Source organism: Rhinolophus sinicus, chromosome 14 (genome assembly GCF_057876585.1).
Source record: "Rhinolophus sinicus isolate RSI-liver-muscle chromosome 14, RSI-T2T, whole genome shotgun sequence".
In the NCBI taxonomy this organism is placed as follows: domain Eukaryota; kingdom Metazoa; phylum Chordata; class Mammalia; order Chiroptera; family Rhinolophidae; genus Rhinolophus; species Rhinolophus sinicus.
Genome location: NC_142514.1, coordinates 117,365,604 through 117,509,782, shown reverse-complemented (window position 1 = coordinate 117,509,782; position 144,179 = coordinate 117,365,604). Strand labels below are relative to the sequence as shown.

Genomic DNA, 144,179 nt, shown 5'->3' with positions numbered 1-144,179 from the left:
TGTCTAGAAGCTAATAATTACTTAATGTCTTTTTTTGTTTATCCAGATTTTTTACAAAAACTTGTATAAGTTTTATCATAAGAAAAATAAAATTTAAATAATTTTAATGTTTTAAAATAGTTATAAAGATAATTTTTTATTCCATAACAGATAATGAAAACATTTGAGAATTTAATTAAAGTTCATTTTCTTTTCACATATGAATAATTTGTTTGGGCCAGATAATCTCAGGATGGTAAGATCTCAGTCCACAAACATTAAAAAAAAAAAAAAAAAATGTATCTGAATTGATCAGTGGAAATATTCAACAAAATAATTTAACTTCATTTTACAGAAATATTATTTTTCACAAAAATAACCTATGATGAATAAGAGCTGACCAATCTTTAAAGAAAGTCACATTATTTTATTGAAAGAAACTCTTTGGCTATTAGGGTGCTACTAGATACAATACTTTCTTATTAAAAGCAAATAAATGAACAAAATATATGTGGGATTATCTTTGCTTTTATTTGGAGTGTAGTAGATAATGCTCCTGTTCATGAATTCGAATATGCACTCATTAAAGAATATAAACTTAATTTCCTTTAGTTACTGTGTCCTAAAATGTTCTGCATCAAAGTATGGCTGTGAGTAGCACAATTGTTTATAGCATGGGAACTACAATCTGCTCAGGAACATGCTGGTGGCTTTTTTTTCCCTCCGGCTGAAAAATCAGTGATTAGCCTGCTATACTAACCAGTACACATACCAACTTCTGACTGTGCTCAAAATACTAATAATGGTAGATTCTTCTTGATTTAAACACTGCCTCAGAACTGGATCCTACTATTTGAGTTCTAGTTCCAATTTTTCTACTAACTGTGGTTACAAGTATGTAGTAGGGGTTTAATTGCTTAAGCAATCCTAGCTTTTCAGATACCTCAGCTATTGTTTGGGAAAAAAATGATTTGATAAGAAGTTTGAAAATGATAATCTCTAAAGAATATGATTATTTCTGACCCTACCATTTTTATTCTAAGCACTCCTTTTTGCTCATTAAATATTCTTCACTTTGCACAAACTCCAAAGACATGAAACAATTATATAAATAATTCACATTATTCTGGTGGACACTTTTTAAAAATATAAACTGGAAACAATTATAAAGCTATTTATAAATACTCAGTATTGGAAATGAAATTTTCTGTTTGCTCTGAAGTAAGCGATGAAAGACAATTTCCTGTTGAGAAATCAAAAACTAAGTGAACTGTTACAGAAATGGCCACAAACGTAAATGACTTCATCTATTTTTATTTTTTTATCTATTTTTAAATTGAAGTTTATTAATGACTTGCTTTAAATATTTTATTATAGATTGTATTTAAATTTTATGTTTGTATGTAATTGGATTTAATCCTCACTTTTGAGCACTCAAATTAATTTACATCCATGACTTGATTTGACTTGACTTTAAAAAAGAAGGACATTGCTTCTGAAAGTTTCTGGGTCTTACTTTTTTTAGCTGTTACCTTGAGTATTTGATATCAGTACCAAGCAAATATTTGTGAAACTCTTTTAATTTTCACAATCCATTCACATAATTTATTATTGTGAGCAAAAAGACAGATAATGTTGCACAAACAAACCATAATTATTCTCATTTTTTATGTAGAAAAATGGAGAAAGAAATTAATATTATAGTTTAGCACCTGTAATAGCCAGTCACTGAGTTGTGTTTTGTGTTTTTTTAATAAAGTCCTTATTTAAACCTCACAATGAATGAATACGTAAATATTCTTTAGATAAGGAAACAGGAGCTCAAGAAGTTCTACAAGTAGTTCAAGAGTGAATAATAAATAATGGTGTGTTTGGGGTAATAATTGGTTAAACATATAAAAATGCCTACAGTTTATGACTTCATTTATTTGGGTGTTTCTAAATTTCAAGGTAAAAGATATTATAACTCCTTATTTTAGATATATGGAAGTTTTCCACTTAATATTCTGAAAATAAACATCCTTATCCTCAAGCTAATTCAAGAATATCATTGTACCTTGCAAACTGAGGAGACTTAAATAATTTATTGTAATACTCATTTAGTCAACATGAAAAACTGCAATATGCAATGCCTTACATATTTGCATATATATATTAATAAAATAATGTTCTCCAAAAGTTAATTTTACTAAGCAGATTAATTTTTCCTCTCACCCTTCATACTCTTTATTTATTTAATCTTCCAAGCATCCCGCCCTCCCTCCCTCCCTACAGCAGGCAGTAACCAAACTAAGGGCTGAAATAACTAAGACACTCTCTGCCCTCTAGCGGTTCACACACCAGTGAAAGAGACTCAGAGAAAAGTAACATCATTTGAAAAAAATTTATAGAATGTGAACAAAAAGCTTAGGGCCTACAGAAAAAAAAGACTACAAACATTTATTATATTTTTAATGTACCTTTGCCAGTCCTTTGTCATTTTAAAATTTTACATCTGAAGTAATGTTTAAAATTCTAGACAGAGCACCAATATTCCCATTATGTATTTCAGTTAGACAAATCAGTGTTTTTTAGTATTTTCCACAAGTGAACTTTATGTAATATTGTAAAAATGTTCAATATGGAGCCATAAAAAATAGAATTGATATTTAAAAATAACATAGTCATAGAATTTACCCATGGTAATGCAATTTTCTCAACCAATGATAGGACCAGGACACAAGAATGCAATGTTTGCCACAAAAAGTAAAAAATTGCACTATCTTAATTTTCTTGTGACTTGGAAAAGAATACCATAAAGAAAAAAGAGAGACATGTTGTGGTCATTGCTATTTCCAATTTTATAAGCTTGTAGAGTTTAAGAGCTAGATGGAGCCTTAATGATACCATCCTCCTCCACTAGTTCTCCACAAAAGTTGGGGACCTAGGTGGAGCTGAAAGAGCACAGAGTTTCGTTTGAGACTTAAGTTGGCAGTTGCAATGCTAGAGGGAGGATGGGGTGGTATCAGCATATCATTGAAAATGAATATTAGAGAGAGCTCAGATCCAGACAACGTTTGATAGCTAGAATTAAGGTAACTCCATTGAGAGAAAACTGAATGCCAGAAAGGAGACTCTAAGTTTCCAGTGTTATAGTGCCTACATTACTGTAAGCAATGTAAGTTCCTTGTGAAATCTGCTCATGCTCTTGAGTCGCCTTGAAAAATACACTTTTTCTCGCTACCTCTTCCCCTATAAGGGGCAGCTCAAGTATCAGTACCAACATAGAGCTTCTCCAGTCACCTTTGTTCACACTAATTTTGTCGTTAAGAGTCAAAGTTGTATTATGGTAACAGCACAGACTCTGTAGCCCCGCTACCGGAGTTCACATCCAGTTCTACCACGTATGAATTACATGAGCTCAGACAAGTAAAGATTCAATCTGCCTTTATGAGGGAACTCATGAACACACAGAGTTTAGCAAATCAATACTTTCCACATTGCTTTATGTTAGTTTTGTACCCTTAGCTAAATGATAGATTTTTCCATCTGACAAAATTCTGGAGCAGATAATGAATATTGTTAAATGTTATTGAAAAAAATCCATATTTAAATTAAGATTTGAGGTTTGGGAAGTGTTACTGTATAATAACATGAAGTCTGAGCATTTGAATTTGATTTCCAAGATGTCTTTTAGCACCACTAGTCTTTGAATTTACTGATGAGAAACCAAGGCTGAGAAGTGTTAACTGATAAGATGAAAAACAAACAACTAGTTATTTGCAGGGTCAATTGATTCTGATTTTTATTCTTATATTCTTTCTCTTATACCATATTAGTAGAAGAGGGTAAAAGTTATTTGAATGGTTTAAGGACAGGTCTACATGTATGTTAATGAATTGCTTTTTAAAAGACTTTCAAGTACTAAAGTTCACCTATCTGTAAGTTGGCTAAAATAAATTAATACAGAACACACACACACACACGCACTAAAATATGAACATACATATATCTCCTGGAGAATAGGATCCAAAATTAAGATTTACAGTAATCCATAATCCTTAAAAGGGTAAGAACCACTGATGTAAATGATCTATTGAGCCCCTTCATTCTAAAATTCAAGGACTCTCTATCATTAAATCTGAGCATTATAAATAGCTAGATTTTTGTGGTCAAATATTTCATAATTAGCAGAGATTGGAATGTAATACATACTATTTTAAACTTCAAAAAAAGAATGACATTAACTTCTATTTTTAAGGTAATGCAAAAATAAATGTTTTCATTCTTTCTGGCTTTGGGTCACTGCATTTTGGAACTCAGAGAATGAATGAACTTTATATTACAACAGAGGGCAATGCTGCACAAACTGCAGATGTGCTTGCATCCAGGAAGGCCACATCATCCTTTCATCACAGTACAACACTGCTTTCCAATCATGGACATCTTGAGCTGTGCATCATCATTTATAGAAATGTTCTATAAATGACTCGGTTTGTACTAGGTCATTCCCATTTTACAAAACAAAAACATAATCAATTAGAACCCAAATAGAATAAATTCAGTATAATAGCAAGACACAAATCATGAGAGTTCAAGAGGTATCTCTATCTTCTTTAGTCAAATTGCTTAACCTTGTCCAGGTTTCAATTTCCTATGTTATAAACATAAGAATGTAAGGATTCAAATCTCCTCCATTTTTCTCCCCGTTTACTAAAACCATACTCAGCTTGAAGATGGATTAAAGAAAGTCCCAGATATAAGCAGGACCAATGAAAAATATGCAAGGAAAAAAACATAAAAGGCGTTCAGATTGGAAAGGAGAAAGTAAAACAGTCTCTCTTTGCAGATGACATGTACTACATACAGAAAACCCTAAAAGCTCCATTTAAAAAGGTATTAGAACTGGGCCGGCCCAGTGGCTCAGGTGGTTGGAGCCTCACACTCCTAACACAGAGGTCACTGATTCAATCCCCACATGGGCCAGTGAGCAGCGTCCCCTACAGCTAAGATTGTGAACAACAGCTCTCCCAGCTGGGCTGCCCCGGGCTGCTGAGTGCTGCGCAGGCTACCGTGAGTGACCGGCAGCCAGTGAGAGCTGCCATGAGCTGCTGTGAGTGGTCGACCATTGACTGGCTGACCACTGACTAGCGACCGACTGCCTCAGCTGGGGGGAGCGCAAGGCTCATAATACCAGCATGAGCCGGGGAGCTGTGTACTACACAACTAGATTGAGAAACAATGGCTTGAACCAGAGTGGGAGAGGGGGTGGAGGAAAAGAAGAGGGGGAAAAATATTATTAGAATAAGAAAATTCAGTAAAGTTTTGCAGGATACAAAATCAATATATAAAAATATGTTACATTGTTACACACTAATAACAAACTATCAAAAAAGAAATTAAGAAAATAATCCCACTTATGATTGCATCAAAAAAAATAAAATACTTAGGAATAAATTTAACTAAGGAAGTAAAAGACATGTATTCTGAAAACTGTACGACATTGATGAAAGAAACTGAAGAAGATACAAATAAATGAAAAGATATTTTGTCCTTAAGGATTGGAAAAATTAATATTGTTAAAATGCTCATACTACCCAAAGCAATCTACAGATCCAATGCAATCCTTATCAAAATTCCAATGCCATTTTTCACAGAAATAGAATAAACAATTCTAAAATTTGTATGGAACCATAAACAACCCACAAATATCCAAAGCAATCTTGAGAAAGAAGAACAAAGCCAGAAGTATCTTACTTTCTGATTTTAAACAATATTACAAAGCTATAGTAATCAAAATAGTATGGTATTGGCATAAAACAGATAAGGAGGTCAATGAAACAGAATAGAGAGCTCAGAAATCAATGCACACATATATGGACAATTAATATAAGACAAAGGAGCTAAGACTATACAATGGGGAAAGGACAGTCTCTTTAATAAGTGGTGCCAAAAAAAACTGTACAGCAACAAGCCAGAAAATGAAACTAAACCACTATCTTATTCCGTACACAAAAATTAACTCAAAATGGATTAAAAACTTCAGAGTGCCTAGTTTAAGACTTGAAACCATATAAAACCTCTAAAAGAAAACATGGGCATTTTTGACCTCAGTCTTGGCAATGATTTTTTTAGGTTTGACACCAAAAGCAAAGGCAGCAAAAGCAAATATAGACAACTGGGTCTACATCAAACCAAAATGCTTCTGCACAACAAAGAAAATGATCCACAAAATGCAAAGACAGTCTACTGAACAGGAGAAAATATTTCCAAATCATATATCTCATAAGGGCTTACTTGCCAAGACATACAAAGAATTCATGCAACTCAATAGCAAAAAAACAAACAACAACAAAAAAAACCAACTGATTAAAAATGGGCAAAGAATCTGAATAGATATTTTCCAAAGAACACATACAGATGGCCAACAGGTACATGAAAAGATGCTCAATACCACTAATTATCAGGGAATGCAAATTAAAAGCAAAAAAGCAAAGTGAGGTATCATCACTTCATACCTATTAGAATGGATATCATCAGAAGGATAACAAGTGTTGGTGATGATATGGAGGAACAGGAACATTTGTGCACTGTTGGTGAGAATGTAAATTGGTTCGGCCACTATGCAAAACAGTATGGAGTTTCCTCAAAAAATTAAAAGTAGAACTACCATATGAGCCAGCAATTCCACTTCTGGATATTTATCCAAAGAAAACAAAAACACTAACTCAAAAATATATATATGCACCCCTGTGTTCAGCATTATTTACAGTAGCCAAGACATGGAAACAAATTTGAACTTCTCAAGATTGTAACCCTAATGTCTGTGAGGGAATATATACTGGGTGGGATTAATATAAGATTAGACATCGAAAAAGAAAAGAATAATGAGTTTGGAGACATAGCCATAGATGCTATCCAACATGAAACAGAAAAAAGACTGAAAAAAACTGAACAGAACATCACAGAATTCTGAACAACTTCAAGTGGACATACACAAGGTCAGACAATTAAGTTTGCGAACTCATCCTAGAAAAAGTGCTACATACCTCATTGCTGAATATCACTACGGTCACCTTCAAAGTACTCCCCCTGGGAAGCTATGCACTGATGCTAGAGCCTAGTCCACCCTTCAAAGCAATTTTGGAACTCTTTTTCTTGAATGGCCATCAGAGCTGTCGTCCTATTACCCTTGATGTCCTGAACATCATCAAAATGTCTTCCTTTCAATATTTCCTTTATCTTTGGGTCAAGAAAGACATCATTGGGGGCCAGATCAGGTGAGTAGGGAGGATGTTCCAAAACAGTTATTTGTTGACTAACTGAAAACTCCCTCACAGACAGTGCTTTGTGAGCTGGTGCATTGTCATGATGCAAGAGCCATGAATTGTTGGCGAAAAGAAATATGAAGAAAATTAAACCAAGTCACATCATAATCCTGAGAGGGGTGTTTATAGCTTTAAATGCTTGTGTTATAGAAAAGAAAGTTCAATATCAATGACCTAAGCTTCTACCCTAAGAAGTTAAAACAACGAAACCCAAAACAAGTAAGAGCCAAAAATTAAAAAGAGAGAAAGTAAATAAAATAGATACCAGAGAAAATTGATAAAGATAAAAGTTGGGCCTTGGAAAAGATGAAATATATATATAGTCATGTATGGTGTCATGCTGGGTCTCTGGTCCTGCTCCCCACATAAGAACTCAGGACATGGTGAGGCCAAAAAGGAACACCCACGGAGCCATAGATAGTGGAGTCATACCATTATAGTCTTGCTGGCGGCTGGGTTGGAGACACAGGAGGCAGGAGCCACAGGATCCGCAACCCACCGTCCACTTGTCTCTGCCAACCAACCTCACTTGCTAACTGCAATCCGCTCTTGCTAGCTCAGCCACCATCCTCTTGCTAGCCCCCATTTTCCTGCTAGCGTACCCACAGCAATTATTTTAGTGAAATTCCTGGAGAAATTAGGCATCTGCTTCCCAAAGGACCCAATAGATGCAGGAGCTTTCCAGTTTTTCATTAGAGTAATAATGGACACAACTTATACTTTCAACGTACATGTTTGAATAATTCTGTCTCCTGTTGTTCGCCTCTTTGCATTAGGAATTTTATTACACAGTACATTTTTCACCGTAAAGGTGAAATGTGCTTGAATACTCACCCAAATAATTCTCAAAAATATATTTAAATGTGTCAACAATAAGAACTTGGTATAACAATTCTACAGAGCAGTTATGTTATAAATTTAGTAGTTAAATGTGCCTCCCTTCTATGATGTATATAGGTAGTACAGAGAGTTGTGTCAAGTGGTTAAAAAATATGCAGTAATTGCAAAGTACATTGTAGAAACTTTAAATGCAGCTTCAATGTAGTTTGAATATATTTATAAATCTTTGGCTATATGTGCCTAGCATAGTAGGTTTCAATAAATATTTGTTGAATAAATGTGTGAATAAAATAATTGGTATACAAGTTTTGGCCAAATAATTATTTAGAAATGTTAGTGTAGAATTAGATTTAGAAATTATTTTACTGAAATTATGCAGTAATTATAAATTGTTATCAAAAACAAGGTAATTCTCAGCATAATTCTCTCAGCAGCCCTTTCCATACAAATCTGTCTCTGGTTCCAATTACCTATTTTCCACACTTTGAGGCCCAGTGGGGATTATGACTTGATTTTAGATTCAGGGTACTGAATTATCCTTTATTGATTTTCGAATAGCCAATCTAACCTTTATAAATAGCCTTTATTTTTTCTTTTTCCCAATTACCAAGTATGAGTGTGACATTTATTTCCTGCTAATTTGACCTGATTTACTAACTGAATGAAAGCAGAGCAGCCAGAAGTTTCCCATTTGCATCAGAAAAGATAAAAAGGTGTGCATCAGTTTAGAGGAAGTCCACCTTCAAGGACTGTTCACATGCTGCCATGGTAAGGTAGGTGGAATGTATCCTAGGCAAACATTTTAAGGTACACATACAACTCAACAACAAAAAAAACAGACAATCCAATTAAAAAATGGGCACAGGACCTGAATAGACATTTGTCCAAAGAAGACATACAAATGGCCAATAGACATATGAAAAAATGTTCACATCACTAATCATCAGAGAAATGCAAATAAAAAACCACAATGAGATATCATCTCACCCCAGTCAGAAAGGCTATCATCAACAAGACAAATAGTAACAAGTGTTGGAGAGGCTGTGGAGAAAAAGGAACCCTCATACACTGTTGGTGGGAATGTAGACTGGTGCAGCCGTTATGGAAGGCAGTGTGGAGGTTCCTCAAAAAATTCCGAATAGAATTACCATATGACCCAGCAATCCCTCTCCTGGGTATCTACCCAAAAAATCTGAAAACATTTATCCATAAAGATACATGTGCTCCAATGTTCATTGCAGCTTTATTTATGGTGGCCAAGACATGGAAACAACCAAAGTGTCCTTTGACAGATGATTGGATAAAAAAGTTGTGTTATATATACACAAAGGAATATTATTTGGTGGTAAGAAAAGATGAAATAGGACCATTTGTGACAACATGGATGGATCTTGAGATTATAATGCTAAGCGAAATAAGTCAGACAGAAAAAGCAGAGAACTGTATGATTTCACTGAGATGTGGTATATAAAACTGAAAACAACAAAAGAACAAGACAAATAAATGAAGAAACAAAATCTCATAGACACAGACAATAGTTTAGTGGTTTCCAGAGGGTAAAGGGGGAGGAGGTTGGGAGATGAGGTAAAGGGGATCCAATATATGGTGATGGAAAAAGAACTGACTCTGGGTAGTGAACACACAATGGGATTTATAGATGATGTATTACAGATTTGTACACTTGAAATCTATGTAACATTACAAACAATTGTCACCCCAATAAACTTTAATTTTTTAAAAAATGATTATACAGTCTTTTAATTCTTTTCCTTTCAGGCTTCTGGCCAACCAGCCAGATCATCCACCGCTGTCCAAGACTATATATGTATGTATGCATGCATATATACATATACACTCACACATTCCTATTTGCACTTTAGGCCACTTGTTCTACACAAAGGTAATAATCAGCTTTAATACTCAGTTTTCCCTGCCACCATCTTTCAAGTCCACCCTTAAATGTGGCTATAGTGTACCATACCAGCTATTCATCTTTAGATGGCACCAATCCAACCTATCCATAAACCACAGTTGGGCTCCTTTAATTAGTTGTAAATGACTCCTCACATGGCCATAGGTGCAAGCTGAAGAATGATGCTAACACCAACCTTGAAAGTGACGTGGAGTCTGGGCTACTGTTGGTTCACAAACTGCCCCTCCATATATGAAGGGCAAGGAGAGACGAAAGAAAGAGGGACACCACTCCAGATTGGTTGGTGTCAGTTTTTCTAAGCAAGGGAACTTACATATGAGGTTTGCTTGGGTGCCACAAGACAAGTAGATCTCTGCACCCACCTGCCAGAATCTTAGAAGTTTATATAAAAGCCTTTGCTAGGTTTAATCATGTGTTCAATCCAGATGGTCTCAAGGACAACTAAACTAATTCCCTCAAGGCTACACCCTTGAATGGCTGATAGCATGGGAATAGTAGGTGGAAGGTACATTCTAAGGACAGGGGAGGGGAGTATGGAGCCTCCAATTGCCCAGGTTCCTTGTACGGAAGCATTTCTTGCCCAGGCATTACTCAAATCTGGAAGACTTCTGAATATGGCCTAGAATACAACTCCTAGATATGGGGTGTGTTGCCCTTGAAGCCCAAAGAGACCTAACAGATCCATATGTCTTTCTTTGTGGTAGAGGATGCAAGACATAGCAAATTATCTTTCACTTCTTTGGAGTGACCACTGGACCCCTGAAAGATTCCCTTGAGTGAGAGGGTACTGATCTTTGACAGGTTTTTTTCCCATGTTCTAGAACACAAGTTTCTTACCATGGTCTCCAGCATGCTAGCCACATCTTGTTCATCTGATTTTATCAATGTGATATCATCAATGTGATGGATAAATGGGATGTTCATTCAGAGGGTCCAGCTCTCTTTTGGCTCTATTATGACAGAGAGCTCTAGGGCAAAACTGTCATGGATATTTTTGCCCATTCCACACAAACGCAAATAGTTTTTAATACCTTTGTCTGATTGGCATAGAAAATAACACATTTACTAAAACACTGTCTGTATACCATATGCCCACGACCTTATTACCATGCTGTAGCAAGCATGGCAGTTACCATACCCAGCACAGCAGCTGCAATAGGGGCTAATACGTAGTTGAGCTTGTAGCAATATATAATCTCTTTTGAGAATCCATCCAACTTCTGCAGGAGAGACACAGGTGAATTAGACAGATGATGGGGACCACCGCCTCTGATTCGTATGATGCTTAAGGATAGGACTAATCTCTGCTGTCTCTCTTGAAATGTGAGATGTATTCTTGTTTTTTATTTAGTATCTTAGCAGAAGGTGAAGAGTGGCGAGGAATAAATGCAGTTTTATAGGCGCTCGGTTGGCCTTCCCCACTACAGTCCAAGGCTCAGGATGTAGCTACTTCAACTGCTATGTATATCAATCCCACTTTCCCGATCCAAGGAATGGTCATCAGACTCCTCAATCTAGGATTCAGTAAACCCATTGTAAGTTGAAACTTGGTCACTACTCCATTTATTACCCAATAGGGAGCCACAGTAATACTTTTGTTCTCTGGGTATCAATGTCAACTTAAATTCTTTGTCCAATATACCTCAGAACATCTAGTGCACTGTCACCAAAGTCAATTCCCATAGGTTTCTTTGGGAAAACAATCTGAAGAATCATCACAATGTATATTTATTGTGGTATTGCAGGATCCTTTCTCCAGGGGTAGTGCTGTCAGATTTGGCAAACAAAAATACAGGACACTCAGTTAAATTCAAATTTCAGGTCAACAATTAATAATTTCTTAGTATAAGTATTTTCCAATTGCTGCATGAGACATACTTATTCTAAAACATTATTTGTTGTTTATCTGATATTCACATTTAACTGGTGTCCAGCACTTTAGCGGGCAATCCCACCCTGGCTACCTCTTCAGTTAACAGGTTTGGGGTCTGATAAATGGATTGGGTCAGGTGCTGAGCAAGATATTATGATTTGGGGGTAGGGTGACTGACCTCAGTCTCCTGTCCATGTATTCTTGCCTTCTGCTTTTAGCATGTAGGAAAAACCTATTTTGCCCTTGGGGACATCGTGGGGTTTGTTTCATTTTTTTGTTTTTGTTTTTGTTTTTATTAGTTTCGTGTGTACAAAACACTGTAATAGTTAGACATTTATCATGCATACCCCTCACAAAGTGATAATACCCCTCCCCCAATCTACTACCCCTCTGACATCGCATACAGCCATTACATTTCCACTGTCTCTATTCCTTATGCTGTACTACATTTCTTGTGAATATATATATATATATATATATATATATATATATATATATATGTATATGTATCAAATTATAGTTGACATTCATTATTATTCAACTTCAGCTTCAGGTGTACAATGCAGTGATCAGGCATCTACACCATCCCTGAGGTGGTCTCCCTAATGAGATGAGTGTCCATCGGATACCCTACAAAATCTTTACAACATTATTGATTATAGTCCCCAAATTGACTTTCATGTCTCTGTGGCCATCTTGTGGTTACCAACTGTGCTTTCTAATCCCCTCACCTTCCCCCTTATCCCCACCCCCCTCTCCTATCTAGCAACCCTTAGCTTCTCCTCTATGTCTCTGAGACTGTTTCTGATTAGTTCCTTCATTTATTCTATTCTTTAGATTTCACATATAAGTGAGATCAAATGGTATTTGTCTTTCTCTGTCTGACTTATTTCACTTAACATAATGTTCTCTAGGTCCATCCATATCGTTGCAAATGGTAAGATTTAATTCTTCTTTATGGCTACATAATACTCCAGTGTATAAATGTACCACTGTTTCTTAATCCACTTGTGGGGACAGAACCCCAGAGATTAGTTTCCAGGCTCTCAGCCTCACATAGAAAGGTGCTGGCTCAGGTAGTAGATGGTCATCAGCTGTGACTAGTTGGCTATCTGCTGTTACCTGTTAGACATTAGCCACTGATATAACTACCGCGGCTAAGCTAGCAAGGTGCTATAGGTGTGGTGTAGTTGTGGCGTGGTGGAGTGTGGATTACGGATTTCAGAGAGGCGGATTGCAGCTAGTAAGTGAGGTTGGTTGGCAGAGACAGGTGGATGGCAGGTTGCGGATCATGTGGCTCCTGTCTCCTGTGTCTCCAACCCAGCCACCAGTGAGACTATAGTGGTATGACTCCCCTATCTATGGCTCTGTGGGTGTTCCTTTTTGGCCTCACCATATCCTGCATTCTTATGTGGGGAGTGGGACTAGAGACCCCGCACGGCACCCTGCGTGACAGTCATCTACCGAAGGGCATTTCGGTTGTTTCCATGTCTTGGCTATTGTGAATAGCACTGCAATAAATATAGGGGTGCATAGATTTTTTCGAATTAGCATTTTGAAATTCTCTGGATAGATACCCAAGAGTGGAATTGCTGAGTCATAAGGTAATTCCATTCTCAATTTTTTGAGATACCTCCATACCGTTTTCCATAGTGGCTGCACCAATCTGCAATCCCACAAATAGTGCACAAGGGTTCCCCTTTCTCCACATCCTCGCCAGCACTTGTTTGTTGATGTATTGATGATAGCCATTCTGACCAGAGTGAGGTGGTATTTCATTGTGATTTTTATTTGCATTTCTCTAATGATTAGTGAGGTTGAGCATTTTTTCATATGTCTGTTTGCCATCAGTATGTCCTCTTTAGAAAAATGTCTCTTCATTTCCTCTGCCCATTTTTTAATTGGATTGTTTGGTTTTTTTGGTGTTGAGTTGACTGAGTTTTTTAATAAATTTTGGATATTAACCCCTTATCAGATATATCGTTGACAAATATTTTCTCCCATTCAGTAGGATCCCTTTGTTTTACTGATGGTTTCTTTAGCTGTGAAAAAAACATTTTAGTTTGACATAATCCCATGTTTATTTTTTCTCTTACTTCCCTTGTCTGAGGGGATATATCAGTAAAAATCTTACTCTGGGTAATGTCTATAAACTTTTTTCCTCTATTTTCTTCTAGGAGTTTTATGGTTTCAGGTCTTACATTTAAGTCTTTAATCCATTTTGAATTTATTCTTGTATATGCTGTAAGGAGGTGGTCCAGCTTCATTTTTTTGCATGTGTCTGTCCAGTTTTCCATTTATTCCAACACCATTTATTGAATAGACTGTCTTTACCCCAACATAAATTCTTGCTTCCATTATTGTAGATTAAATGACCATATAGGCATGGATTTATTTCTGGGCTCTCTATTCTGTTCCATTGATCTATGTGACTATTTTTATGCCATTACCATGCTGTTTTGATTACTGTAGCCTTGTAGTATAATTTGATATCAGGTATCATGATACCTCCAATTTTGTTCTTATTTCTCAAGATTGCTGTGGCTATCCAGGGTCTTTAATAGTTCCATATAAATTTTAGGATTATATGTTCTATTTCTATGAAAAATGGGACTCATGTTCTTTAACCATCTCCACAATTCCCTCAAGATCAAGCTATTTTGATGATTGCCTTTCCAACCTATCTGACCCTTACAGTAATTGTGGCCACTGGCTTCCTGAAGCACAACCAACTTCTATTGTTTATGCCCCATCATCTGCATTGCAATTAGCCCACCTCTATGACTTTTCCTACTGTCAACCCTGGCAGGGAGAGAAAAGTCATCACTTGTAAGTGATGCTGGTTTCCTTTTCACAGGTGCATTCCTCATGGTGAACTCAACCCTTGGGCCCTCGAGTGAAATAATATAATTCCATTTTGGGTCCTCCGGCCTCACATAACATATCCATTTCAGCATGCCTCCTTTCCTGCACCTTTTAATACTTTCCTACAGATTGTCAATTACAAACTTTAATATTATGTACTCTATCACAAAATTGTGTGAGCGGATGCATATATTTGCTCTCCAAAGCTACTTAGAGTGTGTTATGAGTGGTTGGCATTGAGTGATGAGATTATAGGAGACTTTTATTTTTCTTCATGCTTTTACACATTTCTCTAAGATCTTTGTTCAGAATAGGAAAAATAATTTTAAAAAATGAAAGTGATGACAAATTAAGAATATTGAAAAGGACACACAATATACTCGAGCAGCATAATGCATTTCCTCCCATTGTTAGTTTCTGTGTCTATATAGAGCTTCAGGCACTATGCAGACTGAAGCACTTTGATGGGCATAAGTACAATAGATGTGGGGAAAAAAATACCCTAGGATACCATTTAGGGCCTTGTTGTACAGAAGCTAAAAAAATAAAAAGCCCACAAAATTAAAGTAGTATTTCTTAAATTAAAGCCAGACTATAATTCTCAGAAAAGTAAATCAGTTTTCATTTTTATCTGGAATTATACTTGTATCATGCCTTCTCCCACTTTAATAGGACTGAATTGATTTGGACTATGCAAGTAGAAAGTAGGTAGAGCTTTTTTTCAGTTTTATGCACTATGAACAATTCCCTATTATTGATTGATCTTTCAAACTGCAGCTCTAATTTTATGATTTGAAAACATACTGGTAGGTACAAGTATTGACTAAGTTTTTCTTAAAATGCTGCTTTTAATAAGTTTAGAAAAATGGAGGCATCATGAGCGATGACCATCTTCCACCCCAAATATCAGAAGAAACTCTTTTTTCTAACCACTCATTTTTATTTTATAATGTGTTCAAGTTACCAGAAAATTGCAGTAAGAAAACCAGAAAAAAAATGATGGGACCTGGGCCAGAAGCATATATAGCCACTAAATTCTCTGTGTTTCTCCAGGGTCGTTTCTCCCAGCAATTTTTAACGAAGATCTCAAGCAGCCAGACCATATCACATCAGCCTTCACCACATAAAGGCATTTATTATCACAGTTGACACCAAAAGACAAATAATCATGGTGATGCTACAATAATATTATTTGCTTCTGCCTCATCCTGGTTTTCAGAAACCTGAATCAGTAATCCCAGTGAGTCAATTCTCCCCAAAATAAGTGTCTCCAGAACCTGCCATCTTTATTTCCTCACCATCATTACTATTATACCACAGTGTAAGATTTTGGAGTTGGGCAGCCTTGGGTTCAAGTTCTAGTTCTCATGTGTGACTTTTGACAAGTTACTTAACCTCTTTGAGGCTAGATTTTATCATATATAAAATGACAATACTACATGGCATATTTATAAAGATAATGTATAGTAAATACTTTGCATTATAAATGGTATAAAGTAGCTGCTCAATAAAATGGTGGTTAACTTATATTTCATACCTTAATGTGTAATCTAACCTGGATTATATGACATCCTTCTAATGGGACTCTCTGGCTCCTCTCACTTCCCTCTTATGTCCTTCCTCCCTGTTTTTGCCAAAGCTCCTATATTTAAAACAAACAAACAAAAACCTCAAAAAACTAATCACATAATTTCCACTATTGAAAAATTATATCACAATACTTAGAAAATCAACTCTTAAATCCTTATCTCACCATAAAGTGCCTCTATGGCTTGACTCATTTCTTTCCACTCTTCTCATTCATTTAGCCAAAGACAACATTTGAATATCCATTTTATGCCAGGTATAAAGGATGTGGTAGTAAGCACAACTCACGTCACCCATATTCATGCAGCATATGTAACAAACAGCAGTCACTATCAAATATTACCTCTTTCCTGCACAGAATGTTTCATTTACCCCATTCCCTTACCCCATTTATGGAAACATGAATATTCATGCCTTCAAGAATCAAGTAGGGGCTGCAATAGCGACAAAGATGAAGACAGGGATCAAATCTCATTGAGGGAGCTTTCAGAAGAAAGGAGGACAATGCTAAAATAGTATATTTAGTCGCTGGCTTTAGTTTTAACATTAGCAGGGAGGAAAAGGTGCTGTAGGAGCCAGTGGAGGTATGTACAGCTGGAGGAGAGTTCAAATCCTTTAGAGGTGATCATCGAAGAGACGTCCAAAACAAACTGTCATCAGTTCAGGGGCTTAAAGGTGGAGAGAATTTCCACAACTAGAAGAGTAGAAGGACATTCCAACCAGTGGGAAGAGAATCAAACCAGGCCAATTTCCTTGCCAACTAAGTTTAAAGTTACTACCAGAGAAACAAATTACTCAAATGGGAATCTTGAGAATTACTCAGCTACAGGAATTCTGATTGTCTTTAAAAAAACACCATTCTCAAATTTTGGTGTAAGTCAGCATTACCTGGAGAGCTAATAATACATGCTGTGTCCCAGGCACATTGACATTGGAGCCTGTTTTTACCAATTTTCCCAAGTAATTCTGATACACACAAAATATTAAGAACCATTGCCTTAAAAGAGATAAGCCAATTGTTTTCAAAGGGTGGTCGAGGACCAGTAGTATCATTGCCTGGGAGCTGGTTATAAATGCAGGAAATCAGATCCCACCCAAGATTTACTGAATGAAAATCTGTGTATTAATAAAATCCCCATGTGATTCATATAGATATTTCACTTTAAGAAAAACTGATTTAAACCAGTGACTCTTAACCCTAGCTTCATGCTGGAATCATGTTAGGAACTTTAAACATTACTGATACTTGCACCTCAACCTCAGATTCTTATTTAATTTGTATGGGTGTGGCCTGGATGAAGGAGTTTTAAAAGCATCCTAGGTGATTCTAATAGGCAGTGAAGTTTGTGAATCACTGCTCTAAGCAATTTCCAGGTCTTCTTGAGTCTGTAAGTACACCAAAGGAATATGGGCTCCTTGATAATTTTTAATTAGACCGAAAAATGATTTTAAAATCTAACTGAAGAAATTTGAGTTAAATTATAGAATCTTAAAATAATTTTTTTATTAATTTACTTCATTTTACATATATGTGTACATGCTTAGTTTATAATATATATTATGGAAGAAAGCAATAAATTTTAACAATGCATCATACATGTAAGCTCTCTAAGTTACAGAAGTGCCCAGATCTAAAATTTAGCAGCTGATTGCAAACGTTTCTGTTGCTTACTTGGTTGGGGAAAGCATCTGATTTTAGAAGGAGTCCCCTAATCAGTAAGTTCCTGACACTTATAAAAGGGCATTTACAAGAGGGCATTTGAATCATAGAAATCAATACTTGCATATTGACCATGCCTGAATTATAAATTCAGAAATAGCATATAAAATTTAGTTTGATTTCATATTCTAATGATGTATTCTAATGATACTATATATATTTTTTTAAGTCTTAAAATTAATGACTTTTTATAGCTTTGAAATAGACATAAAAAGAAAGGGCATTCAAAAGTCTTGGTATAGAAAAATCATGTGGGTGAAACTGTGTTGAGTCTATCGGTTTAACATTCTATTTCCATTTTCTGTAAATCATGTAATCTCCTATTACCAGTAATATTTAAGATTACATTGCCATCTGCTGGTTAATGTTTTAAGATTATCATATAAGGATGTGATGCTTATTTTGTTTTAAATTAAACAACTTTTTGTTATTGTTTTCAATTAAGGTATGTTTAAAACTAGAGAAAAAATTGAACCATCATATAAATCTGAAATATCATTAGGGCATATTACAAAATATGTTTTGGGAAAATACACAAACTGAGGATTTATGAGTACTAATTTCCAGCATTTGGCCTACTGTCATCCTCAGGATTAAGATTACAGGATACTTAGCCATGTCACTAAATCTAAGTAAGGTTGTCAGCAATCGGGGATAGAGATGTATTCTTTGGCAAAGGTATTTATGGAGAAAAAGCAGACAAGTCCAGGATTCTTGGGAATCATGAAAGTGCAATGTTCACACAAAAAACAACTAGTGGCAGAACAGAAAGAAAGAACGGCACAGAGAAAGAGAAAGAGTCTCTCTCTCTCTCTCTCTCTCTCTCTCTCTCTCTCTCACACACACACACACACACATACACACATACACACACACACACACACAGGTTAGGACTTGTATAGAAAATGTAGATCAGTATACGCCTCTGGGTGTGTCTGGACTCCTATTCCTCAGGAAATAATTAAGTGGAGCCCATAGATGAGACCGATATGTATCCCAGCTTTCAAAAAGTGGGACCACTCTCTTAGACCTCTGACAAGGCACTTACAGCATTGCTACTGATACAGTGACATTTATACAGACTATATCACATATTGAATGTCACCAGTATAAGTTTATGAATAATTTATTATCCTTAGAAATAAGGCATGGGCAGCTGCTTCTGTTTATGGCCAGTTTTAGGTATATGTTCAATGATGAAGTTCACAAATATTAATTGATATAAATAGGAGAAGCTAATATTCATAGGTATTGATGTAAGTTAGGTGAAGACAAAGCCTAAATAAACTTTGAGCTGAGAATTCTTTTATTTTGTATATTATGGATTAAGATTTGTTTTTATGTTCGTAGCAACTATTGTTATCCCATTGAGGGAACCTATATGTGTGATTAGGCTACAGTGGCCAAGCCTTCATCTCCTGCCCTATGCAGTCACTGGGTGTGAGTTTCACCAACAAGGGGTGACCTTGGTGACCACTGAGACAGACCCTATAGGAGATGGCAGCGAGAAGCAGTCTGTGTCTGTGCACTGCTCTCCCCATAATGCAGTGGGAGGTGGGGGAGAGGACGGAGGGGGTGCACATCTCTACATCTGCCACATGGTGGCAGGAGAGGAAGAACTGGGTGGAGACTATAAATGAAAACTCATCTGTCATAACAATTGCAGGAGGGGCAGCCAAACGGCTTAGTTGGTTAGAGCGCTAGCTCTGAACAGCGGGGTTGCTGGTTGGATTCCCACACGGGCCAGTGAGCTGTGCCCCCCACAACTAGATTGAAGACAACCAGCTGCCCCTGAGGTGCCCGAGGGGTTGTCTTGGAACTGATGGGCCCTGGAGAAACACACTGTTCCCCAATATTCCCCAATAAAATTTAAAAACAAAACAAAACAAAAAAAACAATTGCAGGGTATTTCTACCTTAAGTTGGCAAAACACAGGAAACATGTATGAGATTGGACTAGAAAATGTGAAACTGCTAGACCAAGTAAGTACTAATTTTTATCTCAGGTTTTCTATAGTGATATGGGTATTACTATCAGATAATAGATTCAACTATAAAAGCTAAAGCAGCTAGGCGTTGCTTTCTTGCTTCTCATCTAATTGATAGAAATTTGATCTCAAAGGTGGCTTCAATATTGTAAATGAGAATTTCTGTAAATTAAGGACTTCACAATATAGAAATCCTGAGTGGATTTATAACATAAGAATTAGACAATAATTATCTACCCTAAATTATATTCCATTAAAAGTTGCAGACATTTCACTCTCTCCATAGAGAAAGAACATGCCAACATTTTTAGGTATTAGAGTAATGATTCTCTGTAGATCAGATATGCTGATGGAAGATGCTGAAAATTAAATGCCCTTCAGATCCCATGTTGGAGTAGGAGTTTCCTCCATAGGCCTCTATTCTTGCCCATAGTTTGAGAAACTGCCTCTTTGTAGAGCTTCAGGCCTGGAAAGGATCAGAGCAGCAGGGCATCTGGGAGCTCAGGAAAACCATAATTGACTGTTGACCCACCTGCCCAGGATAAGCCATCTCCTTAGAACATAAGGCAGACATGACACAGGGTCATAAATGAATTCTCCTTCCAGCCCAAAGGGAGCTGAGGCCAAGGTATCTTAAGCATACAGGAAAAGAGTACTTATATACTCATAGAACCACTGCAACGGAGGCTCAGGAAGAATAATCAAGAAGGATGGAAAGGAAGAGGAATCTGAAATGGCCTAGGAATAAGTGGGGATCAGAACTGTTTCCTCCACCCCATCCCCACTACAGTAGCAGAATACTACTTCAATACAATAAAGTGCAGTCTCCAGAGCTCATAAATGTAAAAATGCCTTATTTTTAAAAAAGAATGGATTAAGGGAATGAGACACATGCGATCCATCAGGAAGAAGCAGGTATTCTGACTTCAACCAAATAAGGCTTAGAGGTTCCAGGAAAGGTTTTGAAATCAAGGATTAATGGCTAAGAACAGCTGTTACCAAAAAAAAGATAACAAATGCTGGAGAGAATGTGGAGAAAGGGGTACACTTTTGTTGGTGGGAATGTAAATTGGCACAACCACTGTGGAAAATAGTATGGAAGTTCCTCAAAAAATTAAAAATAGAATTATCATATGATCCAGCAAACCTCACTTCTGGGTATAGAACTGAAGGGAATGAAATCACTATCTCAAAGAGATATCTGCACTTCCATGTTCATTGTAGCAACCTAAGTGTTCATCAACAGATGAGTAGATAAAGAAAATATGGTATATGTATACAATGGAATATTATACAGCCATAAAATAGAAGAAAATCCTGCCATTTACAACGACATTGATGAATCTTGAGATCATTATACTGAGTGAAATGAGTCAGGGAAAGACCAATACTGCATGATCTCACTTACATGTGAAATATAAACAAAGGCTAAACTCATAGAAAAAGATTGTAGATTGGTGGTTGTCAGGGGCTGAAATGTGGGGGAAATGGGGAGATATTGGTCAAAGCATACAAACTTGTAATTAAAAGAGGAATAAGTTCTGGGGATATAATATATAGCATGGAGACTACAATTAACAATACTGTATTATATACTTGGAACTTGCTAAGAAAATAGATCTTAAATGTTCTCACCACCACATAAACAAAATAAAAAGGTAATTACGTGAGGTGAAAGATATATTAACTTGTATTGGTAATTAATTCACAACATATAAATGTATCATCATATTGTACACCTTTAATTTATAAAATGTTATACGTGAATTTTTTTCTCAATAAAGCCAGGGGGAAAAGAATTAATTGTAAGAGTAAAATTAGCAAAATGGTGGAGTAATAAGCCAAAAAATGAGATAAAAATTAATTTAAAAATGACTCAATTCAAAAAAAGGAGGTAGAAAGAACAAAGAACATATGAGACAAATAGAAAAAGTCAGATAATTAGACTTTAACCAAACTGTATCAATAATTGCATTAAATGTATATAGTTAAAAATTCCAAAGTTAAAGGCAGAAATTTTAAGACTGGATAAGATAATAAAATTAAACTTTATGCTGCCTACAATAAACACAATTTAAATCTAAAGACACAAACGCATATTTAAGTATGGTTTATTTTTTCCCATTCCAACACTAGTCATACAAAAGATGAAGTGGCTACTATAATACCTGACAAATTACCCTTCAGAGAAAAGAATATTTTCAAAAATAAAGAAGGTAATTTCCTACATCGGAAACATGGCAGCATGATGAGACCCCTTGATCTCTTCCATGAAGTTATAAGCTGAACAGCTATAATTCAACAAGGATTCCCTGTGCCACACACAACACACAAAGCACATTGAAACAGCTGAGGGTGGGCAAGTTGGGGCGAACAGGGGAGGAGGGAAAGGAGAGGAACAGAGACAGGCCACGGATGCAGCCTCGAGCTCATTACTGCATGTGGATGCAGCTCTGAGGACTGCAGTCCTGGGAGAGGGGAGGATACAGTCTGCAAGTTCCCACTCTGTGGCCTCAAGTATTCCTGCTTGAATGATCAGCATGTAATATGGCTGAACCCAACAATTGGGACAGAGATGTTGGTGTGGAGACCAAATACAGAAGTATGACAGCTGTGGTCTAGCAACTCTCTCTGCCAGGCAGAAAAAGCCATGGAGCCTGGCCACCTCCCCACACCCTCCCAGGGCTCACAGTGGACCCCAGAAGAAACTGTAGCAGTGTCGGGTTAAAGAGTAGAATATCTATAGACCTGAGAACTGGAGAGACAGTTCCTGAGCAGAAGATTCACCCTGAAGCTAATCCCAGTGACAAGGGTGAAGATATAGGGGTGAGACAGATGTGCTCTAGCAGTCACCATTACTCAAAGGAGAACAAAGCCACAAACAAACCAGCAGCCTCTCCCAGCCCACCTGCCTCCACCTTTCATAACTGATCCCACTGGGGGCACTCAGCATCGCTAAAGCAGCACAGCTCTGCATCTGGCTGCAGGGGCAGCACTGGAATTTCAGGAGCTCAGAACCCCATCACCCACCACATTCTCCCAAGGGAGTGTTGCCCTGAGACCAAGGTGACCTGGTCACAAAAGAGACGCCCTCCTCTCCAGGTAATTTTCCACTGCAAAAAGCCAGAACAGAGCAAGAAGAAATAAAATGCTGCAGATCTATCTACTAGAAAACAAAAGAAAGACCTCTTCACATCAACCTGTGTCAGAATTCATTGCTGTAGACACCTAGGAAGAGAAATAATCTGTCAATTACCATGAACAACCAAGGTAACAAGGCAGCTCAGAAAGAAAATGAAAAATCCCTAGAAAACACATGGAAATATGTGACTTAAATGACACAGAATTCAAGATTGCTGTTCTCAAAAAACTCAACAAAATGCAAGAAAACACAGATGGGCAGTTTAATGAACTCATAAACATAATCAAAGAACAAAATGAATATTTTACCAAAGAGATTGAAACTTTAGAAAAGAACAAAAGAGAAATTCTGGAGCTGAAGAACTAAATAAAAGAAATGAAGAATAAAATAGCAAGCTTAGAAAATAGAACTGACCAGATGCAGGAGAGAACTAATGATATCAAAGATAGAAATTTGGAAATGACACAGATGGAAGAAGAGAGAGACTTGAGAGTTAAAAGAAATGAAAGAACTGCACAAGAACTATCTGACTCCATCAAAAAGAGCAATATAAGAATAATGGGTATACCAGAAAGAGAAGAGAGGGAGAAGGGCACAAAGAGCCAATTCAAACTAACATTTGCTGAGAACATCCCAAACCTATGGCCAGAACTGGATCCTCAAATCCAAGAAGCAGACAGAGCACCTAATTATCTAATGCTAAAGGCCTTCTCCAAGGCACATTATATTAAAATGGTAAAAACATAATGACTAAGAGAATTCTCAAGGCAGCCAGGGAAATACAGATGGCAACCTACAAAGGAAAGTCCATTAGATTATCATCAGATTTTTCAGCAGAAATTCTACAAGCCAAGAAGGACTGGAATCAAATATTCAAACTATTGAAAGAAAGAAATTACCAGCCAAGAATAATATATCCAGCAAAGTTTTCCTTTAGATATGAAGGAGTAATAAAACCCATTCCAGATACACAGAAGCTAAGGGACTTTTCCACCACAAGACCTGCATTGCAGGAAATACTGAAGGATGTTATTCTACCTGAAACAAAAAGACAAAGGTATGCAAAACTATGAGTAAGATTACTAACACAGAGACAGAAGAAGGAAATGGCAACCCCTACACAGAATAGGACACTATACACTTAAATATAACATAAAGGGTAAAGGAGGTAAAAACATAAAAAAAGAACAGAGAAGAAGTCCATTTGCTACTCCAACTCAGAAATGAACTCACAGCATAAGTAGGGGTAATTTGTGACAAGAAAAACATAAAACAGAAGGGGGTAAAGATCTGAATTTGCAGAGGGGAATGGATATAAGATGCAAGCTCAACAAAAAGGACTACTATATAAATGAAACTTTCTTTTACATAAACTTAATGGTAACCACTAAATAAAAGAAAAGAAAAGAAATCCACAACTGAGACACATAGCATTAAAAAGAGGAAACAGAGGGGAAAAAATAGTGGAATTCCACCAAACTGAAATAACAAATAGAAACACTAAAGCAAAGAAACAATGGAGACACCAAATTACCAGAAAACAAAAGATAAAACGGCTATAGGAAATCCTTACATATCAATAATCGCCCTAAATATAAATAGACTGACCTTAACAATAAAGAGACACAGAGTAGCAGATTGGATCAAAAACCAAAAACCCAACCATAGGCTACCTTCAAGAGACACATTTCAATTGCAAGGACAAATATAGACTCAAAGTGCAAGGGTGGAAAACAATCCTCCAAGCAAATGGAATTTAGAGAAAATCAGGTGTATCCTGATCTGTAGTTATATCTGATGAGACAGACTTCAAGATAAAAAAAGGTAATAAGAGAAAAAGATGGACATTTCATAATGATGAAGGGGCTAATACAACAAGAAGACATAACATCAATATAGTATAGGCTCCTAATCAGGTTGCCCCAAAATATCTAGAGCAACTACTAACAGCGCTAAGGAGAGAAATTCACAAAAACGGAATTACAGTAGGGGATCTAAATACTCCATTGACAGCTATGGATAGATCATTCAAACAGAAAATCAATAAAGAAATATCAGCCTTAAGTGACACATTAGATCAAATGGACATACTTGACAATTACAGAACCCTTCATCCCAGAACACCAGACTATGCATTATTTTGTAGTGAACATGGAACATTCTCAAGTATAGACCATATGTTGTGACACAAAACTAGCCTCAGCAAATTTAAGATTGAAATCATACCAAGCATATTTTCCGAACACAATGCTTTGAAACTGGAGATCAACTGCAAAAAGAAAGTGGGAAAAAACACAAATAAATGGAGATTAAACAACATGCTACTAAAGAATGACTGGGTCAAAGAAGAAATAATAGTAGAGATCAAAATATACATAGAAACAAATGAGAATGGAAATACATTGTATCAAAATTATTGCAATACTGCGAAAGCTGTATTAACAGGGAAATTTATATCACTACAAGAAACAAGAAAAATCCCAAATATACAACTTAACATATCTTAAAGAACTAGAAAGAGAGAACAAATGAAACCCAATGTCAGAAGAAGAAAATAATAAAAATTTGAGCAAATTAAATGAAATAGAGAACAAACAGACAATAGAAAAAATAATGCAACAAAGAGGTGGTTTTCTGAAAAGATTAATAAAATTGACAAACCCCTGACTAGACTCACTAAAATAAAAAGAGAAAAGACACAAATAAACAAAATCAGAAATGAAAGAGAAGTTATCACGGACACCACAGAAATACAAAGGATCATTCAAGAATACTATGAAGGACTATATGCCACAAAATTCAAAAACCTAAAAGAAATAGACAAGTTCTTAGAAATATTTAACCTTCCTACACTGAATCACAAAGAAATGGAAAATTTAAATAGATCAATCAATAGTAAGGAAATTGAAACAATCATCCAAAACCTCCCCAAAAGCAAAAGTCCAAGACCAGATAGTTTCACCAGTGAATTCTACCAAAGATTAAAATATGATTTAATACCTATCTCCCTTAAACTTTTCCAAAAAATTGAAGAGGCAATACTTCCTAACTCATTTTATGAGGCCAGCATTATCCTGATACCAAAAACTCATAAGGATAACACACACACACACACACACACACACACACACACACACACACACACAAAGAAAAAACTATAGGGAATCTAAGATTGTGAGTAAATAAACACTGTGCCTTCCGTGAACACATTAAAATTACAACTAAATTATGGAAAAATCAACCTGAATAACCATCTGAAGCCTGGCTGAACAGCAGTTTTATAACCAAGGATATAAAAAAGAAGCCACGTCAAGACTGGTAGGAAGGGTGGAGATGTGAAACAGGTTGGCCCCAAACCTCTGTGTGTTGGTTAAGAACCGGCAAGGATATCTCAGTCATAGAGGTTTCCCCTAAGGAGCGAAAGACCCCACCCCCACACCGATTCCCCACCCCAGAGTACTAGTGCTGGGAAGAAGAGCCCCCACAACACGTGGCTGTAAAAACCAGTGGGGATTCCAACCATGTGGGTGGGATGGAAAGTGGTGGGAAAACCAGATGTCCTCTTAAAAGGCCCCTGCCTAAGCTCTCTCACTCACAGGCACTCACGTTGGGCTCTGGTGGAGGGACAGTAATTCAGGGGTCATCAGAGCAAAAGCTGCAGGACAGTTATCATTTTCTCCATGTGGGGTCCTTCTCCAGTGCAGCTGGCAGGAGGCACCATCTGTCCTATGTTGAGCCCTCCCACACAGGCCAAGTCTAAATTTCATTGGCCTGGTGAGCTCAGCTTCCCCACCCTGCTTACTCACTGGGACCCTGCAGCACCCAACTCCCCCAATGCTGCAAACATTTTCTCCAAGAGCAGCCAGCCCCACCCACATTGCAGTCTCTTGAAAAAATGTCAGAGTCCGAAGGACTCAGGGAGGTAGCAGCTGGCCTCGGTGTGCTCCGATACTTTGGCTGAGTAGCAATATAAAGATTTAATGCAATCCCCATCAAAATCCCAACGGCATTTTTTGAAGAAATAGAATGAAAAAATATGAGATTTGTATGCAGCCACAAAAGACCATGAATAGCCCAAACAATCCTGAGGAAAAAAATAATAAGGCCAAAGGTATCACACTCCCTAACTTCAATTTATACTGCAAAGTGATAATAATCAGTACAGCATGGTATTGGCAGAAAAACAGACACACAGACAATGGAATAGAATTGAGAGCCCAGAAAAAAAACCCATATATATGAGCAGATAATTTTTGACAATGGAGCCAGAAACATACAATGGAGAAAAAAAGCCTCTTCAATAAATGGTGCTGGGATAATTGAAAAACCACATGCAAAAGAATGAAACTAGACTGCTATCTGTCACCACATACCAAAATTAACTCAAAATGGATCAAAGACCTAAGCATAAGACCTGAAACAATAAATTACATAGAAGAAAGCATAAGCACTAAACTTATAGACCTTGGGTTTAGAGAGTCTTTTATGAACTTGGCCTCAAAGGCAAGGGAAGTTAAAAAGCAAAAATAAGTGAATGGGACTATATCAAATTAAAAAGCTGCTGCACAGCAAAAAAAACAAACAAACAAAAAATTTCAACAAAACAAAGAGACAACCAGTTAAATGGTAAAAGATATTTGCAAACAACACCACCAGTAAGGGGCTAATATCCAAAATATATAAAGAACTCATACAACTCAACTACAAAAAACAAACATTCCAATTAAAACATGGGCAGAAGGCCTGAACAGACATATCTCTCAAGAAGACATACAAATGGGCAACATATATATGAAAAAAAATGCTCAACTTCACTAGCTATTAGGGAAATGCAAATCAAAAGCACAATAAGACACCACCTCACCTGTTACAATGGCTATTATCAACAAGACAAGTAATAACAACTGTTGGAGAGGTTGTGGAGAAAAAGAAACCCTCATACACTACTGGTGGGAATGCAAATTGATACAGCCACTCTGGAAAACAGTATAGAGGTTCCTCAGAAAATTAAGAATAGAATTACCGGGGGATCAAATATATGGTGATGGAAGGAGAATTGACTCTGGGTGGTGAACACACAATGTGATATATAGATGATGTAATACAGAATTGTACATCTGAAATCTATGTAATTTTACTAACAATTGTCACCCCAATAAATTAAAAAAAAAAAAAAAAAAAAGAATTACCACACAATCCAGCAATTCTTTTTCTGGGTATCTACCCAAAAAATCTGAAAACATTTATCTGTAAAGATATATATACCCCGATATTCATTTCAGCATTATTCACAGTGAACAAGACATGGAAACAACCAGTGTCCTTTGATAAATGATTGGATAAAGAAGTTGTGGTACATATATACAATGGAATATTACTCAGCCATAAAAAAGATAAAATACTGCCATCTGCAACAACATGGGTGAATCTTGAATCCGCATGCTAAGCAACATAAGTCAGAAAGACAAAGTCGAGAACAATATGATTTTACTCATGTAGAATATAAAACTGAAAGCAACCAATGAACAAGATAAACAAACAAGCAAAAACTCATAGACACAGGCAACAGTTTAGTGGTTACCAGAGGGTAAGGGGGGAGGGTGGTGGAAGAGGATAAAGGAAGTCAAATATATGGTGATGGAAGGAAAACTGACTTTGAATGGTGAACACGCAATGCAATATATATAGATGATGTATTATAGAAATGTACACTTGAAATCTATATAATTTTAGTAACCAATGTCACTCCAATAAATTTTTTTTAAAAAAATTTTAAACACGGTAATTTTCTTATAGTAAAGTGATTAATTCATCAAAAGGACATAAACCTAAATCTTTGTGTACCTAATAATCTAGTTCATAAAACATCTCAGCAAAATAGGAATAGACAAAATTTTTCAACCTTATAAAGGGAATCCACAAAATCCTATAGCAAACATCATACTTAATTGTGAAAGACTGAATGTTTCCCCTAAGATTGAACGTTCCTATGATCAGGAACAAGATAAGGGAGTCTACCTTCCCCACCTCTATTCAACATCATAGTAGAATTTCTTGCCAGTACAGTAAGGCAAGAAGAAAAAATAAAAGACTCCAAATTGAGAAGGAATAAAACTCTTTATTCATAGACAATGAGATGATTTATGTAGGAAATCTAATCTATTTTAAAATCTACTGGAACTAATAAGTGAGTTTGTCAAAATTACGAGATATAAGATCAGCATATAAAAAAATCAATTTTAGAATGGTAAAAGAAATGATGATAGATCCAACCATGGAATACTACTCAGCAAGAAATAGTGAGAAACTGATGCAACAATTAGGATGAAACTCAAGGAAAGTATGCTGAGTTATAAAAGACCCCCTCAGGGGCCAGCCCGGTGGCTCAGGTGGTTGGAGCTCCATGGTCCTAACTCCAAAGGCTGCCGGTTCAATTCCCACATGGGCCAGTGGGCTCTCAACCACAAGGTTGCCAGTTCAATTCCTTGAGTCCCAAAAGGGATGGTGGGCTCCGCCCCCTGCAACTAAGATTGAACACGGCACCTTGAGCTGAGCTGCCGTTGAGCTCCCAGATGGCTCAGTTGGTTGGAGCGCGTCCTCATAACCACAAGGTTGCCGGTTTGACTCCTCCAAGGGATGGGGGGCTGCACCCCCTGCAACTAGCAACGGCAACTGGACCTGGAGCTGAGCTGCACCTTCCACAACTAAGACAGAAAGGACAACAACTTGAAGCTAAACAGTACCCTCCACAACTAAGATTGAAAGAACAACAACTTGACTTGGGAAAAAAAAAAAAGTCCTAAAAGTACACACTCTTCCCCAATAAAGTCCTGTTCCCCTTCCCCAATAAAATCTTTAAAAAAAAGAAAAGAAAGAGAAAAAGAAAAATGACAACCTCAAAAGAATGCACTACATTATTTAATTTACATAACATTTATTAAATAACATAATTATAGATATGGAGAGCAGACGAGTGGTTGAGAGAAAAGAGAGAAGGGGAGAAAGGGGGAGCGAAAGATACTGCAGAAATGAGAATAGCCAGTAAGCCAACAGCTTTCACTGCCAGTAGATCCCTTGGTGTTTAAAGCTACACTCTTCCTGGGCATCTCCAGCCAGTAACTGATCATGGGGGTTGACAGGGAGGGACAATAGGGCCTGACCATTTCTTTGCAACATCAGACACCTCTAACGGAGAATCTTTGCTCTGGAGCTCCGTGGTGGGCTAGCCAAGTCTTTCTCAAATATGTGCCACAATCTGAGGCTCTTCTTTTCTAATCCTCGTCCTTTTCATTTCATGGGTGTCAGACTTGTATCACATTCCTATTCTACTCGTATTTCTATTCCTGCTCTGCTCCCACTCCATTTACCTTTCACAAGTATTGCCCCAATTAACCTATTACAGAGGACCACTTTTGTAGATGACAAGTAGGAACGCTTTCCCATCAAATGGCAAAAAAACAAAACAAAACAAAACTTTGTTAACTAACAGAGCCGCAGATTATTGTGTAACTATAAACTTATGTGATGACTTATAGAGAAAAGTGTCCAGATATGATGGATCAGTGGCAAGTCCAATTGTCATTGTATCATGTGCCCTAATGCCTATAGACCATGTTTTTATACATGGAAGGCAATAACTGAGGTAAAGAATACTAAGCAAACAAATCAATATCACTTGAGGTGACTTGGTGGTCTTAAATACCTGCTACTCAGAGCCCATCTACCCAGAGCACCTAGTGAGGCTCTTGGAATACTCAAACTATATTTTAGGCCTCTGCTACCCATATGGCACTATTCTTGAACTCAACGTTTTGGGATCCAAATATATATTCAAAACTACCCAAGCAATCTCTACTCTATGGCAATAATACATTGGGCAAATAAATCAACATTGGTCAAAATACCCTATGAGAGCCCTGGATGAAAAAGGCAAAGGTCTAGGAGTTCTAGGACAAACCAAATTTGTTTTTAGAGAATAGAAACATACTGAGAAAAGAAAACTTTTTGCCCATGTTGGATGCTCAGCAGAGCTGTTATTTGAGGAGGAAGGGAAAGAGTAACAAGCAGCCTGGAGTGAGTGTGCAGCCTTGAAGTGAATAAAAGACTCAAGAGATTGACTACTAAGGATCTCACTGACCTGAGATGGACCAGTAAACATGTACCTCCAGAACATGTTTAAGGAAATCGTTTTTTTAAAAATGGCCTGGGATTTTTAAATCCTGGGATTTGTAAATCCAGGGGAACTACATGGAATAAACTACATGGAATAAACTTACAGATATGTGGTCCCCCTAGCCTATGGAGAATGTAATTTGCATAGATCCTGTCTAACTGCCAAGGCACCATGCAAAAACAAAAACTAGGTATGTCCAATTTTACGGTTCATGTGAATAGGAAGCCTATTTAACTTGACTAATATTTTAACATTTATGAAAAGATGACCATTACATAAAGAAAAAATCCACTGAGGTCTCATGTCAATAAAACCATTAGTATGAAGCATAGCCTATGTCTATGCTCACAAGGTTTGTAATCCAGAATTAAATAAGACTTGGCTCTTGATTTGTTCTCCAGTCCATGACAATGTTTATTATATGGGCAAGGGCCTCTTTTAGTAAGAAAATACTAGTGTAATTATCATGAATTAATTTTGTAATTGTTTTATTCTAACCATAATGTAACCACTTTCTATTTGATGTAATTAGAAAGATTAATTTGATTTTTAACAAAGCCTATAATACTACTAATATCAGTTATGTACTGAGAGATTTAGTTAAAGACATCTACAAGATGTTATTCCACTTGAACCTGATTCTTCCAAATCAGGTTCATCTCTATAATCCCCCCAAAATCTATGAAAGCGGTGAGGGCACTGGCAAGAATTGTCAGAATCCGCTGTTAGAGGGCTCTAGAAATTAACCAAAGGCTTACAACAATTTGGGAATAATTCATTCAAGAAAAATTGCTGAATCTTGGTAAGGAGAGTGAGCTTTGTGGTTTTATAATTTGATTTATTCCTGCCTCTCCTCCCCAGCCATAGCTTTGAAAAATAATAACCTGCAATCTCAGTGAAAATGAGCTGCCTGGAATACACTGAAAAGAGTAGAATGGGGTCAAAGCTTCTGTAAAGCACACTCACAGAGAATTGACATTATTTTATCTGCCTGGTTGTTGCCTGGAAGAGCTCATTCCATAGCGGTCTTCATTATACCTTACTTGGAGCTTTTCCTTGCTAAGAAGCCTTTTTTGGCGGCATTTGTTGAAAACAGTTAGGGCCGTTATGTAACACTGCAGCTTCCTAAAGCAAAGATAAGAGTTGGAACAAAAAATAGACTAATCAAAAGGCTTAAAATGAAAATTTGGCAATTAAGATATTCATAGGGGCCTTAAAAAGCTATATAACCTTTAGTATGAAGCATAGGAATATTTCTAGGATTCTTCTAGATTCCTGGGTATCTACCTAGTAAGCCATTTGCATGTGTAGATCTGTGTGTACTCAGGGCTATGCACATGCTCAAGAAAGACCTAAGAAGGACCTAAACTCTCACCCCTGGCTGACCTTGAGGTTCTGCACAAGGAGAAAGTGCAGGCTAAGGCAGAGTTGTCAACAGCCTGGCTGAGTGTTAAAGGCATGTCCCAAACACCTACATGGAGCCACATAACAGAATTTGGAGACTTACTGATTCCAGGCATTTAAGGAAATCTCTATCCTATCATTAATTGACCACTAAGCTAACCAATCAGACACTTCAGTGGCCACACGTGAAAAAAAATAAGGACTTTAAAACTGAAAACTCACTAAACAAGCACCCAACAACAAAAGCAGCAAAACAACAAGCCCTGAGGAGTGGTGAAAAATCTAAATTCCAGAGATGCCACATTATAGTATTTTAAATGTTCAATTTTCAACTAAAAATTATGACATTAAAACACACACACACACACACACACACACACACACAAGTATGGCTAATACACAGGACAAACAGCTACAAAAGTCAATAGAAACTGTCCCTGAAGAAGCCCAGATATTGGACTTAGTAGACAAAAACTTTAAGTCCACTGTTTGAATATAGCCAAATACCTAAAGAAAACTATATCTAAACACTTACCAGAAAGTATGAGAATGATGTCTCATTCAATAGAGAATATCAACAAAGAAATACAAATTATATGAGGTATGACAATTAAGTCCACAAACTTGCCACCATGCACTTACATTGGTAGCACTGTACAGACAGCTCAGTAAGGTTTCGTAACCTTGGTATATCAGTGTCTCACAACTGTGTTCCTGTCGACGAGTGGCAGTAACGTGCTGAGTGGCATTCATTATTGTTGCCGTGTGTTTTTGTGTGCTGTCATGAGAATGTCACAGCTTCAATTAGAGCAATGAACAAACATTAAATTTCTTGTTAATCTTGGCAAGAGTGGAAGTGAAATGAGTGACATGTTAGTCCAAGTTTATAGGGATAATGCCATGAAGAAAATGGCAGTATGCAAATGGATTAAATATTTTTCTGAGGGGAGAGAATGCGTCACTGATGAAGAGAGGTCAGGGCAGCCAATAATGAGCAGAACTAATGAAACACTACAAAAATTTGTCAAATTGTGCGTCAAAATCATCGGCTGACTGTGAGAAGCATAGAAGACCAAGTAAATATCAATAGAGAAACAGGAAAATCTTAACTGAAAATCTTGGCATGAGAAAGGTGGGTGCAAAAATGGTCCCAAAAGAGCTCACCAATGAACAGAAGCAAAGGAGAGTCAAAGTTTGCCAAGACCTTTTGGAGAAGTAAGATGATGTTTTGGGCCATGTTATCACTGGTGATGAAACATGGGTGTACAAATAAGACCCTGAAACAAAGCACCAAAGCGCACAATGGAAGTCAGTCAGTTCTCCATGACCAAAAAAGTTGCATCAGTCCAAATCAAGAGTCACAACAATTATCAGAGAGATTATTCATTATGAATTTTTACCAACTGGACAAACAGTTAACCAAGTTTACTATCTGGAAGTGCTGAAAAGGCTGCGTGAAAAAGTTAGACGAAGATGACCCGAACTTTTCACCAATAATTCATGGCTTTTGCATCATGACAATGCACCAGCTCACAAGGCATTATCTGTGAGGGAGTTTTTAGCCAGTAAGCAAATATCTGTATTGGAACACCCTCCAATACAGTTACTCACCTGATCTGCCCCCCCCCATGACTTCTTTATTGACCCAAAGATAAAGGAAATATTGAAAGGAAGATATTTTGATGACATTCAGGACATCAAGCGTAATACAACAACAGCTCTAATGGCCATTCCAGAAAAAGAGTTCCAAAATTGCTTTGAAAGGTGGACTAGGTGCTGGCATTGATGCATAGCTTCCCAAGAGGAGTACTTCGAAGGTTACAGTACTGATATTCAATGCTAAGATTGAATATTGTTTTTCTAGGATGAGTTTATGAACTTAATTGTCAGACCTCATTAAAAAAGAACCAAATATAAATTCTGGAGTTGAAAAGTACAATAACTAAAGTGAAAATTTCATTTCAGGGGCTCAACAGCAGATTTGAGCAGGCAGAAGAATCAGCAAATTTGAATACAGGACAACTGAGATTACTACGTCTGAGAATAGAAAGAAAAAAGAATAAAGAAAGATGAATAAAGCCTCAGAGACCTGTGGGACACCATCAACTGTATCAACATATGCATGATGGGAGTCCAAGAAGGAGAGGAGAGAGAGAAAGGAGTATTAAAAAAAAAAATCTGATGAAATAATGACCAAATACTTCCCAAATTTGATAAAAATTGTTAACCTACATATCCAAGAAACTCAAGAAACTCCAAATAAGATACACTAAAAGATGGGATAAAAATATTCTAAAATCAATTGTGGTGATGGTTGCACAGCTCTGGATATACTAAATGCCATTGAATTGTACTCTTTAAAAAAAGTGTGAACTGTATAGTATGTGAATTATGTCTCAATAAAGCTGTTTTTTAAAAAGAAGGGAATGAGGTACTGATACATGCTACAGTATGGATGAAACCTGAAAACATTATGCTAACTGCAAGAAGGCAATCAAGAAAAGTAATATGTTATACAAGTCTATTCATACGAAATGTTCATAATAGGCAGTTCCGCAGAGACAGGAAGTAGATTGCGGTTGCAGGGCCTGGAGGGAAAGGTAAATGCGGAATGGCTGCTAATGGGTATGGGATTTCTTTGGGGGATAAAAATTTTCTGCAATTACATAGTAGTAATGGTAATACAATCTTGTGACTATACTAAAAATCACTGAACTGTATACTTTTAAAGGTTGGATTTTATGGTTTGTAAGTTATATTTCAATTCTTATAAAAGCAATCCCTTCACCCCCCCCCCAAAATATTCAGTAGTGGAAGGAGGTAAAACTATTATTAAGCTTGTCCATGTTTAAGAGCATGCTTGTACTGGAAATTTGGTAAATTGAAAATTTTAAAACAATACCTATTTAAAACAATACTCAATGTTCTTTTTTTTTTCTATTCTATAAATAGCCAAAGTTACAGGTGAAAGAATAATATGCAATATATAATTTAAAAGATGTGACCAAATGTCAGAGGGTAGATGGCATAGGATAGTTATCTAACAGATGGTCCGGGATAACTGTATGTTTATCTCCGGGAATGTGTGGGATTCTGGCACTGACTCTTAACCAAGATAGAAGCAGTGAGCTAATGATTTACGATGTGCTGTTTAAAGTTCAAACTCTCCCAATGTCAGTCAGGACCAGTTCGTTAATTGATAGCTTATACCCAGTGTAACTAGCTGGACGGCCTATACTGGCTACATGACCAAGGAGACATAAAAGACCCTGATGAAAACTTTTAAAAACCTCTCCCAATACAAAGATCTATCATCACACAATTCTTGGCTATTCAATCTGGAGACAAAGTACATCCTTGTGCAAATAAGAAACACACTGGGGAGCAACACTGGGAAGTGTCTTGGGCTTCAAATGCTTGCTTGCACTCTATTTCTCCTGTGCTATATCTTTTGCCCTTATTGATCATGCTCTATGAGGCCTCGTAAGTCTTTTAATTATCCAACCAAATGCACCCTTTGTACTAGTAATGCGTTCCATACCACCAACCTTTTCTTATAAAAGGTACAGGAGGAGCAGCCTCAGAAATTCTATTCCAATGAGGCTCTCAAAACCCTGTGAAAAATATAAGCAAAGACAGTCCCACCTCAGGGCAGTGCCAACATATTCAGCAGTAGTACATGAAAATAGATACCGAAGAGAATGTTGCCCTTCCCAAGCCTAGAAACTCAAACCTGGTTGCCCAACTCAAACAACCAAAGTTGGTGCATTCCACAGACAAAGGGTACACGAGTTGTAGTTGTGGAAAAGAAGCTTATGCTGCTCAAGAACTTTCTCAGTGAGTCCAAGAATTGAGGGTCACTCAACCAACCCCTGTATCTAAGAATCTCCTTTCAAGTACCAGTTTACCTCACATCATCTAGCATCCAGGCCATCATCTAAGTCAGAGACTTGCGTAATCTTCTTTGACACTTCAGCAAATTTATTACAAACATGCTCGGTACATGTCTGGGTAGAGAAAGGTTTGGGGTTGGAATTTACCAGAACAATCATGGAGGCTGAAATTCCAGTTCAGGAAAATAAGATCCCTCCAAAACCCTTCCCCCACAACTCACAGTCAGGTCCTGTAGAACCACCAGAGCCTTCCTCAAATACTCATATAATCTTGTCTCTCTGGGACAGACATTCAAATTTCTCTAACTCCCACCACTGGTCAGTATCAGGGGCACATGGATCTATATCCTGACAGCTCTGGAGTAGGTCTTAGATGCTTCCATCTGTTTATCCTGAGCTCACGCTATCAAGAAAGTACCCAGGGAAACACACGACTTCCTGAATCTAATTACTAAACCCAGTTTTCTGGTTGCCATATAATCATTTTCATTTATTCTACCATGGCCACCTGACTGCCATTCTTTCCACCCAAAGTGTAACCAGTAGATAGCCTGGCTTGCCATCACCCTAGAGGATATCAGCAATATCCTAGTCCTTAGGATACAGGTTTGTATTTGTCACTCACTCCCATGGCCACATCCTAGACTTCACTACCTGGCACTGTGTCACTCTAAGATCCACATATCTGAATAGTACCCTGGCCCCAGCTGCCAGATCTTCCCACTTGCTTGCATGACAGAAGGGACAGCGTGGCCTGCTAGAGCCCTAGTGCAGGGATTTCTTCCAGGGAATACTCAAAGCCCGCGCAAACCCCATTTGAGCCAAGGATCACTTTCCCTCTTTAAAATATCTTTAGACATTTCTTTGAAAGCTGACAGCAATGGGGGGAGGGAATAGATTCTCTTACCTTCTGTTTTTGTTTATTCATTTTTGGGTGGGAGGGAATCCAGTTGACTTTTCCTTCAGGACTACCTATTTTCTAGGGAAAAAGTGAAAGCTGAGGAACAATTCTCCAAAAACTTTCCCCCAGGAAAAGGTCCTGGTCTTAGTCCAGGTCCCCAGGAGGATGACTCTACCTACCTCAGCAAATAGAAATAGTGTTTAAAACACACACACACACACACACACACACACACAATAAATACAGCTGATTTTATTCTTCCTCACACCTTCGTTTAGGGCAGAAATAAATCCTTTTTCTACCCAAACTTCTCCCATTTTAAGTTGTGTTGGCTCTGTCAGGCCAGTGCATCTCCACCTAAGCACCTAAGAGGACAAAGCAGTCTAAACTGTAAGGTGTCATCTGGCTACTCTTGTAGATGTCTGCCCCCAGTGTCCAGAACATTTTTGAACACCCAGGGGACAAGGCACCTAGAAGGGACTGGTTGGATTGAGAACATCTGAACTGAGACAAGACAATGGTTTGCATATACAACAATTGCATTGCAAAGAAAGTGTATCTGTTTATATGCATATTCATTTAGAATTAAAGGTTTAATTCAAGCACTGTTGTCCAGATGGTAGAAGACTGAAGAAAGTACTTAATTTTTAGATTATCAGCTGCTTTGATATTTTCAACTTATGCTACTAAATCTGTTTACTTCTTGTATATCTGGCAGGTTTTCAAAATGTTATTTTGAGATGTTTAAGGAGTTTTACCCAAAACTTACAGCCAAGTGTGAAATTACAGTATTGTTAAAGATGGAAATTAAACGTGTTTCTATTAAATTTGTATAACTTACAAGAAATCAAAAGTTCTCATTATATTATTTGTTTCAGCTTCAGAAGACTAGCCTTGCTGAAATATAAAATGTTTCGGGCATTAGTGGAAAATGAAATACCTCAAGTCTTATTCCCAGATGTTTAATACATTAAATTCTTAAGTGCCAAATAACAAGTATTTGACTTCTTAAACTCTGCTTTTATAGAAAACAAAAAGTATAAATATATTAAATGTATAATACTAGGAACGATGAAATAAAAAATGGACTTTTCTATGCTTCAATATTTTCAATTTTTCTTATTTCTATTTCTCGAAGCTTGTCTATTAATAGTTATGCTTGTTTCTATGAACTAAAAGTACAGGTCCTAAATACTCTGAAATCATTTTTTGCATAGTAAGCAACCACTATGAGTTTGATGGCAATCTTGGTTTGGGCCAATTTCCATAGACAATAAAGTTTCTTTTTTTTGTTTTCTCTTACCTCCTTTTGTATCTCCTATTACATCAAATGTGGCTTTCCAAACTCTTTTTTATAACATCACTGAAAACCTCTTTCAGACTAGCATAACGATTGACTTGTCCTTACTTACAAGAACATTCACTGCACAAAGGGGACAAGAAGCAGATTGGAGGCAGGACCAGCCATATACATAAGCCTCCGTATTGTACACCACTCCAAGCTGTTTCAGCTCGGTGGAAAGGTTTTAGAATATCTGTGTTCAAATTCAGTTCACCAACATATAAGTGATAGAGCTGTGAGTATATATTGGATTCAACTTTCTTCACAGTGAAGTAAGAATAATACGTAACTTATAGGATTTTTCTAAGGACTAAATCAGATCCATGAGTAAATATTAAATGTTAGCAGTGATTGAATATTCATAAATATGTAATTATTGACCGCTTATATGCTGTCCATGTTATTTGCCTATTCTACAAGGATGTTCTCTTCTTATATTTTAGGATGCATTATATATAAGGGTTAGAATTTGTCATTTGTGAAAATACATTTTCTAATTTTCCACTTGTCTCTAATTTTGCTGATGGTGTTTCAGATATATAGCAGCTTCAAATACTCAAGTCATCAAATGAAATCTTTCTACTTTTAAAATAAAATAAAATAAAAAGATTTACTGGTATGTTTGTCTAATATTAAATGATTTGGAGTTTTCATGTATTTAATCAATCTGGAATTAATTTTTGTACAATAAGATGTTCCTTTTTATTTTCAAATTGTTAGCCATTATTCCTCATTATCCTTTATCAATCTGTTTCTTCCTCCAATGCTATAAAATTACTTTTCTCATATACTACATTGTATATTTTCTTATCATTATAGAATTTCTATTCTACTCACTTTTCTGTATTTCTCTTTGTAATTGGTTTAATTTTGCCACTTTATTGAGGTAGGCAGAATTCTAAGATGGGCCCCAAAAGTCCCAACCTCTTTTATACATATACTTTCTCCCTGTTATTCAATTAAACACTAATCCATGTACTGCTTTGAAAAGGTTTTTCAGGTGTAATTAAGGTCCCAAATCAGTTAACCTTACGATAGGGATTATTAAATTGGGCCTGACCTAATCACATGAGCTCTTTAAAAACAGTATGTTTTCTCTGGCTAGTCTGGCTGGCCACAGAAGAGGAAGTTAGAGAAATGTGTTTAGATTAGCCTGGAAGAAAGCAAATGTCCATCTTATAAACTGTTCATATAGCAAGGAACGGCAGGCAGGCAATAGGAGCTGAAAGCTGCCCCAGCTCACAGCTAGATAGACAATCCTACAACCACAGGAAGTTAATTCTGCCAACAATAAATGACCTTGGAAAAGGTCCCCAAAACCAGATAAGAGCTCAGCATGGATAACATATTTTTGTTAATTTAAGTATATTTGGTATACAATATTATAGTCGTTATATTAGTTTCAGGTGTACAATAGTGATTCAACATTTTTATACTTTGATTTAAGCCTCATAATACCCTATGCAGAAAACCTACTCACACCTTGCCAGACATCTGACCTACAGGACTGTGAGCTATTAAATGAGTATCCTTTAAAACCACTAAGTTTGTGGTAATTTATCACACAGTAACAAAAATTCACAATTATAATACATTTTCATAATCAATACAACAGGACCCCATCATGTTTTTTTTTTTCAAACATATTATCTGTTCTCATTTATAACACTTCCAGAAGCACTTCAATTTGTTTCAAAATTCAAAAAACAAAAAAATCCTATTGACCATTCATGGTGTCCTTATTTTAAAGTTACGGATTACTTTAGAGCAAATCTGTGTAGCCTGGAGACTTTATCTCCCTCCTTTGGGTCACTTATTAAATAACAGGCTCAGTGGGTCTGCAGTGGCTTAACGGAAAGAGAAGGCAGGTACCAGCCACTGACTGAGTTTCAGTGGGCTCCCCCTTTCAAACAAGGCCACTTTCTCAACCCTGAAGCTTATACTCTTACAAAATTGCCCTCCCAGATCACACTGTTCGTTAAGATAAGTAGGCTCTCCTATCTACCAGCCTGTACATTATTTTCTCAATAAAACCTATGTCCTACCTTGTTTCCCTGAAAATAAGACCAGGTTTTATATTAAGTTTTGCTCCAAAAGACACATTAGGGCTTATGCTCAGGGGATGTCATCCTGAAAAATCATGCTAGGGCTTATTTTCCACTTAGGTCTTATTTTCGGGGAAACACGGTATCTACCAGGGAGGCAGTGTCAGTGACCCCTTCGGCACAACCAGTCCTCCTTACACATTGTTCCTGCAACTCAAAACTTTTCTTGGCTCTCCCCCCCACTACTCAACTTCATACATCTGGGGCCCTTTGCATTAAGTCTTCTAATCAAAGATCATGAGTGTGTTGCTATTTAGAGTCGTTTATGTTTCTTAGTAATAATTACTTTTAAATAGATTACTACTTGCTTTTAGAGTACTTCTAAGAACCATAGCTCTCAAAGCTATTATGTTAACTTTTCTGTTTATAACTCAGCTATGATGGTATAGAGAAAAGTTTTCTGATCTGTATACTTTTGATTTTTCACTGGATACAATTTCAATGTTTACTGAAAATTAAGATGTAAGTTGAAGAAAGAATAAAGTGTTTGTATTTTTAAATGGGACCATGTATCTAGGGAAGTCCTCAGATCCTGAAAAAATAAATTGATAATGATGTAATTCAGATCATAGACAACTGACTGAGACCTTTTTTTCCTCCTTCTAAGACACGTGTGCATGCTGTTGAGGTGGTAGATAGCAAAAAGGGACCCATTATCCTGATTTCTTAACTTCTAAAGGTCAGGTCACTTCATTTTGGGGAGTCTGAGATGCAGGATTATTACCCAAGATACACCTTCTCTTTTGCAATGGAGTTTGAGGCCTCACTTTCACAGCTTCTCACAAGGCATCCTGGGGCTATTGTCCCTTAGCAATTCAAAAATCAAACATATCTTCCCATTCCTAAGCCTAAAGAAATTAAAATTTCATGCACTCTCTGGGTCTATCTTTCCCTTAACATCCTAACTCTTATTCCCATTCTGCTTCTACCCTCAAATTTTCAATTCTTTCCCTAACCTTTATGGTGGGATAAAAATGTGAAGCCCCTAGACCTTGCAGTATAATAAAGAAGATTGCCCCTCAATGCAAACTCAGCAAGAATTTCAAAGTCCAGATTCCACACATTAGATATGGCTTTCTAACTAGCAAAATGATCTCCCTAATTTGTAGATAAATTTTTCTGGTGTTACTATCACTGTAGGTAAAAAACCCACAGTTCTGTGCTCCTCCAACCTGAACTTCAGCTGTGCTTCTATGAAATGCACAGGAGGCCTTGGAGAAGCACGTTCATGCTCCTGCAACCTTATCTCATGTGTGTTCTGTACATGATTTATTCACTGCATGGAGAGGAGATCAAAGTGAAAGCAATTCTGAATAGTGACCGTGTCATTTTTGCCCATCCCTAAACTCAAATCAGATTCTGTGTTTTGGTCTATATTAGCCCTATTCTGGGCTCAGATATCTCACCCTGATATCTTTATCTTCATTTGTATTTTTAATTTTGTCCTCTTTTTCAGCTACTTCTACCCTCCTCTGGACATCGTATAACCTTAACTCTGGACAAATACTTTTCTGTTTGACACTAATTCTTTGTTGTTTCCTTCCTCTTTCTTATCAATAACTTACACTTGGCCCAGCTGTATTTTCCCATGGAATCCTTACCACTCCAACTCCTTCAAACTTAGTGCAACAAGTGGAGGGGACCTGCTTCCCAGAGCCACCTGTAGTCTTACTCTTCCTCAACCGCCCTTCACTTAAAGTTCATTTCCATTGGCTTAAAAAGAGTTAAGATGTGAATGCACTTTAGAATGCAACTGATCAGGATATAAATGTACAGTAAATTTATTACAAACAAGAATACAATTATTAACTACAATAAAATGTGAAAAGAAGAAAGACTTGTTTTTGCAGAAAACTCTTATTACCTATAAAATACTATGGAATCACCTGGAAATAGTAAGATTTTTAAATCATGCAAAATTTATATACTAAAAGCACAAAGTTAGTCCTTATAATTGTCTTCAATAGAAATTATCTGTAGATTATATAGGTAACCATTTAGAATGAACATATAAATGAACATAGTGTTCTCTTCAATTTTCCTAAGAATCTAGTATGGTTTAATGCTTTAAAGAAAAAGGAAAATCCTTTAAAGGGACAACAGACTTCAGGAAAACAAGTTGCAATTCACTTAAAACAAATTTTATTAGATATTGTTAAAACAGTTAGTAGTAAAAGCATATATTGAGCCATGTTTTCTTTTATAAAACCTTACAAAATTAAAGATTTCTAATTATACTTGTAACCCCTTAGATGTCATCTATAGTTAAATGTTGGCTTAAATGTTTGAAACACTCAATAAAAAGAGAAGCTATGTGAAATCTTTCGCATATTACCCAAAAATAACTGTGGAACATGCATTATAATTTAAAATGAGATTACTTAAAATATGGATTGTAAGTTCTTCTAATTTTCATTGAAACAGATTTAATCTTGACAGGCGAGCTGTTTTTGGTCCATGTGCCCCATTGCATTCCAGTTGCAAGCAATTTTCCAGGGAAGTGATGAATGCCATTCAGATTTGCTAGACCACATTGGTTGAACCACCAGCCAGTGTTGTTATTGAGGTGACTGCAGCTCTTCACAGACTGACCACTCACCAGGCATGCAGGGTGACATCCATCATTATCAACATCTGATGTGCTGAAAGGCATTGCATTTTGATTATCGTCTGTTCTGAAGCCCCGGAATGCATCACCTGGGTAAAACAGAATTTTTTTAATGACTAAATTGAAAATTATTTTATTAAAAATTAAATAATTAAAAAAATAATAATTAAAATTAAATTATTTCCTACAAGGTACCATATTACAAACTCTCCTCTAGATTGTAATATTCCAAAATCTGATATTGAATTCCTCAACAGAATAGGGTTCTTTAAGTAGACATTTGATATAAAATCAAAATCAAAAATGGAAGTTTGGCAGTATAGACATAATCAGATAATATAGACCAAAGATGATGGTGTATAGACCTGTCATTCTTCAGGGAAAAGTAATGTAATGATTGGTAATTTAGGAAATGAAAATAATTTCCACATAATAAATTTTCACACCACTAACATTTTGCAACACTTTAGATACAGAGGTATAAATGAATGTGAAACTTCAACCTTTAAAAAACTTAGTTTGTAACTGCAAAAGTTGTTTGGTTTTATTTGTAAGCCAAGTTTATATAAAATGCCTATAATGCCCTCAAGAAAAAATTAGATACACTACTGAGATGTGCCTTTTCTTCAAGGCTCTCCACATGATATATGAATTAATTGGATAGAAATTAAAACAATACAATTTTTAAAGGGTTTCCTTTGGACACCATATGTATGATATCCCTCATACTCACAATAATCTTCAAAGATTAAATATCTTGGGCAAAGCAACCCATTTAACTAAGTGGCGGGTGCAGGAGTCATGTTTTGTTTTATAAAATTTATATAACTAAGATTCTAATTAGTCCCATTGTACCTAGATTTCACCTGTAGGTGAACTTTGCTAATATGTTTGAACTAAAAGTGAAGCTATATAAAATCTTTAAAGAATTCAAAGCCCACGTTTGTTTTATTATGCTTCCAAATGTTTGGCATCTTTTGAGATATGTCTTTGAGGAGTGCTTCATTAGCAATGGTGGCCTATCCTATAACTTATACCCAGAGCCTCTGACTTGGTTCTTCATGGGACACAAAATGCCCACATTGCAAGTATTTGCAGAGAGAATATAGTTTCAACACCCACACAGTACAATATCTTTCAGAAGTTCAGATGAGAGATATACAGTACTTATGCAGCACTGCCTAAATTATACGATCCCTTCACAGATACACTCCCTGAACAAAGTTCAACTGTCAGAAAGATCACACATCAGGTTGGGTCTTCTCTGGATTATATTTAATAAATTATTGCAAAAATATAATGCCTACGTCTATTATTTAAGAAATATCCAACTAAAACTCACCACCATGTTTTCTGTGAGAGTATAATTGGAGAACATGGCACTTTGTTTTCCTTGAGAACCCAGAAAAGCTTATTTAGTTTTAGAATCAGGAATATATATCTTTTTCATTAAACAAATGCATTGCTCAAATGTTCAACCTTCATATTTCTATTTTTTCTCTGAGCTAAAAGTCAAATTTGAGGCCACCTCTACTACACACATAATCACACCTAACCCCGTTGTTTTTATCTATGTTTCTACCTTTACATTCTATTGACAACTTCTTTTATTTATTTTGATTATATTATGCAATCAACAATTGAAAGTCACTTAACAATAATATTGGAAAAATGTAGTGTAAGGCATGCCAAAATTTTAGAATTCTGTGATGAAGAAACTTTTTTGCCATTATAAAATTTATTCTCCACTTAGATCCTAATCATATTTTAGAGAAACCCCACATAAACTTTTCCTAATATAGTATTTCCATATCTTAATAATTCTTTACACTTTTAGAGATGAAGCGTTAAAAATTATATATTGTAACTCTTTAAAATTTTCCCTCTGCGTCAATACTTGAAAGATTTCAGACTTTCACCTAATGTCACAAGGCTAACCTCTCTCAGATGTCAGAGCTTCCAACCATACCAGACAACTCTTCAGACCCGTTATTTTCCTCCTTCTGCACTTTGATTCAAGCTGCTCTCTTTGCCAACATTCATTTGCCAAAAGCCTATGCATTCCTCCAAGTACAGATCATCAATGGTTCTCAACTATAAGGATGACAACATTGTGGATGCAAATACCTGGGACCAAATTTACTGAGTGAGATTCTGCAGGACTTTCAAAAGCTTCCCAGGTTGAATCTAATATAAACCCATTGTTGGAAACTACCTTTCCATGATGATTTTCTATATGCAATCAACTGGAATCATTTTTGCCCTCCTTTTAACCTCCAAAGCTCCATCAGTAATCTGTGTTCAGTTTTATTTATCTACCCCATCTATACTGTGATCACTTAAAGATCTAGGAATATATCATTTTTGGATTTCTAACACTAAAAAATAAACAATGAACAAGTACCATGATGAGCAAAAAGAGAGTTGAAGTTAGCATTTCTTAACTCAAATTTAAAATTTTAGCATCAAAATGTAAATTTAATATCAAGTATTTTGAAGTCCTAACAAGTTAAATTTATTTGGAAATGAGTAGATGCACCAAGGTACTAAGCTAGTTGTTCTATCAACCTGGGTTCTTGCCCTGCTCAGATGTGGTGAGCTGCGAATCTCGGGCAAGTCACATAATCTTTCAGATTGCTTCACCTGTAAAGTGAGAAGAGTGAAGATCAGCTCTAACATTTTATGATTTCTAAATGCCAACATCTCTGAACTTGAAAATGTCAATAATACTTTCCCAGCCTAAACCACAAGGACTCTATCTAAAGAATCAACTGAGATTACCTGTGGCAAATTGTTTCAAAGAGTATAAAGCACTTCAAAACCATGATGCAGTGCAACAACCATAGCACTGTTTCGAAACTCAAAATATGACCAGTTTTCTCATTCCTAATCTTTTCTATTATCCTTCATGGATTATACCAAGAGAAGTGCATTACCTTTATCTTCACCTAATATTGACTCAGTTATATTTAAATCTTCTGGATAATTTTAGGAATAAAAAACTTACCAGCATTTCCTGAATATCGTCCTAAGTGCATTTTAAAAAATCTCGTTTCATCTTCTAGCCAAAAGTTATCATATGATGCATAAGCAAATGTGTCATCTTCAGATTCCAATGCCACATACAGCATAAAACTGGCATTTTTCTGATTTACTATATAAAAAATATTTTTTAGTCCTAGCCAAAATTCGCCTGTAAAAATAAAATAAGCTTTTTTTAATATATTATAATACAAATGAGAATAACTATTATTGACTGTTTGGTGGTGTTTAATGTTTCAGAATTCTGAAATGGCTCACATAAATCATTGGAGTGACTGGATGGCCCTCATTAAAATTATCAGTGTTTGCTTAATGTACCAAAAAAAAAAATCTTCCCACTTCTAATTCACTAGACTGGGGATAACTAGACTCTGTTTCATTTTTATTTCCCCCAATTAAATTCAAAAATTCATTTAAAGATTAATTAAGTAAAAAGTCAAGTTTTACCTTAAAACATATCAACAAAAAGCCAGGTGAAATATTATGACAGGTAAAAAAATGATGGGTATTGGTGAATATGAGGTTTAAACTCCAAATCAGCACCTCCTAAAGACACATTTCTTGATAATGTTCAGTTAAAATTACTTTTTCTGTCTTTGAGAATAATGCTTTGTGAATAAATATTTCTTTGTTATAATGCAGCTTGTGAATTACCTACGAATGGAAACATAATATAGCAACACTGGATGGAGATTCCCAGGTTTAGGGTCAATATTTCCAAGATTGTAGATCCAGTATGAATCATTAAACCCTCCCTACCTCCCAATTCAGGCTGCATACTCCTTGCATGTTCTAGCCAACATCATGGCATAACCTAAATGTGTATGCTCCCGTTCTGACATACGAGGTCTGACAATTAAGTTCACAAGCTTGTTGCAACGATGTTGTAAACCTTTTTTGGTATCAGAGGGATTATTCATTATGAATTTGTACCAACTATACAAACAGTTAACCAAGTTTACTATTTGGAAGTGCTGAAAAGGATGCGTGAAGAAGTTACCAGGGGTGTCCAAACTGCGTCCCGCAGGCCAACTGCGGCCCACAATCCATTTTTTAATGGCCCGCAGCAAATTCCAAAAATATGTTTAGTTTACTTAAATAAACCAGGTGAGGCAATACGTATTTCACCTCAAGTGAGTGGCCCGGCTGTTAGTGTATTTTACCGCATATGGCCCTTGGTAAAAAACGTTGAAAAAAGTTTGGACACCCCGAGTTAGACGAACTGAACATTTCACCAACAATTCATGCCTCTTGCCTCACGACAATGCACCAGCTCACACGGCATTGTCTGTGAGGGAGTTTTTAGCCAGTAAATAAATAACTGTGTTGAAACATCCTCCGTACTCACCCGATCTGGCCCCCAATGACTTCTTTTTTTACCCAAAGATAAAGGAAATATTGAAAGGAAGACATTTTGATGACATTCAGGACATCAAGGGTAATACGATAACACCTCTGGTGGCCCTTCCAGAAAAAGAGTTCCCAAATTGCTTTGAAGGGTGGTCTAGGCGCTGGTGTCGATGCACAGCTTCCCAAGGGGAGTACTTCTAAGGTGACCATTGTGATATTTAGCAATGAGGTATGTAGCACTTTTTCTAGAATGAGTTCACAAACTTAATTGTCCCACCTTATGTATCCCTCTACCTGAATCATGAAATTACTAAAGGAAGTAAGGGTCTAGTCAAAACAAACTTCAAAGAGTTGGGGAAGAGAGTGACAGCATTGAAACTCTTAGAAATATAGCTAAGATACTAACTGCCTCCCCAGGGCTTACAGGGGTATTTTAGCTACACACTCACTTAGAATTGAAAATTATCCTGAAGAAGTACAGGAAAAAAGAAGTACAGGAAGTAAGACAGGTCCCTAGGGGTCTGTGTAATGTCTTTTATCCTATAACTCTCTATTTAAAAGTCCTTGCCCTCTTTCCCCTCTACCCTACCCTCAAATTTAAAACTTAACAATATATTTAACTTAAACTCAAGTTTTTAAAAAATGTACGCCAAGTACAAAGCAGTGAAGGATAACTGCCTGAAAACCTTTCTGTCAAAAGTCTCATCATTTCCCCATAGAAATAAGCATAATGTAAGGAAGATGACAATTCAGAGCCTGAATTCAGAAGGAAGCACTCACTGGACATTTAGAGGTTAATGCTGAGAAAATACTGGTATATTAACTGCACTCCATAGCATGGCAGCTATTTGGCCTTACACATAATATTTTATTACATTTCCTGTCCCTCCTAAAAATCATTGGTATTCAGTATTAAATCCTTGGATGACATTATTATGGGATGCTAAAAATTTAAATTATAACAACAGTAACTTCAAATAACAGCATAAAAATGATCTAAATTACCCGCAAACATCCCAATGAATGTAAAATTATACAATGTTCAGAAATATTGATATTTCTATTCACCCGGCAAAAGTGATGCTGTTGTGTGGCAATAATGTAAACAGATAATACAATCAATCTGAGGTTTATATTTTTCAAATTTTGAACATAGTGATTTTAATTGATATTTTTATTACTTCCAGTTCACATTATTTGAATTTGTACAACCACATACTTAAATTTTTTATTTCATTTGCTTGTGTAGACACAGCACACATCTAAAGAATTTCAAGGTTTAGGACCACCCTGCCCATTCAGTTTTTCATTCTACAAATAGTTGTTGAGCGCCTGCCAGAATTCTGCTGGGTGCATAGTAGATACTAAATAAACACCTAATTTAGAATTTTCAGTCAAATCTATTTTTAGATACATTTTAACAGGTATCTAAAAATAAATATTTCCAACTGAAGATATACTTATTTTAAATAATTTGTCACATTAAGAGACTGATTTAAGTCATATTTTAGTGTTCAGTTCACTATTTTTACTAAATGATTTGATCAAGAGACACAATCTATAGGTGTAATACAAAAAAAAAAAAGATAAAGGAGAAATAAATAAAATTTGACCTAACAGGTCGCCAAATCCATCCCGATAATCACACCACAACCTTTGGAAATCAATTATCCCATCAATCCTTTTCTGTATCACAGTCCATCCACCTCCTCTGAAATCCATGTCACACATTACCTAAAATAGACCCAGAAAAGACAAAAATAACATACTATTATTTTCATTCTTTGATATAAAACTCATTCTTCACCCTTAAGCTTAAAGAAAGACTTTCACTCAAAAGTTTCAATGCAATTGTATGACATTAATATATTCATATTTTTAATTTCTAAACATAATTTTGTTTATCATGAAAGCAAACTTGTAGGTAACCTAAGTACAGTCTGTGTATCAGTCATTTTTTTAAATGTACTGGTGTTTGTAGCATTTTAAGGTTATTCTGTTACTCCTTAACTCTAAATATTTTTCAGTTGAATAGCAGTACCTATAAGATATGGAAGAGTGATGTATTTCTTTATAAATTAACTTTTCCTTTGAATTAAAAATGCTGATTTAAAAATAAAACAGTGTTAACTATGGCCATCTGCCTGTCTTTGATTGTTCTTTTCTCCAAAAGCCTGTGTTTGGACTGGAATTTTCAGACAGAAAGTCATTATCTGTGTCCCTGTCAGCAGGCGCTCATAGATGCATGTGGTGGTACCGTGTATTAGGTTGGTGCAAAAACAATTGCGGTTTTTGAAATTATTTTTAACATTTTAAACCGCAATTACTTTTGCATCAACCTAATAAAATGCCCCTAAGAGGACAACTGTAGGGAATCCATACAAGTGATATAGGGAGGAAACCAGAGTAATCCTCTCCCTTAGAAACTTCCCTTGCACAGAGAAAGGCAGGGTGGAGGAAGTTAAGGAACCAACACTTTCCCACAAAAGAGGTAATTATGCATCCCATGCTTCAAAAATTAGGGGCCTTCCTTTTTCCACATCTCTCCAGGCCCATTTTTGAATCTGTAGGTGAAGTAATTTAAGTAATTTAAAATTACTTCCCAACTAATTCCTAATTTTTGACACCTTGTGAATAGATGTCAAAAAATAATGTTAGTAACTCTGAGAAACTGGTAGTATCTACTTACAAAAAATCATTTTGTTATGCAATAAAAACTATTAATAAGGTATGATATCAGTACCATAAACTTTCTTAAGCACAAAAAAGTACCCAGAAAATATATATGTGTGTGTCCTGTAAATAACACATAATTTCTAGCAGAAATTTCTTCTTTCTAGAAATCCTAGTATAGAACTACTAAGAATAGACATGAGTGATTTATCATATTCAATTTAAGAATGAATCAGTTTCTCAGTCTGTCTCACTCTTTAATGAATGTTTTCTTAAAATTATTCATTTCTTATCCAATCACATAGAATCACTTGTCATCCAAAAAATATATAGCTATATGTAAGAAGAGAAATCGAAGTATTTTTTAGTAAGCTCCAAGGCAAAACACGCCATTATTTTCTAATACCCATAAGCTAATTAAAGTAAGTGCGTATTTATATTGCACAGTTCTGCTTACTATAAGGATAATATTAAGATCTTGCACCAAATGGATTTACTTTAAAAAGTATAAACCATGAAAACTCAAATAGAAAAGTGAAAGACTCTCTAGTTCTTTTAGATGTTTGTGGTTTGGACAAAGAATTCCAGAAAACCAAAATTTTGAAACTGGAACTTTTACTAATTTGTTTAAAAATTTTCAAGAAAAAAAATATTAAAACTAGTAAATTTTAACATTAAGTTGGTTGGGTGCTTATGCTATTGATATAATAAGGGAAAACTTTACCTCAAATGGGTAGCTTGATCCTTCTGGATAGATTACATATAAACCACTTGGCGTTTTGGTGACAGAGCCAATGGTGTCTTTAATATCAGTACAATCTAAACCTAAAAAAGTAAAATTAGCTTTCAGAATATTTTTAAGTGTATATTTAAGGCAATCATTTTAGTGTAAAGAATTAATAGTGCTGTCTGAAATTATTATAATTTCCATTAAAGGTATGATGATTTTAACTCTTAGAAATGAAAAATGATCTCAATTTTAGAAATAGGAGGAAATATATGGAAGAACTGGGATTAAAGAATGTACACTGCAGGGGCAACCAGATGGCTTAGTTGGTTAGAATGCAAGCTCTGAATAACAGGATTGCCGGTTCGATTCCCTCCACAACTAGTTGAAGACAACGAGCTGCTGCTGAGCTTCCAGAGGGGTGGCCAAATGGCTCAGTTGGTTAGAGAGCAAGCTCTGAACAACAAGGTTGCCAGTTCCCACATGGGATGGTGGTCTGCGCCCCTGCAACTAAAGATTGAAAAGAGCGACTGGACTTGGAACCGAGCTGCGCCCTCCACAACTAGATTGAAGGACAACTACTTAGAGCTGATGGGCCCTGGAGAAACACACTGTTCCCCAATATGCCCCAGTAATATATATATATAATTTTAAAAAAAGAATGTATGCTTCAATAAACATAACATCACTGTTAGCTATTAGTATTCAATAGTGTTAATTTTGGATCAACATTTATTTAATATATTTTATAATAATTATACATTCTCTTGCCCAATAAATAGTGCCCTTTCAGGAATCTATGCTTATCTTGAGGGCATAATGTGTAAAGGTAATCTATATGTATGAAGAGGAGAAAACCCAAAGGAATAAGTAGATTAACTACTTTCAACATACCATTGACTACTCTATTTTCAGAGACTCTGATGTGTTGGGGACATTATTACCCATAGCAAAGGGAGAAGAGGGGGAAAATCATTTTCTTCACGACGAAGAAATTGATCTGGAAGCTGGAGCCTGATCTGTTGACAACAGAACTATAGCACCCTATAATCACCCTCTCCAACGCATTCCAGAGAATTGTAAACATAGTGTGTGGATATAGATATTACATTTTATTTTAAGACACATTACTTTGTATTATCTTTTATAAAGGTCATAAAATAAATTCAACCCTTACAAGTGTCAATTACCCAGAGAAACAAACATGTGAAACCCTAGGACCCCGGAGCCAGGAGCCTGGGTTAGAGAGCTGGTTCTCCTTCTTACTAGCTGAGAATATTAGCTAAGATGCTCTTTTTTTCATCATGTGGAATATCATAATAATGATCATGATAATAATGCACCCTTAACTCATCAGCCACTCCACCCCTGCACCAACTCCAAGTAGTTCCCCACAATGGAATGCCCTTCATAGTGTTATTCTGATGATTTACATCATAAGGTATTATATAAAGCACTTAGCATAGTGTAGCATACAGTAAGTACTGAGAAGATGTCATCTACAAATGTTAGCTATAAAATTGTTTGCTTTCTCCTTCATTTCCAGCAGACATCGATTTGTTGCCTCTGTTCTGAATTGCTGAGACATTCTATAATAACTTTATGCTCAGAAATATGATAGTGCACAAGGAAAGACTGATCTGGGTTGGAATATCTGCTTTGCCATCACCATTCAAATAAGCATGAACAGATTATTTAGATTTTTCTGGGCTGCATATTCCTCATCTGATGATGATCACCATCACAGCAAACCCTTATATTGTCTTACTACATATCAGGCTATATTTTAGGGACTTTTCATGTATTTATGTATTTAATCCTCAGAACAACCTTATGAGGTAGGTACCATCAATTTACTGACAAGAAAACAGTGGATGAGGGATTTGAAGAAATAAGTCTGACATCAGACTCCATGCTCTTCACTACCATGTTATACTACCTACCTAGGGGTGGTTATGGAAAACAAGTGAGATACATTAAAATAATACAAAAATAACAAAATAACATGTGAAAATGTTATGAAATAACATGTCTGTCTATGCCTGACACGGAGAGTCACAGTAACTATTCATTCTCTTCCCTTTGCAAGGAAAGAAGAGAGGTGATACACTGCTAGGTCCTCAATAATATTCATCTGCTTGGAACTTTTTAATATTGATTCATATTTGTAAAATTTGTGGGGCATTTTTCTTAGAAACCCAAACCTCTGGGAATTACTATAGTGTATTTTAGTACAAAAAAAGTATTAAATTCCAGTTTATTTCTGCTTTATTTCTTTTTCTTTTCAAATTTTAAGCCCCAATTTGATGTGTTCCAAAGATGTCAAAAATAATTTTTTACAGGTGGAAGGAACTCTGAAAGTTCTTTTCTTTTAACTGAAGATTAATTATTTATAAAATGTAAAGGGGAGCCCAGAATTTAATTACATAAACTATGCTATTTTCAACAGATTCAGGATATCTGTATACAGTCATGGCTTTTAAACAGAAGTTTCCCAGTTTAAGAAAGTACACACAGTTTGGGTTGAAGTTTGCTTAACGGCAGCTATTATTCCTCCAGTCTGTTAGATAATAGTGAGCTGTGTTTTTTAAACAAAACTGCTGAATGCACCAACCTGTCCAGGAAAATTTTAAGCAATAAAAGACAAGTATGAAAAGGCTGAAATACCAAAGTTCTTACCGTGTGACTGAACTGGTCTGTGAGGAAAAGGATCCAGTTGTTTTCTAAAAACTTCAGTAGTCAAAAGAAGAACTCGATTCATGAGCTCATTAACCTAAATACACATGCACATATTTAAGCAAATTTATATTTGAACAAACCTCCTTTATCTGAATTTTATAACTGATATCTCTAAGCCTCTTACAAATCCAGCTCTGAAATGTATATAATGTCCAATTTCTACATTGAATCCCTGTTTTAACAAAGTAGGAAAGACATAGCTAAATAGCAATTATTAAGGTCACTACCATTTACTTCCTGCACATTGCTTTTATCTGCTCATTTCTTCATTTGACGGCCCTTGCAGATCTGTTCTTTATAGTATCTTGCCTGAACCATTGCTGTAGTTTCTTACCTGGTTTCCCTGCCTCCAGCCTCTGCCCACCCTCAAGTCATCCTCCCAACCAGCTGCCAATTTAACTATTTCATTTCCCTGCTCAGACACTATGGTGTCTCTTAGTGTGGTATGATTTCGTTCTTATTTCTATAAGTCAATTTTCCTTAGGCACCCTTGACTCATCAGCCACTCCACCGCTGCACCAATTCCAAGCAGTTCCCCAGAATGAAATGCCCTCTCATTCTTACCTAACCTTTGTGACATTTGAAGCATTTGTTTATCTTTCACAACTCAGCTCATGAGCTCTATCATCTGAAAAGATTTCTCGAATCTCAGATCTTGCATATCTTTTTTTTTTTTTTTGTCATTCTAACAGCATTCACAACATTTGCAACACATTTTTCTGCTCTCCTAGACTGTATAACCCTTAAGTGGAGGTCCATTTTTGTGTTACTGCTTTCTGTTTCCCTGAGGCTTACTGTGGTGCCTTTAACATAGTACGCACTAATTAGATGTCTGGACATAAATGCATTACAAAATTAAATAATTGGACCTCTAGATAATTATATCAGTGCATACATACAATAACCACACAATACTAAAAAAATTCATACCTGATTAGATAAGTAATCCAAGGAAGCTTGTTGCTCATCCATTATAGTTCTTAGTAGTTTTTTGGTACTTCGTGTGTAAGAAATAATAGAATTTTGCAAATTTCCTTAAATCATAATAAAAAGTGTTTGCTAAATATTATATTATTATAGAAACTAATTACAATGAAAAATAACGGCTTTCACATGATTTTGAATAAATATGTAAACAATATCTCTAAATACTCAGAATTATATATTCCAGTTAGTATATATATTTTTTAACTCAGGATTAACCAAAAGCACAATTGTTTTAACAATTCTTAATAAAACTATGCTTCCTAATAATTATGATTACCTTCAGATAATATAATCTGATATAATTGAGAGACAAAATTCTGAATATCAATTCTCACTTTATAAGATGAGAGGTGTAGAAGCAGAAAGTCCAAGACTCATCCATTCTTACTATTTAAGAAAGTAAAAGGTTATAATAATCCCCTTTCATGCAATTTAATTTTTAAAATAAATCTCTTTGAATTTTTTTCTATTAATGCTGTATTTTTATATAAACAAATTGCAAACATATACATAGACACACATAATAAACCTTAGTCAAAAGTTTTGGTTGGTTGGTTTCTGATTGAATTTTCACTATATTTTTGTGAATTTTTCACTAGACTTTTATAATTTTAAAACAATCTTACTTATAAAACATTTGTAAGAATAGTACAAAAAACTTTTTCCTAAATCATTTTAGAGTATGCTGCCATGATGTCCCTGGATATTTCAGTGTGTATTTCTTACACCAAAGACATTCTTTACAACACAACCATCAAAACCAGAAAATAAACATTGACTATTATGTATTTCTCAGACCACATGCAAGTTTCTCTACTTATACTGATAATGTCCTTTATAACAAAAGGAACTGCACATTGTTGCATACATCATTCTTTAAAAAAAAATATTTTCTTTCTATGTTCTTAACTTTCACTCTAGCAATAGAATCACATTAATAATTCTTGATATTTTAAAGTCTATTTCACTCTGCTTCATCTCTCTTTTTCACTTCAGTCTCTCACTTTCTGTTAGATTCTTCCTGATTTTAGACAGCTGTTAGTGGACCTAAATCTGTACTCACTGGTTTGAGAAGCCTGAGACACTTGTGTTACACATACAGTATTAAGCACATTGAAATGAGCTTTGTATACTTTCTGACCTAGGAATTAAAGTCCTGTAAGAGCTGCATCAGATCATCATCACCTTCTCCATTTCTGATTCCCCTTCTTCATCCCATCCCACTATATACATACAACACACCATGAAAATAACTACATTGTTACCATATAGTAACATAAACAAAAATTGATATTTTAAAACTTTTTGTTTTTATGCTTTGTTGCATAAATTGCTGTGAACTTATACCAATTGCTGCAATTATTCAGTATTGAATTCCCCCCCTCAAAACTAAGGTGAAATTTCCTAGTGTTTCAAATGGAAGCAAAAAAATAGCCCTAGACGAATTGATACAATACTACTCTCAGTGCCCTCTGGCTTGCCCCTTCCTTCTGTGGTCTATTGATGCCACAGAGCTACATAAAACAAGGATTGATTCATTTACCAAATATTTACTAGGCACGTACTATGTGCCAAGCACAAAACTTCTGGCCTAGGATGATCAGGATATGTATAGAATGACCCAAACAAAAGCAAAGGTATATTTTGTCTATGTCTACCCTAGAAATAATAAATCATATACCTTTGTAATTGTTACTTTTAATACTTACTACACATGAAATGTTTTTCTTCTCGTGTAATTTTAGTTTTAACATCACATGATTCCTCACAATCTTCCTTATAAACAGCATCATTACTTTTACTTTCATTGTTTGCATTAGATATATCTTCTACAATGTTAACTACCGGAGAATCCTTTACGTTAAAAAATAGAAATAAGAAAAAGTATATGAAGTATGTTATATGGGCTAATACACAATAAATAGAAAAGGTATAGGGAAAAGATGACATTTCATGACATAATAAGGATTATCATTAGAAAAGAAAATGTAATGAGTTCGTTAGTTCAAGCTTCCACAAATAAACGCTATGGGTAGATTTTGGGGTATGAATAGGTATATGTTAATTCAATACTTTTGCTCTTCTTTTTTCTTCTCAAATTCCAAAAGGATTTATAGTCATTCCTTGATATCCATGGAAGACTGGTTCCAGGACCTCTGTAGATAACAAAATCCACTAATGCTCAAGTCCCTTACATAAAATGGCATAGAATTTGCATATAACATAATGCGCATCTTCCTGTACTTTAAATCATATATAAATTATTTGTAATACCTAATACAATGTAAATGCTCTTTAAATAGTTGTTATACTGTATTGTTTAGGAAATAATGACCAAAAAAAAAAGTCTGTATCTGTTCAGTGTATATGCAATCATTGTAGGCCTAACTACATGGTAAATGTCAGCAACAATGTAACCTTTTTTCAAAATATTTTCAATTCACAGCTTGTTGAATATGTTAGCCCTCTGTACCCCATGGATACAGAGAGCCAACTACATTTAGAGTCTACTTCCTATAACTATGTCTCTATGACCTTGACCTTGACCTTTTGCACATTTCTATGTGTGATGCAGTGCTGAGCCAGCCTTCTTCCAGGAATCTTGCAATTTGGAGTTCCTTGAACATGGGCTAAGAAGATTCACTGAGATATCTACATTTCTATGCCAAATAGATTTTCTGCCACCAATTAACAAGAATCATGTCCGGAGGTGGGGAAGAGGGGTAGGAGGAATGTGTAGGAAAATTGTCTCTTTTGTACAAGCTAAAGTATTTAGAGATTTGAAAAGTAATATCGGGTTTTAAAGGTATCACTAATAATAGGAAAAAGGCATGGTATTTTGCTTTGAAAAATCAACAACAAATGTCATTTTTAAAAGTCTGTCATTCCAAAGGTATCTATTCTTGTTGGTACTATTGGTGTCTTCAATGTTAAAATATTCTTTGGTAGAAGTTATATAGACTTAGATAAACCTGTAATTATAAGAAAATAATAACAAGTTTTGTCTTTCTTCAACCTGGATATTGAGAGAAACGTAAAGAGCTAAACATATTATAAAAGGTATCTGCCCACCAAAATATATTCACGTTTTGTTACATAAATCTATTTTTAACCTTTTGCTCTTTCTCTTCTATTCCTATAATAACTGACATACTAGATGTTTAAAAAAAAAACACCTAGATTACAACTATATTTTTTCAGATCTAAATAAGATTCTTAAATATTTAGTATTTTAGAGAATTAGATTATTAATATTTCTGTAGCTTTCCTAGAATTTATTCTTTCTTCAACCTTGGAACTTTGAAATTTGCTATTCATACAGTGGTCAATACATTTCATCACATTTAAAAACAATAAACCAACATTTAAATATGCAGAATTCAAATCCCCATCAACTCATAGTATTGTACATACTATATTACCTACTACTCTGACATTGTTTTGAATAAAATTTTCTAATTTCCTAGGTAATCACTCATAATACTTTATTTGAAATATAAAATTTTATAGAATAGTTTTTAAGTGAATTTTTAAATGACCTACCGGATATTTCATTATCAAAGTTAATCAGACATTTGCTAGCTAATATTTTAACCAAGGCCTGCAATTTAAAAAAAAAAAAAAAAACATTTTCACAAGATAAGTGTTCAGACTCAATTCTCAGTTTATGGTTTCCTAAGTTTAAATATAACATCATTTAAGCAAAGATTCAGCATTTCTAAATAAAGACTAATTTTTCCATAAATTATACTGGGTAGTAAAATTAATCTTTTCAAACATCTAATATGTATTTTTAAAACCAAATAATCATGCTTTCCTAGCTAAAATAATACTGCTGAAGCTCTTACCGTAGATTGATGTACGCAGTTACCTTGCATAGCTTCTCCACAAATAAAAATAAATACATTTAAGAGCAAAAGTGAGGCTTGGGAAAGATACATAGTATTTTCCTTCGAGAAATAAAAAACTTCTTCAAGTATCAGTCAGCTCTCTGTGGAAAGAACTACAGTGCATAGAGTCTTCAGTCAAAACCTTCTGGAAAGTGTACAAAAAAAACAGAAGGCAATACTTACTATTAGTTTCCATGCCCTCGTTTGAAACAACGCCCTTCATATGAAAAACAAGGTAACCTCTAGAAAGCCTATCATTTGAAGTTATAAAAACCCTTTTTTATCACTACATGCCTGCATTATAAATCCATGCTTTTGGAATATAGGCGATAGATAGATAGATAGATAGATAGATAGATAGATAGATAGATAGATAGATAGATAGATGCATGCATGCATGCATGCATAGATGCATAGATGCATAGATGCATAGATGCATAGATGCATAGATGCATAGATGCATAGATGCATAGATGCATAGATACATAGACAAATGAATTGATAAATTCATCTAGTATTTATCAGTCAGTTTGTTTGTTTGTTTGCCTTAGGAAAAAATGCCTTTGATAATATATACCTCAATAATTGTGAACTGGTTTGCATAAAAATAATGAGAAAGTAGAAATGAGTGATGAAGTGGGAATAGTATTTGTTACCTTGGAACTATTTCTACTGTACACCCTGTGAAAAAAAGATACATACCATGTTTCCCCAAAAATAAGCCCTACTCCAAAAATAAGCCCCAGTTAAGATTGTCAGCCAGACAGACACATTTGGTATGTTAAGACGATGTTCCAGAAGATGACATGACTGTATTTGAATAAATGTAGATTGTTGTACATGAAAAAATAAGACATCCCCTGAAAATATGCCCTAATGCATCTTCTGGAGCAAAAAATAATATAAGACCTTATTTTTGAAGAAACATGGTAGTAAGAAAGGCTCCTGGTGGCTAACTGGGCTCAAATTTTAAAAAACAGAGCTTACCTAGCTGCCAATTCTACACAGGCGCCTGTCATGCAAACTGCCCTTCAGGAAGAAGCCTGCACTAAGCTGCCTGCCTCCTGCTCTATTGAATGCCTGCCTGCACTGTTTTCCTGCCATCTGAGCCAGCCTTTCCTAAGGAGTTACTGGAATAGTATTTCAACCAATAGGACTGGGGCTTTCTCATTCAATTGGAACAGTGCAGCTATATTCCATTAGCATCTGTTTTTAAAGATTTTTTTTAATATAGCTAACATACAATGTTACATTAGTTTAAGGTGTACATTACAGTTATTCAACAGTTATACACATGAAGAAGTGATCATCATGATAAATCCAGCACCTTCTGACACCGTACCACGCTATCACAATATTATTGACTATTCTCCCTATGCTGTACATTACATCCCCATGACTTACTTCTTTCATACCTGGAAATTTGAACTTCTTATTCCCTTTCACCTTTTCCCACCTTTTTAATTTTTCAATTACAGTTGACATTCAATATTATTTTATATTAATTTCAGCTATACAGCATAGTGGTTAGGTATTTATATAATTTCAGAAGTGATCCCCTTGATTAGTCTAATACACACCTGGCACTATACAGTTATTACCATATTATTGACTACATTCCCTATGCTTTACATCCCTATGACTATTTTGTAACTACCAATTTGTACTTATTAATCCCTTCCCCTTTTTCACCTATATCCAACACCCCTCCCATTGGGCAACCATCAAATGTTCTGTGTATCTATGAGTTTGTTTCTATTTTGTTTGTTTATTTATTTTGTTCTTGAGATTCCACATACAAGCAATCACATTGCATCTGTCTTTCTCCATCTGACATACTTCACTCAGCACAATACCCTCCAGGTCCATCCATGATGCTGCAGATGGCAAGCACCCATTCCCTTCCCTGGTCAAGAAGTGTTCCATTGTATATATGTACCACCTCCTCTTTATCCATTCATCCATCAATAGACACCCAGGCTGCCTCCATATCTTGGCCATTGTAAATAATTCTGCAATAAGCATATGGATGCACACGTCCCCTCAAAGTAGCATTTGGGTCTCTTCAGATAAATATCCAGAAGTGGGATTACTGGGTCCTTCTTTGTCTCTTGCTATAACCTTTGTTATAAAGTCTACTTTGTCTGGAATAAGTACTGCTACTCCACCTTTTTTTAAATTTCCATTTTCATGAAATATCTTTTTCCCACTTCTTTACTTTCAGTCTGTATGTGTCTTTAGATCTGAAGTGAGTCTCTTATAGGCAGCATACGTAAGGGTCTTGTTTTCTTATCCCTTCAGCCACCCTATCTTTTGATTGAAGCATTTAATCCATTCACATTTAAAGTAATTATTAATAAATATGTAGTTATTGCCATTTTATTACTCATATTTTTTATGGGTTCGGGGTCTTTTTCATCTTAAAGAAGTGCCTGTAAGATTCCTTGTAATACTGCTTTGGTGGTTATAAACTCCTTTAGCTTTTTCTTGTCTGAGAACCCCTTTATCCTTCCTTCAATTCTAAACGATAGCTTTGCTGGGTAGTGTAATCTTGGTTGTAGTTCCTTGCTTTTCATTGCTTTTAATATTTCCTGCAACCCCTCTGGCCTGTAAAATTTTCTGTTCACAAAACAGCTGATAGTTTTATGGGAACTCCCCTGTAGGCAACCAACTGCTTTTTTTTTTTTTTTCTTTTCCTGTTTTTAAGATTCTTTCCTTGTGTTTAACCTTTGGCATTTTAATTATGATATGTCTTGGTGTGGGCCTCTTCAGTTTCATCTTGTTTGGGACTCTCTGCACTTTCTGGGCGTGTATATCTATTTCCTTCAACAGGTTAAAGAAGTTTTCTGTCATTAGTTTTTCAAATAGGTTTTCAATTCCTTGCTCTCTCTCTTCTTCTTGGGGTGCCCCATGATGTAAATGTTGGTACACTTGATGTTGTCCAGGACGTTCCTTAAACTGTCCTCATTTTTTTTGGATTCTTTTTTGTTTTTGATGTTCTGATTGGGTGTTTTCTGTTATCTTATCTTCTAAATCACTGTTTCAGTCCTTTGCTTCATTTAATAAACTGTTCATTCCTTCTAATGTGTTCTTCATTTCAGTTATTGTTTTCTTTATTTCTGACTGCTTCTTTTTATGGTTTCTATCTCCATTTTTATGTTTCTTATCTCTTTGTTGAAGTTCTCCCTGAGATGATTGAGCATCCTTATAACCAGTGTTTGGAACTCTGCATCTGGTAGATTGCTTGCCTCTGTTTTGTTTAATTCTTTTTCTGGAGCTTTGTTCTGTTCTTTTATTTGAAACATGTTTCTTTTTATCCCCACTTTGGCTGCTTCCCTGTGTTTCTTTCTATGTATTCGGTAGGGCTCCTATGTCTCCCAGTCATAGTAGAGTGGTCTTATGTAGTTAAGTGTCCTGTGGTGCCCAGTGACACATTCTCCCTAGTCACCAGAGCTGGGTGCTCCAGGAGTGTCCCTTTTGGATGTTTTGTGTGACATCCTGCTGTAGTTGAGCCTTGGTTGCTGTTTACACATCAATGGAAGGGACTGACCCTCAGTCTCATTGGTTGTGAGGATTGGCTGTGACTACAGTGGAAGAGCTAAGGTGCAGGGGCTGACCCTACAGAGCAGGATTCCCTTTTGCAGGGCTGTGCTGCCTGCTCAGTCTACCCTTTGGATGTTTCATCTGCCAAAGCAGCTGGGTGATGCTGTGGCTTGGTCTGAAGCTGGCCACCAGGCGTGCCAGCCCTGGGGCCTCCTGACAGTTTCTCCATTGCAGGCCAACTTCAGCCACAATCTGTGCCCTGCCTGGGTCCACCTGACATAAGCCACAAAGCAATCTGCAGTTGGCTGCCACACACACTGGGCTTTGAGTTGCCTGAGACAGGCTAAGCTGTGAACTGAAGCCAACTGCTACTAGTGTCTAGCTTGGGGCTGCTTAGAAAGAAGTACAGGGCATGCCAAGGCCAGATGATGCTTGTTTAAGTTCTGTGAACCTTTGAGAGATTTTAGTGAAATCTGTAGCATGAGTCAAGACAGGATGTTGGTACAGAAAACCCACCACAGGCAACTTAGGTGGGCACCCAAATTGGGTGGGGCCGAGTCTCAGGGAACCACTAGGGGCGAAGGAACTGTGTTAGGCAGGTTGATGGAAACACAGATGTGGTGGCTGCCTGCATCTGCACATCGGGAGGGGGGAGGACTCAACAAAGAAACAATGGCTCCTGCCAGCTCCTCCATCTGGGAGAAAGCTGCCCCTCCAGCCCTCACCCTAAAACCAGATCTCTCTGTTTCTCCCCATTTATCCTTGGTGTCTTTCGAGCTGCTGCCCCAAGCTAGCGCTCAGAGCAAGTGAGTTCGTCAGCTAGTAAATTCATGTGCAGGCCCTTTAAGAGCAACAACTAGGACTGCAGCCACCCTCTGTCTCACTCAAACACAATCTCCACTGGCTTTCACTGCCAGAAGTTATGGGGACTTCTCTCCCCAGCACTGAAATCCTGGGCTGGGGAGCCTGGTGTGGAGATAGGATCCTTCACTCCTCAGGGGGTACCTCTGTAGCTGAGATATCTCTCCCAACTTTCAATGGTCACATGCGCCTGTGGGCCCAGCCCATTCTGCATCTTTGCCCCTCCTACCAGTCTCGAGGTGGCTTCTTCTGTATGTCCTTAGTTATGGACTTTGGTTCAGCTAGACTTCAGGTGATTCTCAATGATGCTTGTTCTGTAGTTTAGTTGTAATTTTGATGTGGTCATGAAAGGAGCTGAGCACAGCATTTACTTACTCCACCATCTTGATGAATCATTTCTGTATAGCCTCCCCATCAGCATCTTCATCAACCAGTCAGAGTGGCTCCATTCTGAGCAATCAGAACAGTGCCTTCTGGACCAAGCTGTCCTCATTAGCATGAGGATGGACCAATCAGGTACCAGGGGCAGGGACTTTTATCTGTATAAGTTATCTCACCTCTGGCTCAAGAAGCATACTTCCCATTTTCACTGCAGACTATTTCCATGGCTGCAGCTGAAACAAATGAAGATGAAACACCAAAGTTGTCTCCCTACAGGAGAGTGGAGCAGATTAGCATAGGGCAGAGTGGAGCAAATCTTACCGCAGCAGGTGGAGCAGACCAGACCAGAGCACAGCACAGCACAGCACAGCACAGCAGAGCTGTCTAGCCAGAGAGGGCCTGACCCCAAGGCAACCCGGCCCCAGACCCATCTTGCCTCACACTCATGCTGCTTCATAACTGAGCTGTAATACTACTGTTCCACAGCCATGCTGTATCACAATTGATCTGTTTGCACTGAATAAAGTTTCCTTGATCACCACACCCCAAATTAGGGATTCTTGTTGGTGTTGAATTGATGCCAACAGCCATCAGTTGATAGTCTAAAATGCTAAGTAGAAATTTAGTCAATGTGGATATTTAAAGCAGATAGATAATTCAGACTTAAAATATGCTTCTAACTGAATTTAGCTATCAATGATGGTCATATTAACTGCATAAATGCCAAATTTCTAGGACTCTGATTTGTGTATTTTATATCTATATTGTTAAAAAAATTAATTCCTGAATATAAGGGAACTATTGTTATTGAAAATTGCCACTCTCTGAAATTGATAGATCAATGTCTCTGACAAGTCTTCAAATTCTCCCATGGCTCCTTCTCTTCATTATGTAAACAGGCCTAAGTCTTCACTATCCTAAATTTAAGAGACAAAGAAATACTTTCCTGAGTCTGGCTTCCTGTTCAAGGTATTCTTTTCTCAATTTCCTTTCTTCTCCTGAGAACCAGCAGGGCAGAGACTGCAGTTTTCATAGTACTAGCATAGTGATTGGTATACAATAGGCACTCAAATATAAATTAATGAAGTAATATCCTAAACTAATTATCTATTCCGTGGCTTTACTTCCTCACCACCTACTATTTAAACCCAAACAACTCTTATCTCTTATCCTAGTGAAACTTTCTTGGAGTTCCTCCAGTCAGGCAGTATGGTGTGGTTGGGAGTGCTGGCTCCGGGACCAGACTGCCTGGGTTTGAATCTTGATTGCACTACTCCCTTGCTCTCTCTCCTTTGTAGAATGGGGACTGTTGTGTGGATTCAGTTATTTAATATATGTAAGTACTTAGCACAGTACATGGAGAACAATAAGCATTCAAAGATTAGGTAGTTATTATTATTATTATTATTATTATTATCGTTATTATTACACTTTACCTATAATACAACTCTAACATCACTGACAATATCGATGCCCTTTAAAATCTATATTAGGAGTAGAGGAGTATATAACTTTAATCTTAAATTTGTAGTTGAAGTCTTATGAAATTGAAATGAAGATGGCAGAACTTGAGCAATTTTTCATCAGCCAGACAGTAAAATTCTTTGTTCTTTCATAGCTTGCCCAGAGACAAATTTAGGAAATTCTTACTTGAGCAAAAAAATCCTTCAACAGAAAAGGGAAAAAATAGCCTCAGCCAAGATAAAAGTGAAACTTCAATAAATCTTTCATCACAGGCTGCCTCATATAACTCACAAAGTTATAACAGCATTCAAAGTACATATGTGAACATGCATTGTAACTATAGCATGATTATTAGTAGTATCTTTCATAAATAAAACACATTTAACAATTTATGAGACCATGTTAATGAAGTTGGGTGTCTAATACGCATCTCACATTTATCATGTTAGAAGCCTAAATCTTATTTCTTCTCCCACCCTCAACCTATTCCTCCCTATCTTAGTAAATGGTGATACCTTTTATCCAGTTGTTCCAGTCCCAAATCTGAGAGTCATATGTGACTCTTCTTTTTCACACTCACTTGCCACAACCATTCATATACATATCTTATTGGCTTAAGGTTAAAATTTTGAACACTTCTTGTCACCCCCATTACTATCGTCATACTCCAAGTTTCCATAATCTCTCACCAACCTACTATAATAATATTCATAGTAGTCTCTTTGTGTCTAGTCTTAACCAATTATAGTTAATTTCCCTACAGCAGCTAGTGTGATCCTTTTTAAAGATTAAATTAGATCATGGTACTCTCCTACTCAAAATTCTCCAATGGCATTCCCTCCATTGGAAGTTGGATTTTATATTAATTCCTTGCATACTGTATAAGTCCTCACTGATTCTTAAGCACATCCCCAATGCACTTCTCCAGTCTGAAGTCCTAGCACGCTTCGTCTACCCTACTCTGTTCAAGACACAGTGGTCTTGTTACCGTTCTTTAAACGAATCAAAAATAACACTGCATTACATGCTGAGCGAAATAAGTCAGACAGAAAAAGCAGAGAACCATGTGATTTCACTGATATGTGGTATATAAACCAAAACAACAAAAGAACAAGACAAACAAATGAGAAACAGAAACTCATAGACACAGACAATGGTTTGGTGGTTGCCAGAGGGTAAGGGGGGTGGGGGGTGGGGGGTGGGGGGTGGGAGATGTGGGTAAGGGGGATCGAATATATGGTGATGGAAGGAGAACTGACTCTGGGTGATGAACACACAACGGGATTTATAGATAATGTAATACAGAATTGTACACCTGAAATCTATGTAATTTTACTAACAACTGTCACCTCAATAAATTTAATAAAAAAAAAAAAAAAAAAAAAAAAAAAAAAAAAAAAAATAACACTGCCTTCAAAGCCTTTTGCACTTACAGCACCCTCTACTCATAATATTCTTCAGCCAGATATTTGAATTCCAACCTTTCTCCATTCAAACCTCTGCCCTAATTTCTCTTCCTAGGAGGACTTCCTTGAGCACCCTACCTAAAATAGAACTGACATCAGTCTCTATCCCCCTACACTACTCCATTTTTCCTCATAGCACTTTTCACTACATGATATATTCTGCTGGGAAAGAAAAATATAAATACAAGTTTCATGAGCATAGGGACTTTGAAGTTTTATTTACCACTGTATCCTGAGCACCTAGAAAGTGCTTAGCACGTGCTCAATATATATTCACTTAATAAAAAAATATTTTATGGTTTTAAAATGTGAAAGAATTAAGTATTATATTTAATATGGATGTCACTTCTGACAAAATATAGAGGTTTTAGAATATTCTTTTTGTTGTTTAAGTCATATGTGTCTTTCCTGTCAAGAGATAAAGTTTATAAATGCCTCAAAGTATCTTTCTATTATCCAAATATCTAATCATGAAAGCCTTTTTTAGAATCTAGGACTATCTAACTTAAAATGCTTAATATTTTGAAGAAAGAAATAATTTAAAGGTCAAAAAATAGTTCCTGTGGTTTAAAACAAAAAGCTGGCAACACTGTTTAAATTTTTCTTCTTCTTGGTTATTATTGTAAAGCAACATTTGAGTGAAAAATGTCAGCAAACATTTGTAGGCAACCAAGTCATGCTTCTTAATGTTAATATACCATGCAACAAAGGAGTAAGGTGCCTAGGAGTTATGAGATACTAAACTATATATAATACTATAGCAAAAGCTAGACTTTCAGGAAGTCTAAACATGACTAAATACTCCAAACATCAACCACAATCTTCTCTCTTTTATTTGCACTTTGCGCTGTCCTACTTTGCTCTCTCTCTCTCTCTCTCTCTCTCTCTCTCTCTCTCTCTCTCTCTCTCTCTCTCTCATTTGCCCTAGAGAAATAGACTTGTGATGATAGCAGTGGGAATAGAATCAAGGTCAATGCTGGTGGCTAGGCCAGTTAAAAGCTTTCCAAGATAGTTAATCCTCCAAGTACACACATGTAGCCTTTCTTTGCCAAAATTGTATATTATATCCTCTTGGCATTGTCCTGAAGGGGGCTTATGTGTTTTTTGTTTTAAATCGAGACTGGATTTGCTGTGGCACTTTAAAATCTCAGTCACCAGAGCACATTCCAATTTGTCGTTGCATCCACCTTTGCAAAACCTCTATTCTAAATAGCGTCTGCAGGAAAAGTTTATTACTTGAACTCTAAAAATGAACAAATTGATTCACAAAGGCAGAAACATTTGAATGGTGGATGAATGGTCTTTATTTGGTTTGTACATTCTGTTTCCAACCTGGAAGTTTAAAAAAAAAAAAAAAACTGGCTGAAATAAAATATAGTTGGAATTTATATGTACTTTTATAATGGGCTCCAACAAAATGTTTCAGCTTTTTTTTCAAATTTTCAGTTGTATAGCCATTAAACTGATGGCTAGAAAATCCATTCAATTTTCCATACCTCCTGAAAGAATTTCAATATGATCTCTTTTGACATATTTTCCCAGGAGATTACTGGGTAAATCTGGACTTCTTTCCAGGCCACTGATGCTATGATGGTCTATTTTCAGAATCTGGCAGCAAGGCAGCCACCATTTGGAGCCTTTGAAGTGTAGACCTCTTAAGTAGGGAAAATGGCGAGGAACACGACTGCAGAGGGAATAGCAGAAATGTCATGAAGTGAACGAGAGAACGCAGAGAAAGGAAATTTCCACTTTAAAAGCTTTTTAAAAGAGATGGTGTTTGGGAATAGTAATGCCCCAGAAAGACACAACTTAAACTTCACAACAGGATTCGGTAGTTAAACTACAAATCCAACCCTGAATTATCCCCGAAGCCATCATTTCAGAATCCTCACAGTGACATTTGAATATATCGGGGGATTTGACATGTCACTGTCTTTCATGACTCTCAATCTCCCCACGAAAGCATCCTCATAAAAAGGAAACGTAGAACTGAGTCAGGCTCTAACGCACAGTTCAACTCTCAACCCCTGCACTCTCGGGACCCTGGAGATGCCAGGGTTCCCACCCGCCGCCAGCTGGGCAGTTTGGACAGGACCGGAGCCGCCAGAGCCTCCTATTGGCTGCCTCGGTAACCCCGCCCGCCCCGCCCGGCACCCTGGTTTCTGTCGCGAAGGACGCCGCGTCTGTTGGTTGTCAAGATGGCGGCGGCGGCGGCGGGGTCGCTGCCCTCACTTCTCCCATTGCCTGGCCGGTTCGTTACCGCAGCTACCGTCGCCACCACAGCTACCAGCGCGGGTCCACGGGAAACACAGCTCCCTCAGTCAACCCTTCCGCGCCCGTGACTCGGAGCCTGAGAGACCGAGTGTAGGAAGGGGCGGAGGAGCAGAAGGAGGAAGAGAGAACTGCTATGAGGGAGGCGCCAGGGGCGAGCCCCGAGGCGGCGTTGAGGTGAAGGATGCTGGCCGGGAGGCCCGGAGCAGGGAGTGCAGTCGCGGGACTAGACACTGAATCTTCGGACACCCGTGACAGAGCCCCCCTCAGCCCTCGGCTGGGCGGCGGGCGCCACCGACCTGGCGCTTATCTGTATCCTTCCTCACCAGCCGTGGTTGCCGGGGTAGCTTGTTGGAAGCGGGGCCCATCTTTTTTTCTCATTAGATTCCCATTACCACTGACGCAAGGTGATAGAAACTTGCCAGTCATCTTATTGCTGATATTTGCTTTAATACTGTCGTTGCTCCCTTTAGACCAGAAATTCTACCATTTTATCCCATTGTAAGACGACTTCCCCCCCACCTTGTTATCCTACCCCCATTCTTCAGCATTGGTGTAAAATTTTTGCGAATTTAAAAATACATCAACTGTGTGTTTTATGGGGATTACTTTCTTGGTTTCTAGGGTTATGCCATAATGTTCTTTTCTTCATATTATCCACCCCCTAAATAATCATGCTACTTGGAGAGAGGAATTCCACAAATAAGTAATTTGCTATTTTGATCAAGTCCCTTTTAACGGTTAACCTAGCATACACCTAATACATTTACCAGAGCTGCTAAAGCCCAGCACAGTTGGGTAATTTTCTATACTCTGCCCAGTCTGCTGTGAGAGAGACAGTAGAGAGAAAATGAGAAGCCAAAGACCTGGATGCTTCGTGCTTATCTCTGACCTTTCCCTAAGAAGTGATCGAGCCCATCTTTGATGTTGGTGTTGGTTGCATTGTAGAAAATTAAAAGTTTTATTTTCAAAATACGTTAACTATGTACATTTCTTTAGAGAATGTTATGATAATTAGCATTTAACTTTTGTACTCTCAAAGGACTTGGTTGGCAGTGACGGTGATAATCATCTTTATTCTTCTCGGAGAATGGAGTGTCTTCTCTTTGCAAGTTAACCCTGTTTTTTTATCCGCGTTGTCTTCTACTTCTCCTGGGATGTTGCAATTTTAACAGCAAGTTGACAAACAATTTTAATTTAGTGCTTGCTCTTTGACAGACACTGTTCTAGGTGATCAGGATAAACATCTAGTGAGGAAGACAGACACATACAGAGCTTATATCTGTTAAAATACCCCTTCTCTGAATACTTTCTTCAAACTTCTGTCCCTTCTGTCTTTTCTTTTTTTGGCTAAGTTCTCAGAATGGTAGCCTGCAATAGACCTTCTAGTTCCTCTTATCTATTCATTATTAACCCCATTCATTTTGGCTTTTGCCTTTGCTACTCCCCAAAACTGTCCTCTCAGAGATGTATTCTGAAATAACCTTATTGTTTTCTGTATGGATTTGATCCTGTCCCCTTGACTTGTTTTGTTTTTCTTTCTTTTTTTTTTTTTTGGACACTAAACTCCTATTACACTGACCCTGATTTCTCTCTAACTCAGAAAATAGGGAAGCATTGTAAATGGTTCATTGGCAAAGTGTATCTTTCCATCATTTTCATTAATGAAATAGTCATAGACTTAATTCTTTTAATTTTATGTGCTATGAATGTTGATAAAAACATCAAAAGAAATTCAGCAGTACCTTAAATGAACAAAACCAAAAAGACTTAATTCCAAAATTGTAATGATGGCTTCCCGTAAAGATACATATTACTAAAAATATACTTAAATACTAAATATATGGTTAAAATTATTTTTAATTATAAATGATCATTTCAATAGATAGCCAAGAGGCTTTGATAAAATCCAACAAATTTTGCTAATGTATAAATATGTATCTACATATATTTTTGCTAGCTTATATATATATTTTGCTAGTATATATAAATATACATATGAATTCTTTTTGACACTAAATCAAGAATATCATGTTACTAACACTTAAACACCTAAGCACCTCTTATAAATATTAATTTGGATGTCTTAGTGTCTGTAATGCTTCCCATTGAATACCTAGTGCAAAATAGGTGCTCAAATTTATTAAATGAATTACTAAATGAGAAAAACATTTAAGAACTGTAGTCTTAAAATAATAAAGTGGTTTGGTAAAATTTCTACATGTGATTTCTAAATGTGAATTCAGTATTCAGAGACCATCCAGCTAAGAGTCAAAATTTCCGGATTCTAAAGGCTATAAAAGAACAAAACTTTACAAAGTTCACCTATTTAATATTAGCTAAAGTTTTATCATTTCAATCTCTTATAAGAATTCAAATAGAAATAAAATAAAGTGTTTTGGGGTTTTTTAAGTTAAAGTTCTCTCACGTCCCCTTCACACTATGCCTCTTTTATTTTCATGAATGTCTCCAGTCTTTTCCCTTCCATTTTATCCTAATACCCACTTTGTCTCTCTTTCTTCCCTACCTAGTTCATACCCTATTCTTGCTTATCTGCACATATTCTGTTACCAGTATTCTTGGTTCTTTGCACCTTGAAAGGATGCGTAGAGTTAGCCAAGCATATGCAGAGAGATAATGGCATGATACATCATCATGGCAAGTTCAGTTTATGTAAGTATCTTAGTTTGGCTGGGCATAGGATTCATGTAGGGAAATGTTGAGAAAGAAAGTTGAAAAACAAACTAGATTATAGAAAGCATTATATTTCAAGAGATTTGGAATTTATCATGAAGATGATAAAGAGCTTTTGAAGAACAACAAAGAATGAGAAAACCAATCAGATTTGCCTTTAGCTTGCTATGTGGAGTTTCAAAGGAAGGATGACAAGTTTAGAAGTAAAGAGATGAGTTAGAAGACTACTGCAAGAGATTTAGAATGCCTGACCCAAGCCCGTGGAAGAAGAAAAAGAATCAGGATTACTCTAATAAATTTGGCAGAAATATAGGTTGTGTGACACATAGTTATTTTTTATAGCAACATATTTAAAACACCTAAATGACACCTGAAACTAAAATAAATAAATAAATAAATAAACAAACAAATAAATAAAATAAAACAACCTAAATGAGCTCCATTTGGAGAAGGACTAAATTGGAAGAGGGAAAGATGAGGGTGAGGTGGGGTACATTAGACTATGTTTTTAAGTCATAATCATGTGTTACCCAATCCTACAACCCATAGTATTCTTGGGTTTGTTTTCTGTTAAGTATATAAAAATTACCTTCCTTTGAACAAGTAGTTAACAGTGATTCTAATGGAAATATCTTACTTATATGGTGCAGTTTATATGAAAAACAAAAATGTAACCAACCATCTAATATTTTTTAAACTTGAAGATCATACTTTGAAAAGATGCAAAGACAGCAGCATTCTTTATAACTCAGCAGGCAAAAGTTTTATATACATAATACATATATTTATATATAAACATTTATGTATGTATATATGCAGACAGTCGTTTGATTAAACTTAAGAATATATAGTCAGAACATTAATTACACACATTACATTTGTGATTTTCTTTATGTTCTCATGATGAGATCTCAAACGTGGAACAGAGAACAGAATTGACTCCATCTGCATGCTTCTCCCCCTGCTTCCCCCACAATGTTGTTCTTGTGTACCCTGAAAGGAACTAGCACTTTCCTCCACTGCCATGTTGTGACTTTTACTAGCCAACGGTCTTATTGAATTCTGATTCCTTTTAATGAAGTACTCTATTAGAGAAGAACAAGATAAATCTTTAGCTGTTTCTGTGCTAGCAAAGAACAAGGTTTCATTCCCTTTTATTTCATTTTTATAAATCCTTCCGAAGAAACTTTAAGTAAATATATGTATACGAATGTGTGTAGGTATATGTGTGTGTTGAGGTGGTGCAAAATTTTATAATAAAATGAAGATAAAATGAATTATAGCCAATGATACCATTGGTGGTTAAATAGCAACGTAATTGGAAATGAATAAGTTCTCAATAGCAAACTTTCAAACTTGCAGAAGTTCAAATAAACATGATTGTTTTGAAATACACAATAAAGGTTTTTTGTAATATTGATGCAGAAAGGATCCTGAAATCTACTGAAAAGTGTGATTCATCTGCATGTATTTTCTATTAGTGAAATATAACCACCTTCATTTTCCCATACATGTGCCTAAGATAGTAACTTATTAATCAATACTCAAATATCTGTGTAATGAATGAAATGATATGCAGTCTCCTTATCTGAGCTCCTGATGTCTAAAAGTAATTTTTTTTTTTTTCCTGGGAAAGTAACATATATCTTCAGTTCTAATACCAAGTGAGAAACGTTTTTAAAAAACATAAAATATTTACTGGTTATATACTAACACTAATGTGTACACATACTAATTGTTCCACAGAAATGATTATGTCATTAGTATGAGGCTGTAATTGTATTTATCAGATGACACTGACACTCATCCAACTACTAAAGACATAAACTGTTGTCTTTAACTTTATGCTATCATTAGAGATATGAAAATCCATCTAGAGAAAAATTTAGAAGAAGAGCGCCAAATATTACTGCAGCAACAAAAAGAATGTCGAAATCGAGCACGTAAATATTTTGTGGAGTCAAATCGGAGAAAAAAGTAAGTAATTATATTTTATTCAGTATAGAAATTCAAAGTCATTATAAATTAATAGTTTCTCTACTTAGCATTTTTAAGTAAGCTTTTAAAGCATTTTATGACAGTGCTTTAATTGTAGAACACTGATCAAGATTTATGTGGCTTTGCACACTTTATTACTGTTTTTCTGCATAAAACACAAAGATACTGGTGTATTATCTAGATTATTGACGGTGACCATAGCCATCTTTTCGTCATAGAACTTACACTTCTTAAAATGACTATAACGTGTATTATCTTCTTTATTTTTGGATCATTTCATGATAAATTAAAAGATTACTGATTAGTATTTAGTCTCTAATAGAAAGTTTGATTTTAATTTATTATTCACTTCTATATAATTTTTCTGTATGTGCTATCCTCATTCATCCAATCAGAAAAAAATGGGGGCAATATGAATAATGGTGGAAATGTGATCAAATAGTTTTATAAACCATTGCCATAAACAAAAGTGTCCTCGCGCGCGTGGGGAGAGGCGGGTGGCTGGGGCGAGCGTGCTTGCCCGCTGGGCAGCCTTTTCTAAAGTTCATTGGTCGGAAGGACCAGACCGCAGGTCTCTCCTTGAGAATGTAGCTCGAGAGCAGAGAATGAGCTGTTGCTGCCTAAGTCATGGCAGGACAGGCATTTGGAAAGTTTCTCCCCCTCTTTGACCGAGTATTAGTTGAAAGGAGTGCTGCGAAAACTGTAACAAAGAGAGGCATTATGCTTCCAGAAAAATCTCAAGTTAAAGAAAATATTGCTTATAGATGATGTAATACAAAATTGTACACCTGAAATCTATGTAATTTTACTAACAATTGTCACCCCAATAAATTTAAAAAATAAATTTAAAAAAAAAAAAAGAAGGTATTGCAAGCAACTGTAGTAGCTGGTGGATCGGGCTTTAAAAGAAAAGTTTGGAGAGATTCAACCAGTTAGAGTGAAGGGTGGAGATAAAGTTCTTCCAGACTATGGAAGCACCAGAGTAGTCCTAGACGACAAGGATTATTTCTTATTTAGAGATGGTGACATTCTTGGAAAGTATGTGGACTGAAATCATTATTGACATGGCATCACATAAAGCTGCCCACCCATTCCACTGAAATTGTGAAGTCTCATCATGTAAATAATTTCCATGTCTCTCTTTTGTAATAAACTAATGATATCCAAAGTAATGACATCCAGTATCTCTTAAAATTTAGTTCCACTATATTGATATAAACATCCAAATAAAAATATATAAATAAAAACAGAAAACAGTTTTCTAATATAAGCTGGAAACTAAAGTAAATATGCAAACCATCCAATCACCACTTAACATTTATCAAGATTTGTTTGAACTATTAGATTTTTTTTAAGACAGAGTGATTTTGCCATTTTTTCATTGTTGTTTTTTGCTACCTTGTCCATATTCCTATAATATGCAAATGGCAGAAAAGCCCTATAGTTTATTAACTACATCATTGGGCATATGTTGCAAATCCCATTGGAGGAATACAAAATTGTTTGCCTGTAGTTTTGTCTGGCATTATCTTTCTCTTTAGATTAACTCTTTCATTGTCTGGTGTACTTTAAATTATTTAATGAAACTTGGTTTTGTTTTATATTTGTGTGCTTCTGTTTTTCTCCTACCTTTTGGCTCCTGAAGCCTATAAAAGGCACATGATAAGTGTTCAATAAAGATGAATAATCATATGCTGAAAGGCTCATGGGCTTTGGAGTCAGATCAGAGATCTAGGTTTAAGTCTTAGCTTCATGAGTTAGAGCAAGTTATTTAATCATTTTGAGCCTCGGTTTCTCATTTATGATTTGAATTAATACATCGATTTAAAGGGATTGTTATGCAAAAATGGTAATGTTAGAGAGGAGTAGTTGAGAACACATGTAAAAGTAATTATGGTGTCTGGCACATAGTGCTTCTTCCCAATTAAGCTTATTTTGTTGATTAATAAATTAATATTTGCCGGTTGTGTTTTCTAATAATTGACTTGCTCTGTGCAATAGCAGCCTTTATATATGGAATTTGATTCATAAACTCCCTACCTGTCTTCTCTCGTCAAACATGTATATGAATTCTGATGTAGGAAATATAGAGGAGAAGTTTGGGTTTAAAATACTAAGAGGCAGAATATTTTCTAATACAATGTCATTATGTTTAATTTTTCTGTTACCCTACAATACTATGTAAAGACATACAAAATTTTATTTTTATACACTAATCATTTGTCCCTATATTTCACCTTTTATAAAGGGGGCCAAATTATTTGTACACTTCTGAATTTCAGAATACTATCATTATGGTCTTTTTGGCCTTACTATTATCTATCCACTGAGGCTTTACATCATCTGTTTACACTGTCCACTCACATTATGATTACAGAGTGTTGGGTTTTTTAAAGTATTTTTTCCTACAACTAGAGACAATCTCCTTCCACTATTTGTTGGTTATACTTTGACTTTGTCAGTATTGTCCCTAGTAGTACTCAAAGGAAAATGCTCATAGCACCAAGTGTTCTTTATTTCTATTAATTACTTAAAATCACACATTTTTATTTTCTTTTTTACTTCTTTTTGCTTTTCTATTTGCCAGTATTTTTCTTACATGTTTTCATCACATACTCAAGTTTCCATTCTTTCATTCAGTGTTACATACAATGTAGTCCTCTTTGTTTCCCTCCAAGATCTCTTTCTTTCATCAAAAGGTACTGCTCCAATAGGTACTGGTTACCTTTTAGGCCTAGTGCATAATTGGCATCCTGGGCCTTCCCTTTATTGCTCTTAGGAGTTGGAGCCACAGTTTCTTGCTTATGGAAGCATAGCATCACTTTTTTGTTTTGTCCTATGCCATCAGTTTGCCAGAGCATATCCTCAAGTAACTTTCTAATATACTGCTTTGTAGACCAATTAATTTTAAGATACACACACACATAAAGGAAATAAACTAACTCATTTTCTACATTGTTTTTAATTTTCAATTTTAGAACTATCTTTTGGTAAATAAGTGGGCAGGCATTTATTTATGCAACAAGCATAGTTGATTGAGTACCAATGATTAAACATTATGTCAGGAGAAAAAATTATTCTGTTTATTTTACCATTAAATTTTACAAATGGCAGTAATCTTATTAAATGTGACTTCATGAAGGAAAGAAATTGAAATAAATTTTAAGAAGTAAACAGCCCAAAAGGAGCCTTCAGATAGTTTTAAAACAATATAATATATGTATATACGTATGATCAGACAATGTAACTAACAGAATAAAAAAGGACAAAATAGGGAAAATTACCCAAGTAAAGAGAAGAGGAAACATGACCAAGTATCAGATGAGGGACAAGCACTTTGGAAGAGTTACTAAGATCTATAATAAAAAAGATTCCTTTAAATATCCTAAAGGCAGAAAAAAATACCTCAAGAATCATGGAATGAATTGTTGTCGAACATGAAATATGGAGTAGCTGCGTTATCTATTAATGAGAATGATAGAGCTTCGAGTTAACCCATGAAGCAAGAAAAATGTACCCTTAGACCAAATAAGACGGAAGTATACTTTAAGCAATAAGTCATATTCATCAAACCTCCATATATGGAGATATGGCATAAGCTAAAAAATATAAATAGATTCAGATAAGTTTCAATATCAGTAGATTTAAATATCCATGACTATATTATTATCCATAATATATTAAAGGAAAATTAAAGAAATTTAGGATATTTGGAAGTTATCTTTGACCATTAAAATAATGTCAGAGAGGACAGCCATTTATTTACTCAAGTTTTACTGGGTTTAATATACTGGAGGATAAAAATAAAATGCATGATTGCTGCCCTCAAATTACTAATAATGAAGTAATATAGGATGGCAATGCCATGCAAAAAATACTATGATAGAGTCACCTACAAGGTAGTATGGTAGCACATTTCATATACCACAAGACAAAGAGTTCCGGGAAGAGTGAAGTCTTATTAGATAACCAAAAGTTAGCCAGGGAGCATAAGGGATAAACGTTTTTAAGCAAAGAGAACAATATGTGAAAAAAATTAATGTTGTGAAATATAAAAGTTTTTGTGTGATTTAGGCACAGAAAAATGTAAAAGACAACAGGAGATGAAGCTACAGAGTTGGTAGGAGACATTTCATAAAATAGCTTTTCTGCGAATCTAAAGAAATTAAAGTCTCTCCTTACGACTCTGAGTTGCTGTTGAAAGAGTAAAATCAGAGACGTGGCATGATCAGATTTATATTTTAGCGCATTGTAGCAAAGGGGTAGAGGCTGTATTGAAGTACAACTGGAGGCAAAGAGAATGGGTAAAAAGCTGTTACACTGATCTGAGCAAAAGAATGAGTATGGAGGTAGAGTTGGGATTGTGTAGATAGGGTCAACAGGAGTCAAAAATCAACTATGTGTGGTGCATGAAAAGCATTGTCAGAAATGGAATACTTGTGGATTATGTGAACTTTATTTTAACATTTTAATATAAATCTAAATTACAATGTACATTTCTATAGTTTTTTATACAGATTGTGATAAATCTGGTTTAATATTTTCTTCATGCCCTGGACTCATTAGTGTGAGCATCTAATATGTTGTTCTTTTTCAATAATGTTTTGGTTATTTGGGGTCCCTTGAGATTCCATATGAATTTTAGGATGGGTTTTTCTGTTCTTGCAAAAAGAAGTCATGGGATTTTGATAAGGATTTTCATTTTGGGTAGTATTGACATCTTAACAATATTAAGTCTACCAATCCATGAATATGGGATGTCTTCCCATTTATTGGTGTTTTTCTTAATTTCTTTCAGCAATGTTTTGTAGTTTCAGTATATAAGTCTTTCACCTCCTTGGTTAGGTTTCTTCCTAAATATTTTATTCTTTTTGGTAAACAGAATTTTAAAAAAATTTCCTTTACAGATTGTTCATTGTGCATATATAGAAACACAACTGATTTTTCTGTGTTGATTTTGTGTCCTGCTGAATTTGTTTATTAGTTCTAACAGTGTTTTTGTGGAATCTCCTGGTACTATGCTGAGTCAGATGGTGAAAACATACTTCCTTATCTTAACCTTGGGGGCGGGGGAGGAGATTATTTAGGAAGGTAAAAATCTTCTCTCCCACCTGTGGCACTACACCACTACTTCCTAACCTACCACAGAGGTTAGACCACTTGAAGATCTATAGCCCTACTGCCTAGAAGTATAGTTCTATAACAGGGTGGAATACTTTTGCTTCTCTCCCATCTGACTCTTACCGTTAAGAGTCTGTATTTCTTCCAGGGCCTTCAGGTAAATAGCTGCTATTGTAGATAAGCTAATTGACTAGAGGAATTCTGCAAAAACAGCCTCCTAAATAGGTGGGGAAAGATATGCAAAGCCATGACTGTTTATGAAAGATTTACAGGAGTCTTGGGACCATACTCCTGTAAATCAGTGGCAGGGGTGGGGGTGGGGGTGTCAAGAATGTCAAGAATGGCTGGGAATACAGAGATTTGGAGGAACTCCCCCCCCCTCTCTTCCTTGGATCCCACCTCTTGCCCCACCCATTCTCCCTTCTCTTGACATAAAAGAAACTGGGCCCTCTTAAAATGGACTTGAGACGCCATTAGGTTTCCCATCTTCTGAGTTGGCGCCTTCTTGACCAAAAAACTTAATATTCCAAACTCAGACATTTTGAGTTTGGGCCTTTTGAAGCGTTAGGCACCAGTAACAGTACCCTAAATGTGAGTTATTTAGAATGGAATAATGCTCCAACTAGTGGATATCGTGGATATCTTTAGAAGGATGATTAATAGTAACCTATGATGTTAACCACCCCCCCAACACCATGCACTCTAATGAGATCAGTAGGAAGATTCTCTAGTAGTGAATTTCAGTGAATTTGCTTTTTCATTTTTCTCATTGCCCAGTAGATAAATATTGAAACATGCACAAACATTTTCCACAGATAAAACTCTTCTTTGAAACAGTTTAAACTACAATTTAAACTAGAAAACACAATCTGAAGTGCCTAGGGGTGATCAGAAATAAATGAAATGGGAAAGTTAAGAAAAATAGGGAATGGGTAAGGATTACAGGCAGGTGTTCATAGCCGTGTGTGAATAAGAGTCCAGGGTTGCTAAATCTTCATTTTTAAGAGAAGTTGGACATCAAGATTTGTAAGTAAATTGTCTGGATTTTTAGCACAGTTCAGACTTAACATGACAGCCAATTTAAAATGTTTGGTCAAAAGGAAAAAGAGAACTATACAGCATTTTTCTGACTGTCCCAGAATTTTCAAGGCTGCTATTTTCACCAACAAATTAGTTCTTTATGTTACAGAAAATAATGTAGCTTTTTAGAAAACAATTTTTCCACAGCAGAGCTTGGAAGGTAAAAAATTAGAAACAGCCTCATTGCAGAGACTTCTCTTTGTTGCAAAAGACCTGGATAAAGTTCTGAAATTACCACTTTCAAAGATACCTAAAATCTTAGTTGAGGGCTTTCTTTTTTGTTTTTAAATTTAAAATGTGTTGTTTTTAAGTAAACTTTTTAAATATGAAAACACAATTATATAATAAATGCAGTTTTGAAACTTTTCTGTGTTGAGATTTTTATAACTTATTGCTTAATTCTGTTATCTTCTTTATGTTTTAAATATAGAGCTTTTGAAGAGAAACGAAAAGAACAAGAAGAAAGAGAATACCAAATCAGAGAACAAATACTTCAACAAAGAAAACAGAAGTTTGAAGAAGTCACTGAAAGATTTCAGCGTGCCCATATTCCTCTTTCTCAGCGGAGGAGAACAGGTATCTTAATTTCTAGAATATGAAAAGTTATAATCACATTTGACTTGAGTAGACAATAAAATAATAAATTAAGAAACAAAGTGGGAATTCAAACTAAAAAGACTAGTATGCCTTTTTAAGTAATAGGACTTTAACCAAATGAAAAATTGCAATTTGATTCAGGTTTTATTAGGAGAATATTTTGTCCGCTCTAGTAGAAAATTTTGAATGTTCACAAGTTTGATTTTACATCAGTCTTGCTTATAATGTTTTGTCTTTTTAAATGATCTAATAAGTAGCTTAATAAAGGAAAATTTAACATTTAATTTCAGTGAATTAGCGTCACATTCATTCTGGCATTTATTCACACTTTGGTTCAAATTCATATTTAAGAGACTGGCAAAATAAAAAGAAAACCTACAGAGTGATATAGTCCAACAATCTAAGACCTGGAACCAATTAAGAATTTAAATATGACTGTGGTTGATTCTTTGGTATCCATGGACATTTTTTATACCTTAAATAATAACACAGAATTAGCAACAAAATGTCAAAGCTTCAAAAAAGAAGGTACAAGGAGCACCTTTATGTATTCAACAAATATATGTTGTACTTAGCCTTGGGCTAAGTGGAGATACAAATAAATCTAATTGTACTCTCACAACTTATTGTGGAGATGAGAGTAATATAAACAGTGTCAATAAATATAATAATAATTGCTCTGGTAGTAGACTGTATAAAGTATTATGAGAACACAGAGGAAAGAACACTAAATGTGTATAGGGACATCATCCCTGGAAAAATAACTTAATTTCAATCTTGAAGAATGAGCATTTTGCCAGGCAAAGAGGAAGTAAAAATCTTTCCACACAGAAGGACCAGTTTTTGCAAATAAATTATATATTTCAGTATATCTGAAGCATAGGAAGGGATGAGAGAAGAAAAATGGATATGAGGCTAGAAAAATAAACGGGAACCACTTCTCAAAGAGCTTTGCATGCTAGGCTAGGAATTTCATCTTTATCTAAAATGCAATCAACTTAAAGTTTTTTAAGTGCAAACAAGCCATTAGAAATCTTACTGTAAGTCAGGGCAGCTTGTAGTGCTGCTAAAAATAACAATGATAGCTTAAATATGATAGGGTGTTTTTTTTCCTCTCATATAATATGTAATCCTGAGGTAGGCAATCAAAAGCTGGTTTGTTTGTTATAGTGTCACTTAGAATCCAGACTCCTTCTGTCTCTCAGCTCAACCATCCTTAATATGTGGTTTAATATCTTTACCCTCATGATCACATGGTAGCTGCCATCGTATCAGTGTTGTAAGCAGGAAGAAGGAAGAAATGTAAAAAACAAAAGAGTATACCTCTGAGTTATTTTTAAATTGTTTATATCTATCTGTTTATATCTAATTGGCAAGTCCATGTGTAAGGGAGACTGAAATACAGTTTTTTTAATGTGGCTATATTACCACCCCTATCAATACAGGGTCTGTTGCTAAGGAAAAATGGGAAAATTGATATTAGGTAGGAAACTAGGGGTCTCTGCTATAATTAGTTTTGTTTGTTAGATAATTACAGATACAACATAGAAGATGGATCGAAGTAGAGACATACTAAAGTAGAGTAGTAGGAGATTATTTTAGTATTTGTGGCAAGAGATGTTAAGCTGCTGAATTAAAGCACTGCCTGCACTAGATATGATGATAAGAAGTAATATACTCAGGAGCTATAATCAAGAGGATTCGGTCCTAATTGACAGAGAGCAGTTGAAAGACTAGGAGAACAGTGCCCTTAGTACTTAGCACAGAGCCTCACATATTTTTAGCACTCAATAAATACTTCTTTAGTGAATTGATTATTTTGGTGGATGATAAGAATATTAATTAGGTTTATAAATTAAGGAGGAGAATCGGGTTAGAGGTGTGAAAGATTATTTATTAAGTTTTAAATGGACTGAATTTGAGGTTTCCATGGCTCATTCAAATGGGGAAATTAAATTAGCAACTAGAGATATGGGTCTGAAGTTTAAGAAAAAGATATGAAATAGAAATATGTATTTCAGAGTCACTAATGAGTAATATATAGTTGATAAATGAAGCCATAGGAAAGATAAGCTAAATAACAGAGAGGACCACAGATTGAGGATGGGTCCTAAAATAGAACCTTTATGCACACTAGTATTTACTATGGGTAGAGCAAGAAAAACTAAAACTGGATTTTGAGAAGTAGTTATCAAGAAAGCAGATGGGAAACAAAAGCAAACAAAGAAAATAACGGATAAGTAGGCAAAAGAGAAGGTAGTTTTAAGAAAGAGGAAGTGGTCAATTGTGTTAAATTCCTCAGAGAAGTAGTCACCACTCATGAATATTATTTGCCCCAAAAAATGGTGCTATCAAAGGGCCTAGGTACAAAAAGTTAGGAGTTTTAGCAAAAACAAATGCCGCACACATCCACACAATGGAATATTATGCAACTGAAAAAAATAATGGGGAAATTCCTTATGGATTGATATGGAAATACCTCCAACATAGGTAGATTTACTATGAAGCTATGAGGTTTAAGTTTCAGGAGCCCTCACTCTCATGGCCCCTATATCTAATTTTATATTAGTAATTTTGCATTATTTTTTCTAAATGAGGGCCCCCAAATTGTATAAACCGTATACTCTCATAAAACCTCGATCTATTCCTGATTTCCAGAATATATTGTTAAGTGTAAAAACAAGGTCCAGGTCAATATACATAATATTCTGCCTTCTGTCTGAGAAAAGGGGAAAATTAGAATATATATTTATATTTGATTGTATTTGCATAAAGAAACATTGAAGGGATACATAAATGACCAATGAGAGCAAGACTTCCAAATGTGTCGTATATATTTTATTTCTGAATATGAATATATTACCCACATAAAACGTTAAATTCATAATTTAAGAAAATGTAGTGCTATCAATGAAGAACAAATCTATGTAAGACAACTATTTATTTGTCTATTAGTTTAGTTTATTCCAAATTATGAGTGTTAAAGTTTCACTACATACAAGTATGCATGATAGCTAACAGTTCTCCTTGCTACAAAGAAGGGCAATAGATTGAGGGCTTCAGTGAGGTTAGAATATTGTTAGAGTGAGAACATTAGAGTAAAAAAAATGGGAAGGATTGGAACTAGTGGATTAAATGATATGATAAAGCTGTACTACACAGTAAGTAAAAAATGTAGGCTGAAATTATCATCAGTGAATGAAAGGTAGTGCCTGGGGAGGTCATTAGCTAACAGCAACAAGAAGTATTAATGGTGGTTGTAATTTGACTTAAATTAGTTTTAAAGTCAGTTTTTAAGTTCTCTTTAATAGATAAGAGGGAGTTAAGAAAAGCAAGACTATAATCTAGCCTGACTAGACATTAATTAGCAAAGCCTAACAAAACAACTCATACAACTAGTTCAGTAAGCTCAATAAAGTTCCAGTTCTCTGTCCTTTTAGGTGCTCTGACTACACCTTAAATGAAAAGTATACACTCGGGCATACGCAACCACATTCCAGAGACAGAATTCTGTGCCCTCTGGCATTGGACAATTAGAAATGTTTCTATATTAATGTCTAGACACAAGACTGATTAGAAATCAAGCCTCAAGTGCCATCCACGAGGGTAAAGGGTATAGACCTCCCTAAATTCTTATTCTCTGTTGACTCAATGGTTGGGAGTGATTAAAATATGTTTCGGAAAATCCACTTGTTTTAAATACCTTTAATTTCAGCAAAGAAAGCCCATATTTAATATTCATCAAGCTACTCAACAGGCTATTATTTTCACCAATGAAAACTGATATTGGACATTAAATATGCTGATTAGAAGATACTCAAAATCTACAGCTTGATATAATCTGGTCCTTTATTATTAGAATATCCAGCAAACCATCCCATAACTGTGTATTCTTCACTAGTATATTATGCTATTACCTCTTGATTAGGGAAATGGACCATCTGTAAAGTTCAATTTTGAGTTAACCCATATATAATAATATACTGGTTTTGCTTCAACATTTTAGAATAAATAACAGACAATGTAATAGTGGGAAAGTCTGATGACATGGGTTTTTTAAAGGAGAAAGTAGGAAAGACAGTTTGGAGGTATCAGTGAAGAGCAGAAAGTCACCTACCCTACCTCTAGACCTTCAGTTACGTGCAGTGTGTAATTGTAGAAAAATAATATTTCCACTTAAGAGGGCTTCAGGAGAAGCAATATCCTTAAAAGAGAGCTGTGTTTCAACTCAAACAAGAAGTGAATTAGAGGTTGTGCAAAGTAGTATGTGAGTGAGTCATATATAATGTATATGTATGTGAATATATACATACATTATGTATGTGAAAATATATTTATGTGAGTCATATATAATGTATGACTTTGAACAAGTCATTTATCTTCTCTATGCTTTGGTTTCCTCGGTTGCAAAACGAAGATTCAAATAATGTCTGCCTGATAGGGTGGTGAGGATTAAATTAGATAATACTTACAAAGAGCTTAAATATAATGTCTATAACAGTAAGTGCTCAATACATGTTAGTTGGTGTTTTTATAGCTTCCTGATATATATTCTTAAAATTGGTGATGGGAATTCTGAGGTAACAGTTTCTCTTTGGGGAATTAGATGTCTAAATTTAAACTATTTAGACTATTCCAAAAAATATTTTCTTTTTACCATTTTGAAGTAGTATTTTATCATTGACCAATTAAATTATATATAAAGAGATCATTGAATATGAAGTGATTCTGTACTATTTGATATTTCTTTATTATCCCCTTAGTTTTTCAAAAACCAGCTCCTCCATTAGAAGAGGCTCTCAAACAAATTCAAGAATCCAACTTAAAACCAAAGGTGAACTTTCCCTCTTCCCACAGACCAACAATAAACTGGAGGTAAATAATTTATGACTATTATGTGTAATTATTAATACATAATAATTAAATAGCTTTCTAGTTGCTGTGTTTGTAGGCCTTTTCATCAGTTACTCCTCACATCTGTTTCAGTTACTATTTTATTTTCACAAATTAAATTAAGGTAGAGTGGAATAAATCATTTAAGAATAAGGCAGAATTTTAATTTGTTGTCTTTGGTATTACAATTCTGCTTATGTTAAATAATTTTCTATGGAAACTATCCTCAAAACCATTTTAAAATATTGGCATTGGCTATTCATCTTTACTGAGATGAAAAAATTGTGTTGAACTGTAGTGATATAAATTTAGGTAAAAGGAATAACTCTATGGTAGAAATGGGTTTTTCCTCACTGAAAATCTTTCCTAGATGTCTTCAGAAAGGTACAGTGTCTCCTGCTTCCTGTCCACATTAGCTTAAATGAGTCATCTACAAGCAATAGGATGGACCAACCAACTACTGAGCACCCTCTGACATCCTATATTTTCCATTTATTTATTATAAGTGTTTATTGAAGCTACTACATGCATAGCACTAGAGCAAGCACTGTAAGGGCACATTTAAAGGGGTGACTGAAAAGAGGCTAAGAAAGGGACTGGAAAGCTAACAAAGGATGCTCAAGCACCCCCCAGAACTGACAACAAAGGCAGTATTACCACCACAGACCTGAACTGAGAAGAGCTGTAGCTATAGGGAAGGGGTACCAAGCAGGATCTGTGGTCCTAAGTGGGGGAACATTGCCACTGCTAAGCCAAGCCCAGCAGAGAGGAAGCCAAAAGAATAATTATCAAAAACCTCTTTCTTCTGTCACCCTCCCATTTCTTGCTAGTGCCTTCCATTGACCAAACTCAGCCAGAAATCAAAAAGCCAGGGATCATTCAGTCTCTGCCAAGCAGAGACAAGTAGAGAAGTGAGTCTTGAAGATCAAAGAGAAATATCCAGCCTAGAAGCAATGTGTCACTATCTGGCCCCTTTTGTCAGAGCAGTTTTATTGGAATTAGGGGGACAGAAAAGAGATTGCAATGAGTTGTAGAGAAATAGAGAGCAAGAAAGTAAGGATAACAAGTGTAGTTTGGCTGTGAAAGGAAAAGAGTGATAGAACAATAGCCAGACAGAATAAAAATGTGAATGACATATGGTCCTCTGCCAAGAAAGTATTGCAGTTACATTACATTGTAATGATAGTTACACCATAATACACGTATATTCCCATGTAATAGGCGCTATTACAGAAATATTAGCAAAGTGATAAAGAAATACAAACTTTAAAATTGGAAAGAAGACTTAAAGGATGAGTATAAATTGTCTAATAAAGAAGCATAAGTTGGATTTAGGAATGTTTATGCCTGCAGTGTCATAAAAAACACTGACCCCTAAAGGAATAGAACTTGTTCAAAGTGTCAGGACTATAGGATGTGTTGCTGGTAAGACACGAGATGATCTAGAAATGCAGACTGAGATCAGATGTGAAACGCTTGTGTGTCTAGCTAGGAAGTTTGAACTTTATCCTATAACTAGCAGAAAACCAGTGGAGATTTTTAAGCAGGGAGTGATATAATCCTCTTTATTATTTTAGAAACATTATTGATGTGAATATTGGAAAGCAAAAGGATGGAGAAGAATCAGAGGGCCCTCTAGCAAGCAAACATGTATTAGTTATCATTATACCAAATCTGTGCTAGGACTAAATAACATACATCATCTTTGTTTTAGGAGAAATTATCTTCATTCTAAATTAGAATACATAGTTTTCATGTTATTATTGTAACACACTACGTTTTGTAATATATTATTAGATCGGTGCGAAAGTAATCTCAGTTTAAAAGGTTAAAAATAATTGCAAAAACCGCAATTACTTTTGCACCAACCGAATATTATGACTGATTTCATGATATCTATATCCACCAGTATATACACCTATAGACACATAAATGTTATGTATTTGAAAAACAACAAATGTATACAATTTATAGAGAGAACAGTGGTTTATTTATTAAAAAATTGAAATTTTCTCCACATATAACTAACAATATTAAATAAAGTGTGTGAAAATGTTTCATAAACTATAAAATGCTGTACAAATATGAGATGTTGGAATATTAAGGATCAGGTGTTAGGTTAATAGAAATATTTATTTATACTATTTACCACAAATATGATTAAGCTGCAAATATTGATAAACTACAGTTACCTTAAAAATATGTTTTCTGTGGAATATAAACCTAAAATGTGTTGAGGAATAAAGTACTGTCATGTACCATTTAACGACGGATAAGTTCTGAGAAATATGTTAATTATGTGTAGTTAGGTGATTTCATCATTGTGCAAACATCATAGAGTGTTTTATACCTAGCTGGTGTAGCCCACTACACACCTAGGCTATATTGTCTGCTCCTAAGCTACAAGCCTGTACAGCATGTTACTATGCACTGCACGCTATTTTACAGCAAATTATTTTTATAAGTACGAAGAATATGCTCTAAAATAATTATAAAACGTATAGTATCATAAATCCGTAAACCAGTAGCATGGTTGTTTATTATCATAAAGGATGCACACTGTACCTAATTCTATCTGCTGTACTTTTATACGACTGGCAGTGCAGTGGGTTTGTTTACACCAGCATCACCACAAACACGTGAGGAATGTGCTGGGCTAAGATGACACAATGGCTAGGACATCACTAGATGATAGGAATTTTTCAGTTTCATAATAATCTTATAGGACTGCAGTTATATATGTGGTCTATCATTGACCCGAACATCGTTACGCAGCTCATGACTATAGTGCAAGAAACAGGGAGCTTCCTAAGAAATGGAGGTGTATCAGTACACATAAATAGTTTTTCTTATATGGACAATATTAATGATCGTTAAAATAGTTTAAGATGTTAATAATGTGGTCATCTAAAGGAGAAAAAAATTCTATGAAGAAATGGAAAGCATTTGAAGGTTAAGCCTCAAGAAAAACAAAGAATGTGCTCATATGAAAATCAAAGCTGCCTCAGGAAATAATGAGATATAAGAATTTTAATAAGGGATTAACATTAAAAATATAAGTAGTTACAGGGAGGCCAGTTAGCTCAGTTGGTTAGAGCATGGTGCTAATAACACAAAGGTTGCCGGTTTGATTCCCCACATGGGCCACTGTGAGCTGTGTCCTCCTTAAAAACACAAAAACAAAAATAAAACAAAACAAACAAAAAATATATATATGTGTGTGTATATATATATGTGTGTGTGTGTATGTGTGTATATATATATATATATATATATATATATATATATATATATATATGCATATATACACACACACACACACACACACACACACACACACATACACACACATATATATAGTTAGCCTTCCATCACATCCAAATCCTTACCACAAATATAATATACTTGACCCTTCTGGTAGATGTAGGGTAAAAGAAGCTATGCTTTTCCCCATATTAAAATATTATATTTTACAATGATGTTGTTAGATATCTATCTCCAATATCCATATATTTGTGGTGAGACCATCGATTCTAAACACATGCTACCCTGAGAAATCTGGCCAGAGCTGAGCAGTGGTCTATTTGACCTATATTTGCCCTTTGTATTAGTCCTTGAACCAGATTGTCTAGCCTGTATTCATGATCTGTATGACTATCAGACTTCTGGAGGTGAAAATACTCTAAAAGCAAGGAATGAGAAAAGGGGAACATGAATAAGCTATGTATATTTCTCAACCCATGTGAGAGTATGCTGGTTGATCAGAAGTAGATCATGTATCGACCCTAAGGACAAAAAATAATATGAATCAAAAGCCTAGAGGCAACCCAATAAACAAACAGACAAACAAACAAAAAATCTTAATAAGGCTGCCTTTCTACCTGCCTGTCCAAATGCTTTTCCACCTGTGCAGATCCATTCCTGCCTGTCCAGCTGTCTCCAAACCTGATCCCTACTTACCTGATCAGCTATCTCCTTCACGGGCCCCATTGCTATCCCACCATTCCCAAATTCTTCCTAGCTATCCAACTGTTTCTCCCACCCGCCAGCCCCTGCCTATCCGTCCATCTGTTCCCTCTACTCTTCCTAAGACCTTTTTACCAGTCCCATTATTGTCCTCCCCAATTAAGTATCTTCCTCACCCTCCAGCCCCAGCTACTCCCAGCTTTTCTAGCAGTTTCCCTTTTCTACCAGCCCCCATTCCTTCTGGGCCACCTGATCGTCTACCCCACCCACCCCAAAGTTCCCCAACCATTCCTGATTCTGACTCACAGAGCAAATTATTTTACAAAACTTTCAGACCCAAACATTTCCTTACAGCACAACGTTGTGCCCCAGCCACTCTAATACCTGCCCTTGTTCATCGTTCCCTTCCAGCTCAACTGGTTGCTTCCCCAACCCCTTTGGAAGCTCTCCCTGTTTTGAAGCTTTCCAATTTATCCAGTCATCCCCCTCATCAAACAGTCCCCACTCTTTCTTATATCACTCCATTGCCTAAATATCCTGCTAGCTTAGATCTTTTTCAGTCAGTTCAACAGTCTGTTCCACAAACCACATTGTCAAATCTGCCCCAGGCCTTGGTAGACCATCTTCCTGCCTCAGTTCTCTCCCATCCACCTCCCTGTCACTCTCCATCCTCTTCTTTGTCTTCATCTACTGTTTCTACATCCTCCTCACCCTCTCTACAGTTTTCTTCCTCTTCATCCACTCTTGCCTCTCCTCCACCTTCCTCTTCTACCTCTCCATCCTTACCTCTTTCATCTGTTCCTCTTTTTTCCTCACCTTTGCATTCATCTCCCTCTCCATGTTTGCTTCCAACTTATTTAGATTTTCCCTCTCCAGTTTCTCCTGTTTCTTCTTCCTTTATGATTTCTTCTTCCTTTCCCCCCATGCTTCGCTCTCCCTCTCTTTCTACCTCCCCATCTTCTTTTATTCCTATCCATCCCTTCAATCCGCCTCACTGGGGGAAGAAAGTAGAGAAGAGAAGAGAAGCAAGTGGAGTAGCGAAGAAAGAAATAGAGAAGAAAAAGTTGAGAGACTACAACTTTGAAGGTAAATAAATTGAGTTTGATGTTTTGTAGATTTAGCAATATTTTGTTTGGGAATGGTGATTAAAGGGGAAGGGATATGTAAGAGTAGAAAAGCCTAAAAGGAGGAGAGAGAAACATACTTTCAGTGTACAGAAACCTGTGTTAAATAACTTTTTGCTCTCCCTGATCTCCCTGTGGTCACAAAAGGATAGTAAGTAATCTAGTATTCATGACCCTGACTATTCCAGTTTGTCCAAATAAAGATATATATGGGTATTGGAGATAGGTATATGTCACATTTGTCACATTCCAAACATTTTTATTTTCATTGACTTGGCTAATTGAATTCAAATGAATTAAGAATAAATGCCCTTGGGATTCACACTAATGGCCCTAGTGCTGTAGCAGTCAGCTTTTTTATATACCTCATCCCCTTCCCACCCCACCCTCAAATCTTCCTTTGTTCTTTGCTTTTCACTTTGTACATATGCTGAAATATAACATGCTATAAGCTTCCAGAAGATGCAGATTTCTAATAGAAGATGGTGTCATCCCCTGATAATTTTGGGGTGGCATTTTGGCACACTAAAAGTAGACTCTACATTAAAGGTACCTCTTCTGTTGCATGAAAACCATGCTAATATATGTGATACAACTAGAAACAAATGTGTACACTCTCCTCCATGGAGTTGGATCCAAGCACCCAAACCTAGTAAATTAGAATGGAAATTCCTGCCTACTCTGACAAATAATTGTCATCTTTTCTATCTGCCTGATCTTCAACCAACTCTATTGTGGTTATAGGAATACCTACCAGCCATGACATCAATTCAGAACTAAGAGTAATGCAGATTTTATTATCCAGATAGAAATGCTCTTAAAGAACTAAGTACTAACTCTACACATCTACAGGAATTCCTTCTATATCTGTCCTAAACAATAGAAGAATAAATTTTAACAATCAATCCATGAATAATTGGGCATTCCCCCGTGAAGGTGGAGTGCTTTATTGGAAATATAATTCCACAACCATTTTTATTCTACTATTGACTACCTTAAATTCCCATTCTAATATGTCTACATATTTCTCCAATATCCTTATATGTGATTATCTGGACACACACACACACACACACACACACACACTCACTACTTGAATGTGTCATTTATATGTACATCAAAAGAAGTGTAACTTTATTTAAATGTACTAAACATTTTTATGTATGGTTCACAGAGCTATAGATAACGCCTTGTCTTCATCACTGTCAAAAAATGATCAGAAGCATCAGAAACATCTCTTATCCAAAATCAATTGTAATAAAGAAATGAAGGAAAACAGCAGGACAAACTTGGCTACTAACAAAGATGTGTTCCAGCTTAAATTGGTGGAAACTCAGAAACTCCTAGAAGATCAGCATCTAAGCAGTTTGCAAGTATGAAATTATAAATGTGTTACTAATATTTTAATATCTAGTAATAATTTTGCCCCATTTTTCAGTGTTCTTTACTAAAGAAATGCAGACCATGAGGCAAGGATAATCCACAAAAGAGAATGTGGATGAATCAGCACAAATTTATCATAGATACTAGAAAAATAATTTTTTAGTTCTTTCCTTACCTTGTATTCATTTTTCTCTCTACTTCCTCTATTCTTCTTTTCCCATCTCATATTTAGAAAAATATTCTTTATGAATATTATCTTCTGACACACATGGAAACTATTTGAAAGTACAGTGTAATATAAGTATCATTGTCAGAGATTGGATTATAAAAAGCAACCTGAAAATAATAACACATATGGACATTAGGTTCTCAATGAAAATAGGACAAAATTAGCTAGAAATAGATATTCTATTCTATCTGTTAGGGCATTTACTTTGTTATTTTCCACCAGTGAATGGGATTTCAGCTGATTTTCCTGAAATGTTCATGTTCTTTATTTTTCATGAGTAATTATACACATTTATGAGATTTTAGTAGGCTGATATCAAGATTAAATTCATAACATTGGCCTGATTCATTCAATAATTAAGCAATAGTGGCAAGGCTGAAAAAGCAAAGGACTTTTTTTTGGCTATGACAGAGTGTCTCCCTGCTGTAAACAAATATAATTCTGAATAAAATATATGAAAGAGATGTTTTTAGACATTAGACAATAGGCAGTAGAGAATATGATCTTGAAAAAAAAAAAAAAAAAAAGGAGAGCAAATGAGGTAAGCCATATGATCACTAGGCTTTTTTACCTGGACATATTCTTCTGATAAGCCTAAAAAAAAAAAATCCACATGTTACCAAACTGCCAGTTAAAAAAAAAAATAGTACTTAATACTCTCTTACAGAAGACTGAAATCTAGACACACAACATAATGCTTACAATGTCCAACATTCAACCACAACTTACTAGACATATGAAAGAGCAGGAAAATATGGCCCATAACTCGGAGAAGAATTGTTCAGTAAAATTAGATGCAGAAATAACCGAGGTGATGGAATTAAACATGCAGGAATTTTAAATTAATTTTATAAAGATTTTCAAGGAATTAAAATAAAAATGAACATAATGGAAAAGGATATTTTAAAAGAACCAAATAGACCTTCTCTATCTGAAAAACATAATACCTGAAATGAAAATTTCACTGGATGGTCTTAACAGTGTAGGCATTACAGACAAGAAGTTCAGTGGACTTCAAGACATGTCAATAAAAATCATCCAATTGAATCACTGAGAGAAAAAAGACTGGGAAAGAAATGAACAGAACATTAGTGACCTGTGAGCCAATATCAAGCAATACAATATACATTTAATTAAAGTCCCACAAAGGGGACAGGGAATATTTAAAGAAACAGTGGCTGAAAATGTTTCAAATTTGATGAAACTATAAATCCACAGATTCAAGAAGCTCAACAAATTCCAAGAAGGATAACCATGCACAGGTACATGCACACACACACACACACACACACACACCCTACAAAGGCACATCAAAATTAAAGTAAGCGAGAGGAAGAAAAGATACCTTACATGCATGTGAACAAAGATAAAATGGACTACTAACTTCAAGCCAAAAGATATAACATTTTTAAAGTTCTAAGAAAAAAATCACCAACATAGAATTCTCTATCCAACTAAAATATTCTTCTGAAATGAAAGCAAAATAGGCATTTTCAAATAAACAACTGAACACCACTGCACTACACTAGTATCTGCAACTACAAGAAATGCTACAGGAACTTTTTCAGGCAGCAGGAAAATCATATGAGATGAAAAACTCAGCTCTATAGTGATAGCAAGCAGATTAGTGATTGTTATGGTAGGTAGGGATTGAGTACAAAGAAGCATGAGGGAAATTTTGGCAGATGGGAAGGTTCTATATGTTGTTTGGTATGGTGGTTATGGGTGAATAATTTGTCGAAACCCAATGAGCTAAATACTTAAAATAGATGTATTTTATTGTAGATAAGTACACCTCAATAAAGTTGATTTTAAAACTAAAACAAACACAAAAAACTTACAAAGCACGTAAGGCTAGTACAGTTGATACCAGTAACTTAGAAGCAAAACTTAAAGCTGATCATAATGTTTCATTGTTCAGTGGTGAGAAAAAATATGGGGGGGAAATGTATAGTAGAGTGAAATCAGAAGTTGCTGAACTTCTTTTGAGGTACTTTAGGAAATGAAGCCATTACAGACCTATGCAAACAATCTTAGAGTCATGGGCATGACACTTAAATCCAAAAGGACCTTCTAACCCAGATTTTTATATCTTATTATATGCAGTCTCAGCGAAAGTCCTCTAGGTCTGGTTTCCTTATCATTATCAATTAAAATAACTCAGTTTCAAAAACAGGCATTGGAGGAGCTATGCTTTGTTTTGTTCTCTTAATTAGGTTGAAGTAACCATCACTTATAAAAAAGATTACAGTACTTACTGAAGGATATGATAAGCAGGGGGCAAACGCTGGTAATATGAAACTCTTGTGAATCATTTTCAAAACTTATTTTACAGTAATATATCAATCACTAAACATTAACTATGCAAACTAAAAATAGTTCTATCTTATAATTGATTTCCTTGGTTTCTTATTTGCTGGGCTAAAAGAATATGTTTTTGGTTAATATCAGAATATTTACATTTTCTAAAATTGGTGAAAAATCTTAAGGGACACTTCTTTTTCTGAGTTCATTTAACTATTTGTCTACATTTACAATTTAAAATCTTGAGTTTATTTCTATTTATGTGATACAGATTAATGCATTCTATATACATGTGAGAAATTAGAAATATTTTATAACATTTACCATACTTTGAAGACTGATAAATTCCATGAAATTTTAGTGAAATAGTGAAGAGAATGCCTATGAAATTTATAGAAATTATTACTCTGTTAAATCTCCAAGAAATAGGCATTAAAAATCAATAGTTCTCAATCCTAAATCCACATTAGAATTATCGGGGGAATATTAAAATAATAATAATACCAATATAAGGACCGATCCAAGTATTAAATCAGCAGGACTTAGGCATAGATATTTTTACAAAGCTCCTTATGTAATCCTAACATGCAGCCAGAGTTGAGAACTCTGATATACAGACCACGACATTAACTACTATATAAAAAGATGTAGCCCTTCCAACAGGAAATTCACATTAGGGCCATAGAGCTTTTAGGAGCTTCATTCAAGTACAGTGAAAGTTTCAGGAAAAAATACCATTTATAAATAGCTATTTTTCAGAATTTCACATGCTATTATGAAATTTTCAAGAACCTCTATACTCTGAATGGAATAGCAATAGCAAAATTATTTTCTATGCTATAACTCTGAGTAGAATAATTGGGTAGTTACTTTAGGCATAGAAATTAAGACAAACACGCTTTACTATAAGTCTTTGTTAGTTCCCTCATTTTCACTCTGAAAACTGCTCCAGGGATATAGATTATTTATATATTTACACTATTTATAGTTATTTTACTGTATTTTTATATGCAAAGGAGAATTGGGCTTAGTAATAATGGTGTATTGAATCATTAATTTTGGCATTTAAGTATGTCTAAGCTAAACAATGTGATTTTTTTTCTTTCAGAAATTTTGTGATGAAGTTAATCAGATAACAAATTCTGAAACCCTCTCAAGTATAGACAGTCTTGAGGCTGGAGAACATGAAGAAATATATTTAACACTTATTAATAAGGAGCCTTCCACATCAATCCAGCAGAATTCTATTTTCCTCAAATCAGCAAATCTACAGTCAACTAATCTAAGCTGCTTTGATGAAGATAAGCTGGCATTCTCTAAAACTCAACATGTAAATAACTGGCTAATAAATTTAGATGATCCAGATACTCAAACTGTCACACCGTTTTCAGATATTTTAAGTAAACCTAATGCTCTACCTTCATGTGAATGTTTTAATAGTAAAGGAGAAAATCCATCTGCTCTAAGTAGAACTGTGGAAAGAACCACAAAGACTGCTAACAATTCAGGAGCCCTCATATATAGTGCACCCATGTTTGTACACAATGAAAAAAGTGAAAAGACCTCAGAAACTGGCATTATGACAGCTGATTCCTCTTCTGGGGCATTCAAAAGAGAGAGACCATTAGTTACTGAGAGCCCAACATTTAAATTCAGCAGAGCATGGAACATTTCAGATTCTATAACCCAGGAAATGGCTACAATTTCAGACCAAGAGAAATATTCTGAATTAACTCAAGAAAATAGAACTACTTCAATTCCTATTTCATTTGTACCTGTGGCAACACCTTTAGTTTTGCCATCTAATACACAATCTGCTAGACCTTTACCAAAGAACAGTATACATATAAGAGAAATTGACCCAGTACAGTGTTCTGATAAGTTAGGGGAATTGGAAAATGTTAAAGATGAAAAGATAAAATATTTTAATTGTAATAAGGAAGAGTTGCCTTTATTTTCAGACAGTTTTCAAACTGCCAATATATCTCATAACTCTGATTCAAAAGATAAAACACAGAAAATAACTAAAACATCAACACCATTCTCTAATGTAATTTCTAATTGTGACTTAGTTGGTCAGCACAAAAAAATGAAACACAACATTCATGAGAGAAGAGGTGTGAGGTTTCTTAAAAGTATTTTGAAGAAAGAATCTAAATATGAGCATGATTATTTTAAGGCACTAGTTATAAGTCAAGGCTTTAAGTTAGGAAATCAAAAGGCAGAAGCTATCAGAGATAGTATTGAATTAACAAAAGAAAAAGGAAAAAGTGCAGCAATTCCAAATAATATTAAAAAACTGAGGTGGTTTGATGAAACTGGAGATATAGGGGAAAATGCTGAAGATAATTATTCCCTGAACAATAGAATAGGAATATCTCAACAGTGGTCTCAACCACTCCACATTCAACCTAGAAGTGCTCCTGCCAGCAACATAATTAGTGTTCCTGCTTGTGCTGTAAATTCTGCTGATAGAAAAAAGCCTAAGGATGATTCTATCTCTGAAAATGTTGCTGCATTAGGAGGATCTGAAACAGCCCATGTGTCTTTGAACTGTTTTAAACCTTCAGATTATAACATTGCTAAACAAGCCTGGCCAGCCTCAGAAAAAGAAGAATGTATATCTCCTGTATATAGTGGTGATTCTAAAACTCAGAAAGCTAATCCACAAAGCGGTGGAGCAAAAGCAATTAGAGCAGTATCTGCTAAAGTCCAATCAGGTTTTAAATATCAAAACAGAAAAGGCACTGTTATTCGACCACAGTCTGCAAGCAAAGTCAACACGTTTTTACAAACTCAGGGTAAATTAAACATACCTCATTCTCCTGCTAAATGTCCATCGAATATTAGGAGTGATAAAAATATACAAGTGACTCAGTGTCAATCAGTAATGCCTGAAAATTCTCAAAACATTATTACAAATAACTATTTTAATTCAAAACATGTGCTTCCAACAGAACACAAGTTGAATCACTGGAATCAAGAAAGTAGTCTTCCATTCCCTCATGTTTGTTCTGATGTAGTCACTGTGATGCCATCTCTACCATATGGTTCTACTGAGTGCCAAACTTTAGCAAAAATAAATCTTTCAAAAGGCACTCAAATGGTTTCCCAGCAAGATGGGACATTGTATTGCACCCAAAGATATCCTGTTTTTGAAGAAAGTCATCACTCTGTGACTTTTCAACCTACTGAAGAAGAATCTGTTCTCTCGTGGAAAAGGCAGCATAATATTCTGGGTCAAAATGAAAAGGCTGCTGGTAAGAATAAATTTATGTATTTTTATAGGTAAAATGTACTACTTTTAAAGTTCATGTGAAATTTTTCTTATTAAGGTATAGCAGTATATCCCTTATAGTTGTTAATGTTAAATAATAATGTAGCTTTGTAGAAACAACTTATTCCCCTTAATATTGTACCCTTGTCTATCTAGTAGCTGAAGTTTTAAAGAGAATAACCCAACCTTTGGTCAACCAAAATTTGAAACTTGCTAGCTTCCATTTTTTCCATGACTTGTCTTGTTAGTTTAAAAGAGAGAGGACAAAGAATAGGGTCTTATTCTTATCCCATACCATTCCGTCATCATCGCAATGTTATAGTCAAAATGTCTATCAAAATAATCACAGTAAAAAATATTGTTTAAATTATTCTAAACAGGTGAATAGATGTTGTTATAATACTTCATTTTTCTTTAAAATATTTGCTAAATCGAATTGTTACAAGCTAATAATAGATGTGCCAAGCCTATTTGGAAATCCCCTTTCCAAAAGAGTGGCAGCTCTACTGTTATCAGTTATAGATGTCAGTTTTCATATAGAGGAAAAATGATAGCGTTCCTTTAAACATTTTTGAAAATTAATTCTCTGCAGAATGTCATTGCCCTTTGTAGCTTGTTGACGCCACATGAAGCTACTTTCCTCTGAGGAAATGGACTAAAAGCCCATTCATTAATTTTCCTACCCATAGGAATCGAGAAATAGTTAGGATTTGGGGAGAAACTCAGAAAAGCAATGCTTTCCTTTCCCCAAAGGTATGAATAAATATTAAAAATATATAAAGAGGAGGACCGGCCCGGTGGCTCAGGTGGTTGGAGCTCCATGCTCCTGACTCTGAAGGCTGCCCGTTCAATTCCCACGTGGGCCAGTGGGCTCTCAACCCACAAGGTTGCCAGTTCAATTCCTCGAATCCCGCAAGGGATGGTGGACTGCGCCCCCTGCAACTAGCGGCGGCAACTGGACCTGGAGCTGAGCTGCGTCCTCCACAACTAAGACTGAAAGGACAACTTGAAGCTGAATGGCACCCACCACAACTAAGATTGAAAGGGCAACAACTTGACTGGGAAAAAAAGTCCTGAAAGTACACACTGTTCCCCAATAAAGTCCTAAAGAAAAAGAAAAAAGAAAAGAAAAAGAAGAAACTGATACTTTAAAAAAAAAGTAACAAACACACACACACACACACACACACACACACACAGAGAGAGAGAGAGAGAGAGAGAGAGAGAGAGAGAGAGAGAGAGAGAGAGAGAGAGAGAGAGAGAGAGTTAGTTTAAAATGGAATATTCAAAGTCTCCTTCAATTAGACCATGAGATTTTTAAGGATAAGGGACTTTTTTGGTAATTCATCACTGTATCCCCAGGTTGCAACTGCCCAGCACTTTACAGACATCCAAACTTTTCCTGAATTGAATGGATACAAGCCATATTAGCAGATGGGATGCTAAATGCAAAGGCAATCATCTAAAAATCTTCAGCCCTTATCTACAAAAACCTAGATTTAAAAAATATTATTTCTCTCACTGAAGGTTTTATTCTCTTTTTGTCCAGCCATTTCACAGTGTAACTTTAGTTTTCACACTACTTCCAAAAAATGAAAGCATCATACAGATTTGATATTCTAAAGCAAATAATAATAAATTATGATGCTTACCTTTTTTGAGTGCTTAGTCTGTGCCAGTTACAGTGTTATGTGCTTTATATTTATTGTCTCATTTAAACCTCACAACAGCCCGGAGAATAAATATTTTTTTAAAGCTGCATTTTGCACGTAAGGAAATAGAATAGCCCAAGGTCAAGAGCTAGTAAATAACAAAATTTGTATTTTTATCCAAATATCTATGACTCCAAGTCCCATGCTTTTTCTACTAAAACTATATAAGAAATATAATTATTGAGCAATTATTATGTATGAGAGTCAGCTGATCAGGCAAAATATTAGGAAATATAGTTTCCCAATGGCTTGAAACTAAAAGGGTAGCATATTAAAATTATGTTCTCATTCTCTGATAAAAGAATATAATATATATGTTCACCTGGAGAAACCAATATTTTCCTAACATTTACTCAAAGGAGGTAGTTCTTAGGGAACTTTGTAAAAAGGACACTGGAAAATGTATTGAATTTTCAGCCATGTTTTTAAAGAGAGAAACATTCAAACTATTATATATGTCTATACTTACTAACACAGTGATTATACTTAATAAATCTTATACTAACAATACTAAATACTTTGTTCAGTCATCCAAACCTTTTTTCAAAACTGTTTAGATACTAAACATTTCAATTATACTTTTTGCTAATACTGGATTATAGTTCAATGAGAATCTATTCATTTTTTCCCCTACTTTCCTATTTACCAAGTCATTTTTATTCTCACACTCAGTGTACCCAGGGTTGAAAATTGTGAAGGGCATCTTGCTTTCCATTAACATTTTCAGAACTCTCTAGCAAAACTCTCCAGTAAAAGCTATATTCCCAAGAGGCCCAAGCCATTCAACTACCAACTATACAATTACCTTTCAAGTCATTTCTCCCCTCAGAGATGACTTCGACTTTGACATCTGGTTCACAATCTTCCTTTCCATGCAAAGTCTTTGCCAAAATACTGGTGATTCAGCATTCATATGAATGAACAATACCCTGATCTCTCTCAATTCTTTTTTTCTCGAATGATTTTCTGTACCATTCTGCCTCAGATACACATTCCTTTTGTCCTACTGTGGACCTTGTCAACACCCATAACTCCTCTACTTTAAAATCAGTAATTCAATTTACATCCTGCTTTCTGACTATAATATGGTATTTGCACAAGGATATTTAGACCAATGGAATAGGATAGAGTCTAGAAACATATTGTAGACCCACATGTTTGATTTTTGGCAAAGATAATACTGCATAGCAGGGAGGAAAGACTTGTCTTTTTATTAAATAGTGCTGAGTCAGTTGGATGACCATATGGAATTATAAATGACCCTTACCTCATGGCATACACAAAAATCAGTTCCAAGTGAACTGTAGATATAAGTATGGAGAGTGAAAAAGAAATGCTTCTGGAGATAACATAAGGAATATATTTATGATTTTAGGATGGGCAGAGATTTCTTATCTAGACATAAAAAGCACTAATCATGAAGGAGAAGATTGATAAATTTTCACCCCAAAACACCACTGAGATATTAAAAAGACAAACCACAGACTGAGAGAAGATATTTATAATGCATAATACTGACAAAGAGTTCATATCCAGAATATATGAAGAACTCTTACAATTAATAAGAAAAAGACTGTATTACAGAATTGTACACCTGAAATCTATGTACCGTGTTTCCCCAAAAATAAGACCTAGCTGGACAATCAGCTCTAATGCATCTTTTGAAGCAAATATTAATATAAGACCCGGTCTTATATTATATTATGTTAGATAAGACCAGGTCTTATAGTATAATAATACCGGATCTTATATTAATTTTTGCTCCAAAAGTTGCTTTAGAATTGACTGTCCAGCTAGGCCTTATTTTCGGGGAAACACAGTAACTTTACTAACAATTGTCACCCCGATAAACTTCAATTTAAAAAAAAAAGAAAAAGACAACCCAATTATATGAGTTGGGGTTCAACAAGAGAAGCAGAACCAGTAAGATATATTGAGTTATTGCAAGAGATTGGCTTATGTGAAAATGGGGGCTGTCTAGGCATGTCTGAAATTTTTAGGGCAGGACATGACGAAGGGCAAGCCAGAACTCTCAGGGATAGAGTAAAATTGCTGTCCACAGGCAGAATGTTTTATAATCTCAAGGAAGCCTCAGTCCTGCTTATAAGGCCTTTGAACTGACTGAATCAGGTACACCGATTATCTAAGGTAATCTCCCTTACTTAAAGCCAATTGATTATGGACTTTAATAACATCTACAAAATACCTTTACAGCAACACCTTCATTAGTGTTTGATTAAGTAACTGCAGACTGTAGACTAGGTAACACATCAAAAAGACCATCATACCAATTTTCTTTTAAAGCCAAAATATTGGAATAAGCTTCTCATAAAGGAGGCTAGCCAAATCAATAAACATATGAAAAGATCTCAGCTTCAGTCCTCAGGAAAATTCATATTAAAATAATTAGATATAGCTGTACACATTGGAATGGCTAAAGTTAAAAAGATGCAATATTAAGTGTTGTTAAAGATGTAATACCTGGAAACTTTCATATCTACTAAAGTTGAACATATGCATATCCTATGGCCCAGCAAGTCCAGTCCAACAGATTATGTGTGTGTGTCAGAAATTCATTGATATGTTAACCAAAAAAAGACGTGTACAAGAATTTTCATAGCAGCTTTATAGCCAGAACCTAGAGTTACCCCAAATGTCTTTCAACAATATATAAATAATGTGAAATTCCATTATTCATTCCATGAAATACCATAATGAAAATGAATCAGCCACTGTTAAGAAATGGTAACATGGATGAATCACACACCATAATGTAAAGCAAAAAAATCTACATTTCTATCAGGTTCAAGAACAGGTGAAACTATGGTGGGAGTTATGTGGAAATGGATAATGAGGAAAGATTTTTCAGTGCTGGTAATGTTCTATTTTTGATTTGGGTGGCTGTGCAATCTGGGTGTGTGTGTGTAATCGTATAATTATTTGTGCATATTTCTATAGGTGGTTATACTTCAGGTTTTTAAAAAACCAAATGATGAAATATTAAATACTAAATCTAAAATTAAAAAGAATGCATTGTTTTCCTTTTCCAGGAAGTATTAAGAATACCTTCAAGGAATCAAAAATTTGATTACTAGAAAGGACCAAAGATACAATTGCATTTAACTCCCATATTTTATGGATGAGGAACTTGGCCCACATAATAGTAAAATTGTATAGCCCAAGATGACACAGATAGTTTAAAGCAGAGCCTGATTTTGAATTGTAGCTCCAGTGTTCATACCTTAGTATAATCCTAGTTTTCATGAGATCAGAAATTTAATCAGACACTGAAGAAAATTATTCTAGGTTAAAATGATATGGCATTTACTATGTACCAATCACTATTCTAAGCACTTTACAGATCAAAACAAATTTAATTCTCCCAATAACTCTGTGAGGTAAATAACATTATTCCCATTTTATAAATGAGGAAAATGAGACACACAGAAGATTAATAACCTGTGTAAATCACATAGCTAGTATAGCTGGCATAGCAAGGATTAAAATGTAGGCATTCTGTCTCTAGCATCTGTGCCCTTAACTACTTAGCTATTATGCTTGTTTTTAAAAAACACTCTGTGTGAGGGGAATGGAGGTGTTAATGTATGTAATATACAAGAACAAGTTAAAGACTAATAAAAGAACCCTGTACTCACTGCCAATTTTAGAAATAGAAAATCACTACTATTGTTGAATCTCATATGCCCCTCCCCAATTGCATCCTCTTTCTGTCTTATAGAAATGACACCATATAGAATTATGTTAATGATTCAGAGCTTTTAAAAAATAATTTTACCACATGTAAGTATATCTCAAACAATATATTATTTAGTTTTGCTTAGTTTTGTAATTTATATATATGAAACCATTTCATCTATATTCTTTTTTTATTATTTGCATTCCATATTTTTTTATTTTTTTCAATTATAATTGACATTCAATATTAGTTTATATTAGTTTCAGGTGTATAGCATAGTGTTTAGATATTTGTATAATTTATTAAGTGATACCCCCTATAAATCTAGTACCCACCTGGTACCATACAATATTGTTGACGATATTCTCCATGCCCTACTTTACATTCCAGTGACTATTTTGTAACTACCAATTGGTCTTCTTATTCCCTTTACTTTTTTCACCCAGCTGTCTACCTCCCCTCACATCTGGCAACCATCAGTTTGTTCTCTGTTTCTAAGAGTCTGTTTCTGTTTTGTTTATTCATTTATATTATTCTTTAGAGTCCACATATAAGTGAAATTATATGGTATTTGTCTTTCTCTGTCTGACTTATTTCACTTAGCATAGTAACCTCAAGGTCCATTCATTTTGTCACAAATGATTTCATTCTTTTTTATGGCCAAGCAATATTCCATTGTATATATGTTCCACATCTTCTTTATCCAGTAGTCTATCTATGGACACTTGAGTTGCTTCCATATCTTGACTACTGTAAATAGTGCTACAGTGAACATAGGGATACATATATCTTTTTGAATTAGTGTTTTGAGGAATTTCCATACTGTTTTCCATAGTGGCTGCACCAATTTACAAACTCACCAGCAGTGCCTGAGGGTTTCCTGTTCTCCACATTCTTACCAACACTTGTTTTTGTTGACTTATTGATGATAGCCATTCTAACACGTATGAGATTATATCGTGGTTTTAATTTGTATTTCTCTGATGATTAGTGATGTTAAGCATCTTTTCATATGTCTGTTGGGCCATCTAAATGTCTTTTTGGGAGAAACATCTATTCAGGTCCTCTGCCCATTTTTTAATTGGACGTTGTAAATGATTTTAATTAATTCTTCCTATCCATGAGCATGGTATATGTTTCCATTTACTTGTATCTTCTTTAGTTTCTTTCTTCAGTGTGTTACAATTTTCCTAGTACAGGTCTTTCACCTCCTTGGTTAAATTTATTCCTGGGTACTTTTTTCAATGCAACTGTAAATGGGATTGTTTTCTTAATTTCTCTTTCTGATAGTTCATTATTGGTGTATAAAAATGCAACCAATTTTTTAATATTAATTTTGTATCCTGCTACTTTACTGAATTCATTTATCAGTTCTAGTAGTTTCTTGGTGGATTTTTTAGGGTATATTCGTCTATAATTTGCTTTTTTCAATTTCATTTTTTAGATTCACTGATTAGTTTAGCTATACTTCATTCATATTCATTACTTTATTATATTTTGAATATTATAAGATTATGTGAAAAAAATTTATTCTATCATTAAATATTTGGATTGCTTTCAATTTATTTTATGAATAATGCTTTTAGGAACAGTTTTTTACATCTACTGATACACATGTTGCTGGGTCATAGGGTTTGTGTGTTTTTAACTTCACTAGGTAATGCCAAATTATTTTCCAGCGCAATATATGAAAGTTCCCTTTCTACCTGCTCACCAAAACTCTGGTAGTCAGGCTTTTTAATGTTTTCAATCTTATGGGTGAGAAATGCTGTCATTTCAATCTTATGGGTGAGAAATTTGCATTGACCTCATTACTAATGAATTGAACATTTTTCATGTTTTTGCACTATTCTCATTTCTTCTTCTGTGAAATGTATGCTCTTGGTTTTCTTTTTTCCTTTATTGATAGGAGTTCTTTATATATTCTAGGATTCTATCCAGTTATATGTGTTGCAAATTTTTTCTACCAAATTGCGATTTGTAGTTTCACTTCTCTTGATGAATGTAAGTTTATTTTAATGGGGTCTTTTTCTTTGCAGCTGCTTGTATGTATTTAGTTAGTTTGTTTGTTTGTTTGTTTTTCTTGTTTTAATTTTGCAGTTCTAAGAAGAAAGATATTCATCTTGACAACTGTTCTTTAAAAAGAAAAATTCACACAAAATTAAACCAAAATTTAAAAAGAGAGAGGAGTTTGTCATAGCTGTTTAAAACAACATAATTTCAGGCAATAATGATCAGATCTTTGGAAGTACTTCTATGCTCTACATTATTTTAGACTATATATTTTAAGGGCTATATAAACAAACCATGGACTTCCAAGACTCTGGAAGGAAGGTTGGGTTTGAAAACCAGCTCATGCCTAAGAGATGTGATAGCTGTGTACAAATACATGAAGGTTTATTGTGTGAAAGAAGGAGAAAACAGAACTGAATGAGGTGATAAAAATTGCAAGGATGTGTTCAGTCCAGCCTAAGAAGGATCTGAGCTGATATCACCAACAATGGAGTAGTGGCTCCCATCACTAGCCATTAGAATGTCACTAGCACTCCCATCACTAGCACAGGTAGAATGTCCACGTCTGAGTGGCAAAGATCTATAAGTAAGAGGTTGAACTAGTTTATTTCTAAGATCTCTTCCAAAGCTATAATTCTATGAATGTTTCCAGAATTTTCCCTTGTTCATAATTAAGAATATGACAAATTTAAAAATACATAATACTTTACTAAAGATTAGTAGTTACTTTGAGTTTGGGTAATAAAACTATCATATCTAGAATTTTTGTATGAGATTAGAAATTTAGCCAGATATGCCAGTAAAAACTATATTATTTTTGCAAAAATACCAAGGTTCTCTCAGCTATTATATTAATTAGTAGATAGTATTTAAGTGCATGTATGTGAATGGAACAATATATAAACAGTTTTAAGCATATGCTGTATCTGTTTCTGGGATCAATAATCTACAGTCCATAAAACAGAACATCTACACCAAGAACAATAAAGCACAAAAACAAATAATTATGCTACAAATCAAGAAAGTACAAAAGTGTTGGTAGATCTTGCCCCCAGACAATTTGTGAACAGGCTGAAGGAAGGGAAAAATTCTTGATGAAGCAGTTACATGGCCAAGTTAATTTTCATTTACAGTATTTTTAAAGCTTTTCAAAAATGCAAAGATAGGGACCTTGCATGATTTAGGTGAAGACAATTCCAAGTATAGAAAACAATACAGAAACTTTATTGCTGCCCAAATGATCTCACTAGAAACTATAATATTTAATATACCTAGCATTTTTAGCTTATTTAGCATTTAGCATACTTGTGTGGATGGGAATAAACATAACACAGTGCTTTTCAAACTACAGGTCAAGACTTATTAGTGAATTATGAAACCAAATTAATGAGTGGTAAACAGAATTTTTTTAATGAAATATAATTTTAGAATCAGAATGTTCTAGAATAGAAACTGCCAGAGGGCATCATATATTGTAAAGGTAAATATGTTTCACAAACTATAATATATGCATCCTGGGTCACAATGCAAAATATATTTCTTTCTGAGAGACAGTCAAATAAGAATGAATGGTATGAGCTAGAATTTTAGATTTTAGAGACTTAAGTGCTTGGAGCTAAATCCTAGCTTTGCTCTTTACTGGCTTTGTGACCTTAGGCAAGTACCTTATCCTCTCCTGTGCCTTCATCTTTAAAAATCATGATGATAATAGTGCCTATAGCTTTAGAACAATGCCTGGGCAATTATAAATGCTCAATAAATATTAACTACAATTATGTTTTTATTTGTTACTCTAAAAGGTCAGATGTTCAATAACTAGCCAACTTTCTTAAAAAGTTGAAAGCTTTGTGTCTTTGTTGTTATATAGATTTAGATTGATTATATATAGTTATAGTTTTATACATATAGTTATAATATATGTCTATAACTATACATAACTATATAGCTATATATAGAAAGTACACATATATATTGGTTATAATAACATAAATTAGAGTCAATATTCAAACTCATGGTCTCCAGTACATAATTTCAGGGCTAAAATATTTTCATTTTTTCACCTACCTGAACTTTTATCACAAAAGCACACACACACACACACACACACACACACACACACACACACCCATACCCATGTACTTGCCAAGATGTTTGTATGCTTACACACATATTCATCTTCTATGCCCCAGACCAGTTGAATTTTCTACCTTTCAGCCCCAAGAAATTTCTTAACTTCTTCAGCATTGTTGTTTTGTGCCTTTGCACATAACGTTCTTTTTGACATACAGTCCTTTTACTTGGGAACCTACTCCTCCTGTAAGAGCAAGCTCAGGCATAACCTTCTCTGTGAAACCTTTCTTTAGTCTTCCATTCTAGCCTCTGTGCTTTCACTTAATTCGGTTTTAGCTCTACATACAATCTACATGTATTCATTTTACTGTAATAATCCATTAATATTCTTCTCAACTAATGGACTTCAAAGTTTTTATTGTACCACTATCAATAAAAATTTTGAGCACATATCATATACATATATTTGCCATACACATGTATTACTGTACTAATATACATTAAGCATCTTAACCAAAATTGAAATTTTCAGAGTGAAAAGTGAAGTACAGACTTTTAAAATAATTTTTAAATTTTATATTTTATAAATAATACTTTTAATAATTATAAAAATAGTTTTGTTTATTGTGTATAAAATACTTTTCTCTCATATATTATTAATAATCCTCTGAATGCTTAGTTTCAAATGTCTTATCAATTATGATGACTTCATTTCATGTACCATCATTAGCTTATATCTCCAGTCACAATATGCATTTAGGGTGAAGTTTATTATTATAGCCTTTTGGATAATTTTTAAATTTGTGATCCTAACTTTGCTACAAGCATAATTATTCTTCATTGTCATCATGTGGCAGAGTTTGAAGCCAGAGTAAGAGCTGCATCATCTCTGCCTTTCTTATTCACCTGTGCTTGCATTATTAGTATTATCTTTAATCTATTATTTTGCAAGAATGTTTTACTTAGTTATACAAAAAGCATAGAAAAATAATATAATAAATATTCATGTACCCACCACTCACCTTAAATAATGAAACATTACACATACAATGGAAGCCCTACAAAAGTCTTTCTTAGCCTCTTTCTCATTTTGTGAGGACTCATTCAGATGTTACGAGTATTTAGATACAAACATAACTTCCATAAACCCACTTACTAGAGCACACAAAATTTAGTACATTGAAGTGAAAACGCACTAATGAATAACACTGCCAACCTCACACACTTAGAATCGATCTCTACTCTTCCTCCAAGATAACTTTGTTCACTGTGTGCAATATATGCCCATTTTCCTTGCAAACTGACAAGACTGCCAGTGTCAACTATATATGTATTTTCCATCCAGTACCGGAAATCCATGTATGCCAAGGGCCGACTTAAATTATATGGGATTTTCAACTGCATGGGTGGTCATCGCCATTAACCCCCCAAGGGTTATCCAAGGGTCAACTGTTCTAGTAAAGTTTAATTTCTAAGTTTCAGATGATAAATATAAAGTGGAATTCTAATTTGTTCTTCCTGCACAGCAGTGATTTATTTGCATGTCCTCCTGGTGGTGCACCACACTTTAAAGGTCACTGCTCCAAACTATAAAACCCTGAAAAGCAGACATTTTGTTTAATTCATATCGCAGCTGTGCCATACATAGTACATGTAAGAGAAGCTCAATAAAAGTTTGCTGACTGAATGAAACTTAGAGTTTTCTGTGATGTTTGAAGGTAGTTTGGAAGTTTGTGGTGGATATATACTACCTACTCAACTTGTGTAAATTTTGACATTGTGCTGGCATTTGTTTAAGATTCTACTGTTATGAGAAGAAAACGAATTGTTGAAAATAAGCAGAGAAATCTTTTAGAGCAGAAAAAACAAAACCCTGGATCTGTAGGACAGAAGTACAGTAAGAATGTGAATGTAAGTACATTATTAGTAAAAATCTCTATTCATTGATGGAAAATTTCTTGGAAAACAGAATGTTCTTAAAGGACTGTGCTCCTGCTGTAAGCTGTGCACCACAATATAAATATAAGTATAGCCAAAGCCTTGTGAAGCAGTCTTGGGATCGCTATGCTAGGAACTTACTGTACTATAATTATTTGGTATATAGTCAACTCTGGAAAAAGAAAACAGGTTATTCACAACAAAGTTATTTAAACATACATTTAAAAAGAAAAGTAAATTAGAGGCATAGATAGAGGAAGTATGCTAATCATAAAGACAAATAAAATTCATGTGTTTAAATATCCTATTTGGGTCTGAGCTTCCTGGGAGACATAGCAAAAGGAAAATATTATGTTGTGTAGTTTTCAGGGTATATTGACAATGATTTTGTTTGAGGTAAACTATATTAAAAGACATTTCCCATTGAGGATCTTCAATAGGGAACCTTGAAGTTCATAATAGATATATCCCTATTAACAGTCAACAACAAATGAATAGGGAGTTTCTTATACGTGTTTGAAAAGAGGCCTTTAATAAAAATCAAAAGCATGATACTATTAATTTAAAAATTAGTGGAGGTACTTCTGTGAGAGTTAAGTATATGTGACCTAAAGATGACATTTTCTAGAGGTCTAACTTAATCCAAGAATTGAATTTAAAATATTAAAAATTCTAGATGGATGAGTGAATAGCAATTCTCTTGGAGTTTCAACTATAAATGTCACTTCTTCTGAATTTTTTAATAGAACTGGAATAGTGCCTTATGAAGAATTTATATTTCAAGTTATAGGTTGAGAGTCCTATTATTTATATATTGTAGGAACTATGGATTTTTATATAGATAAGATTGCTAATATGGAGAACAATCAACCATGATATATGTTATCAGCAAAACAAAAGTCACTTAGTTATTTATGTAAATTAAGATGTCCATTACCCATATATTCTTACTGCTTAATACCAAATACAGTACTTAGATGCAAACATAACTTCCTGGTTACAAATGTTATAATGACTAATAAGTCCTTTTTTTTTAACATCCGTGGTGTTCACATCAAACATCTCAAAATCTATGAACTGAACAAATTTTATCTTTATTTTTATTAATATATTTATATTTAAAAGTAATATGTATTACTTTTTTGTATAACTTTTTTTGCATAACTATTTTTGTATAACTTACTTTTTGTAATAGTTATAACAAAAAAATGAACAAACTAAATTTTAAATGCCTATTATTATTGCCCTCTTTAAATTCATCTTTGTTTTTCTGGCTCTTATTCCATACTTCTCTCTTGCTCCTTTGCATTTTACCTTACTGTCTTTAGAATCCATTTTTGTCCTTCTTTTTAAAAGCCTCACTTCCACATACACATCTTCCACTTACACACCCATTTACACATGTTCCAAAGTCTTGTTGTCTTTAGAATATGTCAGTATACCTAAATCAAAATTAAGTTTTGAAGTTTAATTTTTCATCCCTATTGTTTTGCTTTGATTTAGGATTTGGGGCTTTGTTGTCTTTTCACTCAAGATCTTAAACAAGGGTTCAGTTACTATAGCACTGTCCCCCATCACCTTGTATTAGAAAATGTACTTTATCATACCAGATTTTTTGCAGCCCACTACTTCTATGTGGAGAGAATCTGAAAGAGATCAATAAAAGATAGAAAAAGCACAATTACCACTTAGTGCCAGGGTCTCTGTCTAAGGTGTCTCAAGTCTATAGTGGCGATGAGACAAAGCTGCAAGAGCTATTGAAGGAGGGCTGTTGTAGAAACCTGCATCAATTACTCTAGATCAGATGGAACAAATGTGAGCGATAGTCATAGACAGGCAATTTTATCTGAGAGAAACAGTCATTTTTTAAGTGGAACAGAATGGGAGTAAAGAAGCAAAGTAGACCATATCCAGGGAGAAGAGTTGGTATCCCTCAGAGAGTGCTGAATGGGTGTGCTAATTGCCAGTGCTCTAAGATTTCCCATTTCCCAGTTGTGTGCAGCACTGAGACAGCTATTTATGATTTAAGTTTTGTCATCTAAGATCCTTATCCTTGGTATTAACCATAATCAGAGGCTTTTGGTTAGTAGTTGTGATTCACCCTTACAATAAATCAACTAGATTATAAACCTTAAGGTAATTTTTTAACTTTCTTTTAATTAGTACTTTTGATTGCCACCCAACTTACTTCCCTCTTCCAATTATCCAAGACAACACTGCAACCTGAAAATTTTCCAAAATTGACAAAAAATATTTTTAAAAATATTTAGGTACCATAGAAAGACTTATTTCAATAATTCCTGATTTCTACTCAAAAATAAAGAAAAGAAAATATACAAGTTACATGAACAGTGGTAGCTGAAAATATATACAGCAAATAAAAGTATTTTATAAGTCAATATGTATTCATGAATTTTAAATATGAAATGTTCTGATTTAATATTCTATCTTTATAGAATTTTGGACAAAGTGTCCCACTAAGTTCAAGTGAGCCAAAACAAACTACAAGGGGTACTTCTAATACCGAAAAAGGTACGTTTTAGTTTAAACATTTTCCTCTGAGCTTTGTTCCCAGTGATTGTTTTTTCTTATATGTATTTTCCCAAATACTTACATATTATGTGACTGTTAAACCACCATTTTGGACCTGAATTCTCCTCACTCTGCACATTTAGGTTGTTGCCAGTTTTGTTTTGTTTTTTTTAATTTTTATTCTAAATAATAATGTACTGAGCATCTTTCTGCATCAAGCTTTTTCCTGACTTTTCAATTATTTCCATAAGATAGAGTCCCTGAATTGAAATCACAGTAAATGGCATGTAATTGGCACCTAATAAATATTTGTTGAATGAAACTCTGTATTAAATGACTTCAGTATCAAAGAATATAAGCATTATTACAGCATGTCACACATATTCCTAAAGTATTTTCCTGGGTGTATTATCATATAAATTCTTCTGGCAGGTGTGCTAACTTGAGGTAGAATCACTTCTATTATTTGCTTATGTCACAGGCAAAGAAATGGGGTTTGGTTGGTTTTGATTTGTACATCTTTCATTAATAATATGTTACTAACAATATGCTTAATTGTTTTTGTATGTATACTTATTTTTGGTGAATTGTTTCATATTTTACGCTTTAGATGTTGAAGTTTTGGTATTTTCTTATTTCTGTAAATTCTTTAAATATCAAGGATTCTAATCCTTATATTATTTGCAAATATGTTTACTACTTTATTATTTGCATCTCATTCCACATATGTTGTTATTTTTACATATAGAAGTCTTATTTTTTTTATTTTGTCATTCAATAAATTATTATTGAGAGCTAAGTTCCTACCTATAACTAAATATTGGATATATAACAATGAACAAAATATACAAAAGCCTTGCCCTTCAGAAATTTAAATTCTATTAGGGAAGATTAGCCTTAAATAAATCAGTTTTTGGTCTTTTCTTAGTGATTTCTCCATTACTTTTAAGCTCAAAGGACCTTCCCAATACAGAAATTTAGAGATGTTTCTTTTTCCTCTAGAGTGCTTTCATAGTTTGATTCATTAAATTTAATTCTTTAATTTCTTTGGAATTTGTTTAAATGGATAGTGTGAAATGAAACTCCAAATTGATTATTTCATGAACAACAAACAAATTTATTGAGTCATCTTTCCTTTCTCTCAACTCTTTGATCACATTTTAAGTTGTTATGTCTAATTTGATCTATTTCTAGGCTGTCAGTTCTGTTTAGCTGATCATCTAATTTTTTCATCTTAAGTTTCTTCTTTCTTATTCTTTTATTTATTACTTATCTTAGTTGCATTATAAGGACAATCTACTTTATCTTCTTTTTGTACTACCAATGAATAATTTAAAACAACACAAAAAAAAATAATCTAAATAAAATGTGTTTTTACTTTCATTCAGGTAACACTCTAGGAATTGTTATTACCTCACTGCCATCATTTTTTTTTTTTTACTGCCATTATTTTGAATATTTTTTTAATGAGGGATGGGAAAATCCTAAATATAAAGGATCCTGATAAATATAATGCAAAGTAACAAAAGATTCACTTGGTTTCTGTTAGTGAAATGAATACATACAGACATGTCAGTTAAGTATGCACAAGGGCTAATCCCGAAGACAAAAAAGTTTCAAAAAGAATAGTTACTATAAACTTTCTGTAGTTTCAGACAGTACTTCTGAGTTTTTGATGGCTGAAAACCTAGTGAAAGCTTCAGTGCCTGAGGATGAAATTCTAACTGTCATGAGTAGCAAGCAGCTACAAAAATCAAATCTGGCTTTAAATAAGGTCCAGGAATTTAACATCTGTGCGCTATCAGCTGAAGAACAGAAAATCCTACAGTCCCTTAATCGTCTCAATGAAAGGTTATACTGTAAGTATGGAAGAACATCTTTTGTAAGAAGTACTATATTTTGTATTTAGACTATTTTAATTAAATTTAACTTAAAAATTGAAAATAAAAATTCAAAATGTATTCAGATTATCACCTCTTAGATCAAGTACATAACAGTTAAAAATATATTTGAATATGCCAAACTATTTCAAGTATACCATACTTATGTCGTTTATAATGATGCCAATGTGTTTGGGAGGCTTAACGGTATTTTAGGAATGTATGAATACACTTCCATTTCAGCAATGTGACAGGCTAGGTATCTGTCCTGACCATCCATCAAAAACCACCATAAATTCTGGATTAAGTACTTTAAAAATCTTAAAAATAGCAATGAGCTAGTAAGAATATAAAAAGTTCTTAAGACCAGAAATGTAATATAGATAAGGACCCAGAAAGATATTGAGAGTGCTGCAGCCAGCTTTTGCCTTGAGAACATTTAACCCACAGAGTGAAATTCAGCTCTGCTTTTCATGGCCTCCCAGAGAAAAAGGTAAGAGGAGACAAAACCCGGGGCCTACTCAACATGAGTAGTCTAGTAGAAGATTATCCCATGTTAAGCTAGGTTTCCCAGAGAGCTACATCCTATAGAAACGTATGCACACTGAGAGATAGAGAAATGAAGAAAAGTTTGCATATCTTGAACTTCAGTATTGAGTGGACGAGGGGGGAAGACATGCAAGCTTTTTTCACCTTTCTCTGTCTCTGTGTGCATATATGTCTGTGTGGGATGTAGTTCTTTCTCTAAAAGATTTTGTTAACAGCAGACTCCTTCTAAAGGAAATTCTAAAGCATCCACTTCAGCAGACTGAAAATAATCTCAGATTGACAGTTGGAGAGGGTAAATTTGAATAGACATTGTATAAAACAAATGGAACAAAGTAGTATGTGTTTCAAAGAGAAAAAAGTTAGAATTTAAATACCTATCAAAATAATACATAAGTTGGAAGAACATAAATGGTCTTAAAGTGTACTAATATTCTTGTATTATTAAGGAATTGGGTAAAGATACAGATTAACTTTAGATGTTGACAACTAAAGTATGCCTGTGGTAATTACTAGGGTCAAATTTTATAATGTTCAAATTTCATAATCTAGATGGTTTACGCAGACATTAGCTTTATTATTATTAATTAAAATATGTGTGTGTGTTTTATATACTCTGTTAATTCTAAAATTTAAATTTAAAAATAACATGTTAATAAAAGACAAGGTTCTACAACCACAAAAGCAATATAAAACTAAAGCTATCAGTTTAAGAAACAAACAAAAGACACGTAAGTTTAAAACATCATGCAGTTTTTCAGAAAGGGTTTTTTTTTTCTATTAGGTACTTCCAGATATTTAAATGCTTCATGTAAAACATTCTGCCTGAATTTGTTTTTCTTTTGCCCAGACCCTTGTTATTACATAGACAAAAGCCTAAAAGTTGAAAAGGCAAGAGTTGACCAAATTACTCAATCTTTTTTGTGCCTTAATAGCTAAATAAATATCTTCTCTTTCCTGCAATAGTCCAAGAATGAAATTCATTTCTTGTTTAAAAAAAAAAAGACAAATAAAAAAGTTTAGAAAACCTAGCATTTGAATAAAGATTGTTATAGAATAGTCCAAGTACTAGTAATTCCTTTTAATCAATATTTCTTATGTAATTGTTTTTAATCAAATTACTTCTATTGCCTAACCTAAGTATAAAGATTGCTTCTGGGGACAATAAAAAAGGACTCTTACTCAATTTTGAATATTTTGACACATCAAAATTTAATCATTCTTCTCTTTCAATATATATAACTAAATTGTTTTTGTATCGTGATATAATTATTTCAGATGTGCAAGAAACCATTTGCAAAAATCCATCCATGAAAAATACTTTACAAATAGTACCACTTCTGGTAAGTATTTTAAGAAGCTCTTTTTTTTTTATTTTATGAAACTTCATGATTTTGTGTATAAGAATCCTGTATTGATACTAATTTTTCTTGAGATTGGCTTTTAGGGAATTTTCCTCTACAAACAACTTTCAATTTTAAGATGTTTTGTTAGAATCAAGCAAATATCCTCTCATTAAAAAAATACTGTAATATAAAGATTTTTACATGCAGAGTTATTTCATCAATAATGAGAGCAGAAACAGGTATCAGTACACTACTGTTCAATAATTTTGGGTATGTAGCCTAATTGGGAAATTGTTAAGAAGTTTTACATTGGTAATGATCCCATCCTTGCCCGTATCCCTTCTATGTCTTCAGAGTTCAAAACTAAATATTAGTGTTTTGAATTTTTAATTTTTTTTGCCTTGTAACTGGATTCTGGTAAAGATACACATATAAAAGACAAACAGTCATTGCATTCAGGAATTTTCACTCCAAAAGGAAAAAAATACACACATGGATATATATACAAATAACTCTAATACGAGGTAAGCTTAAGACTGTGATGCACAGTCTTAGGAAATCACAAAAGGAACAAATTCATGTCTGCCTAGAGGTAATCAGGAGATATTCAGGTCTATAGAAAAAGCATCCCCAAACTAAGACACTACCTGTACTCTCATAATCCTCAGTTTAGGTGTTCAACAAAGAAATGTTTTGTTAGAAAATTGATTGCATGTTTGCTCAGTTGTTTTTCATCATGTGCCCTCAGTTCTGAAATCTTGACAGGAAAAAGAAAGAGTACGTAAATATACTTCATTTCTTATTATTTGATTTTACATAAATGATACATTTCTTACCCATTTTCAGATTTTTGCTATATCCTGGGTACAATGGTGAATAATAGTGAGTGAGAAAAAGGCTGTCCCTGCCCTCATGGAGCTCATTATTTACCTCTGGGAACATGCTTCTTAAAAATGGCCTTTTTGGTGTGGCATTTTTGATGCTGTGATTTTTAGACACAACTTTTTTGGCATTGGTCACTTTGATTCCCGATATATTTTTTCACGGCTACTTTTTATATGCTAGCTTGAGTTTTCACTCACATTTTCCTCTCCACCAAGTCAGCAATTTAAATGACTTTTGCAGCAATATTCTTTCTGTGTCTGAATTTTGACTGTGACAATTTTCTGTCACTTATGACATTTATGATTCTTACTTCACATTAGTGAAATAAGACCCGCAATGACAGATCACTCTTCTATACACCTCAACTCAACTTGAAAACAGTGTGCTAACCACAGACAACTAAATGAGCATGAATTGTAACTACTACTCAACAGGAAGAGCAAGTTTCCTAATCATCAAATTACTCTGTTGTGCACATTGGTTCACTGTGTCATTAGATTGCTAGAGTATTTGACAAATAACTGAAAAGTTAAGGGTGTGAATTAAGTATCACTGGTAGACTTGAAATCATTTTTCTCTTACATCTTTTTCATTCTGTATAACAGATGGTGACCATTAGCTTTATTTGGTTTCTTTATCTCCAAATATGTTATTCTTCCTTATTTTAACATCACTAACACAGGTCAGAAACCTTCCATTTATTATCAGGGAAAATGGTATAAAAATCACAGAATTATTAACTGCATGTTTAAAGATCTGACATCAAAATTATCCTGTCCCCCTTCCTCATCAAAACTCATTTGCCATATTCTGCATGAGAATTTGAACATTTTATTCTTATTTGCCCTTTTTCTCTACTATTTTTATTTTATGTCATTGTACTCTTCACTTGGATTCACCAGCTGTTGACATTTTGCCACACTTGCTTTATGTGATAGATTGATGGATAGATATGGATAGATGGAAGAGTAGAATGAATAGAATAGAATAGAATAGAATAGAATAGAATAGAATAGAATAGAATAGAATAGAATAGAATAGAGTAGAATAGAGTAAAATAGAATAGAATAGGAGATACATGCATACACACAAAAACACACATTTTAATGAACTGTTTAAAAGTAAATACAGACATAATGATAGGAAGTATCATTTAGAGTGGACCCTCTAAATAATCTGAATACCACTATCATCACACCCAAGAAATTTAAGATTGATACAATATTATCTGATACACACTCCATATTCAAAGTTCCTTAGTTGTCTGAAGAAAGAAATGTCTTCTGTGGCTATTTTATTTCTATTTTATTTCTCTGATCCAGGATCCAACCCAGGATTGTACATCGCATTTAGTTGTCATGTCTCTTAACCTAGAAAAGTCTCTTCACTCTTTTCAATCTTTTATGCACATTGACATCTTTGTAGAGTCCACAGCAGTTGTCTTGTTGAATACGCGCTTGTGTCCCATGATCTGGGTTTGTCTGATTGTTTTCTCATTATTAGATTCAGGTTAACATTTATGGTGGATGCAAAATTTCAAAGGTTGTAATGTTATAGCCTGTTTGTTTTCTTTTTATCACCTGGGATTATTTCTACCTGCATCTCGCTTTCAAGTGTTCTCCTGAGCTGCTTGTAGTTTATTTTGAGTCCCGAAAACAGATGTCCAAGCTTTTTTAGTTTAAAGCAAGAATAAATAGGGACTTAGTCCCTCCTCTGGGAATAAAGTACATGGGCTTTAGATATCGCTTGGTCTTTTAAAAGCTTTCAAAATTTTTCCTAAATCTTCATTGCATTTCAAATAAGTAAAATTATGTTACATATATAAGTTCTGGAAAGGCAATATGACCCTAACTATAAACTTTCCGTATGTGTAACACAAAAGACCACCAAAACTGTATTGTATTTACCACAGGACAATTGTAGTATAGCCTAGTTCTTCAGTAAGGACTTTTCTAAAATAAAAGATTTCCATGTTTCCATACAATAGCAGAAATATTTATTTAGCATTATCTGGGTTTTTTTTGTAGATGTTGCAGGTAAGTTTTTTATGAATGTTTTTATTTTATTTTTACCTTTCAGCTCCAGTGTTTTCATACCCATATGAACTTATAAGAATTTTGTTTTTAAATTATAACGTATGTCATATATGTCTAGCTTTACAATTTACATGTATTCTGTAGTTAATTCAGGAACTGAATTTCTCAGCCTAGCAACATTATACCTACTGGGTTCCTGCCATTGAAAAGTATCATGCCAAATGGTTTCACACATATTCTCTTGTTTAATCTTCTAAGCTAGGAACATCAAGTAATTTTCTCAAGTCTTAGAACTGTTCCGTGGCAGAGCCAGGATTTACACTTTCCCTTTTCCCCCCAAATCTGTTGTATTTTTATAATCTTATTTCAATTAATGACACTATCATCCATCAAATTTCCCAGACAAAAATTTGTCACCCAGGCTTCTCATTCTTGCATACCCCTAGATAATAAATTCTCCTAATAATACTTACCAAATGCATCTCAAATTCACCCACTCCTCTCCATTCCTACTGACAGTGTCTTAGTTTAAGAATTCAGTATGTCTCATCTGGACCATTTCAAGAGCCTCCAGGTTTGCTCTCTCCAGTGCATCTTTCACACAGTTACCACCACAGTAATTTTTTTTTAAGCACTATTATGAACATATATCACTCTCTTGCTTAAAACATAACCTCAGTGGTTACCTATCACCTAGAAGATAAAATTAAAACTCCAGGGAACTGCATCCAAGACCTTTCCAGCCTCCCTCCATTTGTTCCCCAGCTCATAACTGACACGCTGTTGAGTACAGGCAGATAGCCCTAGAAACTCCTGGCATGCTTCCAGGGCCCATGCTGCCCCTGCTGCCTCATAGGAGTTGCTCTCTTCAACGCCTTCTCCCACTTATTCTTTAAGAATTGAATTCAGTGTCATCCCCTCTAGAAAAGCTTGCTCAGCCCAAGCTTTGTCCTGTTCAAAATTTAGCATGTCCTCCTTTTGGCAACCACAGCAGCCTTATTTTTTTCTTTTTGTAGAAGTTATCACATTGGTCTCTTCTCGAACAGATATTGCCTGAGTCTTACCACATGTCAGGTACTCTGGTAGGGCTGGGACTAGAAAGGGAAAAACATTTTTGTTTCCTCAAATAGCTTGCATTGTAATAGAGACAGTGTGCAAACAATATAGTATAATAGGGTTGCTGCAGGGCATCCTCAAGACACCTGCGTGATTTTTCAATATAGAAACTATGAATCTTAGAAGTAGAATTTTCATTTGGAATACTTTATTTACTTTTTCAAATAAAATAAATTTAATGAATTTTAAACAATTACCTTTCCAAGCAACTTACTCGTTTAGCCAATATATGTTGTTAAACTACTTCAATGGTATTATATGGCTCCAAGTGCTTCCTGTAGAAAATAAAATTATTAAATTTTGATCATTTACACATCATATTATGATAAAAAGCGCCTCTAAAGCACATCTTACCAATAGCAAAGAGTGAAGACTATTAATTATTATCATTAGTCTGATACCTTACTTAAAGTGGTACTCATTGAGATTGATGTATATGTAGCATTTGATAATTCAAATTATCAGTTTAGTTTTATTAAAATCTATAATCTGTAAGGAGATCTACTTTAAAGTATATGAATACTACGGTAAAAAAAATTCTGAAATTATGTTACAGAAAAGCCAGCCACAGACCAGTCTGTCTCCTGATGTTGGATCCAGATTGCAGAGAAAATACTGAAGTATAACAGTAACTATTAAATGGAATAATTATTTTTAAGAATCTCCTGTAAATATATATTTCAGCATTTGTTAATGATTAAAACACTATAACCATACAGTAAATGTAAATTATAATATGGGCAATGGAGACAAATTCATTGGTTTATATTTATGCTACAAATTATACTTTATTATGTATTTTATTGATAAATACATTTTTAGTGAATGGAAATACTTCATTATTTTTAATGAGCATGCTACTGGAAATACATTCATTATATTTAAAAAAGAAAACAGGATATTTTTGTTATTCAAATTATGTATTAGCTATAGTTGTAAAGCTTTGTTTTTCTGAAATTCCTAATAAATTCTTTTACATTTTTGTATAGTGGTATAAAAGTTTATGATTAATAATATCCCTCATAAATAGTAAAGCTATTTGTTCAAGACTTTGAAGGATCTCTGTTCTTCAGAGATGTTACCAAGGGTTCTTGTTCTCAATTCTGCATGTTTGGAAATTAAAGTTATAACTTTATGCTGGGTGATTGGTCTCTAAAGAACTGACTGTACTAGCAAAGCTTACAAGGTAAATGGTAAATATAAAAAATAAACTGCAACCTCAACTAGATTATTTGAATTGCCTGGTCAGTATGTTCTTTTCCCAAGAGGAATATCTACTGGAGACCAGGTTTGTATCAGAAGGTTGTTTTTAAAGTATAGAAACAAACTCAAAAGTTGTATGATTAAAAACTTTTGTTCATGCAATTATGATAGTCTCAACATCCTTTTCTTTTCCCCTCAACTATTTCTACTTCAGGCTCTTACTACCACTCATCTGGACTATTTCAAGCTGAATTTCTTACCTTTGGCACCAATGAGGCTGCTAGAATGGCATTTGTCAAGTGTGAGTAAAATGGCCAGAGTAAAAATCGGTCTTATCAATCTCATCTTAAAATTTTTCAGAGCTTCCTCTTTGGCGACTGGAGAAATTTTGTGCTCCTTAACATGCCATATAAGGCTCTTCATATTCTGAGTCCTCCCTGCTTACATAGCTAGCAACATCTTTACCACCTTTTCTGCCATATCATTTAGTCCAATATACCAAACTCTTTTTTTTTTTATCGGTTGACAATTGTTAGTAAAGTTACATAGATTTCAGGTGTACAATTCTGTAATACATCATCTATATATCACATTGTGTATTCACCACCCAAAGTCAGTTCTCCTTCCATCACTATATATTTGATCCACTTTACCCACATCTATCACCTTCCTCCCCCCTTAGCTTCTGGTAACAAACTATTGTCTGTGTCTATGAGTTTTTGTTTCTTTATTTGTTTGTCTTGTTCCTTTGTTTTCCGTTTTATATACCACATATCAGTGAAATCATATGGTTCTCGACTTTTCCTGTCTGATTTATTTCGCTTAGCGTTATAATCTCAAGATCCATCCATGTTGTCACAAATGTTCCTATATCATCTTTTCTTATGGCCAAATAGTATTCCATTGTGTATATATATCACAACTTCTTTATCCATTCATCTATTGAAGGACACTTTGGTTGTTTCCATGTCTTGGCCACCATAAATAAAGCTGCAAAGGAGCACATATGTCTTTATAGATAAATGTTTTCAGATTTTTTGGGTAGATACCCAGGAGAGGGATTGCTGGGTCATATGGTAATTCTATTTGTAATTTTTTGAGGAACCTCCACACTGCCTTCCATAACGGCTGCACCAGTCTGCATTCCCACCAACAGTGTATGAGGGTTCCTTTTTCTCCACAGCCTCTCCAACACTTGTTACTATTTGTCTTGTTGATGATAGCCATTCTGACTGGGATGAGGTGATATCTCATTGTGGTTTTTATTTGCATTTCTCTGATATTAGTGATGTTGAGCATTTTTTCATGTCTATTCGCCATTTGTATGTCCTCTTTGGAGAAATGTCTCTTCAGGTCCTCTGCCCAATTTTCAATTGGGCTGTTTGTTTTTTTCTTGTTGAGTTGCATGAGTTCCTTGTATATTTTGGATATTAACCCTTTATCGGAGGCACTGTTTGCAAAAATCTTCTCCCATTCAGTTGGTGGCCTCTTTATTTTGTCGATGGTTTCTTTTGCTGTGCAGAAGCTTTTAAGTTTCATATTGTCCCATTAGTTTATTTTAGCTTTTACTTCCTTTGCCTTTGGAGTCAAATTCATAAACTGCTCTTTGAACCCAAGGTCCAAAAGTTTAGCACCTGTGTTTTCTTCTGTGCAGTTTATTGTTTCAGGTCTTATGCTTAAGTCTTTGATCCATTTTGAATTAATTTTGGTACATGGTGACAGATAGCAGTCCAGTTTCATTCTTTGCACGTGGCTTTCCAATTCTGCCAGCACCGTTTATTAAAAAGGCTGTCTTTCTCCATTGTGTGTTTTTTAGCTTCTTTGTCAAAAATTATCTGTCCATAATTATGTGGTTTTATTTCTGGGTTCTCGATTCTATTCCATTGGTCTATGTATCTGTTTTTCTGCCAATACCATGCTGTTTTGATTATTATTACCCTGTAGTACAAGCTAAAGTCAGGGATTGTGATACCTCCAGCATTGTTCTTTTTTCTTAAGATTGCTTTGGCTATTTGGGGTCTTTTGTGGTTCCAAACAAATCTGATGATTTTTTGTTCTATTTCTTTAAAAAATGCCATTGGGATTTTGATGAGGATTGCTTTAAATCTGTATATTCCTATGGGTAATATGGCCATTTTAACTATGTTGATTCTTCCCATCCATGAGCATGGAATGTCTTTCCATTTCTTTGTGTCTTCTTCACATTTTTATAAATGTCTTACAGTTTTCAGCATATAGGTCTTGCACATCCGTGGTTAAGTTTATTCCTAGGTATTTTATTCTTTTTGCTGCAATTGCAGAAGGAATTGTTTGGTGTGTATTTTTAATTTCTTTTTCTGTGTTTTCATTGTTAGTATACAGGAATGCAATGGACTTTTGTATGTTGATTTTGTAGCCAGCAACTTTACTGTATTCGTTGATTGTTTCTAATAGCTTTCTGGTGGAGTCTTTAGGGTTTTCTGTATATAGCATCATGTCATCTGCAAAGAGTGAAAATATAACTTCTTCATTCCCAATTTGGATACCTTTTATTTCTTTCTCTTGCCAGATTGCTCTGGCGAGGACTTCCAACACTTCCAACACTTCCAACTCAACGTGGAGCAGAGGGCTACAGTTTTTCACCTTTAATTATGAGATTAGCTGAGGGTTTGTCATATATGGCCTTTACTAAGTGAAGGTATTTTCCTTCTATAGCTATTTTATTAAGTGTTTTAATCATAAATGGATGTTGTATCTTGTCAAATGCTTTTTCTGCATCGATTGATATAATCATATGATTTTTGTCCTTTATTTTGTTTATGTGATGTATCACATTGATGGATGTGCTTATTTTGAACCATCCTTGTGCCCCTGGGATGAACCCACTTGGTTGTTATGAATAATCTTTTTAATGCATTGTTGCCTTCGATTTGCTAGAATTTTGTTTAGGATTTTTGCATCTGTATTCATCAGAGATACTGGTCTGTAGTGTTCTTTTTTTGTGTTGTCCTTAACCAGGTTTTGATATCAGAGTAATGTTGGCCTCATAAAATGCATTAGGGAGTACTGTCCCTTCTTCAATTTTTTGTAAGAGTTTGAACAGGATTGGTATTAGATCCTCTTTGAAGTTTCACTAGTGAAGCCATCTGGTCCCGGACTTTTGCTTTTGGGAAGGTTTTGGATGACTGATTCAATTTCATTACTGATGATCGTTATGTTTAGATTTTCCAATTCTTCATCGTTCAGCCTTGGAAGGCTATATGTTTCTAAGAACTTCTCCGTTTCTTCTAGGTTATTAAATTTGATGGCATATAGTCCTTCATAGTATTCTTGAATGATCCTTTGTATTTCTGTGGCATCCATGATAACTTACCCTTTTTCACTTCTGATTTTGTTTATTAGTGTCTTCTCTCTTTTTATCTTAGTGAGTCTAGCCAAAGGTCTGTCAACTTTGGTAATCTTTTCAAAGAACCAGTTCTTTTTCACATTAATATTTTCTGTTTTCTTTTTGTTCTCTATTTCATTTAGTTCTTCTCTGATTTTTATTATTTCCTTTCCTTGCTGACCTTGGGTTTCATTTGTTCTTCTTTTTCTAGTTTTTAAGGTGTAACGTGAGGTTATTTATTTGGGATTTTTTGTTTGTTTGTTTCTTGAGATAGGCCTGTAATGATATAAATGTCCCTCTTAAAACTGCTTTCGCTGCATCCCAAAAATTTTGGTAGGATATATTTTCATTCTTATTAGTTTCTATGTGTCTTTTGATCTCTCCTCTGATTTCTTCTTTGATCTGGTCGTTCTTTAAAACTATGTTGTTTAATTTCCATGTATTTGAGGTTTTTCCTGCTTCCTTTTTGAAGTTTATATCCAATTTTAAAGACTTGTGATCAGAGAATATGCTTGGTATGATTTCAATCTTCTTAAATTTGCTGAGGCTGATTTTATATCCCAATATATGGTCTACCTTGAGAATGCTCCATGTACACTAGAAAAAAATGTATAGTCTGATGTTTTAGGATGAAGTGCTCTATAAATGTCAATTATGTCCATTTCATCTAATGTGTCATTTAGGTCTACTATTTTGTTATTTATTCTCTGTTTGGATGATCTATCCATAGCTGTCAATGATGTATTTAGGTCCCCTAGTATAATTGTCTTTTGGTCAATTTCTCCCTTTAGTTCTGTTAGTAGTTGCTTGGTATATTTTGATGCTCCCTGAATGGAGGCATAAATATTGATGACTGTTATGTATTCTTGTTGTATAGTCCCCTTTACCATTATGAAATGTCCATCTTTGTCTCTTGTTACCTTATTCACACTGAAGTCTGTTTCATCTGATATCAGTATGGCTACACCTGGTTTTCTCTGGATACCATTTGCTTGGAGTGTCAAATTCCACCCTGTCACTTTGAGTCTATGCTTCTCCTTGTAGCTGAGATGTGTCTCTTAGGGACAGAATATGGTTGGGTTTAGTTTTTCGATCCACTCTGCTACTCTGTGCCTTTTTATTGGTGAGTTCAGTCCATTTACATTTAGGGTGATTATTGATATGTGAGGATTTCCTATCATGCTATCTTTAGTTTTCTGCTAAGACTGTGTCTCCATCATTTCTTTGCCTTTTTGTTGTTGTTTATTATTTCTGTGTGGTGGTATTCTATGATGTTTCCCTCTGTCTCTTCTTTTATTACAATATATATCTCAGTTCTGGATTTTTTTTTTAGCAGTTACCATTAAGTTTATGTAAAAGAAAGTTTGATCTTCAGAGTATTCCATTTTCTTCAGCACGCTTACTTTCTCCATTCCCATATTCCCGTTCAGGCCTTTACTCTCCCCCTTTTTATGTTTTGGTTGCCACAAATTGTCCCTGTTGATGGTGGTCGAATAGCCTCCTTTAGTATTTCTTGTAGTGCAGGTCGTGTATTAGAAAATTCCCCCAGCTTCTGTATGTCTGGAAAGGTCTTTATTCCTCTTTCACATCTAAAGGATTTGTTTGCAATGTATATTATTCTTGGCTCATAATTTCTCTCTTTCAATAATTTGAATATTTGGTTCCACTCCCTCCTGGCTTGTAGAGTTTCTGCTGAAAAATCTGATGATAACCTAATTGGCTTCCGTTGTAAGTTACCTTCTTCTTTTCCCTGGCTGCCTTGAGGATTGTTTCTTTGTCATTGATTTTTGACAGCTGCAGTACAATGTGCCTTGGAGAAGGCCTGTTGGGATTGAGGTAATTAGGTGTTCTATTTGCTATTTTGGATTCGAGGATCCAGTTGTTTCCACAAGTTTGGGAAGTTCTCATGGACTATCTTTGAATATACTCTCTGTTCCCTTCTCTCTTTCTTCTCCTTCTGGTATGCCCATTATTCTTATATTGCTCTTTTTGATGGAGTCAGAAAGCTCTTGTAGAGTTCTTTCATTTCTTTTATGTGTCAAGTCTCTTTCTTCCTCTGTCCTTGTAGTTTCCAGGTTTCTATCTTCAATGTCACTGATTCTTTCCTCCATCTTGTCAACTACACTACCTAAGCTGGCTATTTCATTCTTCATTTCTTCTATTGAGTTCTTAATTTCCAGAAATTCTATTTGGTTCTTTTTTAAAATTTCAATCTCTTTGGTAAAATGTTCAGGTTGTTCTTTGATTGTGTTTCTGAGTTCATTAAACTGCCTTTCTGCGTTTTCTTGCATCTCGTTGAGTCTTTTCAGAACTGCAATATTGAATTCTCTGTCATTTAAGTCACATATTTCTGTATATTTAAATTCATTTTCTGGAGACTTTTCACTTTCTTTCTGAGCTGTCTTGTCGCCTTGGTTATTCATGTCAATTAATGATTTATTATTTCTCTTCCTAGACATCTACAGGAGTAAGTTCTGCAACAGGTTGATAGGAAGAGGTCATTCTTTTGTTTTCCAGTACATGGTGGTAGAATGCTTTGTTTTCTCTCTGACTGCAGCCTTTTATTCTCTCTCACACTGTAGTGTTATGTTTTCTCTGCACTGTTCCAGCTTCTCACACAATGGGGTGATTCCCTGGAAGGCATGCTTCTCTGTTAACAGTTTGCCTGGGTCATTAGGCACCGTGACCGTTTGGGGATGCAGAGAGCTTTTGAAGTTCTAAAGCTCTTCCTGCACCAGATTGAGAACCTGTGTGTTTCAGCAGTTCTGTTTACTCCTGCAGGGATCCGCCCAGATAGATGGGGACAGGGGTGGGGTGTGTTGTGAGAGGTGGCCCAGAACAATGGCAGCGACCATCACCACAGCCGGTCCTGCTTCCACAGCTCCCTCCCCTTTGTAGGAACTAGTCAGGCTGCGAATCTGTGTCTGCGAACCACAGTTCTCAGAACTGCAAATATTCTGTTCTTTTGATCTGACACTGCTACTGTTCCACTTCTAGCACTCAGCAGGTGGGGAGCGACCTCTGGGAGGGTAGGCAGGGGGCGGCTAGTCTCAGTGCCTAAGACTTCCGTTCTCGGCTCAGCAGTGAGGGCTTAAACCACCATTTTCAGCCTTCTTCCCTCAGTCTTTGCTCCTAGGTCTCTGCCATAGTTTTGGGTTCAGCCGTGTTATATGCTGCCCCTCAGCCCTGTGGGCCATAAACAGAGCCCTAGCAGTCTGAGTTTTTCCCTCTCCTGCTGCTGCGGTAGTTCCGGGATGCAGAGAGCTTGGACCACTGAGCTAGGTCTGCGTCCTGAGCCCGAGCGGCCCCGTCTGCGCACTTCTCCCTTCCCTCCTTCCCTGCTCGCACAATTTTCCCACCTTTAGGTGAATTCAGTAGTGAGCCTCTTCATCTTGCCTGTCTGCTGTTCAGGGAGTCCTTTGTGGAGTTATCGTTGTTCAATTTTATGTAAATTCCAGGGATGACTTCCAGAGGCTCACCTCACACCGCCATTTTGATCCAAACACACTAAGCCAAACATTTTATACAACACAGAGTCTACTCCCCCCAACAGCCCCCTTGTAATAGGTTTCACTGTTGCATTTTTCTGCAGATGAGGAAAGGAGCCTTCAAAGTTTGAAGGACTTTCTGAAGGTTACCTCAAAGTCAGGACGGGGATCGGGATTCCAACCAACACTGATGTCAGATGCCAACCTCCTTGACCCTCTCCATGATGACGACTACATTATCTGAACCCAATGCATAGTGACAGGTTCAGAGCATATTTTGAGTTATATGAAAGCTAGATTAAGAAATACTCTTTCCATACAAGACAGCTTTTGACATAACACGTTTATCATGTTTCCTTCGGATTCCTGCTATGCAGGGATTTGATGATAAAAGTGTGCACAATATCCAATACCTCATATGAATTATAAACTCTGTGTAGGGCTGTGTGACATAAAAAAAAAACTTTATTTTATTTTCAAAGTTTCCATCACAAAGTACCTCTCCTCAGTGCTGGGATGTTTCTGGAAAACGAATATTAAATGTGGAGCTCAGGACTCAGTTTCCTCAAAGAGAAGGAAATCTGAGAACAACAGGAAAGGAGTACTGTACTTAAAAAGACATTCTTTTAGTTAGAATCAAAGTTGTTATAACATTGGTATTACAGGTATTTGTGGGCTTCCTTCTTCTTGGAGAATCAGAACTGGTACCAGGAGTCTCAATGCCTCAGTCCTTGGGAATTTTCTCCTCATGTCCCCAAGTTTGCTTGATAAGAAGAGGTCTGCTTCATCTAGTGTTTTATTTGAAAGAAAACCATGATTGGGGTCTATATTGTTTACATGTTGCTAAGATACCATATTTTTATGTATAAGTTCTATATTTCACTTACTCCAAAAGCATTGTTTTAAAAGAACTGTTATACTTGTTACAGAGATTCAAGAATATCAAATATATGAAAAAAATCCTAAATTTATTTTGAGATTATTGCCTCATAGAGGGCTCTAAATCCTTCCAGTGAGCAACCCTAGTCTTCTTGTTAAAGTTGGGAAGCACTGCCATACATGACAAGAAAAAACACAGACAAATTACTATGATCGAAAAATGTTTCAAAGCCAAATACAGAAGCGTTAATACTTCTGTAATATGAGTATGTTTTATATATTTTACCAACTCTAGGCTCTTTCTATACTGCTCGGTTTATAAAGAAAGACACTTTTCCCAAATAAAGAGAGCAGATTGGCCACTTCTGGCTCGTTGAGCTCACTAGCCTACTATACGGGATGCTGGTGAATTTGGCTACATGTCCAGAATAATTCCCCTCGAGCCTCAGGTTTAAACGCTGAGTCCTATTTTATAGTCAGGTTCTGCATCCTTTCCTGGTTCTCAGACAACTGTAACCACTTTCGCAATTGTGCTGTCTGACTTGAGTTGGTTCTACTCACCCTATCTGGACTGAAACTCACTCTTTTCCTATCACGTGGAAAGTGTCTGCACTCCTTATTTTTACCTTCTCCCCTCTCTCTCTTGCCACCACTATTCTGTAGTCTCTTATTTATATATAGCATTATCATAGTTTAATTTGACATTTAAGTCCTTGATGACTCGATTATTATCTGTCTCCTTCACTGGACTGTGAATTCCTTTAGGGCCATGACTTTGTCTACCTTTCGCTCAATATCTTGTCTCTATTCTATGGTTTAGGATGCCTGTATGGTAAATTTACCAGTGAGCATACGAACAATGAGTGAATAATTGTCCATAAAAGGTGTGATATCCACTAAAATACAAGAGAACTGCCTGCAGTGAGCTCTTGGCTTGTTACATCTCACTGGTCCTCAAATCTGAGGTGTCGTCCTTATAATTTTCAGAAGTCATTGTATAGGTAATGCATTTATATACATCAAAGAATATGTCCCCTGGACAGAAACTTGGCCATAACAAATATCTAATTGCCCTCTGAATATAACAGACCAGGATAGATATGTACAAAGTCAAAGACAGAAAATATCCCGGGCCAGCAAGACTGGTTTGATTTTTCAACAAATCACATGTGTGGGGACAGAGCCAGTAGTGCAGTTTCCAGGCTCTTGGCCTCACGTGGAAAGGTGCTGGCTCAGGTAGTAAACGGCCATCAACTGTGATTGAATGCCCATCAGCTGTGGCTAGTTGGCCGTCAGCTGTAACCACTGAGCCATTGGCCACTAACATAACTGCCGTGACTACACTAGCAGACAATGGGGGCTAGCAAGAAGATGGTGGCTGAGCTAGCAAGAGCAGATTGCAGTTAGCATGACGGATTGAAGCTAGCAAGTGAGGTTGGTTGGCAGAGAGAAGTATACGGCAGGTTGCGGATCGTGTGGCTCCTGCTTCCTGTGTCTCCAACCCAGCCGCCAGCAAGACTACAGTGGTATGACTCCCCTGTCTATGGCTCCGTGGGTGTTCCTTTTTGGCCTCACCATGTCCTGAGTTCTTGTGCGGGGAGCGGGACTAGAGACCCTGCATGACAGCCCGCATGACAACATGCTACTCAGGGTTATACTCACCAAGGCAGACAGTGACATTAGCCTTCCTAGTGATGTCCAGAGGAAAAGGTGCCCAAGCATACCTGGTCTGGACTTGAAGGAAACTTTTTCTGCTTTGGAAGTAGCATCCGTCTTCTAGGCATATTGTTTATGTGCCTGAAGAACGAGGAATTGTAGGTCACTCTGCCCTGCCTCCCTGTCCCTACCAACTCCCCACCAGCCATCTTCTTTCTTCATCTCCTGCCTTTCAGCCATCCTTTAGATCTTCGCTTCAGGATCACTGCCTCCAAACCTTCCCCACCTCCCCTCCACTGCAGTCCCCCACACTGCATGGGGGTGGATGCCTCTGATTATTACTGGCCTTCACACAGTAGGTGCGCAGGGAGGAGGGTGCCGGTCACAAGAACGTGTGTGATCCCCTTATTTCTCATGTCATTGGAAAGTGAGACATTGGTATTTTGTCATATACATCCATTTCTGGGCACTTGGTAAACACGAGTCCTGAGAGAGGTCAGCTTTGGCCAGGTTCTACCCAGTTTCCTCAGCAGCCTCCCTCAAACAAACTCTCTCCATCTGCATCTCTTTCTGACCCCAAGCTTTGCTTTGAAGCATTGTCACGTGGGAGGAAAAATGATTCGAGACTCAACGCTAAGGCTCTATACTGAAAGAAATAAGCAAACGAATGATAAAACGCAGCTTGCCTAAAGACTGCATTCATTGGCATTGCCTGGTGTTACGTTTTTCTTCAATTTAGTATCTGTGTAGTATCTGTTGGCTAGTGAATGTTATGATCTAAATTTATTCTACATAGAATCTGTAAAGCTTTATTTTCCCCCTTTTTTTCCAGAAGCCTCGGGGTTTAGTGAGGGTGGGGTCCGAGGGGGGCAGTGTTTTCTACTCCAGGGCAAGCTATTGTCTCTTTGTTGCCTTTTAGCTTCCATATTGATCAGCTGACACAAAGGAAGGAATAAAGAAGTAGTAGGAGTTTGGAGGCCATTTAAAAACTTCACGCCATCTTCATTTCGAGAATGGATCTTGGCTGTAGTTACTGTAAGTTGTAATTATGATTTGAATAATTCCTACATTTTCATTATTGCACGTTTTCATCATTGCACGTTTTCATTATTGCATATCATCAATTGTACGTTTTCAATATTCCAGACCTTGTGCTAAACCCTTGCTGTGCATTCATCCCATTGAGTCCTTACGGTGACCCTATAAGTTCAGCACTCATGCCTTCGTTTCATAAGGCTTAGAGACGTTAAATGACTTGTTGAAACTCACAGAAAAGGAACTGGCAGTGCCATGACTTAACCCATGTCCATCTGATTTAAAAGTTCAGATTCTTTCCCATTGTGGTGGTTTCCCCCAAAGCAGGTGTAGTAATCATTGTGATCTGATAGATTTCACAGATATTTACATGTCATATTTCTACATATAGGCTGAAATCCATAGTGAATACTGCTTAGAAAATATTGGTAGGTATTTATTTTCTACAAATGGTTTAATACGTTGACTGAATATTCTCAGGCAGTAACTAAAACAAATTAAGTAATCTCAGAGCCTGCTTGTCTGCCATCACCAGTTAGAAACATACTGGCCATAAAAGAGAGGGGAAAAAAATAACGCAAATCAAATTAACCAAAAATTAAGGGGGGGCGGGTAGGGAGGGCAGTTCTTGGCTCACACAACTGATTCAGAAACATTACTGTCTTCAGGCAGGGCTTGAGCCAGTAACACGTGTTGTAACCAGCACCCAGTTTGGGCTCTCGGCTCTGCCTTTCCTAGTGTCGGGTTCATCTTCAGACTCGGCACGTTGCCCCATCACCATACCCAGGTCTCTTTTTTTTTCACAAATAGGTGCTGCTAGCTGTAAGCTCATGGCTGGCCTTGAACTCCATTGTCCAAGGGCAGAGGAAGGGTCCCCTTTGGTTGTTCCTGCACAAATCCTCATATGCCCTTTCTCTTAGTGGTTCAGATTTGTTCACATGTCCATCTTGAATCAATCACTGCGGTCAGAGGAAGAGGAGTCTGTAACTGGCTTAAATCCATTAGGGCCCACGCATGGTACACAGCGTGGGTCAGCCCTGCCTGAGCCACATGGTGTCAGCGGGAGGGAGAAGAGGGTGGTTCTTCACCGTAGTCTGGGGACACTGGCACCGTGCTAGCATCTTCCTAATACTCTGGGATGGTGATCTAAGGCCCTTAAAGCTGCATCACATTCGATCCTTTCCTTGTTTTGTAAACCACAGGCTTTGGGATTTTCCTTATCATGTGATGATGCCTCCTCCATTCAGGGCATCTACAGGCATATTTCACCCTTAACAGGGGCCTCTCCCATTTGTGCGGGGCTAGTCTTCCTTCTAGGTATAAAAGTGCCTCTAATTCAAAGGCCTTTAGGAGCAAACTTAACTGTAAGTTTCATTTCAAAACACATACTCAGCTGTTTTACTCCCGGCACTCTAACAAGGAGTGTCCCTCCCTACAAGCTGCAGAATGGCTTGAATGACCATCATCGTCGTCATTGTCACCCTCATCGTCGTTTGGACTGCAGACCTTGTCCTGGGCCAGTTCACTTACATTGCTCTCCTCCAATCTGGGAAGTCAATCTTTTAAAAATCCTCCACACATTTCAAGGCCCAGCTTCAGGTTTCCTTCCTCCAGGAAGCCTCTACACACACTCTAACCCTCAAGAATATCTTCTTTCAGATGATGCTTTTGTCTACATTAGTTATCCTCCTCTACTTTGATCTGTCTTCCTAACTAGGTTGTTAGCTGCTCAGAGGCAGGGACCTCAGTTCCTACTTTCTCCTAACACAGTGGCCTTGAACATCAAGCCCTCCACGATTATTGATTATCACTCAAGACTGTGGGACTCTCATTCCTTAGAGGAAACCAGGAAACCTTTGTGCCACGTGCGAAACTGTTTATGCCGACTACTTCCCCGTACAGTCTCATTTGTCTGAGCACTTGCAAGTTTATTCTGCAAAATTGCATCACTATGAATACTTCTCACACTAAGACCGAAGACCTAGGACCAAAAACGTTTCCCTCAGCAGCTCTATCTTCAGCACCATTTCTGGTAATGGCACTGGGAGAAGCACTTGTAATATCTGACCTTTGTGAGTGTTAGAGCATGTTAGCATGAAGCAGAAAGATCACACACCTTGGAATCTCCTAGGTCTGCGTTTAAATTCTAGACTTGCCACTTAGTGCCTGTATCACCCCCTGAGAATTACTTAATGTTTCTAAACATTAGCATTCCCCTTTGTAAAACTAGAAATATAATTCCTACATCAGAAAGCTGGGACCTATCCTATCTTCATCGCAAATGAATCTACTGGAATATAATTGAGTTCTGACGCTAACCACATGGACTTGGCATCAGACGCCACAGGTTTAGGGGTACAGTCCACAGGACTGCCCTTCAGACACAGCCACTGGGGGACTCCAGGCCAACTACACATGAGACCAACGGCCACCAATCCATGAGGTTCCTACAGTGCCCTCAGTGTGATCATTTGCTGGAGCCATTCACAGAACTCAGGAAAACTATGCTTATGGTGACAGTTGTATTATAAAGGATGTCCACAGGGTGAGGTCTGGGAGGAAACACAAAGCTTCTGTGCCCTCTCCCTGTGCCCTCACCCTACCGGCACATCATGTTCACCTCTCACCAAACTCCACTGAGCTTTGGTGTCTAGAGATTTTATTGGAGTTCCATTATAGTAGGCATGATTCATTAGATCAATGACAATGGGATTGAAGTCGGTCTCCAGCTCTCTGCTCTCCCCAGAGGTGGGGCTGGGCCACGTCCTAATCCTCTAACCACCTGTCGGTCTTTCTGCTGACCAGCCCAGTTAGCACAACGGAAGCTGTCTAGGGGTTCCACCTTGAGTTATCTCATTCGCATAAGAAGACACTTCTACTGCTCATGGAATTTCAAGCGTTTTTAGAAGCTCTGTACCAGGAACCAGGGACAAAATCCATATAAAGGAAGTTTATGTGATAATGAATGAAAATGCACCTTTAAATGTGAGAAAGTAAACACGGAACTAAATAAGCATTGAGTTGAAAGACTAAATTTTATGATTATACTGTTAGCACTGTTGTCCTTCCCCTTTTTTTTCCTTCCTGCTCTTCAGAACTCTATCAAGATTCCAGCCATTTGAAAGACCCAGCATATGTAGCAGATAGTGGAATCATGTGGTAACTCGACATGAAAAGGCATCTGTTGTAATGGATTTAATTAATGAAGTATAGGACAACTTTCTGAACAAAGACAGTTTTAGCCACTCTTCATAAATAAAGTTTCCATAACAAGAAGAACAGAGAGAAGGCTGTCTGACCTGCCTAGGATAATGGGAGGAGGCGGAATGACAATGGAAGTAAGTGCAGAACCAGTCGTTACAGACCGAATGAACACAGATGCTAAAAGTTAAATGTGCAGAGTAAACAGCTGTGATCTTCACACTCTACACTGCTGTTTCAGATCTGCATCTTAGGATGAACTCTTCTCAGATCCCACTAGGTTTTCATATGACCAGTGGCCTTGAACGTGGGCACAAATGCTTTGAGAAAGCCCTATTGTGGGACGACTATACTGGAACCACTGGGAGCCACATATCACTTCCCAGTGATGGGATGTCATAAGAGGTCAGAAGGAATGACGCAGACAAACATTCATGTTATTCTCAGTGAAAAAGAACAGGTTACAGATTTAAAATGAACATAATCCTAATTCTCATCCTTACACACTTATGCAGGTGGACACAAAAAATACTGGGGAAACATATCAAAATGTTAATAGCTTAACATTTCTGAATCTTGGCACTACCATTTGTTTTTCATGCTCTTATTTATTTTCTTCAAAATGTTTACATTGCTTATGTATTAGTTTTTTAAAAAATAGTTTATTTTCATCTTCTAAATACTACATAAGTGTGCAAAAGTAATTTGATGTCAAAGTGAACTTTCATTTTTCTTTGTTTTCTTTTTTTTGTATTTTATTGGACACTTGGGGCATAGTGTGTTTTCCACAGCCCATCAGCTCCAAGTAGTTGTCCTTCTATCTAGTTGTGGAGGGCACAGCTCAGCTCTAAGTCCAGTCACTGTTTTCAATCTTTAGTCGTGTGGGGCACAGCCCACCCTCCCATGGATTGAACTGGGAACCTTGTTGTTGAGAGCTTTGCTGTAACCAGCTGAACCATAGGGCTGCCCCTCCGAAAGCTCAGCGGCAGCTCGTGGTCTTCAATCTAGTTGTGGAGGGCACAGCTCACTAGCCCATGTGGGAATCGAACTGGCAACCCTGTTGTTAAGAGCTCACGCTCTAACCAACTGAGGCATCTGGTCCCCCATGTATTAGTTTTATCATAATAAGAATATTTAAAGACAACACTGCATTTGGTATATAGATTGCCCTGTGATTATTTTCATTTTATGTACTGTGTGTCTGAATGATATTCTATCTCCTCAAGGGGACGGAACCTCTTGGAGCAGAGGCACAATGCCTCCTATCTCATGTGCGTGGTTGCCTTTCTGTTAGGTTCTCAGTGTTCATCAGTTTCTGGGTGGACACATTTGCTGCCCAGTTTGCTTTCTCTGAGCCATTGAAAAAAATAGAATCTGAGAGGCCAAAAGTTGGGATTGATGTGTAAGGTCAGCAGAAATATTGATTGCCAAATTTTATCTTAGAAATCAATACAATCTTCTCTAACCCCCTTTCCTAATAAAGCCCATAAGATTTTAGACGACCATTCATTCCTGAGAGACCCCTGGTAACTCTGGACGTGGCAGATCACTTTCCTTCAAGGGAGGCTGATGATTCCCACAAAGTAGCTGGGAGCAGACTGCCTTTCCAATGGGTAGCAGGTCATTTTCAGAAGTAGAGGATTGGGGGGGGAGGGGGGATAACACTGAACAATGAATGATTTCTTATAATGGAATACTACAGAGCAAAACCAAGTATGGATTCAAAAAATATCATGTTGGAGCTTTTAGAAAACTACGGTGAGCAAAACAGAGAGGTCTTCATTTCATGGAACTTACCCCGTTGATACAGAGAAAAATCCTCTCATCAAATATATAACTTAGTGGCATTTTCTCCGATTCTATGATGCCTCATTGTTGATAGGTACTGGCTACAGAAAGACAAGCCTTCAAGCTTAAAGACACCTCATTTTCTATCTTGCTGCATCACTCATTCATTCCCTCATTCATTTATTCATACAGACAAAATGCAGAAACATCTGCAGGCACCTTCCATATAACAGTTAAGGCATTGGGGGAGGATAGAAAGTAGCATGTTTGTTCTGACGTCTCTAATGAATATCATCACCCATTAGACATCATGCTTCTGATCAGCGATGCATATTACCCGGATTCCAGAGTTTTTCCAGTCCTATTAGTCCTCAACTTAAAAGGGCTGAATTACTTTTTCTTTTGCAATCTTTAAATAAAAACTGGAACACAGTTTGGAACACATGGATTTTGAATGTACCAAATTTTAGTACGTAGAACTTTCCCATCTCCAAATAACTGAGAAATAGGAAATAAGATTTCCTTCTGTATATGAAACTTTAAATCAAAATAACGGATATCCCCATTTTCTGACCGATGGGAACTGACCTTGATGGCCACAGCTGGCCTTCTCCAGGTAACGCCCCTGCAGTTGTCATGAGTTAAGTGCTGACAATAGAAATTGCAGCATACAGTACCAATTAAAGAATTCAGCAAAGTTAAGCGGTCTTAAGAGGCCCAGAAGTGAATATACATATATTATTAAGTGAATAAAAAATTTCCTAGAGATATTGTTTAGAAATACACTTCCTTGGTGAGCTCCAGAAGCTTTCTCTGCCTTGGTAATATTTAAAAAGGAATGGACTCTGGCAGAGGTCTTACATCATTTTCCTGCCAAGGTGCATTGTAAGACAGGCAGTTTTTAGTAAATGTCCTTGCTTGCAATAATTGCTTCTCTGCAATATATTGGCAACATTGCAATATAATATTGCCATTTCCTCTCATCTAAGTTGTATATGTTTCGGTATCCGACCACTCAAGCTATTCTAATAAGAGACAGAAAAAGAAATTACTTTGGCCAGTTTCCTGACATGCTAGAATAGATGCTGTCAATTACAGTCGCCGGTTAGGAGAAATCTTTTGAAAGGGCAGGGGGATCGGTCCCTGAAACCTTGTCTGTTTTATTGCAATGTGATAGAATATGAACATGATCACATATTGTGTTTTCATCCACTGATTGACTAGGTCTTTGGTCCTCAGTGATAATGACAAATACAAATACAAAATGACTTACCAACAAGAGAAATAGGGATTTCTTATCGGTCATTTTACAGAAAGCCCAAAATGCAATTTGAAAGTGGAAAAAGGAATTCAAGCAAAATAGAAATTCCCCATGATGCTCATGGGCCCAGCAATCATAGCTTTACATCTCCATTCAAAGGTACCTCTATCTCTGCACAAGATGAGCAGCTGGCTCATCTACCAAGGCCCTGACTTCACTGAGCTTGTGCTTTATCCTCATGCATGGCCTCAGGGATATCCCTATGTTGGCAAATATAGTTTGTCTAGGAATTATTTGGTGTTTCAATAGATTTACTCCACCGGTATGCTGTGTGCCTAAACAACAAGGTGATTTTCTTTAAAAAGCCAAGTAACGGGTCAGTTCAGCAAACAGATCACTTGGGGCTGATGTCTGATCCGCATTTATTTAAATTTTGCACAATCAAAAAGAGACATGTCTTTCATTGCTAAATATCTTTCAAGGGCTTAAATTCTATAGTAGGTGATGTTCTAGGCCTGGAATTTTGATGGTATAAAGACAGATAAACTTCCTTCTCTCGTGGTATGTATGTTGGGGGAGAACTATAATAAATGAATTAACAAAAAGAAGTACGGAGGCAGGGAGGGAGAGAGTGAAGGAGGCAGCAGGGGGAGAACATTAAGGCTGAGAAGGAAGAGAGGGGAAGGAAGGAGAAAAACAAAGGACGAGAGGAGGGAGGAAGAGAAGGAAAAAAGGCAGGAAGGAAGAAAGGAAATAAGGAAGGAGTGATACGAACTCTGAAGGAAACAAACAAGAAGTATAATATATATATGTAAACCATGACATTTACATACATCAGAACTCTAGTTCAGAGGAACATGCAAATTAGAGCCATATGATTTTAAAGGTCAGAGACCTTTGATAACCCAGTAGGTCTGAGTTATTTCATTAGTGGGCCGTGGCCATGTTGGTCTCTTCAGTGTTGCTCCAATAATATAACATGGAAACAAGACTCCCCACAATAGGAAGGACCCCCCACCCCCACGATAGTGAGGACACTGAGTTATCATTATACCTCCCTTCTTGAAGAGTCATAATTTATATTACCATATGAAAGATTCTGGAAAGTCCTGCAATACCTATTCTATCAAGAATCCCCTAAACTTATTTGGATATGGAAGCTTGTTTCCTGTCCCACTTATTAACCTCCCACCTGACTTGTTTTAATGGTTATCCCATGGGCAGGATGGCTAGTGGAAGAGGCATCATTAAACAGAAAGCTCAGCCTTACTAGAGAGGGGCCAAAGGACAATGAAAAAGCAGTATCCACATCCTAGGAATTTATTTGTTTGTTTGTTTGTTTACTTGCTTTCTTATTTATTTAAATATTTATTTTTTACCTTTAACAAGATTCCATTTATTTAAAAACAAAACCAACCAACAAACCAAAAACTCTAGGTATGGAAAATGAATACACACATGAAAGTACTTTCTCAGGGAACTACTCAGCTAAGCTAGGTATTAATAAGCACAAGGTGGTTATAAAAAACAATTGCTTGTAGATGCCTTTTAAATAAACATTTTACATAAAAAGTTACTTTATTATACATCCAAGTATAAAAGGGCAGCGCCATTTCTTGGCTGAGGGAGTGGAAAGAAATCATCTTAGGGGCTTTCAAAATGCAACACTATCCACCCCGACAAAAACATTCAAATAGACGTCTTTTTTGTTTTGTTTTGTTTTGTTTTGTTTTGTTTTGTTTTGTTTTGTTTTAAAGCATCCTACAGACTTTAAATTCTAATAAAGTAAATATCAGTCTTTAATATGCCACATAAACAAAAATTTCTTTGGGGCCCCCCCTTTTTTTCAGAGTAAAGGAGTCTTGAAACCCCAAACTGAGAAAACCACTGTAGTTTATCCTTAGCCATATATGGTCAGTGTCTGGCTCTGAGCTCAAAAGCACCAGTGTGAGGGGATTACCCAAAGCTGCTATATAAGGCCCTGGCTGCACTGAGCTTTCTGTCCGTTATAGCCCAGGAAGCTGATTTGTGGTGACCTGTTGGACTTGGACCTTTTAGTGTGTTTTCTCCTTCTTTTTCCCCCGTTTTATTTTTTCCTTTCACTCTTGTTTTCTTTGTTTCAATCCGTTTCTTTTTTATTATTTTTTCTATTTTCTTTAAATGTTTTAGTATTTTTAGTTAGTATTGTTACTACAGTTAGTGCATTTAGTCAATGTAGTTAGCATAGTTATTGTTTATTAGCACAGTTGGAGAGTATAATTAATATCATCAGTGAGCGTAGTTAATGGGTCACCATGTTGTGTGACGTTACAGATATCATTGTTGACCAGGAGCCCCATGGTGGCCATTACGAGCTCCAGGGAACCATCGGAGAGGGCACCTTTGCCAAGGTAGTTTTTGGCAAGCACATTCTCACGAAGACGATTGTGGCTGTGAAAATCATCAACCAACGGGTCTTCAACAGCACAGATCTCTCCTGCACGAAGTCCACTGCATGGCAGACTTGCACCATCCTAACGTCGTCCAACTATTCCACGTATTCAGCTCAGCGGAATCCTTCTTCCTAGTCATGGAGCTGGTTCCCGGACGGGACATGCTGCACTACCTTCATGACCACGGCCACATGTCGGAGGACACAGCCTGCGGTGTCCTCTGGCAGCTGGCGTCAGCAATGCACTACTGCCACGAGAAGGTCATTGCTCACAGGGACCTGAAGCCACAAAATGTGCCGTTAGACACTCAGATGAACACTAAACTTGCAGACTTTGGACTTGGCGCATTCTCCAATGTCCATCAACTCAGCACGTTTTGTGGCAGTCCCCCTTATGCAACCCCAGAACTGTACCCGAGCCAAACATTCAGTGGTCGTGCCGTGGACATCTGGAGCCTGGGAGTGGTGCTGTACGAGATGCTGACGAACACCGTCCCTTTCGAGGCAAACAACTGGGGAGGGGTGAAGGAGAAGGTAGTCAGAGGGCGGAATGTCGTACCATCTTATCTATCCATTGAGGTGGAAAGCTTCCTCAAAAAACTGCTAACCCTCATCCATGAGCAGAGAGAAAATCTGAAGACCATCATGCCACATCCTTGGCTAAACATAGGCCAAGAGGAAGAACTGAAACCTTATGTCGAGCCACCCAGTGATGTCATAGACCCAGGGTAATAGAACAGATGGTGAATTTGGGCATTCATTGGGAAGATATCAAGGACACATTGTCAAATGAAACATACAATAACATCATGGCGACGTACCGCATGTTACACACACAAAAATCAAAACCCCAGTATCACACCATTAAGGTAAAGGCCTTCCATCCTCCTGAGTTCCAGAGCTGCAGTCCCTCACCAGCCCAGGAGGTTCAATCTGCCCGGTTTCCAGAAGGCAGAGCAGCAGCCTATGGACCACGAGCCAGGGCAGAAGGCCCAAGGGTCTGCCGGTCCTAGAGACATCCTGGAGTATAGAACCACCACTTTTGAGTTCAGGACCACCACCTCCCCATCCAACACGGGATCGAAGACCGCCACTTCTGAGGCCATCCGGGAGTCCAGCAATGCCACTTCTGACCCATCCACTCCCGAGCCCAGCTGGGGCTCCAGGACTGCCACTTCAGAGGCCAGCCGGGGCTCCAGGACCACCTCTCCCGAGCACTGCTGGGGCTCCAGGACCTCACCTCCGGAGCACAGCTAGAGCTCCAGGACCACCACTCCTGAGCCCTCCACTCCCAAGCGCAGCTGGAGCTCCAGGAGCACCACTGCCAAACCCTCCACTCCCGAGCACAGACCAGGCTGCAGGAACACGACTCCCAAGCACAGAACAGGCTGCAGGGATGCCACTCTTGAGCACAGCTGAGGCTCCAGGAACACCAGGCCCAAGCACAGACCACGCTCCAGGAACATCACTCCCGAGCACAGCCAAGGATTCGGGACCACCACTCCTGAGCACAGACCAGGTTCCAGAACCACCATTACTGAGCACAGACCAGGCTCCAAGACTGCCACTCCTGAGCCCTGCACTCCCAAGCCCAGCTGGGGCTCCCGGAATGCCACTCCCACAGCCAGCCGGAGCTCCATGACCAACATTGCTGAGCATAGACCAGGGTCCAGGAACGCCACTCCCAAACTCAGCCCTGGTTCCAGCACCACCGTCCTTAGCCCAGCCTCCCAATGTCACCCTGGGGACTCTCTCTCCAGCCACAGCATCACCAGCAACAGTGGAAACCCAGAAGACATCAAGCAGGGCCAGCAGCGGTTCGCTAGGAGGTGCTTGAACTTTTTTAGAAAACGCTGCTGTCTTCCACCCAAGAAGGGGTACTGCAAACGCAGTCAGGTTAAGCCACTTTAGAATTTGACAGCAAAGGCAGGGCTAGAACAAGACTCCGGGGACGTCCAGCTGGGCTCGCTGCATTTTAAAGGCTGAACTGGATGAAGCTGAGGTCCAGAGAGCCCGACCACGTGGTGGGGGAGATTGGCCAGAGGCCAGCAGTACAAGAAGTACACATGGTGTGTCCAAGGAACCGTGGGCGAGAGGACTTGGTCCAATGGACAGTGGAGATGTGAACAGTGCCATGGTGTTCTCTGCATGGGATTCACAGCCGGGGTATCTAGCATCGCTGTGGCATCTGGCATTGCCATGGTCTTCAGGAGGACTTCCTTGGAGGGCGGCCTGGAGCTCCCTGGGAAATAGGAGGGACCACCCTCGCTGCAGGTCCACCATTTCGGTCCCCAGCTGGGTGCAACTTCAGAGACTGAACTGTTTTTCCTGAGGCCCTTCTTCCCTCCCCTGTTCTGTGGGAAGGAATGGTTCTTATTAAAGTACCTGGTTTTCCAAACCTTTCAATAAATGTCTTGCTTCAGAAAGATGTATTGGGTACTCTTGTTTTGCATCCTCCAGTTTGAGGAGCGCATAGTGATGTAATATTTGGCCTTACTTGGAACAACTCTGCACTTTTGCATGTTGTACACTCTTGGTCTTCTGTTTCCTGGGCGTTGAACCCTCAGCTCCCTTGTCCATTTCTCCTTTGTGGCAGGATGGTGTTGCTTGCTCACATAGCACACATGCTGCCTTATTCCTGTGGATGCTCATTTTTCCATCCCAGGAATTTATAATATGAGTACGGGTCCGTTTAGCTCACTAGTACCTGTTGTGTGCCAGTCCTGGGGACTTGAGAGATGAGTAAGATACAGTTTTTGCCCTCAAGAAGATTCAATATAGAAGGGAAGGTATTCACAAGAAAATTAAAATGTATAATTCAGTACTATTTGCTATAGTAGAGAGCAGCGCACAGGATACCAGGGAAGCAGAGTTTACTTGGTAAAACCTGGAGGAGACCAAAGAGATATCATGGAGGACTTCCTAGAGGAGGTGACAGGAATTGTGCATATAATGTTACCTAGAGAATAATTCATTGTAGTATATGATCAAGAACTGCATCATGTGGTTAGATACTATATCCTGTAGGAATTCAGGAAGTGGTCATAGGTACCTGGGGGGGTGTGAGTTTCCATTAAGAGAGTGGAACATGAATGGGATCTTGAATGACATGGGGCCAATAATTATTTATAATTATCTATAATTATTAATATTATTAGCTATCATTAAATGATTTTTATGGGACCTTCTCTATATCATACACTTAGCCAAACTTTTTTTTTAATTAAAGTGTATTGGGGTTTCAATTGTTAGTAAAATTACGTAGATTTCAGGTGTACAATTCTGTATTACATCATCTATAAATCCCATTATGTGTTCACCACCCAGAGTCAGTTCTCCTTCCATCACCATATATTTGATCCCCTTTACCCTCACCTACCATCACCCTCCCCCCGTACCCTCTGGTAACCACTAAACTATTGTCTGAGTTTTTGTGTCTCATTTGTTTATCTTGTTCTTTTGTTGTTTTTGTTTTATATACCACATATCAGTGAAATCATATGGTTCTCTGCTTTTTCTGTCTGACTTATTTCGCTTAGCACTATAATCCATCCATGTTGTCACAAATGGTCCTATTTCATCTTTTCTTACTGCCGAATAGTATTCCATTGTGTATATATACCACCACTTCTTTATCCATTCATCTATCGAAGGTCATTTTGGTTGTTTCCATGTCTTGGCCACCTTAAATTAAGCTGCAATGAACATTGGAGCACACTTGTCTTTATGTATAAATGTTTTCAGATTTTTTGGGTACATACCCAGGAGAGGGATTGCTGGGTCATACGGTAATTCTATTTGTAAATTTTTGAGGAACCTCCACACTGCCTTCCATAGCAGCTGCACGAGTCTGCATTCCCACCAACAGTGTATGAGGGTTCCTCTTTCTCCACAGCCTCTCCAACACTCGTTACTATTTCTCTTGTTGATGATAGCCATTCTGACTGGGGTGAGGTGATATCTCATTGTGGTTTTTATTTGCATTTCTCTGATGATTAGTGATGTTGAGCATTTTTTCATATATCTGTTTGCCATTTGTATGTCCCCTTTGGAGAAATGTCTGTTTAAGTCCTCTACCCATTTTTCAATTGGGTTGTTTGTTTGTTTTTTGTTGTTGAGTTGCATGAGTTCCTTGTGTAGTTTGGATATTAGCCCCCTGTCGGAGGCACGATTTGCAAAAATCTTCTCCCATTCAATTGGTTGCCTATTTATTAGGTTGATGGTTTCTTTGCTTTTGGAAAGGTTTTGGATGACTGATTCAATTTCGTTACTGGTGATCAGTCTGTTAGATTTTCCAGTTCTTCATGGTTCAGCCTTGGAAGGCTATATGTTTCTAAGAACTTGTCCATTTCTTCTAGGTTATTGAATTTCGTGGCATATAGT

The 144,179-nt window shown here is 36.1% G+C and overlaps 3 protein-coding genes and 1 pseudogene across 8 annotated transcripts; 3 read left to right on the top strand and 1 right to left on the bottom strand.

The window, feature by feature from the left end:
- Window positions 1-43,220: 43,220 nt before the first annotated feature.
- ANGPTL5 (angiopoietin like 5) lies at window positions 43,221-59,190 on the bottom strand. The gene is made up of 8 exons (XM_074337124.2): window positions 59,026-59,190; window positions 56,887-57,031; window positions 55,121-55,224; window positions 54,131-54,224; window positions 51,449-51,549; window positions 49,665-49,785; window positions 46,667-46,852; window positions 43,221-43,748 (listed from the first exon to the last, which is right to left on the bottom strand). Exons 1-8 carry the CDS (start codon window positions 59,116-59,118, stop codon window positions 43,429-43,431), a joined length of 1,164 nt encoding a protein of 387 aa, XP_074193225.2. The 5' UTR covers window positions 59,119-59,190; the 3' UTR covers window positions 43,221-43,428.
- Window positions 59,191-68,943: 9,753 nt separating this feature from the next.
- On the top strand, window positions 68,944-131,115 carry CEP126 (centrosomal protein 126). Of its 6 annotated transcripts, XR_016018718.1 has the most exons (14): window positions 68,944-69,365; window positions 73,605-73,724; window positions 80,377-80,522; window positions 85,307-85,418; window positions 91,701-91,899; window positions 95,551-97,702; window positions 105,058-105,132; window positions 109,010-109,122; window positions 111,606-111,681; window positions 113,331-113,540; window positions 115,386-115,450; window positions 120,047-120,157; window positions 120,908-120,994; window positions 131,000-131,018. XR_016018718.1 is itself a non-coding variant. In XM_088791489.1 (13 exons), the coding sequence occupies exons 1-12, from the start codon at window positions 69,238-69,240 to the stop codon at window positions 120,107-120,109; spliced, it is 3,459 nt and encodes a 1,152-aa protein (XP_088647615.1). In that variant the 5' UTR covers window positions 68,944-69,237; the 3' UTR covers window positions 120,110-120,118; window positions 120,908-120,994. The 6 variants fall into 6 exon arrangements, 4 of the variants coding, with proteins under 4 accessions (XP_088647615.1, XP_088647614.1, XP_019570066.3 ...); XR_016018717.1 differs by lacking the exons at window positions 105,058-105,132; window positions 120,047-120,157 and adding an exon at window positions 123,242-127,808 and having other exon boundaries at window positions 131,000-131,115; XM_088791489.1 differs by lacking the exon at window positions 131,000-131,018 and having other exon boundaries at window positions 120,047-120,118.
- On the top strand, window positions 74,373-74,796 carry LOC109436155 (10 kDa heat shock protein, mitochondrial-like; annotated as a pseudogene).
- A 680-nt stretch (window positions 131,116-131,795) lies between the features above and the next one.
- Window positions 131,796-142,249, top strand: LOC148755809 (serine/threonine-protein kinase MARK2-like). The gene is given in 4 exon segments (XM_088791490.1): window positions 131,796-134,453; window positions 139,679-140,520; window positions 140,523-140,727; window positions 140,729-142,249. Coding segments are annotated over 3 exon segments (1,191 nt in total). The 5' UTR covers window positions 131,796-134,453; window positions 139,679-139,859; the 3' UTR covers window positions 141,054-142,249.
- Window positions 142,250-144,179: the final 1,930 nt, after the last annotated feature.

Excerpts from the sequence above, each read along its gene's own strand:
- ANGPTL5 (XM_074337124.2), bottom strand. The coding sequence starts at position 59,118 with ATGTATCTTTCCCAAGCCTCACTTTTGCTCTTAAATGTATTTATTTTT. Across the intron at positions 54,225-55,120 it reads TGGATTACTTATCTAATCAG|GTTAATGAGCTCATGAATCG; the intron begins GTATGAATTTTT and ends ATGTGTATTTAG. Across the intron at positions 46,853-49,664 it reads TGGATTTGGCGACCTGTTAG|GCGAATTTTGGCTAGGACTA; the intron begins GTCAAATTTTAT and ends TTATTTTTACAG.
- CEP126 (XM_088791489.1), top strand. The coding sequence starts at position 69,238 with ATGCTGGCCGGGAGGCCCGGAGCAGGGAGTGCAGTCGCGGGACTAGAC. Across the intron at positions 85,419-91,700 it reads AGACCAACAATAAACTGGAG|AGCTATAGATAACGCCTTGT; the intron begins GTAAATAATTTA and ends TATGGTTCACAG. Across the intron at positions 115,451-120,046 it reads TACAAATAGTACCACTTCTG|AAAAGCCAGCCACAGACCAG; the intron begins GTAAGTATTTTA and ends ATTATGTTACAG.